The sequence below is a fragment of the Nyctereutes procyonoides genome, unplaced genomic scaffold, assembly GCF_905146905.1.
Source record: "Nyctereutes procyonoides isolate TBG_1078 unplaced genomic scaffold, NYPRO_anot_genome, whole genome shotgun sequence".
Classification (NCBI taxonomy): Eukaryota; Metazoa; Chordata; class Mammalia; order Carnivora; family Canidae; genus Nyctereutes; species Nyctereutes procyonoides.
In genome coordinates, this window is record NW_026575036.1 from 15,102,462 (window position 1) to 15,246,640 (window position 144,179).

General features: G+C 38.0%; 2 protein-coding genes and 1 pseudogene across 7 annotated transcripts; 2 read left to right on the forward strand and 1 right to left on the reverse strand.

The window, feature by feature from the left end:
- The first annotated feature begins 1,706 nt into the window (after window positions 1-1,706).
- On the forward strand, window positions 1,707-13,460 carry ETFBKMT (electron transfer flavoprotein subunit beta lysine methyltransferase). Of its 3 annotated transcripts, none has more exons than XM_055318701.1 (5): window positions 1,707-1,935; window positions 3,530-4,085; window positions 4,654-5,095; window positions 7,438-7,568; window positions 8,909-13,460. In XM_055318701.1, the coding sequence occupies exons 3-5, from the start codon at window positions 4,770-4,772 to the stop codon at window positions 9,250-9,252; spliced, it is 801 nt and encodes a 266-aa protein (XP_055174676.1). In that variant the 5' UTR covers window positions 1,707-1,935; window positions 3,530-4,085; window positions 4,654-4,769; the 3' UTR covers window positions 9,253-13,460. The 3 variants fall into 3 exon arrangements, with proteins under 3 accessions (XP_055174676.1, XP_055174677.1, XP_055174678.1); XM_055318702.1 differs by having other exon boundaries at window positions 3,979-4,085; XM_055318703.1 differs by lacking the exon at window positions 1,707-1,935 and having other exon boundaries at window positions 2,951-3,715; window positions 3,979-4,085.
- Window positions 13,461-13,570: 110 nt separating this feature from the next.
- On the reverse strand, window positions 13,571-69,971 carry AMN1 (antagonist of mitotic exit network 1 homolog). 4 transcript variants are annotated; one of them, XM_055318704.1, is made up of 8 exons: window positions 69,836-69,927; window positions 54,422-54,824; window positions 44,156-44,288; window positions 38,248-38,392; window positions 35,722-35,939; window positions 35,340-35,396; window positions 28,599-28,710; window positions 13,571-13,780 (listed from the first exon to the last, which is right to left on the reverse strand). In XM_055318704.1, exons 2-8 carry the CDS (start codon window positions 54,478-54,480, stop codon window positions 13,707-13,709), a joined length of 798 nt encoding a protein of 265 aa, XP_055174679.1. In that variant the 5' UTR covers window positions 54,481-54,824; window positions 69,836-69,927; the 3' UTR covers window positions 13,571-13,706. The 4 variants fall into 4 exon arrangements, with proteins under 4 accessions (XP_055174679.1, XP_055174683.1, XP_055174680.1 ...); XM_055318708.1 differs by lacking the exon at window positions 54,422-54,824 and having other exon boundaries at window positions 69,856-69,971; XM_055318705.1 differs by lacking the exon at window positions 54,422-54,824 and having other exon boundaries at window positions 69,836-69,971.
- A 32,211-nt stretch (window positions 69,972-102,182) lies between these two features.
- LOC129505717 (U4 spliceosomal RNA) lies at window positions 102,183-102,265 on the forward strand (annotated as a pseudogene).
- The last annotated feature ends 41,914 nt before the right edge of the window (window positions 102,266-144,179 follow it).

Consider the following 144,179-nt stretch of genomic DNA (forward strand, 5'->3'; position numbering starts at 1 on the left):
CTCTGTACCTCTGCTTAATAAACTTCTACCTCTTTGCTCACTTTGTTGTCCATGAGATTCAGTCTTCGACTCTGTGAGACAAGAACCAAGCTCTCCCTTATCAATATTAGTTTTTATAGAGGAAATGTAGGGCAGAGGGACTCAGAGAGGCTAGGTGCCTCTCCTTCCTTCTAAAACAAGCACAGCCATTCCTGCAAAAGCAAATGAGAAGGATGCCTCTGGGGTTGGTACCTGGAACAAGGTCTCATCTCCTTCTAAGTAGTTCCTAGAGGTTCCAGTTTGTAGGGAAAGTGGGAAACCCCTCGAACAGGGGGCCGAGATGGAGAACAGAAGCAACAGGCTCTAATTTTGAACACGTGGCTGCCAAATCACTCCCCTAACTGCAGATTCAGGTGCAGAAACCCGATTTGCCTGTTCCTTAGTGGAGGTCAATTTTCTTTCTCCTTTGACACCCCAGAGAGGGTTTTCATGGTCAGGCGCGGAGGCGAGTGGAGTTTGGAATATGTGGAGGGTTGCAAGATGGACACGTGGGTCCAGAACTTGGTGATAAAGGTTGCAAACAGATTTATATTGTAGATCTATGAAAATTAGAAAAGAGAGGACGTCCTTCGGGATTTGAGCTGTCACGGAGGGCTTACGGTGCGTCTGGGTTGCTCGGCGCTGCATGCCTGGTGCCCAGGTGTGCCTAGGGGCTGTGGAGGAATTGCCCCGAGAGGTGCCACTTTGGCTTGTGGATCTTTTTTTTTTTTTTTTTTTTTTTCGTGTGTGTGTGTGTGGATTATTTGGCTTGTGGATCTTTTCTTTCTTTCTTTCTTTCTTTCTTTCTTTCTTTCTTTCTTTCTCTCTCTCTCTCTCTCTCTTTCTTTCTTTCTTTCTTTTTCTGAGCTGAAAACCATCAAGGTATAAAAGACTCAGGGAGAAACTGGCCTCCCCCAACTGCTTAAAATAATTCAAACATGGGACGCCTGGATGGCTCAGCGGATGAGCACCTGCCCTCGGCCCAGGGCGTGATCCTGGGGTCCCGGGATCGAGTCCCACGTCGGGCTCCCTGCGTGGAGCCTGCTTCTCCCTCTGCCTGTGTCTCTAAATAAAAATAAAAAATTTCAACAGAGGGCCTGCTCCAGAAGAGATCTCTCACCATAGGTGACTGCAGTACCGTGGGACGTAGGTGTGACAGGTAGGAGTTTAGCAAAGCCTGACGATCGCTCTCGCCATCCCCTTGCTTCTGTGCGGCCCAGCTCACATTTACTCCCTGTCGTCTTCTGCGAATTACTCTCCTTCCCTTTGAAGAGCCCAACTCCCTTCTCCTTAGTCCAGGATGACATCTAGAGCTCCTCGTCCCCTTCCGTCTCCGCACTGGCGTCCCCCCAGGCACAACATGCAACTCGGGGTTGTTCTGCGGATGTGTTTAAGGTCAATGTAATTCTGCGAGCAGCTGGAAGAAGCTTTGTAGGGTGGAGGAAGGGAAGGGCAACACTGCCCCGTCTCCAAGGCGTGACGGGCACAGAGCAGACGCTCCACAGTTTGACTGGATTTCGCAGGAACCCGAGCTCAGGGTCCCTCCCTTGCTGAGCGACCTCACGCGCCCGGCTCCTCGTCGGGAGGCCCGGCCCCTTTAAGGAAGGTAGGCAAAGGCGGAGAGGCTGCTGGGAAGGGGGGCGGGACCCGCGCTCAGCGCTCCGCACCGGGAGCCCTGCGTCCGCCTCCCCGCGGGGCCGCCGCGCGCCAGGGGCGGCTCTAAAGCATGCCGGGAAAGACGCTCAAAGGCAAGGGCTTAGCTTCCCCGCGCGCTCATAGCCCAGCCTGGGAAGGACAAAAGGACTGCGCCTGCGCCTTTAAGGCGGACTCCCGTTCTCGGAGGGAAATAACGTGGTCACGGACGCGTTTGGAGCTTCCCGCTTTTAACCCGTCCTCTTTCCTCAACAAGGAGCACAGGTACCGAGTGTCCCGCGCCCAGTCCCGGGTTCCCAGAGGATGCTTCACGGGGGCGGGGAGGGGGCGGGAGGCGCCGCGCTAGCCCGCGGGGTGTCCCGAACCACAATCCTATTTGCCGTGTTTTAAAAAAACATTTCAGTTAATTATTTATTTTTACTTATTCATGAGAGAGAGAGAGAGGCAGAGGGAGAAGCAGGCTCCATGCGGGGAGCCCGACGTGGGCCTCGATCCCGCGACCCGGGATCACGCCCTGGGCCACCCGGGCGTCCCTGCTGTGGTTTTGGTTTTGGTTTTACAGGTTTTATTTATGCCTGTGTCTCTCATGAATAAATGCATAAGATCTTTTTTTTTTTTTTTTTAAAAATAAGGGTTTTATTTGAGAACGAGCACTGTGTGGGGAGGGGCAGAGATGGAGGGAGCAGCCGAGTCCCCACTGCATAGGGAACCCCTATGGGACTTGATCCCGGGACCCCGGGGTCATTCTGAGCCGCCCAGGCACCAGCTCCGCTGTGTTTTTGAGCTTAGGCTTCTGCCCTTGAAGCGCAGACCCAGCACTTCCTGACGGGATCAGTCCGGTGAGAGAGAAGCGAGGCTGAGACCCCGGGATCCCGGGGCGTGGCTGGGGGGTGACACCCCCTGAAAATGTAGCCTGAGCTCACACACAGGTGGCCTGACGGGCGTTTAGCCTGCCTTGTGTTCTGATGTATTTCTATATATAAATTAAGTATATTAATATACTAAATATGTAGTACATAATCTTTAGATATGTCACATTTAATTTAAATATATGTTAAGTATTAAATATATATTAACATGTAATTTGACCATATACTGTATTAATACATCAAGTGTACATTGATTTAAATTAAATATATATTGTATAATATACTATAATAATACATATAATGTATTATAATGTATTTATTATATAATTATATGATTTGTATAATTATATATTTGTATAATGTATTATAATGTATATATTATATAATTATATGATTTGTATGATTATATGTATAATTTATATAATTATATATATTTACATAATATATAATTATAATATATATTTAAAGATTTTATCTATTTATTCATGAGAGACACACAGAGACGCAGGCAGAGGGAGAAGCAGGCTCCACGCAGGGAGCCCGACGTGGGACTTGATCCGGAGTCCCCAGGATCACGCCCTGGAGTGAAGGCGGCGCTAAACTGCTGAGCCACCCGGGCTGCCCTGTGTGTTCTGATATTTTAATTGACCGCTTGCATCTACCAAGTGGTTTGTAGGTGCAAGTATCTGGATTATCTTGAGAACTTGCAAGATGTGGCAGCCGTGTGCTTAACCGGGAAGCAGTTCGCTGGCCCCTTTGGTCTGCTCAGAAGCAGGCTCAGGTCGCCAGAGCCGCTCTGTTACAAACAGCCGCATCACTCGTGGGTCAGCCCTCTGGGCCCTGCGAGGCATTTGAGTTTGGGGCCTCTAAATATTTGGGTGGATGGATGTAGGGATATTTAGAACATTTATGCGGAATTGGTCAGAGGTCCCAAATAGTTCAAACTGCTGTTTCTTATTCTTTTTTTTTTTTTTAATCTTTTTTTTAAGATTTTATTTATTTATTCATGAGAGACACACAGAGAGAGGCAGAGACACAGGCAGAGGGAGAAGCAGGCTCCATGCAGGGAGCCCAACGCGGGACTCGATCTTGGGTCTCCAGGATCACGCCCTGGGCTGAAGGCAGATGCTCAAGCACTGAGCCACCGCGGCTGCCCTATTCTTACTCTTATCAAGGTGTTTTTCCTAGTGGAACAAGCCTTTTTGGCCCAGGCTTGGTTAACATGAATCAGGAGATATTTACGGGAAGATGTTTGTGAATTGATATTCTGTAATGACAATTAAATCTGTAAAAATTTCTTTAAAGAAAAAAATTTGAATCTTGATTACCTTGATGTTTTATGCTACAACAACCGTTATTGAAATAGAGGGTACTGAGGATAATTTGTATTATCTTTGTCCACAATTATGGTTTGGTAACCTCCACAACTCTTGGCAAGACTTCATACAGGCAAGAAGCGTGTTTGCCCTGGTAATAGCTCTACCTCACCGCTAGTCAAGGTTCCTGAAGTCGGAGACTTCCTTTATTCACGGTGCCTGCTTAAAAGTAAGTGGTTTATTAAATGTATCTTGTGTGTATGTGAGAAAGGATTTTAAAGGCAAACCTTATTTTATGTAACAGGCATATTTCCGAGGATTTCTCTCAAAATCAAATGCTTGTATATTTGTTCTAAAGTATTAAAAGGCTTTTGTTGTGAAAAAGGCTTGTGTGTGTGTGTTTTTTTTTTTTTTTTTGTTTTGTTTTTTGTTTTTAAAAAGATGTTATTTATTTGAGAGAGGGGAGAGTGAGCGAGCACGCATGAGTAGGGGGAGAGGGAGAAGCACACTTTCCACTGAGCGGGGAGCCTGATGCCAGGGCTCCATCCCAGGACCCTGAGACCATGACCTGAGCTGAAGGCAGCCACTTAACTGACTGAGCCACCCAGGCACCCCAAAAGGCTTCCTTTAAAACGGTTGGATTTTCCTGAGTTGATGTACCAACACTTCCATCTGAAATGGACTTGCACTTGTGAATCCTCTGCTACAGATTTTACACTGCACTATTTTCTTACTACACAATGGGATGTGGAAGTGTCCATGAGCCTTGGGATTTTCAGTATTCTTTCTGTTTTTAGAGACCCACCAATTCCAGTTGAGATCACCGTGGCAGCCAGACCTTTCCTTCCTCACAAGGAGCAGCAGCTCTTATCAACAGCAACATTGACAGAACCTGTGGTTTGGAAAAGGACTCATGGCTTTGAGCCTAGGCTGGAGAACATTTGCACCATTTGCCACGAATCACTGTAGTATCTTTCTGAAAGCAGTGAGGAGTAGTGGTCTTTCCTTGTTTCCCTGGGGCCACTGCCCTTGGAGACAAACTGGCAGCTTTTTGGACCCTGAGATGAAAGCTTTCCTGGAGGAGAACACTGAAGTCACCAGCAGTGGCAGCCTCACCCCTGAAATCCAGTTGCGGCTTTTGACACCCAGATGCAAGTTCTGGTGGCAGAGAGCTGACCTGTGGCCCTATAGCGAACCATACTGGGCAATCTACTGGCCAGGAGGCCAAGCCCTGTCTAGGTACTCTCCTGACTGAAATGGGAAGCCTTAAGGCCCTTCCAGATCTTTTCTGTTTTCTGCAGATTCTTTTTTCAGCCCCTTCCAACTCTATATTCTCCTTTCTCCTCACAAAAAACAAACAGTAAAACCTCAAAGTCTTGTCACATTTGGAGCAGTTTAAGCATACTCCAGGTTTATCAAGCTATTTCCTCAAATACAGTTCTTTAAGAGAAACCCTCGGATTAACTGTCAAGACCCTAGATAGCTGTAAGTGATCTATATTTCACAGTATTGTCTGGTTTATGGTTCATAAGGTATGGCCAGTGCAGTTTCAAGATGGACCCCAAAGCCCCAACCCTTTAGCTCTCCTAGTTTATTTATTTATTTATTTATTTATTTATTTATTTATTTATTTATTTATTAATTTTTATTTATGATAGTCACACACACAGAGAGGCAGAGACACAGGCAGAGGGAGAAGCAGGCTCCATGCACCGGGAGCCCGACGTGGGACTCGATCCCGGGTCTCCAAGATCGCACCCTGGGCCAAAGGCAGGCGCCAAACCGCTGCACCATCCAGGGATCCCTAGCTCTCCTAGTTTAATCTCATAAATGTTGCTCCTTGAGTCTTACACTCCCACCCTTGAGCCTCTTCTCAATCCCAACGAAAAAGAGATGTCAGTGGGCCCCGGCAAGGATTCCCTCTTTAGTGGCTTACTGACATCTCAGGTGAACTCTGGACTTGAATCTGCATTTAAAAAAAAATTTTTTTTTTTTAAGATTTTATTTATTTATTCATAGAGACACAGAGAGAGAGAGAGAGGCAGAGACACAGGCAGAGGGAGAAGCAGGCTCCATGCAGAGAGTCTGACGTGGGACTCGATCCAGGGTCTCCAGGATCACACCCTGGGCTGCAGGCAGCGCTAAACCACTGCGCCACCGGGGCTGCCCTAAAAAAATTTTTTTTAAAGTAAGCTTTATGCCCATCATGGGGCTTTAGGACATTCTCTCACACATTGCACTATGCTTTTTATTGAAACACAGCTGCTGAGACAAAGGCAAGAGTTTTCAGCATTTCAATCTGGTTTTTTGCTCTTAGATTGGTAAATGATTAAATGTGCTTATACCTTGAGGTTATAGAGCTTTGAAAAGGATAAGGAGTTGCAGCAAGGGTATGGCCTAACAAAATTTATGTAGTTTTAAATGCAAAATAAATAAATGCATATATATAGTTTTTCTGGGAACCCTGGAGATGGGAGCTTTCTAGGTATTTTCAAACAATTCTGATTTTCTGGTTGTTGTTGCCAAAGTTTCAAGCTTTATTACTTACATCATATCTCAAAAATACTGACATTTTCAGTGACGTCTATTAAAGTGATTGTTTATCAACTTCAAATATAAATACAATCAAACTCCTTAACAGACTGAATCAGAGGTCACAAGTTGGTGCACCCATATGTTTTGTTTGGCTTTTACTTGTAAACTTAAAACAAAAAATCAGTTTCTAGCATTTAAAACTTGGGAAGGGGATCCCTGGGTGGCGCAGCGGTTTGGCGCCTGCCTTTGGCCCAGGGCGCGATCCTGGAGACCCGGGATCGAATCCCACGTCAGGCTCCCGGTGCATGGAGCCTGCTTCTCCCTCTGCCTGTGTCTCTGCCTCTCTCTCTCTCTGTGACTATCATAAATAAAATAAAAAAAAAAAAATTAAAACTTGGGAAGTTTTAAATGTAAAAATCTCTGATTTGAGGAACAGGAGTATCTGATAACATAGAATTTCTACATGATAGTAGTGAGGTGAAGATGGGTAGCAGCTTTCCCTTGAGACAGGCCACATACACCCCTACTTTGCCATAATCCCGGATATTCTTTACTTTCCCGTAGCTTGCTCAAGTGTCAGTTGACACATTATTTCAGGGTTTTTCATCCATCTGCATTGTTTGATAACTATTTTGCCCTCGTCCAAATTCTTTGGTTGAACTGGACTTTGTGCCTTACCAGAGAGGTTATTGTAACACAAAATAAGCAGTAGGAAAAACACTCTATGATGAATAATCAAAAGGACAGTGAATTTTGGATCTAGCTTACTGAGTCCGTATTATAGCAGCATTCTGTTAGTCTGTATTCTTGGGGCTTGACAGTTTGTGGATCATAGGAAGTGCTCAATATTTTAAAAAGAAATTTTTGAAAAAAAGACATTTTTGGGGGGAGGGTGCTGGCTTAGTCATTAGAGCTTACAGACTTTTGATCTCAGGGTCAGGAGTTCAACCTCCATGTTGGGTGTAGAGCTTAAAAAAGACTTTTTTTTTTAAACCTCTTACTGACCTTCTCCCATCTCAGTGTTTTTTGCTTTCTTTCCAAATTAGGTATCTTTTGGATAATCCTGATGTTGTTAGAGGAAAGTCTGTGTTAGATCTTGGGAGTGGATGTGGAGCTACAGCTATTGCTGCTAAGATGAGTGGGGCATCAAGGATCTTGGCCAACGACATAGACCCTAGTAAGGATTTCATATTTAAAAATATATTTTTTAAAGGTTTTATTTATTTACTTGAGATAGAGAGCAAGGGGGCATGAGCGATGGGACTAAGAGGAAGAGGGAGAAGCAGGCTCCCTGCTGAGCAAGGAGCCCGACCTGGGGCTCAACATGGGGCTCAATCCCAGGACCCCAGGATCATGGCAGACACTTAACCAACTGAATCACCTGACCTGGGTGCCCCACTACTTAAAAATATTTAAAGCTTATCTTTATTCTCTTTTGGGATAATTATCTATAGATGCCTCAATGTGATAGCTTATTTCCATGTGTATTTTGTAATCTGATACTGTGAACTTATTATGTTCAGTGGGACTTTATCTGTGAGGCTCCTATGAAGCCTGAATTGAAGTGCATGTTTCTTAAGAGGATTTGTATTTATGTGTGTACCAACCTGGGAGTGCTTACTGTTAATTTCTGGGCTAGAGATTTCTTGAAATATGTAGGTTGTGTGTATTTGACCCAAAACCCAAGTAAGGATAGGCCTTGTGTTTTTTGTTTTTTTTTTTAAATTTTTATTTATTTATGATAGTCACAGAGAGAGAGAGAGGCAGAGACACAGGCAGAGGGAGAAGCAGGCTCCATGCACCGGGAGCCCGACGTGGGATTCGATCCCGGGTCTCCAGGATCGCGCCCTGGGCCAAAGGCAGGCGCCAAACCGCTGCGCCACCCAGGGATCCCCTAGGCCTTGTGTTTTGAGGGAGATTTTATTCTATTAAACCCCAAGTTGAGACAGGTCAGTTTTAATCTTATCTGATTTTCTTTTACTTTACAGTTTTACTGAGGATCTAGCTCTTGATTATACTTATTTTATTTTTTTAAAGGGGTTGGAGAGGGGGAGAGACAGAATCTTGAGCAGGCTCCACGCCCAGTGCATGAGCTTGACACAGGGCTTGATCTCACAACTCTGAGATCATGATCTGCGCTGATATCAAGAGTCTCATGGTTGATGCTTAATAGACTGAGCCACCCAGGGGTCTCAGTTCTAACTTGCCATGTTGCTCAAGCTCAAGGCTTGATTCCCTGTCTCCTGGACAGCTGTAACAAACCAAACCTCTTGGTTATTAGATCAGCAAATGTTCCTGAAAGCCTCGACGTTTCTAGGTGTTTTGTATTTGTTTTGTTTTCAGGATGTCCACTCATGCATCTGAAAATTGTAGTAAATAGTTTGTATTGGTAGAAACTTCTTTACCGAAAAAACCAGTTTCAACAAAAGGGAAAAAAATATTATTAGGAAATTTTCTAAATTACTTAATGGATTAAAACTGCCTAGCATATACCAATTCATTATGTGCTTTTTAAAGTTGCAGGAATGGCTATCAGACTGAATTGTGAATTGAACCAACTGAATCCTTTTCCAATTTTAACCAAAAACATTTTGGATTTGGAACAAGATAAGTGGGACCTTGTTGTGCTTGGAGATATGTTTTATGATGAGGACCTTGCAGACAGTCTTCATCAATGGCTGAAGAATTGCTTTTGGACCCACAGAACTAGAGTCCTGATTGGTGACCCTGGACGACCCCAATTCAGTGGACATAGCATTCAACATCAGCTACACAAACTGATAGAATATTCACTTCCAGAGCCCACTAGGAGGGAAAACAATGGATTGACAACAAGCACAGTATGGGATTTTCAGCCTTGAGTTATCCAAGTGCTTCCAAGTATGAATATATTATGTTTGGGTTTAACCTTAAAAGACTCTCCAGTTTGAAGCATGTAGTTCTTGTTAAATGGCAAATCTTGTTTCTAAAATATGAAGTCTTAAAGTTTTGTCAGCCTTTGTCATGTAATTTTGTTCTGCATTACATCAAATATACAAATCTCTGCCTGCAGTTTTCTAGTTTTACTGCTGTAGGAATAGAATCCTTGAGGACAATACCAAAATGGTAGCAACATGTAATTCAAGTAGTGGAGAGGAATGAGAAAGTGTAGCGAAGTCTGTTTCAGTAGATGAGGACAACTGTAGGTTGTATCTTTGAATTAGATACAATAAAAAATATAGAAGAATACTGTATGTCAAAAAAGTTACCTGTAAAGATCAAAGAGGCATCAAAGTGCCTCATACAGTATTTAGTACATAATAGGATCTCAACTGGCAGTCCTGGATAAAAATAAAGATTTTAGAATATCCTATATACTGTTACCTTATGATTCATGCCTCTTTATAGCTCACCAAGGTTAGCTAGAAATTGCTTATGCTATCTCGACACGTACCAACTTGTCATGATCATCTATATCAATAAAAACTCTAGGACATAAATGAGAATGTGAAGAAGAATAGGTATAGGACCCTGCTATTTGTATAGGAAAGATATACATATATAGCTACATATGAATATACATATAAAATACATGAGTTGCTTGCAACATACATAGAATGTCCCTGAAAAGATAAATAAGTAACTGAACAGTGGTTGCCTTTTGGGAGGGTACCGGGTAGCTGGTAGACTGGGGTGAGAGAGAGACTTAGGTTTTACCTTTGGGTCTTACTTATGATTTTGTACTAATTATATGTACTGTAAATTTTCTAATCTCTAATTTAAAACTGAATATGAGCATTATATGTGTTGGGAGAAAAATATAAAATGCAGCCTTGCTAATGTCCTCTCATGTTCTTACACACTGCATAGGAATGGTTTACAACATGTGCATCATATATAAACTTTCTAATGCACGCACACCACTGGGATTTGGGTACCAGGGAGATGTGATTACAGTTACAGGTATAGCAGAAATGTGGAGAAAACAGTGAAGGGCAAGTTGTTGCTTAGATAGGAAAAGAGGATAATTAGATGGGAATTTTAGAGCTGAGGCTGCAGAGGATCTTGTGATTCTTGAACTTGGAAGCCAGAGTTTATTCCAGTCCAGGGAAACAACTCTTGTGCATCTAATTCCCATTGGTCTACTGGGTCTTAAACATTATCAGCTCTGAATTTTGATTCAGCCTTGGGTTAAAATTAATAGAAATTATAGACTACACTGGCATTAGGTGATATTTGAGAGGAAAGGGTTTTGTTGACCACGTCCTTTGAAAATTCAGAGTACTCTGTTGGTTATTGCCCTTCTCAGCAAGATAAAGAGAAAATTATATTCTGGAGCACTGTGGAAATCAACTTGATGAAACAAAGAGAAGATTTAAGTTTAAATATCTATTTCTGTTAATGATTTTTCAGGAGGGCACAAGAAGGTCTTTGAGATAATCCAAGTGTTATTTATTTTAAAATCTCCCATGGATATAATGGTGAGCCTTGAATGACTTCATAGTTTAACAACCAGGTTTGTATTAAGACCATTCATGTTTAAAGTGGTTATTGATATAGCTGGATTAATTTCTACCATATTTATAACTATTTCCTATTTGTTGCCCTAGTTCCTTGTTTGTTTTTTGGTGTTCCACTCTTTTCTTTCCTTCTCTGTTATTTATTTATTTGTTTGTTTATTTATTTACTCATGAGAAACACAGGGAGAGAGGCAGAGACCTAGGCAGAGGGAGAAGTAGGCTCCCAAAGGGAGCCTGATGCAGGACCAATCCCAGGACACTCCAGGCTTATGCTCTGAGCCAAAGGCAGATGCTCAACCAAGGAGCCACCCAGGCGTCAGTATTTTATTTATCTATTTATCTATTTATCTATTTATCTATTTATTTATTTATTTATTTATTTATTTATTTATTTATTTATGAGAGACACAGAGAGAGAGGCAGAGACATAGGCAGAGGGAGAAACAGGCTCTTCGCAGGAAGCCCAATGTGGGACTCGATTCTGGGACTCCCAGCTCGAGCCCTGGGCTGAAGGCAGATGCTCAACCCAGGCATCCTCCTTGTCTGGTTTTAATTGAGCATTTTGTGATTCTATTTTCCCTCCTCCCTTAGGATATCAGCTATACATATTTAAAAAATTATGTTTAGTGATTGCTTTAGTATACATTTACCACTAGTCCAAACCCATTTTCAAGTAATACTGTATCACTTCATGATTTTCAGTTCAGCTTTTATATTATGAGAACTGGAGTGATGACTTCTAATCACTTTATAATATCTGACCGAAAATTGGGAGTACGGATATTATTTTTATTTTTCTCCTCTATTTCTTTTGTGTGTTCATTCATTCAACAAATATTGGGTGCTTATTATGTACCAGATACTGTTCTAAGCACTGGGGATATAGCAGTGGGAAAAAAGACAAAAATTTCTGTCTTCATAAACCTTGTATTCTAGGGTAGAGAGATAATTAAAACAGACAAGAAGTCAGGTGGTGATAGATGGTAAGGAGAAAAATAAAGAGATCAAAGTGATAGGTGAGGATGATTAGTGATAGGTAGGACTGGGGTACTGAAATTTTCTTTTCTTTTTATTCATTTACTTCTTGGGGGAGGGTACTGAAATTTTAAACAGAAATAGCTAATACAACCAGCAATATAAAAGGGTAAGAATATTAAACTGCAAAGTGCTTTTAGGAAGATACTCCTTTACAGACCCTAAAAAGCTGACACTTTAGGTCTTGAAAAACTTGTTTCCCAAAAAGGGGGAAAAGCTGCTGACTTTGTTTGATGTTTACTATTATATTTTACTGAATTTGTCTTTAGAAAAATTTCATAGGTGGAACAGGTTTTACCATTTTACACATAGGTACATATGTACCACCTTGGGGCAATATATTATATATCCATACTATACATATACCACATTTATAAAGTAATTAATAGTAAGGTCAAGAAAGAGAGTTGAAGTATAAACCCTCCTTCTGAACAGGTAGAAGAAATTTACTATATCATACTTAACTTCCTTTGTATTGCATCACAGTTAGAATAGGAAATCTTTAAGAAGGTCCCACTGAGACAGGCTCATGGTACAGGGAATATACTGAATTTGGGGTGGTTTAAGCATAGTATACTTGAGAATTTTGTGATTATAAAAGAGTAATACAGTTCATTTGAAAACTAAGATCTATGTTGTTTATTTCACAATATGAAACCAACCAAGCTTTAGGAAGTAGCCTCTATAATGATATTTTGTATTTTTTTTCTTTTTTTTTTTAAAGATTTTATTCATTTATTCATGACAGAGAGAGAGAGAGAGAGGCAGAGACACGGGCAGAGGGAGAAGCAGGCTCCATGCAGGGAGCCCAATGTGGGACTCCATCCCCGGTCTCCAGGATCAGGCCCTGGGCCAAAGATGGCGCTAAACCACTGAGCCACTAGGGCTGCCCCATGTATTTTTCTTTTTAAATTTTATTTATTTATTCATGAGAGAGACAGAGAGGCAGAGACACAGGCAGAGGGAAAAGCAGGTTCCATGAAAGGAACCCGATGTGGGACTCGATGTGGGACTCAATCCTGGGTCTCCAGGATCATGCCCTGGGCTAAAGGTGGCGCCAAACCGCTGAGCCACCTGGACTGTCCAATGATATTTTGTTTTTACTCATTCTTACATGTTCCTGAATGCAGTATTTAAGGAAGAAATTTCATAGATGAATAGCAACTATTTGGGAAAAGTAGCCATAGGAATCAAATAAGTGTCTGGGCAAAGGCCTCTCAGAACAGTTAAGGTGGATGATGTGGGTTTATGACATTAAACTATTATATTTTACTTTATTATTATTTTTTAATTGAAATAATAAATTCTGTGAGGATTTACGGGCCTGATGTTCAGCTTTGCTTTTGGCCAATGAACATTTAAATGCTTATGGAAGGTAGGGGCCAGAAAATAGCAAGGAAGATAATTATGCTTTTAGAGATACTTAGAATTTGCCTAATGGTTATTCATAACGGTAAATTTATCTTACAACAGCTCAAATATGTAGGTAGGAGAAGGAAATCTTCAGGGAAAACCGGTAATTTAAAAGTTTGTTATTTAAGGAGCAAACACAATAGTCCCTGCCCACCTCACCCCCCCCCCCCATACATTAGAGGGCATGCTAGGCTTACCACGTCAAAAACAATGACTCCGCAAACAAACAGGATAATGCACTATTAAAATGTTTAAGAGTCTGTTAACTTCAAAGCAAAAACCACATTATTGGAAAGCCAATCTCTTAAAACCATTGTTTCCTGGGAATGCAGTATGAAGATCATTGCTTTGATAAGCTTCAATAAGCATCAATAAACAGTCCACGTCACTTGCTTTAGTTTGTTTGGGCCTACTAATTGCTCCAGGACTTCTCGTGAATGATCTACAGAAAAAAACAATGACAATCTGTTAATCCGCAATAATCAAAGATACTTAATACGTCTTCAGGTATAAAGTAGGAATGACGATTACTATATCTCATAGAGTTGTTGAAAAGATTAAAGGGTATGATATATAAAGAATCACATACAACTAAAAACAATTAGTGGTAACCCTCCTTATTAGCTGCAGTGCACATACCATAGTAATACTTGTAAAAAAAAAATAGGCATTCATTGTTTTCTCTGTAATTTTGTCTTAATTTCATCAACCAGAGAGTAAAGGTATAATTTCGCCATTAACCTGTAAATAAACTTTCTCAGTGTTCTGGGAAGTAACAGACACACTAACATGAAGAGCTTGAACAGAGTTTAACAAAGCAATTATTTACAAAGGAGTGAGCAGGATTAAAGAAAGCCTATAGGGGTGGTAAGATACAACTTGCCCAAAATGGTTAGGGGGAAGGAGCAGTTACTAGAAGAGGGGAATCTGACCTGTAGGCAAACATCTTCCACATCGTGCAATAGTATTATAAAGCATGATTTTTTAATAGATAACTTAAATGAATTCAATATACTTTAATCTTTAGGGCATTTAGATTCTCTGTTATTCACAATGTATAGTAGTGATTTTAATATGGTTTACATTTCTTTTTTTTTAATTCTTTTTTTTTTAAGATTTTATTTATTTATTCATGAGAGACCAGAGAGAGAGAGAGAGAGAGAGAGAGAGAGAGAGAGAGATAGAGAGAGGCAGAGACACAGGCAGAAGGAGAAGCAGGCTCCATGCAGGGAGCCCGACATGGGACTCGATCCCAGGTCTCCAGGATCATAACCTGGGCTGAAGGTGGCGCTAAACCACTGAGCCACCAGGGCTGCCCTGGTTTACATTTCTTTTGCAAAGTCAATTTTATAGTGTCTTTTAAGAACATGAATTAAAGCAAAAATACCAATAAAATGTTACTACTTTACAAATTATTCATAAGTTTACCAAGCTTGTTTAATAGATACAGCCTATGTTGCATAGACATCAGAGCTCCAAACCAGTCTTGGAAATTTTCTAGTTTAGTGGTTGTTAGTTATGGATTTCACAAACCAATAGAAAAAAAAGTGGGCCCTACATATGGTTCCTAAATTTTATTTTAAACTAAACAAAAATAAGCCAAAATACCAAGACGTAGTGCAAGCAAGAGAAACAGAATGTATGGAAATGAGAAGTAATTACAATTAAAAAAACAAAGGTTTATTTACATCAACAACTAATTTTCAAAAACAGCTCATAAGAGAACAAATGCAGTTTTGTGATAATATATCCTTTATTATAGAAGAAATCCATTATATAGGATTTCAATTTTTTTTTTTGATTTCTAAATCAAAGAGAGGTTTCAATTAGGTTGAAAGTAAAAGCACAAAGATATATCATGAAAACCGTAACTATAACAAAGCTAGAATGGCTATACTAATAGCAGATATGGGGAGTACTTCCTAACTCATTCTATGAGACCAGTATTACCCTGATGCTAAAGCCAAATAAAGACGTCATACACATACAAAGCAACAGACCAGTATCTCTTAGGAATATGTACTCAAAAATCCTCAACAATACACTAGCAAGTCAAATCTAGCAACATATAGAAAAGCTCCTATGCCATGATCAACTGAGATTTATCCCAGGAATGAAAGGTTGTTTTAACATCTGAAAATCAATTAATGTAATACACTGTATTTCTTTCCCATTGCTACTTTAATAAATTACTACAGCCTTATTGGCTTAAAGCAACACAAATTTATTATTATATAGTTTGGAGGTCAGAATTCCAAATTAGGTCTCATTGGGCTAAAATAAATCAGCATTCCTTTTTGGAGGCTCAAGGAAGAGAATTCACCTCCTTGACTTTTCCAGCTTCTAGAGGCTACCACATTCCTGGCATTCCTCCTCCATGTTCAAAATGAACAACAGTAGCTAGAGTCCTTCTCAGACTGCCTTCTCTAGGATTTTCCTTTTGCTTGCCTCCTTCCCTTATAAAGACCCTCATGGGGATGCCTGGGTGGCTCAGCGGTTAAGCGGTTAAGCGTCTGCCTTTGGCTCAGGGCCTGATCCCGAATTCCCAGGATGGAGTCCCACATCCGGCTCCTTGCATGGAGCCTACTTCTCCTCCCTCTGCCTGTGTCTCTGCCTCTCTTCCTGTGACTCTCATGAATAAATAAATAAAATCTTAAAAAAAAAAAAAGACCCTTATGATTACCCTGGGCCCACCTGGATAATTCAGGATAATCTCCCTGTTTTAAGGTCAACTGATTAGCAACTTTAGTTCCATATGCAACCCTATATAACATATTCAGGTTCTAAACATTTTTGGGTGGGGGCATTATTCTGCCTATGACATATACCATATCAATAAAGGACAAAAACCACATAATCATCTCAATAGACACAGAAAAAGCATTTGAGGGCACCTGGGTGGCTCAGTGGTTGAGCGTCTGCCTTTGGCTCAGGTCTTGATCCCATTGTCCGGGGATCAAGCCCCACATCGGGCTCCCTGCAGGGAGCCTGCTTCTCCCTCTGCCTGTGTCTCTGCCTCTCTCTCTGTCTCTCCTTAATAAATAAATAAAATCTTAAAAAAAAAGAAAAGAAAAGAAAAAGCATTTGACAACACTCATGATTAAAACATTCAGCAAATGAGGAGTAGAAGGGCAGTTCCTCAACTTAATAAAGAGTATCTATGAAAGAACTAAAGTTTTTTTTTTTTTTTTTAGAACTAAAGTTTTAAGATTATACTTAATATTGAAAGATTAATGTTTTCCCCCTAGGATGAGAAATAAGGCAAGAATGTCTGCTCTTTCCACTGCATCTTTTTTTTTTCTTTTTAAAGACTTATTTATTTATTTATTTGAGAAAGAGCACGTGTGAGAACACTAGTAGCCAGGAGTGTCAGAGAGGTAAGGAGAAAGAGATTCCACCCTGAGCAGAAAGTCTGACTCAGGGCTCAATCCCAGGACCCTGGGATCATAACCCAAGCCAATGGCAGCCGCTAAACTTGGTGGCAGCCAAGCCACCCAGGTGCCCCTGCTTTTTCCCCTTCTATTCAACATTGCATTGGAGGTTCCAGCCAAGGAAATTAGGGAAGGAAAAGAGATAAAAGGCATTCATGTTAGAAAGAAGTAAAACTATCTGTATTTGTACATACATATAAAATGTCTGTATATATAATGTTCCAACGGATCCACTAGAAGATTAGAATAAATGAGTTCAATAAGGCTTCACAGTACACGATCGATATACAAAAGTCAAACGTATTTATACACTAGCAATGAAAAATCCAAAAATGAAATTAAGAAAAGAATTATGTTTATGTTACCATCAAAAATAATAAAATACTTAGGGATATATTTAATAAAAGAACTGGAAAACAGTCTGAGAACTATTAAGCATTGTTGAAAGAAATTCAAGATCTAAAGAAATGGAAAGACATCTGTGTTCATAGGTCAGAAGATAATATTAATATGGCAATATTCCCTAAATTGATTGCAGATGCAATTCAATCTCTCTCAGAATCCCGGTTGTCTATCTCTTTTTTTTCAGAAATTGACAAGATGATCCTAATATGTATGTGGGATTCTAGGGATCCAGAACTAATACAATTTTAAAAAGAAGAATACAATTGGAAATTTATACTTCCCAATTTCATTTTATTTTAATTTTTTTATTTTTAAAATATTTTATTTATTTATTCTTGAGAGACACAGAGAGAAAGAGAGAGGAAGAGACACAGGCAGAGGGAGAAGCAGGCTCCATGCAGGGAGCCCGATGTGGGACTCGATCCCAGGTTTCCAGGATCACGCCCTGGGTCGAAGGTGGTGCTAAACCCCTGAGCCACCCGGGCTGCCCCCAATTTCATTTTAATTGGTGTTTTCAGGATTATTTTGACATTTTTACTAATTATGAACATGTTATCAAACATTACAAATACATATTTGTTTCCAACTTTACTTGTGTCATCCTTCTGTAGAAATCAATTATTGCACATGAATAGGATATTTTTCCCTCCAATAAACCATACAGTATATATATATATTTTTCCATACAGTATATTTTTATGTAATTTTAAAATTCTGTAATGTAATACTGCTAGTTGGCAGTATTACATTACTCAAAGTCTTGTCAGGCACCCTTTTCCTGAGAAATGCTGAGTAGTTAGGACTGAGTTTGAGTAGTAGGAATAATCAATGCTCCAAAGAGAAACTGTGGGTTCTCTAAGGATTTGGTGATCCCTTGCCAGAACAGTGTAGAAACTGTAGGAGAAGAAAAATAATTTTCCTTCTATCTTTCTGAGTTCTTGGCTGAGACCACCCTGTAATAAAAGATAGATTAATCAGAGAAAAACAAACACCTTATCAATATGTATACCTCATATATGCATGAGAGATACCCAGGGAAAATGAGAAACACTCAGAGATGGCCCTAGCTACAACCTTAAGTACCATCTTCGGCTAAAGACAAAAGAAAGATATTCTTTTGTGGGTGGGTAGGGGTGGGAAGGCCAATTACAGGAGGTTACTAGACATAGCACAGTAAAAAGTAAAAGATAAGGTTTACTATATAGATTTATGTTGGTGTCTTTGCCATTGATAAGATTCTCTTGTGATTTAGAGGCACCCATTTATTCCTAGTATATAGAGGGAGATACTTACAAATGGAGATTTTTCTTTATAAATGCAAAATTCTCTTAAAAAGGGTAACTTCTCCATATTCAGAACTCCTCTAGCGTCTGCTGTTTCTCAAAAATAATCAGGTCAAAAAAGTCCTTATCCTGAAGAAAGCATATTTTGGGGTGGCATATTGTGGCACCCTTCCAAACACAGATTCTCAAGATTGAAAAAGACTCAAAACATCATCAATACCAATCACACTGCTGTTGCTTGATGTCACGCTCCTTTTTCCCTCCCTTTTCTAGGAATAGTTAAGCCACTTGACATCAATGGCTCAGGAAATTGTTCCACTAGGGAAAGAATTAGAGATTGTAGATAAGGTCACTTAAGGTTTTTATTTCCAGTTCTACTATCAAGTATTTCCACTTAAGTTCATTCTCTGTTCCCTTATCCTTAAAACAAGGGTGTTGTGTAGATGAAGTCTCTACATCTACAGGGAGATTTTACTATCTCTCAAAATATATGATTAAAATAAATTTTACTCTCAAAATATATGATTAAAATAGATGGAGACCACCTTTTGAAAGAGATGTATGGCAGGAGATTTAGAGCACCAAGAAAAAGAAGAAACTGTGGGAAATATAAATTAGATTTTTCAAATGATCAAGGAAAATGTAATTTAGATATTTTTGTAGAATATACAATGAAAAAGGTAAGGCTGGCAGATTTTTACAAATAATGGTCAAGGCTATAATGCTTCATTACAGTGTCTGGAATAATGAAATTCTGTGGCACAGTATCGGCAATGAATAAATAATGATGAGGAAACAATAATACAGGATTTAGAAAAAATTAAAATATAAAATAATGAAAGAGTTGTCCTTTAAGCAAGGAATCAACTTTACTTAAAGGAAACTGAAGGAAGCCACTAGGGTCTTAAAATACTTTTTGTTTTGGGCTTTATGTGGTAAATCTTGACATATTTGCGATCTAGGAATCTAAGTAAAAAACTTCCTTGTATAGTAATCAGGCTGAAACAAATCCTCACGTATTACTAAAATTTGGGTCAGTTCAATCACAAGTGGCAGATTTCCTGTTGATTTTTCCTGCCTTTCAGTGTAAGACATAAATTAATTTAGTGCTGTCTTATTGCTTTATTGTCCTTCTAAAATATAAACCTCCATGCCTGCAAACACTGTGGAACATGTTTAGAGAATCATGAGAAACTGAAATGCATGTCTGTTGTAGTAGATTAGTAAAGGTGAGTGGGTTGAACTTACTGATTACCACTGCAGACATAATTGAATTAAAAAGAATTTAATAACTTGTAAGATTATTTTCCTGCTTCCATAACATCTATAAAAAGTACATTATGTTAAAGAACAAGTGAATTACTGGTTTTATTAAACAACTCATGAATCAGTCAGCATCCCATCTAGCAAGCAGACAGTAGCTCTAGCAAGTTGTACAAAATAGAGGGTTTTTATAGGAAGGAGAGTAGGGCAAGAAGTTGTTATCAAAAGAAAAATAGGGATTGGCTTAGGTGAGCTCACCTTCTCACAGGAGGAGAGACAAAGGGTCCTATGAGGTGGATTACCTCACCTTTCTTTGAGGGGGATGAAGCGGCTCACGTGACAGATTATCTCATTGGTGCTGACCAGAAAGTTTTACGTTGATTGGCTTAAAATTTTACTTCTGGAAAAGCTGAAACTGTAATTAAGTCTTAGTTTGCTGTACTCTGGCAAATGAATCTACCTTGGGCCTGTAGTTTTCTTTCTAAAAATTATAATTTATAGTATTTTATTTTATTTATTTATTTTAAAGATTGTATTTATTTATTCATGAGAGACACAGAGAGAGAGGCAGAGACACAGGCAGAGAGAGAGAAGCAGGCTCCATGCAGGGAGCCCAACGCATGACTTGATCCCAGGTCTCCAGTATCATGCCCTGGGCCCAAGGCAGGCGCCAAATCTCTGAGCCACCTGGGCTGCCCCAAGTCAGAGTGTTTCTAACAGTTTAAGACCTGATTTATAATGTCGAGTTTTGTTTATAGTCTGACTTTTAAGGTTAAGAAACTTAAAAAAGTACACAGAATTATAGTAGAGAAGATAAATCTATTAATTTAAGGAATTTGAGGAGAAATGATGGTGACACTGTCAATTTGGGGGTCAGATTGCTTTGAGGATAACATTATAATTGAACATACTTATATACATATATTTTCATGGATAATAAATCATATTGTTTTACATAGTCATACACAAACAACCACAAAACTATATAAGCATGAGGAAAAATGTCATATAAGTTATCAAGAAAGAAGAAAAAACTTTCATATACCAGCCTAGGTAAGGGGAGTCCCCCTCCCCTAAAAAACCATTTATTTTCTTTGGAAAAAAATAGATAAAAATTAAATAAAAGGTGAATATATTACCCCAATTTATTTTCATTCAATAATGGTAGCAATAATATACAAGGGAAGGGTAGAAATGATCTGGGTAGTTGAAAAACTTCAACTGCTTTTCTCTTTATGAGCCTTTATTAATAAAGCCATGGTGTATGAATTCTTTTGCATTATTATCAGATTTCCCAATTTTATAATTGATAATTATACATAAGGGCAAATTGAGGTCCATAAAAGTGTTCTATGCTAAAAAAATTTTGGGAATTGCTTGCATAAAGACAGTTAAACAAGTTTCTTATCTAGAATTTCTCAGAGCCTTTGATAAATTAACATTTGAGTTAGGGACAAACAGGGCTAGGCTAGGGCTAGGTAGGGGGCCACGGAATCAGGCTCACAGAAATACCCAAAATGTTGGCAAGCCAGACCACCCTGCCCTAGGTGTGGATGGGGAGGGTGTCTTTTTATGACGGTCATATATGGCCAACGAAGAATAATCAGACCCCAAAGAAGAAGTAAGCCATTAAGGATGTTATCACCTGTTCTAACTCAAACCAAAACAGCACAAGAATCTCAAGGCCACAAGTTTCCCAGTCAGTTCTCATAAAAGGCCAATCAAAAAGCCCTCAGTGTCATCCCTGTCAGGACCCCTCTCACTTCTGAGAGCTTTCTCTGTATCTCTGTTTAATAAACTTCTATCTCTTTACTCACTCTTTGTTGTCCACGAGATTCATTCTTTGACTCTGTGAGACAAGAACCAACCTTTCCTGTATCACATTCATTATAGTGGTATGTTGCATTTCTCAAACTTTTTTGGATGCATGAACACTTCTAGGTCTGGGGTGTCTGGATGGCTCAGTTAGATAAGCATCTGACTCATGGTTTCAGCCAAGGTCATAATCTCAGGGTCATGAGATCAAGCCCTACATTGGGCTCTGCATTCAGTGTGGAGTAGGCTTGAGATTCTCTCCATCTCTTCCCACTGCCCCTCCCTCTGGTCTTGCATGCTCTCTCTCTAAAATAAATAAATACATAAATAAAATCTAACCCCCCCCCCCCCCACCAAAAACCACTTTTAGTTCTATGCTATTGTTGTGGAAGAAAAATTTTCCTCTACCCTTCAAGATTCTTCTGGCTGGTCACTGAATTAAATTAACAGGGGACAGATTAAGAGGAGAAAATTAAATTAAATTTGCATGTATGCAGTTCTCAAAGATATGGGACATAAGATATGGCCAAGACAGACAGCTTTATACTTCTTTTTTTTTTTTTAAAAGATGTCATTAAAAAAAAAAAAGATTTCATTTATTTATTCATGAGAGACACACAGAGAGAGGCAGAAACATAGGTAGAGGGAGAAGCGGGCTCCTCACAGGGAGGTGATATGGGACTCGATCCCTGGACCAGGATCATGACCTGGGCTTAAGGCAGGTGCTCAACCACTGAGCCACGCAGGAGTCTCAAGCTTTTATACTTCTTAGACAGAGAAACAATAATTTTGTGAGGAACTGACAGGACAAGGAAAACTTATGTTTGAGAGCTTCGAACAGAAATCTAAACAGAATTGAGGCTGGGATAATAAATTATTAAAAGTAACAAGGTTTGTTTATATAGACTTCTTAGGCCCTGAATTCCCCATCTCTGACGATAAGGATGTCTTTCTAGCTCCTGGTGCAGGGATGGTACCTTTCACATGTGAGATTTGTTTCCTGGTTTTTGGAGACAAAAGAAGGTCAGAGTGTTCTTCTTGCACTGGCTGTTTCTTCAGTAACTTTAATTCAAAATAATATACTCCATGGCATATTTTGGGGCGGTCTGCCCTAAGCCCTAGCATTATGCCTATAGTATTTTCTAGAACATCATACCATGTCACTGTAGTTAAGGGATTTCAGGGCAGATCAAGGAAAAAGATATGACCACAAGGTGGCAGTAGGACACAACAAGTTGTATTTGGGCCACACTTTGACAGATTTCCTTTCAGAAGTCCCTCACAACATGAGATTTTCCTAAAACAACAATGTGTGTGTGTGTGTGTATGGGGGCACTACTGAGAAAGGAAGGAGGGTAGAGGAACTCCCAGAGGACTGGAGAGAAGGTTTATGTGTCATAATGTCGCTCAGCATCAAGATAAGGAGTCTTTGGGTCAGAGAGTTCCAAAAACTGGCCTGAGTGCAGTTTTTCAGGGTATGCAGAGCAGGAAGGCTATAGATGACTAAAAATCTGCTTCTTTAGGTTGTGTTTAGAATCATTGAATGGGGCACCTGGGTGGCTCAAGAGAAGTGTCTGCCTTCAGCTCAGGTCATGACCCAGGGTCCTGGGATTGAGCTCTGCTTCAGGCTCCCTGTTCAGCAAGGTGTCTGCTTTTCTCTATCTCTCTGCTCCTCTCTCCTTTCCCCCACCCTGTTCATGTTCTTTCTCTGTCTCTCTCAAATAAATCAAATCAAATCACTGGGTGAATAGATATTTGGTGCCAGTGGGCTTTTGAACTAATAGTCCCAATCTGCTGTGATGAAACAACTACATAAGACCATCTTTGTTGGTAAATGCTGGCCTAGATAACCTTCTAGGTTAAAACTACTGTTATCCTATTCCAAGTTTTTTGAACTCTTGTCATTTTAATGTCTACTTTCACTTCCAGTATAGCCACATGGAACATAAAAGAAGTGATTTGGAAGGGATATTGTATTCCTGCTCCAACTGCTAAAGTTAACTGATGATTGTTCTTTATTGTAAAGCAGTGGTTCTCAGAGTATGGTCTGTAGCTTTTACAGTCTGAGAGTCTTTTAGGGTTATGAATTAAGACGGTCACTTTATTCATGGAACATCTTTTTTACTTGAAAGAACAGCTGACAACCCAAAGTCATTCAGACTCGTCAGGCTATTTCTTTTCTTTTTTTAATTTATTTTTTATTTTTTAAAAGATTTTTTTTCTTTTTTTAAATTTAAAATCAATTAGGGGTACCTGGGTGGCTCAGTGGTTGAGCATCTGCCTTTGGCTTACATTGTGATCCCAGAGTCCTGGGATTGAGTCCTGCATCAGGCTCCCCACCACAGGGAGCCTGCTTCTCCCTCTACCTATGCCTCTGCCTCTCTCTGTGTCTCTCATGAGTAAATAAATAAAATCTTAAAATTTTTTTTAAATCAATTAATTAACATATAAGATATTATTAGTTTCAGAGGTAGAGTTTAGTGATTTCTCAGTTGCATAAAATATCCAATTCTCATTGCATCAGGTGCCCTCCTTAATGTCATCATTCAGTTACCCTATGGCTCCAGCACAGATTATTTCTTGGAAAAGAGAAAAATGAGCTTATCACTTCAAATAAAACAAATCTCAGAGTTTGTGGCCAATGATAAAATTTTAGCTTTCAAATGAATTTTGGAAAATTTGTAGCTGCCATTATGATCTTGACAACTACCTAATACTGATATTAACAAATGTGATTTTTTTTTTGCTATAATAAAATGTCAACATTGGAGGATCCATATTAGTAAGAGAATCAATATTTTCCAAACTGCCAATGCATGACATTACAAAATCATGTATGGGTAAAAGATCCAATCAAAATACAAGATAGACCAATGGATTATAATGTGAGTGTATAAAAATTTCATTGATATATTTTCACTTTCCACACTGAAACTAACCTTTAAGGAATGACCACTTATTGAGTTTGGGGGTAATATCAAAGAAGAGTGTCCACATGGTAACCAGAAAGATAATGAAAGTAAAATTAGCAAAGATTGATTTTATATGTTGCCTAGCCAAGTTATTCTGAGATGAATATAACAGAACATTAAAATAGAACTATTTCAGCTAAGGTTCCAGGACTAGAGGTACCAGCTACTCTCTCACTCCAGTGAGATTCCAGATCACTTATATGTGATTTGCAAATGCTTGGTTGAAATCTGATTTTGGAATCCATGGCACTTCATCCATTCAAAGATACAAAAGTATTAAAGTGACAAGGGATGGAGAATTGGAAATTGAAGAAAGAATTTCTTTGAAGACAGCTGTGATTGGAGTTCTCAAAACAGGGCTGGAGATGCTTGCTTTTCCATTTAAACCTAGTGAAAGGAAACTCTGAGAAGATCATTTGGAGAGTCTGACATATCCCTTGGAGCTTGGGGAAACACAGGGCACTAATATCTGACCCACCACTGAGAAAACTAAAGGGCAAAAGGCTATGGTGAGAGTCTCTGCAGCTAAAGAGAAGATGGAGGTTGGGATGTACCTGTACTCTCATTGCCATAAGTATGGGTTTCCTGTGGACAGATGGGGTTGCCTTATATTTTGCTCATGAAAGCAACCCAGTTAAGTTAGGAAACCGGAACAGAAAGAGACTGAAGGTATATTGCTGGATGCCTGGGGACAGAGGAAGAAAATAGTAGCTACTAGCCAGAAGAGACATGCTGGCTTGAATAAAAAAGAACAGCAGATAGGGGATGTGTCCTGAAGAACCCCCAAGTGCCCCACTTTTGAGAGAATATGGATCAGCTCACCCATAGGGCTTGGAGTGCTGACACTTAATCACAGTAGCACTGGTCAGGTAAGATTTTTCCTTCCCTTCCCTCTGTTCCTGCTTATCTCCATCCCACCCTGTACTAACACTGGTGGGATCAGAATGGTGGGAAAGCTGGGGAAAGAAGAGAAGGGAGGGATGGTAAAATGCAGAAACAACAATGTTCCTTTACCCACTGCAGCCAAATATGAACTGACTGGAGGAGCAAAATCTTTAATTTGAACTTGCTTGGAGTACTGCATGTACCTAAGACATTCTAATTACTGAAATGAGCAGTTTCAGTGATATGAAATGGCAAGACATTTTAACTATATGAGAATGATAAGTCAATCGCACCTGAGATTTCATCTGGCAGTAGGGAAAAATCAACCTCTTTATTTTTTTATTTTTATTTATTATTTATGATAGTCACAGAGAGAGAGAGAGAGAGAGAGAGAGAGAGAGGCAGAGACACAGGCAGAGGGAGAAGCAGGCTCCATGCACCGGGAGCCCGACGTGGGACTCGATCCCGGGTCTCCAGGATCGCGCCCTGGGCCAAAGGCAGGCGCCAAACCGCTGCGCCACCCAGGGATCCCCAAAATCAGCCTCTTTAGAGCAGATTTGTAATAAAGTAATGTGAAGAAAATAGAGTCACTTTACGAGTACCCCTTGCTTGATATTGATCAAATGCACATATAATTCAGTGGAAAGATTTACACACTTTGGTTGGTATTCAGGAAAGATTATCAAAGATTGCTGTTATCACATTCCATGTACTATGGTCTCCTCTATCTTAAAATGAGATCCTATTTGTTAGAATACATTTTTTTTTTGCCTTCTTTGATGAGCAGTGAACCTCTGCCTTCTCACAATCCTCAGGATAACATTCACAGGTACCAGTCCTCTGCACTCAGTCCTATAAGCTTTTCTTGTTCTAAGTAATTTTCTTTAAATTATTATTACTAATTTTAATAGATAAAACTATCCACATGTTATAACATTCATGGTATAAGAGGTACAAAGGTTATATAGTGCAAGCTTTTTCTTACACTTGTCCCTCCATAATTTTCCCTGGAGGTAAGCACTGTTAACAGTTTCTTTCTTTCTTTTTTAATTTTATCCATCCACTCATGAGAGACACAGAGAGAGAGAGGCAGAGACACAGGCAGAGGGAGAAGCAGGCTCCATGCAGGGAGCCTGACACGGGACTGGACCCTGAGTCAAAGGCAGATGCTCAAATGCTGAGTCACCCAGGCGTCCCTGCCCAAAAGATTTAGTCTTTTTTATTATTATTATTATTTTTTATTTAGTCTAAATTATAGATGTCACTGATACCAAATACAACTTGTGGTAGGCTTGTTTACATTGACAGTCCAAACATAAGAAAGAACAGAGGTTTAAAAAAAAAAAAAGAACAGAGGTTAAAAGGACTTCTAGGATCATAACTCAACCTGGAGAGTAACTGTTTAGACTGTAATTAGAGAAAGAAGCTGGAAGAACTGGGCATCAGTGCTGACTCACAAGTGAGGTACAGGGCAGCCCCAGTGGCGCAGTGGTTTGGCACCGCCTGCAGCCTGGGGTGTGATCCTGGGGACCTGGGATCGAGTCCCATGTTGGGCTCCCTGCATGGAGCCTGCTTCTCCCTCTGCCTCTGTCTCTGCCTCTCAGTCTCTCTCTCTCTCTGAATAAAATAAATAAATCTTAAAAAAAAAAACAAAAAACCACAAGTGAGGTACAGGTTATATACTGTGGTACGCGGCTCACTGCAGGTATAATGCAAAAGGGCTGACGTGGTGTAGTTTCAGGACATGGTCATATATAGTATCGTGGCTCTTTTTTTCACCATAATATTATTGTAGTTTATTAATTATTTTATGTAAATTATGACACCAAAATGATATTTTTGCAATTTTAAAATTTATGTTCTTATATATCACTATTAGCTCAACTAGATTTTATAAATAATGAAATCTATTATTACTTATAGATTACTTAAAATCTATTATTACTTATAGATTACTTATAGATATAATAGATTGACTCAGGGCAGAATCTTAAAGGTAGAATCTTTATATTTTACTATCTTTAGTAGTCCTTTCTTTTTCTTTTTTTAAGTAAGCTCTACACCCAGCGTGGGGGCCCAACATAGGGCTTAAACTCAATACCCTGAGATCAAGAGTCAGACACTTAACCAACCAAAGAGGGCCAACCAAAGAGGTACCCCTCTTTTCTTTTTTTTTTTAATTTTTATTTATTTATGATAGTCACAGAGAGAGAGAGAGAGAGGCAGAGACATAGGCAGAGGGAGAAGCAGGCTCCATGCACCGGGAGCCCGACGTGGGATTCGATCCCGGGTCTCCAGGATTGCGCCCTGGGCCAAAGGCAGGCGCCAAACTGCTGCGCCACTCAGGGATCCCCCTCTTTTCTCTTTTAAAAAAGTTTTTTTTTTTTTTTTAATTTGAGTATAGTTGACACACAATATCATATTAGTTTCAGGTATACAACACAGTGATTCAGCATCTCTATATGTTATGCTATGCTCACCACAAATGTAGCTACCATCTGTCACCATATAAAAATATCACTGGTTATGTTCCCTATGCTGTACCTTTTATTTCCAGTATCATGGCTCTTACACAGACCAAATGGGCTGTGACTAATTTATTCTCCTTCAGTGAAGGATCACATTAGCCTAAGTAAGCATCCAAACTGCTCTGAGTATGTTATGCTATGTTCACCACAAATGTAGCTACCATCTGTTACCATACAACATCATTGGCTATATTCCCTATGCTGTACCTTTTATTTCTGGTATCATGGCTCTTATACAGGCCAAAATGGGCTGTGACTATTTTGTTCTCCTTCAGTAAGTTATCTATCACATTAGTCTAAGAGTCCCAATTGGTTTGAATCGCAATGGCTATAGTTTGATGAGATTTAGAATCAACAGGTCATTTGGCACATTTTATAGATGTAATACAATAAGCTTGATTTTTTTTTGGTCTACATAAAACATCATGTTTAATATCAAGACCACTACCATCATCATCATCATCATCACTAACAGTTATTGAACCCTCACTATGTGCCAGCCACCATATAGAGGATAATGGATAATCATGACTAAGCCTATGAGGTAGGTACAATTATTATATCCATCTTACGGATGAGGAAACCAAATAATGAAATGGGTTGAGTAGTTTACTTAAGGTCATGCAGTTATTAAAAGATGAATCCAGAACTTGAGCCCAACCAGTCTATCATACTAACCTGTTATTAGGGGGCATCCATGGAAGAGTAATATACGTATCTGAGGACAGCAAGTAAGGACAGCTTCTACAGCCTCATCAGTCAGATTCACACAATGTCCCATATGAATCTCCTATTTAAAAATAAAGAAAGGATAGTCAAAAGAAAAAACAGATTTATGAAAACAGCATGAAAAACTTAGGAAATACTCTGATACAAAAAGAACCAGGGGCTCCTGGCTGGCTCAGTTGGAGGAGGATGAGACTCTTGATCTCAGGGTCATGATTAAGCATCATATTGGGTGTAGAGATTACTCAAATAAATAAAACTTAATAAACAACAAACAAGGGTGCCTGGATGGCTCAGTCCATTAAGAGTCTGCCTTTGGCTCAGGTCATGATCTCAGGGTTCTGGGATCAAGCCCCACATTGTCAGGCTCTCTGCTCAGCAGGGAGTTTGCTCCTCCCTCTCCCTCTGTCTGCATGTGCTTTCTCTCTCAAATAAATAATAAATAATCCTTAAAAAATAACAGCAACAAACAAGACAACAAAAAGAACCAAATCTCTACTTGCAAGAAAAATTCTAGAGAAAGGACTAATGTAAGTATGCAGTAATTTGGAAAGTACAGATAATTTAAAAGTTAAGTGTGCAACCATTTTATAAAGCAATATGGCAAAATCTATTAAAGCTGAAGGTGAGTATACCCCAGAACCTAGCAGTTCCAATTGCAAATGTCCACAATACAGAGTAGCTCCTGTATATGTGGACAAGGAAACAATTTATAAATGTGTTCATTTAAAAAAATGTTTAAAGATTTTATTTATTCATGGGAGACACAGAGAGTGAGAGGCAGAGACATAGGTAGAGCGAGAAGCAGGCTCCATGCAGGGATCGTGATGTGGGACTCGATCCTGGTACTCTGGGATCACACCCTGAGCCGAAGGCAAACACTCAACCACTGAGCCATGCAGGCATCCCTAAATGTGTTCATTTTAATATTATTTGTAATAGTAAAGAGGTGGATAATGAGTAAACACATGGTGGTTTGTTAATGGAACAGATGAAACAGTTAAAATGAAAAATTTCTACTTGTATTCATAGCCATAAATCTCAAACATAATGTTAGTTGAGACACTTTGGAAAATAGTATGGTCGTATCTTTTATTTTTTTAATTTTTATTTTTATTTTTTATTTTTATTTTTTTTTAAAAAGGGGGTGGTGAATTTATTTATTTATTTATTTTTTTAATTTTTATTTATTTATGATAGTCACACAGAGAGAGAGAGAGAGAGGCAGAGACACAGGCAGAGGGAGAAGCAGGCTCCATGCACCGGGAGCCCGACGTGGGACTCGATCCCGGGTCTCCAGGATCGCGCCCTGGGCCAAAGGCAGGCGCCAAACCGCTGCGCCACCCAGGGATCCCTTTTTTTAATTTTTAAAAAGATTTTATTTATTTATGAGAGAGAGAGAGAGAGAGAGGCAGAGACACAGGCAGAGGGAGAAGCAGGCTCCATGCAGGGAGCCCAATGTGCGACTCGATTCTGGGACCCCAGGATCACACCCTGGGCCAAAGGCAGGTGCTAAACTGCAGGATTCCCCCCTGGTCGTATCTTTTAAAGCCAAATGTGTACTTATTATATGGCCTAGTAATTCCATTCCTAGGTGTTTACACAACAAAAATGAACATGTATGTCTATTATAAAGACTTATGTGCAAATTTCCATAGTAGTATTCATAATACTCCAAAATTTGAACAACCCAAATGTCCATCAAATGGTGAATGTCTAAACAACTGTGTCATATCCCCACTATGGAATATTACTCAGCAAAATAAATAAATAAGTAAAAGGAATGAAATATTAGCAATGCAACAACATAGATGAATCTCAAAAACATTATGCTAGGTTAAAGAGGTAAAAGAAAAAAGTGAAAAAACAAACTGTGTATTACATGATTCCATTTATATAAAATTCTAGAAATTTTAAAAGCATAATTACAAAGTAAATCACTGGTTGCCTAGGGATGGAGGCATGGGAGAGAACTGATTGGAAAGGGATGGAAAAAATGTTTTAGGGTGGTGGAAATGTTTTATACCTAATTGGGTGGTCAAAGGCTGTACAATAATTACCAAAATTCATCAAATTGTACACTTAAAATCGGTAACTTTTTTAATGCAAATTATACCTTAATAAAGCATGAAAAATTAAACACAGTTTTGAATGAAAAGCAAACTGTAATAGAACACATACATTATAAAACTATCATGTGAAAGTTTAAAACATAAGTCAATACTATATCTTGTTTATCGATCTATATCTATATTTGTCTATCCATATATATGGAAGTATACAAACACGCAAGGTAACATACACAGGTATCTTTAGAATAGTGGTTATTTTGAAGGAAGAAAGGGAGAATCAACGTGGGGGGAGCTTTATACGTGATATATTATTTTTAACAAGGAACTGAAATAAATACAGAAAATGTTGAAATTTAAGTGGTTGGTCCACAGGTTTGTGTTATATTACTTTCTGTCCTTTTCATATCATATACCCCTTGTTTGATGTTCTAATTTGGAATCCTTCTGCACTGCTGGTGGGGATGTAAAATGGTACAGCCACTGTGATAACAGTATGACAGTGCCTTAAAAAATTAAACATGGCATTACCATATAATCCAACTATTTCATTTCTAGGTATAAATCCAAAGGATTGAAAGCCAGGAACTAGAACAGGGATTTGAAAGCCAGGGATTTGTACACCTATGCTCATAGCAGTAGTAGTCACAATGGTGAAAAGGTGGAAACAAATATTCTGGAAATAAGATTTATCTAATAGTTGACACATATATTTATGATATTAATATTTTTTCTTTCTGAAAAGTTATTAAGTTGGTTATATATTATAATCAGTCATATCTTATAAATAAAGGAAATGTGAGTATATTGAAAACTCATAAAAATTGAGGAAAAAAGGGGTGCCTAGATGGCTCAGTTGGTTAAGCATCTGTCTTCCTCTTAGGTCAGGATCCCAGGGTCCTGGATCAAGCCTCACATGGGGCTCTCTACTCAGTGGAAAGTCTGCTTTTCTCTCTCCCTCTGCTAATCTCTCCTTCTCCCCACCCTGTTTGTGATCTTTCTCTGTCTCTCTCAAATAAATAAACAAAATCTTTAAAAACATTTGAGGAAAAAAGCATCTTGCTATAACTTGGCAAAGTCTACAAAGAAATACAATTTGAGAACAGATGGAAGGAATAGTGTTCAACATTTAAAATATATCAAGGCACAAAAAAAAATGCTGCAAACTGGAGTCTTGGCAAAATTGTGAATTCACAATGTAACCTTCACAGGAACCAATTTTACAGTATGAATTAGGACCATAAAGTATCCATATCTACTGATCCACTTTTTCTGGATTTTGGAGTTCATTACAGAAATGGAAGAAAAAAAGTATAAACCCCAACATATAATTATCTCTAATAGCTAAAAAGTAGAAATAACCTGAATTGCCAACAACAACAAAAGGAAAGAATGATACATCCTATGAATAGATTTTGTTCTCTGATATATCAATGCCTAGAACATAGCAGGTACTTAATAAATACTTGTTGAATAAGTGCCTGGAATTGCAGTAAAACATGAGGATAAAGAGGATAAAATGATGAACAAAATGGTCTCTGCTCACTGGAGCTCAAATCAACAGAAATTTCAGAAATAATCATGACACTCAATATATGTTGTAACATGTTTGTGTGTTTGTCAATCTTTAGAAGAGGTCCTTAGGTTTTTTTTTTTTTTAATTATTACTAAGTAAACTCTACCCCCAACGTGGGGCTTGAACTCATAACCCTGAGATCAAGAGTCACATGCTCTGCTGACTGAGCCAGCTGGGGTGCCCTGAGGTCCTTAGACTTTAAATCAAATTGATTTTCAAGTTATAAGCAATTAAGCAAGATTGATAATATAATTTCCAGGAATAGAATATGTGAAAAGTGAGAGATTAAAACAGAGCATGTGATAAAAAGCAGGAATCCATATTATATTGTCCACTAGAGAAAAGTCAGTAAAAAAGATGAAAAAATTTGTATTTCAATTTGAATCAGAAATTGTGGTCACAAAAATACTGGATGCTATGAAACAAAGATTAAAGTATATTCACCTTGTTTAAGGAAGGAATTAAGTTCTAATAAAGTTTAGAAAGATTTCCACTGAAATGTCTTGGCACTTACAGAAATAAGATTTGGAAAATTGAAAAAAAAAAACCTTAATGATATGGCAGTATAACTGCCAACACTTATTGGTAACTGAATCTTTTTTTAAGTCTGCTTAGGTTGGTGCTCCTAATTTTATTTTACTTTTTTTTTTTAAGATTTTATTTATTTATTCATGAGAGACAGAGAGAGAGGCAGAGACATAGGCAGAGGGAGAAGCAGACTCCCCACAGGAGACTTGATCCCAGGACCCTGGGGATCATGCCTTGAGCTGAAGGCAGACACTCAATCACTAAGCCACCCAGGTATCCTGGTGCTCCTAATTTTATAATGCTGAAGTAAATATGTAGGTGTGTTTTCTATCACTGCATGACCACTAATCTGGTGGTTTTATTAGGGAATGATAAACTAGGTTAACTGTTTGGGAATTTTATTAAAAATGATTATAAGATAATGTTATTGTAAGAATTAAAAACCTAATGAATATAAGGCAACAGCATGGAGGCTGGAATATAGTTAGTATTCAATAAATGTTAGTATTTTATTTATTTATTTATTTATTTATTTATTTATTTTTTTAGATTTTTATTTATTTATTTATTCATGATAGACAGAGAGAAAAAGGCAGAGACACAGGCAGAGGGAGAAGCAGGCCCCATGCCGGAAGCCCGATGCGGGACTCAATCCCGGGACTCCAGGATCGCGCCCTAGGCCAAAGGCAGGTGCTAAACTGCTGAGCCACCCAGGGATCCCCCCAAATGTTAGTATTTTAAACAGTAAACATTATGGCAGAGTTTATTGCTCCTACAGTTAGGATCAATTTGGAATCTGGAACTTGGTATAAGAAAATATGGTAATTTCTTAATCAAATGATTTGTAAAAATATATGTGCTATAAATATATGCTGTATATATGCTCTATATACATACTCATGCACACACATACATAAAAGCAGTATGTAGATATAAAAACAAAAAAATTGTCTCTAGGCAATAACTCAAGGAGAAATATTTTGGCAAAAACATGGTATTGCTATTCTTTCATGATAGTTATTGGTAACATTTATAATTCATGTATAGCCTGTTTACTTCCATAAAGAATTTGATGTGGCTTATCATTGAAAAGCATATCTATATTAAATAAGACTAAAAACCTCACTATAAATCGGGAAACAGGTTGTAGGTGCCACATGAGTCACTGAATAGAAGGGCTGAACACTAATTTAGGATCTTTTTTTTTTTCTTTTTAGTTTATTTATTCATGACAGACACACAGAGAGAGAGGCAGAGACATAGGCAGAGGGAGTAGCAAGCTTTCTGCTAGGAGCCCAGTGTGGGACTGGATCAGGCCCTGAGCTTGAAGGCACAAGCTCAACCACTGAGCTACCCAAGCATCCCCTAATTTAGGATCTTTTTAAAAAATTTTTTGAAGGATTTTGTTTATTCATTCATAAGAGACACAGAAAGAGAGGCAGACACACAGGCTGAAGGTGGAGAAGCAGGTTCCATGCAAGGAGCCTGATGCGGGACTCAATCCCCAGAACCTGGGATCATTCCCTGAGCCAAAGGCAAATGCTCAACCGCTGAGCCAACCAGGCATTCCTAATGTAGAATCTTCTTAAAGAGCTGTAAAATATGGCTGTTGGAGAAGAAAACCTTTTTCCTTTTAGGTTCTCTTAGGTTTTATCTTTGGGAGCCTGTGGATTAAAATGACAAAGACTAGCAAGAGAAAAGGCAAATTTGGTCACACACAAGCTCACAAAGAAAGTGGCTCAAAGAAATGGCTAAAATATAGAGTTTATATATCATCTTCATAGGAGAAAGGGAGGGGGAGAAATGACACTTAGAGAAAAACAAATGATTTTTAGGGAAAACAAAGTGCGCCTTTAGAGAGTAGATGGGAGTATGACAGTCTTCTGACAATGTTTATGTAATTTCTTATTTGACTCCTGCAGCGAGACGAGTAATCTTTCTGGTATTGGGTAGTCTTCCTTGAAGGGGGTTTGATGGCAGTTGAAGTCTTTTGACTCTGTTTTTAGGTAGATGGAAGGAAAGTATTTCAGACAAAGCCTCTTTTAAAAGCATCTATTGATTCTGAAACATCTAGCTCAAAATAATTTTTATGTGACAGGTATATTCTGGATCCCTTCATGTGTATTAAGAAAATAGGATGGCAAGACACTAAGTAGTCCTGGTAATGAAAATTCTAAATAATATCTCTTTACATTGATAAACTTTCATAATCTTCACTGTAATAAGATTATCCTTGGATGTGTTAGAAGCTAAAACTTCTGGAAAATGAGAATTTTCATTGGAACTAAAATGGGTTTTTATTTAAAGTGTGACTTACCTCCTAACTTTAACAGTTTTTCCTCACTCTGGAAATAAAGAGATGGAGGCAAAAACCAAACCAAACCAAACCAAACCAAACAGGTGGCATGGGAACCACTAATTGATATTAAGGGGCTGGTTGTTTGCTATATTCAAAAAGCAATTTCTGAGGATAATATAAAAATTTAGTTAGCATCAACTTTATAGATATTTTTAAATTACCTCTAATTTCTTGGCACAAGGTCCATTAACAAGAGCAACCACACCGTCATCAGATACCTAAGCAAAGAGAACATGCAACATGGCACATAAATGGGAAAGCTGAAAGTAAAATTTTCTAAATATTATTAATCATTTATATATGGTTTTATTGCCTCCCCATTCAGCAAACATGTGTTTTAGCCACACTTACCTTTTTTGCCTTTACTTAAAGTAATTGAGGGGACTGTGCCAAATTATATTGTAATTGTATAACCACTGAAGCATGAGGTGGTCAACAATTTCAACAAAAACCAAAAAATTAATTATGGTCTTCTGATGAGTCACTGAAATTCACTGGGCAAACACATGCAGTCTTTATATTTCAAGTCTGTATTTCACTTACCTGAGTGGCTGAAAAATCAACACACTGCAAAAATGGGCAGTTTTTTCCCAATGCGTGTAAGGACACATCAGTAATTCCTAAACAGCCACCTAAATCAATGATCTTTAACAGCCGGCAGTTGAGTGCAAGAGCAAGGACTCCTTCGTCAGTAAGATTGCAGCATCTTTTCAAAGAAGCTTCATGGAGGTATGAACAAGAGGAAGCCACAGCTTTTATTCCTGGGGGAAAGCACATACATATGTTTATATAGGAGAAATGCGACTGGTTTTCCTTTTAGCAATCACCTGTATTGACATGCCCAACTATATGTTAGCCTTTTGCTAAGGAGTCCATCTCTGAGGTTATACTTACTTTCTAGTGATGCTGTGATTATTAAAACTTTTTTGGAATATTTCAGGAATTCTCTACATAGTCTGTAATATATCATTCAGAATATCCGCAAAGAATGGCCAGACTTTGTTGTTGACCAGTAAATCTGCCCTTAGGAGATAGCCAAAAGTCATTCAGAATCAAATTAGCTAATTAAATAATTGATGGATCTTCTTTTTGTTAAAACAAAAGTTTTAGGGGCACCTGGATGGCTCAGTCAGTTAAGCATCTGCCTTCAGCTCAGGTCATGATCCCAGGATCCTGGAATCGAGCCCCATGTCAGGCTCCCTGCTCAGCTTGGAGTCTGCTTCTCCTTTTCCTTCTGCCCTCTCTCCTACTTGTGCTCTCTCTGTCTCTCTCTCAAATACATAAAAAAAATTTTTTACACCTTAAAAAAAAGTTTTCAAGTAATAAGGTTAGTGAAAGGGAAAGGAGAGAAAATGAGTGGGAAATATCAGAGAGGGAGACAGAACATAAGAGACTCCTAACTCTGGGAAACGAACAAGAGGTGGTGGAAAGGGAGGTGGGTGGGGGGTGGGGGTGACTGGGTGATGGGCACTGAGGGGGGCACTTGATGGGATGAGCACTGGGTGTTATAGTATATGTTGGCAAATTAAACTCCAATAAAGAAAATAAACTGAAAAAATAAATAAAGTAATAAGGTTAGTTTTCTTGGGAAACTGAAGGGAAATTGCCCAATGTCTTAGGTAACAGTTTTCATGCTTATCCTTAAGAATCATATTTATGTCTCTCCATTCTCTCTTCCCCTTTTGACTTTTAAATCCAATTAAATTGATGTAAATGCACATTGGAGACTGGTACATAATGTATCACAAAAATAAAAGAGTACTTTGGGGATCCTGGGCCCTTCAATCATGCATACACATTAAAACAATGTTAAAAGATGCCTTTATGAGCAAAATACACAAAAAACAAGATGAATTCATGTGTAGGTAATTTTTACTGTTTTCCATATCTTAAGACAGGACTTTTAATTAATCAATTAATTAATTTTTATGCCCCTGAAAGAACTTTTGTTTTATTCATCAATGTCCAGCATGAAAGTTCTTTTTAGTGAGCTATCATTTGTGTAAATACTTAAAAATTTATGTTTCTTTGTAATATTATGAGTAGCCTAACTTGCTAACCAAGATGATTGCAAAATATAGCAAACTACTCACAAAACTTTCTAGAAAGGAAAGAGTTAAAATCCTTTCTTGATCAAAAAAAAGAATAAAAATCCTCTAATTTATGTAATAGTTTTACTAAAAAATGTGGTTTGACTGGTTATAAAAAAACTATGTGTTACAGAGGATAAAAGGTACAGCATAGGGAATTCAGTCAATGGTATCGTAATAGTGTTGTATGGTGACAGATTGTAGTGACACTTGGGGTGAGCACAGTATAATGAAATATAGTTTGTCTAATCATGAAGTTGTACATCTGAAACTAATGTAACATTGTACGTCAACTCTAATAAATTTTATTTTCAATAAAAAATAAACTATTATTGTACAGACTGATAGAAGAGTGCTAGTAAGTTTAATCTGATGATGATTTAACTTTCTCTTGTAATTTTGCATCAAGAAAGCCTTAACAAAGTATGAACTGGTCAATGGCAAATCAATTTCAAAGTATTCTGAGCTCTCCTACACAGATGTCCATCCATGTTTACTTTAAATTTCTCTCTCTCTCTTTTTTTTTTAAAGATTTACTTATTTATTTGAGAGAGAGAGCATGCACGAGAGAGCACAGGGACTGGGGAGGAGGGTCAGAGGGAGATTGGAACTCTAAGCAGATGCCTCACCGAGCATGGAGCTGGATGTGGGGCTCAATCTCATGACCCTGAGATCATGATCCTGAGCCAAAACTAAGAGTTGGATGCTTAACTGACTGCACCACCCAGGTGCCCCTATATCAGATACATTTAAATTATTAGTAGTGACTTATCCAGTGTATTTCTTAACTTTTGGCAATGGTTATAAGCAAGAATTCTAATTTGGAGTCTTTATCTTAGTTTGAATATTTTTATTGATATAGTTTTTATTTAACATCTTCATACTCACTTTTGACATATTTACTACTCCTTCTTTGTTCCAAAATTATACTAGATGGTGAATAGTAATCTATCGATTTATTCAGTGTGAATAAACATACCTTTTGAAGTTATAGAAATTCTGTTTTCTTTTGAGGAACTTATATTTAATTTCTTTAATTTTCTGCAGTTGCACAGGTGTAGGAGAGCAGTATCTGAAATGTCACAGCTTCGTAGATCTAGTGTTTGGACTTCAGGATGTAAAATCTGTAAAAAAAATACGTGATTTTGAAAAATTAATTTTTCTTATAAATATACATGTATATTACATATTCAGTGTTTTGGTGGTCATAACAGATGGTAGATGGAAAATAAAGAATACAAAAACCTATCTGAGTGGAGACACATACATTAAGCAGGAAAAAACAAGCCTACTTTCAACTGGAGGTGCAGTTTCTAGCGCCCCCAAAATCTTTATTGGAATACATGGCATTGTTGAGATGCCTGGTACAGAGTAAGGATCCACTAGACCTGTGAAGCAGAATCAAGGTGGTGGCATGTGCTTATCTTTTTCTAGTAGCTCCTGACTCTTATTAGAGATTTTCCCTCTGTGCCTCTGCTCAGCAGGTATGCGTCTTTAATTGCTACGTATTGATGGTTATAGTATGTCAGTATTGTTTATCTAGAACATCTACCTCCTTCATTCTTATTGTGAGTACAAACAAATTCAGTATTACTGAATGCTTACTTGAGGGCAACAAATAAAATAGCAAATTTATTTAAAAGTGTTCTGAGCTCTTTTCCTTGGCTCGCTCTTTCTCTCCCTCCCTCTCTTCCTCCCTCCCTCCCCTCCCTTCCTTCCTTCCTTCCTTCCTTCCTTCCTTCCTTCCTTCCTCCCTCCCTCCCTCCCTCCCTCCCTCCCTTCCCTCCTTTCTGAGAATGAGGGGATAGGGAGGGGCAGAGGAGGAGGTAAAGAATCTTAATCAGGCTGCACATCCAGCCTGGAGCCAGATGTGGGGCTCCGTCTCACAGTCCTGAGATCATGACTTGAGCTGAAATCAAGAGTTGGATGGTTTACTGGCTGCCACCAAGGTGCCTCTCTTTCTTTTTTCTTTTCTTTTTTTTTTATATTTTATTTATTTATTCATGAGAGAGAGAGAGAGGGAGAGACACAGGCAGAGGGAGAAGCAGGCTCCATGCAGGGAGCCCGATGTGGGACTCGATCCGGGACTTGATCCGGGACTCCAGGATCATGCCCTGGGCCTAAGGCAGGTGCCAAACTCCTCAGCCACCCAGGGATCCCTTTTAATTTTTTTCTAAAGTAGAAATAGCTTTGCTTTTCTGAATAAAAGTAATGTATTATTGGTGTAAAATATTCAGAGAAAAGTTATAAAATGATAATAACTATTTCTATTTATTGAGCACTTACCAAGAAGAGTACTAAGTGAGTTATATATATTATGTCATTTAATATTCTCTCTTTCTCAAACACACACAAATATACCACTGAAAGATTGGTCATTATATAAATGACCCATTTATATATCCCACTTTATAAATCAGGGAACTGAGGCACCTGGAGCTTAAGTAGTACCACAAGGTACACATAGTCAAAAAATAAGCAGAGCTAGGATTGAAAATCAGGTCTTTCTAATTCTAGAGGGCATGATTTTATTCACTATAACTAAAATTACTCATAATATTACCCAGAGAAAAACACAGTATTAGTTGATGTTTTTGGAGTTAAAAAAAAAAAACACTTTGATGAAAAATGGGATCAGATTAAGTATACTTGTAAGATGAGCACATTTTACAAAAACAATTTATTGTGGTTGCATTCTGTTCCATTTCATGCATGCACCATAACATGTTAAATGCATTCTACACTGACAAACACTTCATTTTTATTTTTATTTATTTTTTAAAAATATTTTATTTATTTATTCATGAGATACACTGAAAGAAAGGCAGAGACACAGGCAGAGGGAGAAGCAGGCTCCACACAGGGAGCCTGATGCGGAACTCGATCCTGGGATCATGCGTTGGGCTGAAGGCAGGCGCCAAACTGTTGAGCCACCAAGGGATCCCAATACTTCATTTAAAAGAAATAATTTTTAAAAGTTTATTTAAATCAATTAGCATAATGTATTATTGGTTTCAGAGGTAGAGGTCAGTGATTCATCAGTCTTATATATAACACCCAGTGCTCACTACATTAAGTGCCCTCCTTAAAGCCCATTACCCAGCTACCCCATCTCCCCACCCACCTCCCTTTCAGTGAACCTCAGTTTGCTTCCTATAATTAAGAGTCTCTTATGGTTTGTTTCCCTCTCTGATTTCACCTTATATTTTCCTCTCTTCTTCTATGGTCCTCTGTTTTGACAAACACTTCAATTGAACATGATTTAGAAGCCAATATATTGTAGTGTTAAGAACATGTCTTCTGGAGGCAGACTGCCTGATATTGAACCCTATAAGTATGACCAAGCTCTTTTGTGTGTGTGTGTGTGTGTGTGTGCCTTAATATTCTCATTCTTAAAATGGGCATAATATTTTGTGAGAAATAAAGGTGCCTTGCTTACAATATATGCTATATATAACTTATGATTATAAATGATATTTTGGTAGGCACACTTGTGTGCTTTCCCAATTATTTTCTGGGGATTAATCTCAAAAGTAAATGGTAATTATATAAAGTGATGGAGATGTTAAATAACCCTTTGTAATCATTTTGCAATGTATAAATGCATCAAGGGGTGCCTGGGTGGCTTAGTTAAGCATCTGCCTTCAGTTTAGGTCATGATCTTAAGGTCCTGGGACTGAGGCCCCATCAGGCCCCCTGCTCAGTGAAGATTCTGCTTCTTCTCCCTCTACTCTCCTCCCTGCTTGTGCTTTCTTTCTTTCTCTGTCTCAAATAAAACAACAACAACAACAACAACTTAAAAAAATAAGCATGTCAAATCATCACATTATATTGCATGCTTTAAACTTATACAATGTTACATGTCAATTATATTTCAATAAAACTGGAAAAATACTGGAACTAAAATTGTTGAGTCACAATAGTAAGCACATTTTTAGGACTTCTGTTAATGGCAAGCTGTCCTTTTAGCTAAAAGTTTTTTTTTTTAATTTTTTTCTAAAAGTTTTTTTTAAATCAATTTACACTCTCACCAACAGGAGATAAAAGTGACCATTGCCCACACTATTATCAACACTGGATATTTCTCTCTCTCTCTCTCTCTGTGACTATCATAAATAAATAAAAATTAAAAAAAAAAAAAAGGGATCCCTGGGTGGCGCAGCGGTTTGGCGCCTGCCTTTGGCCCAGGGCGCGATACTGGAGACCCGGGATCGAATCCCACGTCGGGCTCCCGGTGCATGGAGCCTGCTTCTCCCTCTGCCTGTGTCTCTGCCTCTCTCTCTCTCTGTGACTATCATAAATAAATAAAAATTAAAAAAAAACACTGGATATTATGATTTTTTAAGTCTGCCAAACTGAAAGGCAAACTGTGACTGTTATGACTAATAAGGTTTTTTTCCTTTGAGTACTTCCTGATTCTTTTTAGTATTTTTTTTTAAAAGATTTGTTTATTTATTTATGATAGACATTGGGAGAGAGAGAGGGAGGCAGAGACACAGGAGGAGGGAGAAGCAGGCTCCATGCTGGGAGCCCGACGTGGGACTCGATCCCGGGACTCGATCCCGGGACTCCAGGATCGCGCCCTGGGCCAAAGGCAGGCGCTAAACCGGAGCCACCCAGGGATCCCCTAGTATTTTTCCTTTTAGTACTTCCTGATTCTTTTTAGTATTTGTTTTGATTTTTCTTATCAATTTGTAGGGATTCTTTAAATTGTCAAGATAAACTTATGGAGTTGCATGTGTGTGGCAAATATTTTTCCTAGTTTGTTACTTGACTCTGCTTCTTGTTTTTTCTTCTTGCTATAAGAAGTTCATATTGTTATGTAATCAAGTCCATCAACTTTTTTCTTCTTGGTTTCTAACTTTGGTGTCATGTTTAGAAAGGCCTCCTCCATCCAACTATAAAAAGAGTTAGGAAATATTTCAAAGAGAGCCATCCAATGATGCATGCAACTTTGCAACAGATGTTAAATCCGGCTTTTTGAATAATTTCATAAGCAGGACTCATATGGATAGAGATTTGAGGGAGAACACCAAAGAAATCATACTTCTGGGCTTTTAAAAAAATATTTTATTTATTTGAGATAGAGTGTGAAAGAGAGCATAGCTTGCTGGGGGTGGAGCAGAGGAAGGGGGAGAAGCAGACTCCCTGCTGAGCAGATAACCTGACAAGGGGCTTGGTCCCAGGACCCTGGGATCATGACTGAGCTGAAGGCAACAGCCAACTGAGCTACCCAGGCACCCCAAGTTTTTTTTTTTTTTCTATCTCATTCACTCCTTAGCTCCTTTCTATTTAGATTAAAATTAGGTTTAAATGAATATTAAGGATTGCCATAAAACAAAAATTTAAGCCACTGGAATATAGACTAAAGGGTGAGAACAAAATGGAGATGATGGGAAAATGAAGAAAACCACCAGTTTTCGGTAGTGTCATAATATTTCTTCTTTGGGCCACACACAAACTATATACGTCCACAGAACCATCAACAGTAAGAACCTAGGGATATTATTCTATCTTTACAGAGCTAAGCAGACTACAACACTAAAATGTCTATGTTCCAATGCAAGCTGTCATGAAGAAAACAAAGCATTAGAGGTACATCAGGATAATGTTAAAAGAAACAGTAATGGCACGTCTAAGTGCATTTACAATATGAGGTTACAGGGACAGTCATGTACTGGAGTGCTATAATCAGAGTTTGTTCTCTTTTGATCATAGGCTTTGGTCATTAGAACCAGAGTTTCTGTAGTAGACTAGTCTAGTGCAGAGTCTCAGCAGACAGTGATGATGGCTGCAAATGCATTTTACAGTTAAGAGAACTGAGACTCAATGTCAGAAAGTGGCAGAACCAGGATTTTAATTCAGGCTGGAGGGCCTTACTATACTTACTGCCTTATAGAATAGCCAATTTTAGCTATTTTAACTTTAGGGAAGTTTAGAAGAGTGGCTTTTAACTGCTGATTGTTTTTTTTTTTTAAAGAAAAAAATTTTTTAAAGGATTGTATTTATTTATCCATGAGAGACACACAGAGAGAGAGAGAGAGGCAGAGACATAGACAGAGGGAGAAGCAGGCTCCACCAGGGAGCCCAATGTGGGACCTGATCCCTGGACTCCATGATCATGTCCTGGGCCAAAGGCAGATGCTAAACCACTGAGCCACCCAGGTGTCCCTAACTGCTGATTGATAAAATCAATTTAGTAGACTCTGATCAACAGTTCTTCTGTAAATTGAAATAAGATAGGATAAAGTAGAAAATATCCAAGTGTGCTATACATAGTATGGTTACATGTAAATGTGGTTTGTGGACCAGAGACATAATATAGCATGTATTTCTTACTGCAGGTTTTTTTTTCTTTTGCCATTTGTGTATTCATTTTGCATTTTTATTTTTACTTTTCCAGATTTATTGAGGTAAAGTTGATCAAAAAGCTGAAAACTTTTTGAAAATGTAGAGATCCAGGGTGCTGGTAGGATGAAGACAAGGGGAGCCGCTAAAAGAATGGTGAGAGAAGATATTTTTAGTAACTATTACACATGAACATTTTGGTTATCTGGAGAAAAATAGAACCCCAATGTTTTATTATATTTTAAAATTATTACTAATCCCACCATATGTCATTGCTCCAAAAGTCTGAAACCATATCTTTTTTTTTTTTTTCAAGATTTTATTTATTTATTCATGAGAGACACAGAGAGAGAGGCAAACACGGGCAGAGGGAGAAGCAGGCTCCACGCAGGGAGCCTGACCTGGGACTCAATCCCGGGTCTCCAGGATCACACCCTGGGCCAAAGGTGGCACCAAACTGCTGAGCCACCTGGGCTGCCCTGAAACCATATCTAAACAGTAAAATATAATATGCTTGCTTTGCAATTGTACACTCTTACCTCACTTATATTTGAATCTGTTATCTGCCCCTGGGTACTCATTATTTTAATCAGTCTATCTTTTATGTTGGGAGGCAAAGGCTTAATGTCTGTGATATATCTGGAAATATTCTTCATGAAGCACCACAGGCATCTGAAATACAAATACAATATAATAAATTACATGGTACTGGTACCGATTCCTAATAACTTATGCTGTTTGCTTGCACTTAGTCTTTTCATAAACAGGGTGTACATGGTTTATTAATATTTGCAACTAAAGCTTGCTAAGATTCAAAAGCCTTGCACATGCCTGGTTAGGCTCTTGCTAAGATTCAAAAGTCTTGCACATGCCTGGTTAGGCTCTGAGGCTTTTCCCTTTACATTTTTTTCTCAGCAAACCTCATTTACTAAAATGCATTCTAAGTTACAAAAAAAGAAAAACTTTTACTAAGGCAGCCTCTCTAATTCCTAAGATACAGTTACTATCAAGATTTCAGTTACATATTCCTAAATAAATATTGAGCTAGGGCCTACGAACTGACAAGTTTTATCTATTAATGCAGTAAAATTTTCTCTATTTTTCTTAAAAGTTATGTGTATAATGAAATCATGAGAGAACTACAACCACAAAGATTGCATAAATTGTACAAGTCATAGAGATAACAAACTTGGTGCCAGGAATGTATATGCATAAAGCAGAGTTATCACAGGAGGCAATAACCAAGGCCCATATGACCAACATATCTCATATGTAGTCTGAAATTCCAACTCTCTGAGAAACTCCTACTACAAACAAAAAACAAACATGTATCTTGCTTAAACCTCTGATGACAAATACTTCCACATATATATAATTTTACATTCACGAATTTCCCTGTCCTATCCCTTCCCCTTCTGTTAGATAATGTTTACTCAGCATTAGTTCCTCCCACTAATATCTAGTGTATATTCTTTTTTTTTATATGTGTACGTGTGCACACACGTGCATTTTGAGGGTGGATCACTGTTTCCTAAAATAGCTTCACTTGTGGACTCAGTTTTCTGTACCCTTTTTCATTCAATAATATCTTACAAAATTCTTCAAATCATCAAGTATAGTTCTAATGCTTCTTTACTGGCTTTATAATATTTTACAGCATGGAGGATTTATTTAGTCATTCTCCTACTTACGAACATTCCACTGTTTCTAGGACATGTTAATATACATTGTCAGATTGTTCTCTAGAAAGTCTGTAATACTTCATATTTCTATCAGTAGTACTAGAGTACTGTATTCCTCTACATCTCTCAAGCAACAAGTTCATTTTATTTTTCCATTTATTTCAGTCTTCTCTGTTTCCCAATCCCATCTCCCACCACTCGAGGAATCCATTCTAATGTCTAATGTGTATCCTTTCATTGTATGTATCCTTTTAACATGCTTGTTGTATTTCTGATTTACATATCTGGTATTTGTCATTGATTTGTTTAGTTTTTCACTTACCAATGTTTTTAAGATCTACCTATCCTTAAATGTTGGACAGTTTCATGTGTGAAAAGTGGTATCTCATTATTACTTTAATTTTTATTTCTCTCATTACTAGTAAATTTGATATCTTTCCATGAACTTGCTGGCCATCTGGATATGCTTGTCTATTAATTTCCTTTGCCTATTTTGCTATTTTTTTCTTTTTTTTAAAGATTTTTTATTTATTTATTCATGAGAGACCCAGAGAGAGAGAGAGAGAGAGAGAGAGAGAGAGGCAGAGACACAGGCAGAGAGAGCAGCAGGCTCCATGCAGGGAGCCTGATATGGGACTCGATCCTGAGTCTCCAGGATCAGACCCTGGGCTGAAGGCAGCGCTAAACCGCTGAGCCACTCAGCCTGCCCCTATTTTGCTATTTTTTGACTTAAATTCCTAAGAGTTGGGTTTTTTTTTTGCCAAATAAATGACTAAATTTGTATTTGTTTTATGAGTATTCAGAGAATGTATATTCTCGAAGAGATGTAATGTTGTATTATACATGTATGCCTAAATATATCTCTCCATGTATGTATATGTATATGCACACAGATATATTATGTGAATAGGATAGTATTATTTAATTCTTCTGTTATTTTTTCTACAGTATTAATAGAACTCTTTTTTAAAAAAGATCTTATTTATTTATTTTAGGGAGACAGAACTAGTGTGAGTGGAGGGGAAGAGCAGACTGCACTCAATATGGATCTGGACACAGGGCTTGATCTCACAACCCTGAGATCATGACCTGACCTGAAATTAAGAACTGGATGCTTAATCAACTGTGCCACCCAGGCGCCCCTAAATTTGTAGAATTTCTAATTTACAATACTTGTACTTTTAAAAAAGATTTTATTTATTTGAGATAGACCATGCATGGGGGTGGGGAAGGGCATGCAGAGGGAGAAGGGGAAACAGGTTCTCTACTGGGAAGTGAGTCTGATGTGGGTTCAATCCCAGTACCCCAGAATCATGACCTGAGCCAAAGGCAGATGCTTAACTGACTGAGCCACCCAAGTGCCCTGACAATACTTATATTTTGAAATCAAATTTTACTTTCCTTTTTACTGGTTTTTGTTTTTTGTACATTACTGTTTTATAATGAAAAATTTAAAAATACATAAAAATAAACTAGGATGACAAAATCTATGCAGCATAAATCTAGAATTTTTAATAATTCTAAATAATTTTTTTTTTTATAAGTGAAGTTGTATTTTTTTTTTTATTTATTTATAATAGTCATACAGAGAGAGTGAGAGAGAGGCAGAGACATAGGCAGAGGGAGAAGCAGGCTCCATGCACCGGGAGCCCGACGTGGGACTCGATCCCGGGTCTCCAGGATCGCGCCCTGGGCCAAAGGCAGGCGCCAAACCGCTGCGCCACCCAGGGATTCCAATAATTCTAAATAATTTTTAATAAATTCAAATTTTATTCTTTATCATAGTGTGTCAGATATCTTTCTTAAGACATAAAATATTTCAGGTATAAATAAAGCCTCCTGTGTACACCCACATAGGTTTATTCTTAATCTCCCTTTGCAGAGGTAACCACTACCATGAAATTTTTAAAAAGTTTGTATCCATGATTTTATTATCGCTTTACTACTATAGTATATATGCATAAATAATATTGTTTTCTATACTTGTTTTTTTATTTTTTAAGATTTTATTTATTTATTCATAAGAGACAGAGAGAAAGGCAGAGACACAGGCAGAGGGAGAAGCAGGCTCCATGCAGGTAGCCCCATGTGGGACTCCATCCCAGGTCTCCAGGATCATGCCCTGGGCTGAAGGTGGTGCTAAACCGCTGAGCCACTGGGGATGCCACTGTTTTCTATACTTGTAAAATGTAGAGAAGTGTATTAAGTTTCCTACCATGGCTGAACTTGTCAATTGTCCTTGTATGTGACAATTTTCCTGTTTTATAAGACTTGGGTGTTAATGGCAAATTCATGATCATTACATCTTGTGGAATAGTCCCTTTATCGTTAAGTAATATCTCTCTATCCATATTATTTTTCACATCAGATTGTATTCAGTCTGTTTTTAATATTGTTCTACCATCTTTCTTTGCTGACATGATTACAAGACCCATCTTGTAATTGTTGCAGGTAGCTGTAGTTTGTCCATTTTAATTTTCAGTTTATGTCCATTTTCAATGCTGCATAATATTCCATTGTTTGAACTGCTGATGTACAATTGGGTTGTTTATAATTTACTATTATGAATAATATTCATATGAATACTCTTGGACAGATCTTTTGGTGCATGTGTTCCTGTCTTTTGATCGAGTATATGCCTAGGAGTGGAATTGCTGGCTCATAAGGTACGCAAATGTTTAGCTTAATGCCAAACCGTTTTCTGAAATGATTGTACCGATCCTACTTTCATTCAATGGGAGTTTCTGGAATCCATATCCTGGCCAACACTCAGCATTATCAGTCTTTTTAATTTTAGCCAATTTATGAATATAATGGCAACACAATGTGACTTTGAATTGCAGTCCCTTATTTATTAATTAATCTGAGCATGTTTTCATTTTTTTATTGTTATTTGGATAGTCTCTTGAGGAGTATCTGTTCAAGTATCCTGCCCAGTTTTTTGGGGGGTCTATGTTTTACTTAGTGGTATGAAGAGTTCCTTTTATATTTTGGACGTGAGCTTTCTGTTGGATATATATGTTGCAAATATATTTCCCATTCTGTGGATTGTCTTTTCATTTTCTTAATTATGTCTTATGTTGAAGAGAAGTATAATCTAATGCAGCCTAATATATTGTTTTCTTTATGATAAATTTCTTTTGTGTTCTGTTTATGAACTCTTTCAATGTCCTAAGTTCATGAAGATATTCTGCTATGCTTTCTTCTAAAAAAATTCACTACCTGAATTGTTTTACCTTTCATTTAAAAAACAAATTTTTTAATTAAGTGATCTCTATGCCCAACGTGGGGCTCAAACTCACAATCCTGAGATCAAGAGTTGCATACTCTACTGATTGAGCCAGCCAGGCACCCCTGCTTTTCGACTTAAAAACTACCTGGAGGGGACGGCTGGGTGGCTCAGTGGTTGAGCGTCTACCTTTCACCCAGGGCATGATCTTGGAGTCCCGGGATCGACTCCCACATTAGGCTCCCTGCATGGAGCCTGCTTCTCCCTCTGCCTGTGTTTCTGCCTCTCTCTCTCTCTCTGCGTTCTCATGAATAAATAAATAAAATCTTAAAAAAATAAAAGAAATAAAAAAATAAAAACTACCTGGAATTGATTGTTGCAAGTGTAAAAAACTATGCAGTGTCTGAGTTTTACCCCACTTACAAAATTACAAAAGTGAGCCTATTACCAATTTATGAATGCTGGCAGAAAACAAGAAATTCTTGGGTCAAAGAAAAAGGGCTTTATTACTCATGACAAGAGCAGTAGCCAGAGCTTCACATTTATGTTAATTTCCCATGCCCTCCTTTTTTTTTTTAAATAGAATTTATTTCTTCCCCCTATGCAGTCTTAAGTCCTACAGTATAATGTAGATAGAGCTCAGACGAATGCTTGCTCACACAGCAGGTTATATTGTAGAAGACGACACTAAGCTTGGGTGATTCACAACTTTTATAGTAAACTGAAGCAAGTCTGCTTTTTTGAGAGGAAGGAGACAATATTTGCTGCACAAACAACCTTCAGCAATGCCCCACCTAAAGAGTAGTCAAGATCCTACATTCTTGGGACACCTGGGTGGCTTAGCAGTTGAGTGTTTGCTTTTGGCTCAGGGAGTGATCCGGAGTCCCAGGATTAAGTCCCACATCAGGCTCCCTGCATGGAGCCTGCTTCTCCCTCTGCCTGTGTCTCTGCCTCTGTCTTTCTGTTTCTCATGAATAAATAAATAAAATGTTAAAAAAAAAAAGATCCTACATTCTTGGCATATCCATAAGGTTCATGGCAGATTGCTTCTCCCAACATCTACCCAAGATGTTCTTGGCTGAACTCAGATATTTGTATGAGTTTACCACTCTGTCAGCTACTCTAATTAATTTGACCAACAAAGGCAGAAGCCAAATCTGTTCAATTTGTCTCTTAAAGCATTTAATTAAGGCTACTATCAATAGTATTCCAAGTAGGAGGATAAAGCCCATCTTTAGTAATGACCTTGACAGCAACCCCAGGGTCCCAGACTCAGGTAACTGAATAAGTATGAAAGACGGGGGAGGAACAATAAGTCTATTTTAGACAGACAAGATGTTGTCCAATCTATCATCCACTATGAAACATGCAAAGGAATTTCAATTGTTGTTTCAATGACTACATTTTTCTTTTGTAGGGATTCTAATTAAAAGGAAAAAAATTGGGGTGCTTGGGTGGCTCAGTCAGTTAAGTGTCTACCTTTGGCTTGGGTTGTGATCCCATGGTCCTGGGAGTCAAGCCCTACATCAGGCTCCCTGCTCAGTAAGGAGTCAGCTTATCCTTCTCCTTCTGCCTTTCCTCCCTGCTTGTGCTCTCTTGCTCTCTCTCAAATAAATAAAATCTTTTTTAAAAAATCTATTATTTGTATTCTTAAGGATAACTGTTCCTTTGTTTTTAAATACTTTCAATACATTTGTTTTAAAATACCTTTCAAATTATTCTATTATTTGTAGTTCTTCAAGTGTCAGTTCTATATTTTCTGCTGAGTCTCTTTCGTGCTATTTTTTTGTAGATTTTTTTTTTTTAGGAAGACTCCCTGCTGAGTCTGGAGCCTGATGTGAGTGAGGCTGGACACAGGGATCTAGGCAGGGCTCAGCCTCACAACCCTGAGATCATGATTGAGCCAAAATCAAGAGTTGGTCCCTTAACCAACTGAGCTACTCTACTCAGGTACCCCCCAACCCTCCTTTTTTTAAAAAAAGTTTTTGTTAAAGTCTTTTACTCAAGTAGTTTTGCACGAGAGACCTGTGTGTTCTTTGTGTTGTGAAGCCATTCCCATAGTGAAGGTTTGAGTTTTCTCTGATTAAGGATCTTGTGTTTGTCTGGTTGGGCTTTAATCACAAAATACCACAGACTGGCAGGCTCATAAACAATACAAATTTAATCCTCACAGCTCTGGATGCTGTAATTCTGAGATCAGAGTGCTAGCTAGCATGGTTGAATAAGGGCCCTCTTCCTGGTTCATATTCAGTGCCATCTCTCTGTATCCTCACATGGTAGAAGGGTATGGAGATTTCTCTGGAAATTTTTAAAGGACACTAATTCCAATCATGAGGGCTCTACTCTCATAATTTAAACACCTCCAAAAAGCCCACACCTACTAATACCATCACCTTTGGGGGTTAGGATTTTATTTTATTTTTATTTTTTATTATTTTTTAAAGATTTTATTTATTTATTCATGAGAGACAGAGAGAGGCAGAGACACAGGCAGAGGGAGAAGCAGGCTCCATGCAGGGAGCCTGACACGGGACTCCAGGATCACTTTCAGCCCTGGGCTGAAAGCAGGTGCTAAAACGCTGAGCCACCCAGGGATCTCCAGGGGGAATTAGGATTTTAACATATGAATTTGGGGCTTACAAAAACATTTAACCCATAGCAGATCCCAGGAGTATTCACAAGTTCCAAAGCAAAGTTAATGTTATTTATTCACCTTGAGCATTCTGCAACATATTCATGGTGAAAATTCAAACCATACACCTGTGCATAATAAACATGAAAGATCAATTTTTTTAACAGGAATTTCACTTTTGGCTGGGACTTTACATCCTTGTTAGGGGATACAGGTTTCTCCTGGCGGGTGGGGCATTAACCTCAAGCTAGGTGGTTCTGCAGCAGGGGTATATTCTGAAGGAGCTGAGTAATGCAAACCATCTGTTGACTATTCTCTCCACGGGTGAGCAGCAAGTCCTTCCCAGAAGAGTGATCTGAGTGGCACATCTCCATGTGTATCACTCTCATTTTCCAAAACTACCTTTAAGTGTTTGTACGTTTTAAGTAATTCATACTGAATGGGTAGTAATAAGTTCATATTTCCCAATTCTCATTCTCCTTGACTTTGTTATATTGAAATCAGATACCCCATCATCAACAGAAATTTATATCATTTATTCTAAAAGTTAAAAGCTTAATGAAAACATTCCCAGATTTTGTAATGGCTTCATTAAGATCTAACTGACATAACATTGGTGTTTTTTAGCATATCCAGAGTTGTGCATTTGTCATCACTAATTCCAGAACATTTTCATTACTCTAAAAATAAATCTTTGGCCAGCCCAGGTGGCCCAGCGGTTTAGCACCACCTGCAGCCAGGGGTGTGATCTTGGAGACCCAGGACCGAGTCCCACATCGGGCTTCCTGCATGGAGCCTGCTTCTCCCTCTGCCTGTGTCTCTGCCTCTCTCTCGCTCTGTGTCTCTCATAATAAATACATAGATCTTTAAAAAAATAAATCTTGTACCCATTGGCAGTCAGCTGCCAATCTCTCCCATCTCCCACCAATCTATTTTGTTTCTCTAGATTAGCCTATACTGCACATCCACATAAATTGAATCATATATGGTTTTTTATTACTGGCTTCTTTTACTTAGCATAACATTTTTAAAGTTCTTCCACTTTAATTACTGTACTTTTTCAATTCCAGAATTTCCATTAGGTTCTTTCGAATATACAATTGTTATTTCCTTACTGATGTTGTCTATTTGATGAGACACTGTCATCATCTTTCCTGAAATCAAGGTGAAATTCATAAAATATAATTAAAGTGTACAATTCGGTGGCATTTTGTACATTCACCTTTATCTAGTTATAAAACATCTGCACTAGCTCAAAAGAAAATGTGTACCTATTAAGGATTCAGTCTGCATTCCTCTCTCCACTCGATATTTGACAACTACCAACTAGCTCTCCGTTGCTATGGATTTATCTATTTCAGATATTTCATATAAATGAATTCATATAATATGTGGCCTTTTGTTTCTGGCTTCATCCACTCAGCATAGTTTCCAAGGTGCATCCATGTTGTTGCATGTATCAGTACTTCACTTCTTTTTATTTTTTATTTTTTTTAATTTATTTTTTACTTCATTTCTTTTTAATGGCTGAATGGTATTTCATTAATGGGTATACCACATTAAAAATTTATTTATTTATTTTTATTTATTTATTTATTTATTTAATTTTATTTTTTAAATTTATTTTTAAGTAATCCCTACCCCCAACATGGGACTTGAACTCAAAATCCTCCTGAGATCAAGAGTAGCATGCTTTACTGGTTGAGCCAGCCAGACACCCCCCACATTTTATTTATTCATTGGTGATGGACATTTTGGTTGTTTCCACTTTTTGGCTATTGTGAATACTACTGCTATGAACATATATATACAAGTATTTGAGTATCTAGTTTCAGTTCTTTTGGATATATACCTGGGAGTAGAATTGCTGGGTAATATGATAATTCTATGTTTAACTTAAGGAATGGCCAAGCAGTTTTCTCCTTTATGTCTTAATATATGGCTTCCTTTAGTTCTTTGAATACATTTATAATAGTTTCTCTGAAGTCTTGCTAACTCCAACATCTGAGTCCTCTCTAAGGCAGTTTCTACTGCCCATTTTTTCCCTATGTATGGGTCAAAGTTTCTGTTTGTCTCAAAAAAGTTTTTTTTGAAAACAGGACAGTTTAGATAGTATAACATAGTAACTCTGGATACTGATCCCACACATTTCTGATTATTTACTTTAGTGACATGGTTGGAATATTTTAGTGAAGGCCATTTCCCTCACTGTCTGCAACCTCTGATTTGCTTCTTAGTGGGCCCAGCTTGGACATAAGCCTTATTCCCCTAGGATGTCAGTGGTTTCAGTAGGGCTCTCTGCAACTATCTCTTTTTCTGATTATTCTGTTAAGTCTGTATAAGTATCACACAGCTGTCAACCTTGGCTCATTACAGATTAATTGCTCTAATGTTTTCAATAATGTGTGGAGTATAAATTGCTCCACAATGTCATCCACTTCATTTTGGACTCCTTTGTAGTATTCATTTCTGAGATCAGTGTTTAAGGTTTGCTCTGACTGTAGGGCAGGCTCTTGTTGGATGTCCCTTTCCCTGGTTCCCTCTGGTGAATTTCCTGGTCTATGGTTCAGCTTGCATTTCACATGAAGCTATCAGACTGTTAATACATATTTAGATTTGAATTTCCTCCACTCTCTGTTTCAAATAAAATCTTCTTGACAGCTTTAGAATTGTTTTGCAGCCTATCTTTGTTCCTGAGACAAATCTCTAAGCTACAATTTCAGAGCTGGAAACAAGGACGACTGATTTCTTTCTTTCTTTCTTTCTTTCTTTCTTTCTTTCTTTCTTTCTTTCTCTTTCTTTTTCTTTCTTTTTCTCTCCTTCCTTCCTTCCTTCCTTCCTTCCTTCCTTCCTTCCTTCCTTCCTTCCTTCCTTCCTTCATTTATTCATGAGACACACACACAGAGGCAGAGACATATGCAGAGTGAGAAGAAGGCTCCCTGTGGGGAGAGCCTGATGTGGGAATGGATCCTAGGACCCCAGGATCACGACCTGAGCCAAAGGCAGACACTCAACCAGTGAGACACCCAGGTGCCCCAAGGATGATCTTTCTGAGTGAAATCCTACTTTAGGATCAGAGTGTTGGGAAGTGCCTCTGGTCTCCCTAGCTTGCCTCTCCTAGGATGGAACCTCTACCCATGAATGAGCTGGGATAAGGATCAGCATCCCAGTATTCTCAACATGCCATGCTTAAATAGAGCCTCTACCCTAGAAGCAGGGGTTAGGTGAAGGTAGCAATCCCCCAACTGTCGATCATACTTACCCATAATTTAGCCTGTGAACAAGTGTCGGGGGGAGGAATGTGACAAGAAATGCTGGCATTCTGTTCTTCTCAGGAAAATACTGAAGTCCTTGACTAGGAGCTGGGGGGGAGAGGTAGCCCCATCACCTTAGCCATATCCATCTGGAGTGGCATAGACTCTTGTTGTTCTTATTGAGTTTTATTTTATTTTTCTTGAGTTTTAAAAGATTATATTGAATGAATGTTTTTTCATTTGCTGTATGCCCTTAGGAAGATTTCCAGAGACTTTAAGCAGTTTGTTGTCTTTTATAATTTTCAACTTTTATTCTTACTTAACGAGGGAGCAAATGTGGAGCTCCTCATGTTGTCTTTTTGTAAGTCTTCCAAATATCATCAATCTTCTCATCCATGTAACACCTGTATCCTATTAATAAGAAACATGGTAACTCCTTTTCTTTCAAAGATGTATTTGGACTCTTTAAATAAATTGGTCATTTTAGGTTTGATTACTTTTCAGTATGAGGTCTTTCTATCCCAATTGATTCTAGAATTCTTGGAAAGAAATGGTGAGAAACATTTCACCAAAAGACAGACCTACTCATGTATTTTAAAAAATCCATAAAACTGGTAAATTGTTTAAAAAATTGAGGTGAGACAGTTTTCCAAATTCTGGCTGGGGGGTCACAGTTAGATCTTTTACATCTATTGGTATGCACAGAAGGTAAGGTCCTGACTGCTCTTTATTTGGGCCATTTCTCAGGTAGACTGTGTTTGCAGCAAACAGTTCTGAGAGATAAGGCATTGTCTCCCTCCAAGAAAGGCCAGGTTTGCTTATTTCTAGTTATGAAACTGTTATCACTCAAGCTCAATGTTTTTTTCCTGTAAGATACCCACTGTGCAGGCATCCATCTGAGCCCTCTGTTGTTACCCTTATAGGATTTGGGGAAGAAGGGCAACTGAGGCAAATTGCTCTTGTGGCTTGCTATGCCTTAACAAAGTCCTTTGTCTCTAGCCCAGAAATCTTGTGTCTTCTGCTAGTATCCACAAAACAGTAACAGTCTCAAGTAAAATCAAATCGTAGATCTAATGATTTTGTGATGAGAACTGGATGCTAATGGAAACAGAGCTTTATGGAAGAGGGAAAAGAAAGGTTCTGTGGGCCAGGTCTGGGGATATGAGGAGATTCTTTGAGACCTGGTAGCAAATGTTCTCCTCATTTATAGCAATTTGTGCTCCAACCCAAAATGGTATTTTAAAAAAAATACCACCTCTAGTCAATGTACTCTGGCAAGACAATTTTTTGATCCACCTGAGGCAAGCAGCAGCTGCAGCTGTTAATCTGACTTGCTGTGGGGTTTCTCATCCCTGTCCAGAAAAATTTGCATGGATATGGATGGCTCTGAACTTCTTTGTATTACAATTAAGACTGCAATTAAGCAGTGACATTGCCCATGTGGCATAAGCAAAACGATGTCACAGTGATCCAAATCAAGCTTAACGATAAATTCAAACGAGTGACTTGTGTCTCTTTAGTCTATATGGATATATGTAGAGAAGAATAGGCTATGGAATATTTCTCAGTTGGGTTGAGGATTTCTCTTTGGCCCATCTATTGTCCCTTGTAATTACTGATGATATCGTCAAAGATTAATGGGTGAGCTTAAATTTCCTTGTGCAGGTCATAATGGGTACTATTCTGGGCTTATTCTACATCTTGGCTGTCTGAAATAAGATCTATTGGTCTCCCTTGGGATTTATTCAGTTAGCCGAGTCTGGGATCTTGGGGGCAGAACTGAGGTCAATACTGCAGATTGGCCTCATCCTGCTTCTTGAAACAATAAATGCTGTATGATACAAATTGAATACATTTGGTCCTAGCCTTTGCTGATCAAATTAATCAGTGAGGTTGAAAAAGTGTCATGCTCATGTGATAATTTGTCAGGAGCCAAGATGGTAGCACCAAAAGGTGGGATGTTGGGAAAGACAGTTCTTTCTGGATTTTTCATCATCATGCCTGTCTTGCTGTGAATGACAAGAATACATGGTCCTAATATGTTTTATCTGGTCCATTCTCAGGGTTGTGTTTATAATGATCAACCCTGTCCAATAAAGTAATGTCTCCCTCCAGGACAAAGAGGTTGCTTACTGCTTTCTATACAATGGCAAGTCCCCAAATTTCGTTCCTGTAACGCACCTCATGGCTTGATTAGACATTCATTTGTGCTGGTTTTCTCTCCTAGAATGCTACCCACTGCTTGTGTTGGCATCCATCTGAGCCATCTGTGTTGCTTCTGTGTGTCTTGGAGGTCAGGAGGAAGTGACATAAACATGCTAATGCTCATGCTGCTTGTTGTGCAATAAATAATAAAGTCCATTGTGCCTTTGACCCAAGAGACTTTGTTCTACCAGCGTCCATGAAACAAGACCAGGCTAAAAAATGTATTAGCTTATAAGAAGGGTAAAATCAAATTCTATACTAATATTCACTCCCCTTATATTTTCCTTTATGCAGATTTCAGCTATATTTTAAATGTTTCCTTTTTCCCCACAATGCCATCCTTTTTTTTCTGCCCCATCTCTCTTCCTAAGTCTTTTTCATCTGAATCCTTTAGTCCTCTTTGAGCTCAGCTGTCTAGCCTGTGTCATGTATTCCCACAGTCAATGGTTTCCTCTTTCTGCTCCAGTTCCCTCCAGCAGCAACATCAGTGAGCTGGGACACAAACAAATTCAGCATTTTGAAAAATGCTGCCCTGAGAAGTGTTACATAGCTCATGAAGACTATCTAAAAGTCTGTTGGTCAAACAAAGAAAGTTTATTAAATTTACCGCAGCACAGATTTGACAGGATTTTGGTAGTGTCTCAATAGGGAAAAGCTACATAAAGAGTACATCAGGATTCTCCCTCCAAGATGGAGAATAGGTTAATATTAGGCATAATCCGTGACTTAGTAGTGTAAGACTGATGGACACAGGGTCTCAAAGCAGGTGAACAATCGATCCTGATAAACATAATGTTTGCTTTAACAACCAAATGTTTGTTTAGATAAAATGATTGCAAAAATTTTCTGGAGCAAGTTATATTGACATAAGTGATCTCAGTTTTCAGGCCTAACAGTTGACACAGGTGGTCTATGTTCTCAAGACAAAATGAAAACTAGCCAGCTAAAACTTAGCAAAATCTTCAAAAGCTGTAAAAAAAAAAAAAAAAAAAAAAAAAGGTGGGGTGGGGAGAGATAGATATCCAATATGAACTGCTCCAAATTTTGTAGTTAAAAGAAACAACTTATTTATATTTAACCCATTAGTTATATGGTGAATTAATATAACAAGAAATGATTTTTGGCAAAATGGCCTACTTTTATTATGAAGATTGCATAAAATTTAGTCTTGGTCTTCTTTTCTCCTCCCCATATTCTCTCCCTTAAACTTAAAAATGGCTTCATCTATTACCTATTAGATTGTACTTCTAATTTTAGACTCAATCCTTGATCTTGCTTTCAGATTATAAATTATAGTATCTTTATCTGCTTGTATGATATTTCTACTGGATGTTCTGATTCATTTTCCTCATAAGACACTTAACTTCTCCACGATTATCTAATGACATCACAATTCTCCTGGTCAACAAAGCTAAAAACTTTAGAATATGTTTGGCCTTTTCCCTTTCTTTCATCCTTCTATTCAAAACTATTAACCACATCCCGGATCCAAAGGAATCTCTAAGGCAGTGCTATTCAAAGTGCTAGTAAGTGAGGAGACTGGGATCTCATGCAAGGACGTAAACCAAGCAGTTTCCTTCACAGAGAAGTTCCATTCTCTGGACTAAACAGTACACTCAGTAAGAGTTGACTGTTATCCTGGATCAAGCTCCTTACCTTGTTACAATCTAGAAATAGCTTGCTGACCAACCACCAGCCTGAACATCCATTTCCCCAAAAGGATTAGGAAATATGATTCTCAAGGCAAATATGGGTTTTTATATGGGGAACAACACTTTAGTATGACAATAAAGGTCATATGGTCATTTTTTGCTTTATTTCCAAGGTCTAGATAATTTTCTTAATGTGTTATTGTTTCCTCTTTTTCACTAAGTGCTGTTTTATTTATTTATTAATTATATGTTAGTTATTCATCAAGAGAAACTATTCCATAATCCAATATTCATGTTTCATAGTTCAGGAATACAGGTGAGTGACAAACTCCCATGGAATTCAGCCCAAAGAAATTCTTTATGTTTCAAAATCACTTTGCACTCTGAAAGATACCAGCCTTCTTCACCTCCTCAAAATCTTTCAAGGAATCATAATTTCTGTATAAATCTGCATACTCCTTCTTTATTGATTAGACCACAGCAAAATTACAGAAAGATGCAACCCCAGGGATACAGTGAATGTTCCAACAATATGAAATCACAGATGCTTGGCCAGAAAGCCTCACATCAGAGGTTTTGTCAAAGCATTGGAAGTCACGGTCGTTATTCTGAACACCAACCTCAAACCTAACATTCTTCCTAACTCACCAAGCACTATGTTTGATTTTTTAAAAACTTACTTACTTATTTATGAGAGAGAGAGCACATGCGCACATGTATCTGGATACGGGGCTTGATCCCACCACCCATGAGATCATGAGCTGAAACCAAGAGTCTGACACTTAACCAATTGAGCCACCCAGGTGCCCCAGCACCATGTTTTGAAGTTCCATCCATATACATCTACTCTTCATTTTCCTAACAGCTGCATAATATTTGATGGCACCTCTCCCAGTGATGGGCAAATTCTTTGTCACCACAGTGGAATTCTACAATGAACATCTTCATACATGTGTGTCTCCAGTTTAGGCTCTCCTTACCTCTTTCCAAGATTTTGCAACAGTTTCCTAAGTATCTCTTTATTCCAAATTTCTCCCTAATTCAAATCTCTCTCTACTCCAGTATAGTTCCAAAACCTTTTATAGCTCCCATGGCTACATACAGAATTAAACACTGTTATAGCATTCTGGTCCCCAAAGTTCTACTAATTATATGGCTTTATGTCTCAATACTCTGCTATTCATATGGTATTCCCCAGACAAATTGAAATGCTACTTTCTGGCCTTCTCCCATATTTCTACCTTTCCTGCTTGTCAAGGCTTTGCCCTTATTATTCCACTCCTTCTTGGATGTATTTCTTTCCATTTGCAACTGTCAGATGCTACCAATCTTCAAATACAACCCCCTTTACAAAGCCTTCTCCTAGTCTTTATATTCTTTTCCTCATCAGAAATTTCAAAACTTTGTTAATCCCTCTCTTGTGCTATTATTCTAACTATATTATAGTTATTTATATATTTGATTTATGCTGGTTCCACAAAACTGTACCTTTTTAATGCTAGTTACTTCCCACAATCATCAGCATAGTGCTTCATATGCCAAATATGCACTTTAAATACGTGCTTAATTGAATATTGAGCATCTCCTAAAAATAAGGAACTGTGGCTATGAAGAGATAAAAGACTTCTGGCCATAGAAGTTCAGAGGATCATCGGTATGAATGTGTCAGGGAAGTGTCAGAATAAAGACAGGAATTAAAAGCCAGGTATTCAGCTAGGCTTTAGTCTGTCTTTCTGACTTGCACTCTTAACTATTTCTCCAACAGTTTGTATTGACAGAAAGGAATTCCAATTTGGATTAGGTATAAAATTTAAGCCAAGAATGAAAGCAAGATACTTTTCTCAGGACTCTACACAAGCCTGAGTTATATAAAAAATCAACAAATTTCTCTTATAAAAAATGACTGTGGGGGTGCCTGGGTGGCTCAGTCGGTTAAGTGTCTGCCTTTGGCTGAGATCACAATCCCTGGGTCCTGGGATCAAACCCCATGTGGGGCTGCCTACTCAGAAGGGAGTCTGCTTCTCTCTCTCCATTTGCTCTTCCCCCTGCTTATGCTCTCTCTCACTCCAACAAATCTTAAAAAAACCCAAACAAACAAACAAACAAACACATGACTATGGACTGAGGGCCAGAAGTTTATGAGATATAATGTAAATGTTACATCTCAGTGATTTCAAAAGCACTCAGCAGATTACGATAATTGTTCTCCTCAGCCTTAATTTTTACATGGCAATAATTTTAATGTAATATTAACAAACTGAAAGCTCCTGGAGAGAAGCAATTGCCATTGTAACTGCAAGTTCCAGCACAAAAATCTCATGTGAAATAATTAATAACAGTAACTAACACTTAGTGGTGTTTAATTACTTGCTAGCATTAAAATAAAATAACACGGAGATCAGCCTGAAAATTCCTCAAGCAGACAAAACCAGTTAGGTCACCTAAGTGAAACTTAATCTAGCTTATATCATGAATGCAAGAGAAACTTAACCTAGGTTATTTCTTATAAATATCTCTGTTAATGATAACACTTAAATCATCTTCCTAAAATGGTATGAGAATCACTTTTAAATAATCCCCTGCCATCTATAAACTCCCATTTAAAAAAAAATTAATTCCAGTATACTTAACATATGTTGTTACATTAGTTTCAGGTGTACAATATAGTGATTCAACAATTCTTTTTTTTAAAGATTTTTATTTATTTATTTTAACTTTTTCATTTTCATTTTATTTTATTTTATTTTTATTTACTTATGATAGTCACAGAGAGAGAGAGAGGCAGAGACACAGGCAGAGGGAGAAGCAGGCTCCATGCACCGGGAGCCCGATGTGGGATTCGATCCCGGGTCTCCAGGATCGCGCCCCGGGCCAAAGACAGGCGCCAAACCGCTGCGCCACCCAGGGATCCCAACTTTTTCATTTTTAAAGGTTTTATTTATTTGACAGAGAGAGGGAGAGTGTACAACCAGGGGGAGTAGCAGGCAGAGGGAGAGGGAGAAGCAGGGAGAGCCCAATGTGGGGCTTGATTCCAGGACCCTGGGATCATGATCTGAGCCAATGGCAGATGCTTAACTGATTGAGTCACCCAGGTGCCCCTATTTATTGATTTTAGAGACAGAGAGAGAGAGTGTGCAAGCAGGGAGAGTAGAACAAAGAGAGGGAGAGAGAGAATCTCAGGCAGACTCCACAGTAAGCATGGAGCCCAACGTGGGACTCAATTTCACAACTCTGATATCATGACTTGGGCTGAAATTAAGAGACAGATGCTTAACTGACTGAGATGCTCAGGTGCTCTGTGATTCAACAATTCTATACATTACTCAATGCTTATCATGATAGGTGTACTCTTTAATCCCCCTCACTTATTTCACCCCTCCCCCTGCCCACCACCCCTCTGGTAACCATCAATCTATTCTCTGTATTTAAGAATCTGAGACTTGGTTTGTCTCTCTTTTTTCCTTTGCTCACTTGTTTTGTTTCTTAAATTCCACATGAGCGAAATATTATGGTATTTGTCTCTGACTGACTTATTTCACTTAGCATTATATTCTCTAGCTCTATCTATGTTGTTGCAAATGGCAAGATTTCATTTTTTATGGCTGGATAATATTCCAGCATCTGTGTGTGTGTTTGTGTGTGTATCATATTTTCTTTATGCATTAATCTATCAGTGGATACTTGGGTTGCTTCCATAATTTGGCTATTGAAAACAATGCTGCAATAAACATAGGGGTATCTGTTTGAATTAGTGTTTTTGTATTCTTTAGGTAAGTACTCAATAGTGATATTACTGGATCATACAATGATCCTATTTTTAACTTTCTGAGGACCCTCTATACTGTGTAAATTCCTCTTGTAATAACCAATCATTGTAAAGGTTAAACAATTTTCTTGTTCTCACTTTATAAGCCATCCTCTAATGAGATACCTCTGAGATTCTAACCACTTTTCATCTGAAGTCTCTCTGTTTGCTAACAATTTGTTTCTCACTCAGTAAAATATTCATATCAAGTAAAACTCTGAATTTTCTTTTGATAGTTTCTGGTGTCAGAAGTGGGATCCAAAGATGACCCCTGTTCAGTCCCAAGGCCAGCTGGTGCCAACACCCATGAAACCCATTGCACACTACTTTCTTATTAACCATGGAATTCCAGGGTAAATCTTTCTCAGATCCAAACTCTGCTCCCTTTGTGCTGACCTCTCTGGTTTTTACTGAGAAAACTTTGTTGAAGTTTTTCAGTAAGTCATGCTATTCTGTTCAAAAGAGGGGGAAATGTGTGATTCCCTCTGTTTTGGGACAGCTGTTGAAAAACAGAACCCCTGATAATTAAGATATTTTAGGGAATATAAGACAAAGATGGTTTCTACTTGGCCTAAAACTCAGACCAGGATCTCATGCCTTTCTGGAAAATCAGCAAACTTTACAAATAACTAGAACTGCAGTGATCACTTTGGGAAAATCCTTAACTTAGATAAAATAACCCACCTTAGGCACCTTTTTTTCCCCCCCTTAGGCACCTTTTTTTTTAAAAAAGGAGACCACATATTTCCTAAAGACAATAAATGTATTCTTTAGTTTGTATGCCAAGTGTCTAAAAGACAAAATGACTCCAAAAATAGGTTCTCTAAAGAATTCTTACAGCACACAAATTATTCTTAAAACTCTCAGAAATATAGAAACTAACCCAAATGCTTTTCAAGTTCATAAGATCTGGGATAATCTTTAATGCATAAAAGCTTTGCAAAAAATTTAAATGTGTTGACTTAATAAAAACAGGATGTCTTCACAGGAGTCAACATTAAATATAGTGCAAACATATAATCTTTCCTTCTTGGGTTTACTAGTCAAATAAGCTGATGCTATCTCTGCTACAAAATTTGTAAGCAAGAAAAACTTAAGATGTTAGTATTTCATGTTTAATCCAAGTGTAAATATTAAAAACAAATAAATAAACTCGATTAGATTAGATAATGGATATTCATCTAATATAGAGAAATGAAATGTACATGATTTCCAAATTAGGTAATATATTAAAACACGTTTAAATTTATTTTTTTTGGCTGCTTAAACTTTATAAAGAGATAAAAGATACTTCAATTTATTTGTTTTTTTATTTGTATACATGTCTTTTGCTGCATTAAAAATATACTATGAAGATGCAGATGTCTCTAAAAAATATAATTTTAAAAAATGTGTTCATAAATTTGCTAATCTACTACAAGACGCTGATATATTCCAGACAGGTCACAACTTTCTGCTTCCTAGTTTTCACTGGAAAATAAAAGTTTCTAAAGGTTAAAATTTATAATCCATATATAAAAATAAGCCTATTAGAAACAAGAATGAAAGAAAACAACTTTGTATACAAAGTATGAGAGGAGAATGGGATGCATTTTTTTATATGAAGAGAATGCAAAGAATGTAGGATGTGTTTTTATTAAGGAAAAAAAAAGGAGTAAAATGACTGGTTATCCCAGAATGAGAAAGAAAAAAGGAATAAAAAAAAAAAACTAAATAGATACAGAAAGTTGTAGAAGACTTGTGAAGAAATTTCATGTTGGATGGCCAAAGTTAGCTAAAATTAAATGGATTTATAAATTATAAATATATAATATGTAATAATATTATTGTAATTTATATTTTATATAAATATATTATATATAATTTATATTCATATATAGTCACAAAGTTTTCCAAAACTGAGTTGAATAATATACTAATACAAAACCACACTTTTTTTCTCTGTTAAAAGAACAAAGTTTCTGAGAGTGTTAGTCTGCTTTTAATAAGAGATTATGAAAGGTTTTTCTTTACCTTATGTATATTTTGTCTAGGAAACAAAGATTCCATATCTTATGAAAATAACTTCTTGTGTTTCACTTAGTTTTTATCAGATTTTTGATTGCTTAGGAAAGCAATCTTTTTAATATTTAAAGAGCTAAGGTATGTTTTTAAACAACTATGTGCTTTCTATATTTTCTTTTGAAATCTTTTTGTCACTTTGGTTGAATAGATGACTAAATATTATTTCACAATGATTTGTGATCCTATTTAATGAAATGAGGTTTTTTTTTTTTTTTTTTTTTTGAGAGAGGAAAAGAGAGAGGGGAGATAGAGAGAGAGAAACAGACAAAGAGTGGGGGAGGGGGCCAGGGAGAGATAATTTTTTTTTTTTGGAGGCCTTCAAATTATTTATTGGTGTTCAATTTGCCAACATATAGAATAACACCCAGTGCTCATCCCATTAAGTGCCCCCCTCAGTGCCCGTCACCCAGGGTAGAGAGAATCTTAAGCAGGCTCCATGCCCAGCACAGAGCTCGATATCGGGCTGGATCTCACAATCCTGAGTTCATGACCTGAGCTGAAATCAAGAGTCAGACACTTAACTCACTGTGCAACTCAGGAACCCCTAATTAAGTGATTTAAACCTTTTGACAGTTTTTACAGACTTTGTGAAATCAAATTCTAAATGAAGTCTTTTTGACCTTGAACTAACTTTGGGATATTTCCAAGGCTCCCTGGAAGATCTCAAAGTTCTTTTTCTCTTTTTATAAAAAGGGAGACATTAAGCTATAGATTTTTCAAATGTTAAATTGCATGGGAAACATTATCAAGTAAAGAGGATGCTTAATCTTCTTAGATTGTATTTGAATGGATATATTATTAATATAAATGTTCCAGAAATTGCATAGAACTCCTAGGAATCTGATATGCCCTGATATAATGTTACCAATTATTTTTAAATGTTGTATGCCACAAGAATAGCCAAACTTACCTGTCAATCACATCATTTTTTTAAAATAGTGAACTCTTTAACCATGGCTATTTTTAAGTCTTTTGTCATTCCCAGTTACTGTTTTACAGTGAATTCTTCTATGAAAACATTTACAATCAACTACAAGCCAAAATGCTTTGTTTTCAAGGAGGTTCATGGAAAAGACACTGACAAGTAGTCTAGAATACAAGTTTCTGCTAACTTTAAGATCATACCACTTAACTAGGTAAGAATTCCTGGCATGCTATGTAGAAACTGATGGATTCATAAAACTGCTAAACCAAGAGCAAGAAAACAAGAATTGATTACATGGGACTAAATCAACTAATAGAGATGATTACAATTTTTATGACATTATTTGCAACATTTTTGGTTCTAGAATGTTTTGCTTTCCAAATTTAAAGTACCCCTTTACTCCTTTCTTTTAAGACACTATATATAGATAGGTAGGTAGGTAGATAGACAGATAGACAGATAGATAGATAAGTTCCTGAGGTGCACAGTGAATTAAGTGTCCAGCTCTTGATTTCAGCTCAGGTCACGATCTCAGGGTTGTGAGATCCAGCCTGATACCGAGCTCTGTGTTGGGCATGGAGCCTGCTTAAGATTCTCTCTCTCCCTCCCACCTTTCCCCTCTTTGTCTCTCTCACTCTCTCTCTCTCAAAAAAACATATCTATATATCTATATCTATACATATGTATGTGTGTATATATATGTATGTATATATATAGAGAGAGGCATATATATATATATATATATATATATATATATATATATATATATGCTTTTCACAATTTGGTAACCTTTTGTAAACTAAAATTAAACATTTATCATTTTCTTTCTGCTGATCCTTTCAGAATTAAAGACAAAACAAAACAACAACAACAAAATCCCTTATTGAGTATACTCATTTTTATGGCAGTGTAGGTATTTGCATAAATTCAATAAAAATTTATTCTCTTCGTAACAGGATGTAATTGGATAAATCCTTGGCTTGGCTTCTTGCCCTGAAGGGGTGTTTAAAGATCTAATCTGAGATTTATTACCAGACAGTTTTTAGGAAACTAAGGTTTGATTTGTAGAGCCAATAAAACCGTTTGAAGTACCAAAGCTTGGACTGGAATATCATATTTGAAAATGTGCATAAAATCACTATTCTGCTGCACTTCTATAAATAACAAGCTAAATGTAATGAGACTAGACTTATTTTACAAACAGTCTTATTGTGATCATCTTTGGTAAAAACGAAGTGACTGGGCAGCCCCGGTGGCTCAGTAGTTTGGTGCCGCCTTCAGCCCAGGGTGTGATCCTGGAGACCCGGAGGGTCGAGTCCCACGTCAGGCTCCCTGCATTGAGCCTTCTTCTCCCACTGCCTGTGTCTCTGCCTCTCTCTCTCTGTCTCTCATGAATAAATAAAATCTTAAAAAAAAAAAACAAAAACAAAAACGAAGTGACTATGGAGAGAAAAATTATGTTTCAATAGAAAACTATAGCATACCTGTAGCAGATTCTAGTCCTGTTCATTATCTTTGAGATTTTGTTATCTATCTGTAAACTGTAATAGATCCTGAATTCTTCTAGTTTCCTCCAACATCTGGCTACAACTTTCCAAACTAACATTTCCGATTGTCTCTTACCCTTCTGTATAAAAACTAACATTGCCCTTTAACCCAAGCCCTACAACCTAAAGCCAGACAACTTGATATAAACTTCAGAGAGATCACCATGACAGATCATGTACAATCTTCCTGCCTGTTTCTATACAGGCCACTCATAGCGTTCACCGGAACACCTAATGACATCATCAAAGTCATTCAAACTGCAAACCAGGAAAATCTAACAGATTGAAACTGCCATCCTCCCTCTACTATCTATAGGTATTTTGAGCTCAAATCTAGGAATTTTCTTTACTGGCTGCTCTCTAGACTCAGAAACTGAGTTTGTAATTTGCTCCAATGATTAATTTTTATATTTCTTTTGTTTCCATAGAAATGCCTGATTGCTCATACCTTATAGAGGCCCAACTTAGGTGGAAGCTCATATGTAACACTCACGAAATAAGACATTCTCACGTTCATCCTAAGTAATCATAACATGATCCAATAGTGTAAGGCACTAACGCAATATTAAAAATTATTTTCCACCAGGTCTAATAAACTTTCTGTGATCATTCCAAAGAAGACATTAAAACTTAAAGACTTAACTTAATGGAAAAGACACCAAAAAAGATCGCTTTTAAATCTTTTTAGGAAAGATCTCTTCTGCAAAATCCCTACAATTACAGCAAAAATCTAGAAACTCTCTAGCCAGAGTTATATTAGACAATCGCACAGCCTTAGATACCCTAACTGCTTAACAAGGAGATGCATATGCTGTTTTTTTTTTTTAATTACCATGTTAATAAATTAGGAGTTACTACCCCAGTTTAAAAGATCTTAAGGATCAGGGGCGCCTGGGTGGCTCAGGGTGTGATCCCAGAGTTTTGGGATTGAGTCCCACATCGGGCTCCCCATGGGGAGCCGGTTTCATCCCCTGCTTCTCCTTCTGCCTCTGTCTCTGCCTTCTCTCTGTGTCTCTCATGAATAAATAAAGTCTTAAAAAAAAAAGATCTTAAAGATCAGATGTCAATCTTTCATCAAATGGGTGATGCTTCTTCCACTGGTTTATTTATTTAAAAGATTTTATTTATTCATTTTTTTAAAAAATTACTTATTTATTTATTCATGAGAGACACAGACAGAGAGGCAGAGACACAGAGGGAGAGGCAGGCTCCTTGCACAGAGCCCGATTGGGACTCGATCCCGATGTGAGATCATGCCCTGAGCCAAAGGCAGAAGCCTAACCGCTGAGCCACCCAGGCGTCCCAGATTTTATTTACTCATGAGAGAGAGAGAGAGAGAGAGGCAGAGACACAGGTAGAGGCATGGAGCTTGATGCAGGACTCGATCCGGGGACTCCAGGATCACCCCCCAGGCCAAAGGCAGGCGCTAAACTGCTGAGCCACCCAGGGATCCCCACCACTGGTTTACTTAGATGGTTAAATCTTAGCTCCTGGGAATCTCTGCTCCCAATAATTTTTCAATCCTTGTCTGTTATTTTCCTCTTAGACATCATATTAACCTCACTAGTTGTAGGAGTGCTGACAACACTGACTCCATCTTTGGCCCTCCGTTTTGTTTATGCTGATGCAATGACCTCCTCAGGGCTACATGTTCCAGGCCTCTTGAACGTTAATGTGTGCCCTGACCAGAACGCAGGAAGGCTTGTGCTGATCTTCCCTCAAGTGGCACACAGAAGGCGCACTTTAGATAACTAGTAGGCCAGACTGGTGCACAAAAGGCGCCACTTTAGATAAGTAGGATAGATGACTGGTGCATAGATGGGGCCTCTTTAGATAACCACCGTTTGACCTCACCACAATGCCCCTTGCACTATAAAAGCTATAGCCTAAGGTTTGGATTGGGTGGAGAACAGGTGCATAGCACCTGGATCATCTATCCACTGGCTCCCCCTTGTCAATAGTTACCCTGAATAAAAGGTCTGTGTAAACAGTATGGAGTGGCTTTATTTTTCAGCTTCAGAGCGCCTCCTCGGTCTGGAGGGTACTTTACCTCTCCGACCTTCTAACACTGGTGCGTGGTATCCTCTTGAGAATTTTAAATGCCTTTCAGCAGCCACTCACGCACTAAATGACACCCGTCAGGACTGCACAACTCAAGGAACTCCGTAATCCCACTGCCCATGTCTACGATGACTATGCAACTACACGACCGTGCAACCCAGTGACTACATCACTAGTGGGAGTGAAAGTAACAGTATATTGGCTCCCACTTTCAGCTTGCTGAGGGAATGACCAAAAGGGGGGGGGGGGAGTTTTTTTTTTTTTTTTTTTTTTTTGGTGAAATAAAATGGGAGATCATGCTTGAAAATTCCCCAACCCGTTAGGTGACATTTTATTTCATGAACATGAGCGAATTTAACAGGTTGTATTTCTCGCTAAGTTCCTCTGATAATCATCACGATCATAATCATAATCTGATAACCGGCATAAGACTTAAATCGTCTCCCTGTTAAAACAGTGTAAGACAATCACTTTTAACCAACCCCCTGCAGGTCTTTAAACTGTTAGTAACCAGGCCTTGTGATAACCAATCACTGTGAAGGTTGAACCACCTGGTCGTTCCGTTTGTAAGTCATCCTTCAACGACATAAACCCTGAGATTCTCGTTTCTCCCTCACTATCATAGATTTATCAGGCAAAGCTTCCTTGAAATTTCCTTTGACACCAGGCATCCCTCTAAGGGCTCTGCACCTATTAAACGCATTCCTCACTGCAACTCTACGGGAGAGGCTCTGGCGCTTCGCGGATTCGGTGCGTCCAGTACTGTCTCCATGGTTACCCAGCGGGCGAAGGGCCAGCCCTCGCAACCCCGCGAGCAAGGTGGGGCGCCGCCTCGAAAAATCGCTATCTATCCCAGTTACGCGAACCCACGTGTAGGGTTCTGTCTTGTTCCGCCAAGGCTTTCAAGCTCCCGTCGGAAACAGGCCGCTGCCAGAACTGCTGGGCGCGGAGCTGCCGAGACCCACCTGCCCAGCAGCCCACCTGGCACGACGGGCCTCTACGAAAAGACAACCAACAAATCAGGCCCCCAGGAACAGAAACACCAGCCCGGCCTTTCTCCGAGGTGCAGGGGTGCGGGAGCGGGCGGGAGGGAGGGAGGGAGGGCGAGCCCAGCGCTCGGCTGCGGCGGGGCGGGGGGGAAGGCGGGGACCGGGTGGACTCACAGATCCAGGAGCTGACTGACCCGCCGCGAGCTGGGCATCGCGGCCGCCCCGGGGAGCCTCTTCCGCGGTCCCCGGGCCGCCCCAAAGCAGCCAGAGACCGTCCGTCAACTCCGGCCCCCGGCGCGACGCGTAGGCCCTCGTGACGTCACACGGCTTCTTCCGGCGACCGGGACGCAGCCTCGCTCGTGACTACGGAGGGCAAGGAGAGAAGGGAAGGTGATAAAATGCAGAGCAGCCCTAACCTCGGTGAGGCACGACGGGAGTTGTAGTTCTCCCGCCTCGCGGCTCCGTTTAGGGGCGGAGCCCAGCGCGCAGCCTAGGCGGGGCCACCTGCGGCGGCGTTCTGCTCGGAGGTCGCTGCTCGCTCTGCAGGGATGGGATTGCTGCCGCTCCGTGCATTTGGGGGCGCGCACCGGAGACACCCCCCCCTTGCATCGTGGACTCCATTAACGTGAAACGGAGACTTTTAGAGCAAACAGGACTGACCGCGGCTTCCCGAGTACTTTCTCTGAGGCATGATCTGAGCTACGTGCTCTCCAGTTCTTAACTACATTCATTTAATCCTGCGAAGTCGGAATTATTTAGCCTTATGTTACAGATGAGGACACTGCATGCCAACAAAAAAGGCTCAGTAAGGATGTCATCGTGGGGGGCGGGGAGGGGGAATCTGTTCAAATCAGAAAGGATTCTGAAGAAGGGGCACTCTTCCCCAGGTGGAATTATTTCTCTTTGGTTAGTGATGCTGCGGAGTACCGGCGACTTTGTAGTGTTTTGCATTCTTCCTGGTGGATTAATTTGTTGTTTATGTGTCTGTCTGCCTTTTGTAAGCTCCTGGAAGTTGAAACCCGGTTTTGTTCCTCTTTTCAGGATGCTACTCCTTCTTCGGTCTATACACATTTATCAAGCACGGAAGGAGGGTAGAGATCGTGCTGGTGCTGAGGGGTCAGTGGTGAACACATGCAGCAGACCAATAGAAGAGCATTGAGAATAACTGTTAAATGCTAAGATACAGTTAGTTCTGTGCAAACACCCATGCATGAGTAAGGGGGGCAGTTCAGAGAAAACTGTGGTCTCAGGGACTACAGACAGTTTAAGGTGGTGGCTCCAATGGGGAGTGCTGGGAGATGAATCTGGAGCAGAGGCTGCCAAACTTTTTCTATAAAGGGCCAGAGAGTAAATATTTTTTTTTTTTTCAGAGAGTAAATATTATAGGGTTTTGTGGATCATACTGTCTTGGTCACAGCTACTCAATTTGAAGCTCAAAAGAAGCCATAGATAGTATGAATGGGTGGAGCTGTGTTCCAATAAAGTTTTTTTTTTTTTTTTATGGACATTGAGGTTTGGATTTCATGTAGTGTTCACTGTCATGAAATATTATTCATGTTTTGGTTTTGCAACCATTTAAAAACGTAAAAGCTTTACATTGCAAACTACATTAAAACAGGCTGTAGGCAGGATTTGGCTGGCTGGTGGTGTGTCCTCTTCTGATCAGAAAGCCAAAATGGGGCCTGATGACCTGTGTTATGTTAAACAATTTAGGCTTTGTCTGGAGGACTTTGGGTGGAGTCATAGGTAGGTTTTAAGCAAGGATAGGGCATGCATGGGAAAAATGAGTTTTAGAAAAGAACTCTAGCTGTTACATGTTAAAAGAACTGTAGATGTCACAGGTGAAGACCAGAGAGGAGTCTTTTGATGATAGCTTAAGCTAAAGTAATCGCAGTGCAATAGACAAATTCAAGAGGTAATGGAAGTAGAACTGATAGGATTCAGAGGTTGGTGGGGGTGAGGGAAAGTGAATGGTCAAGACTAACTTCTAGGGTTCAGAGAATTAGGTTGCATATGGTGGTGCCATTTATTGCACTAAGAGGATTGCAGGAGTTTTTTTTGAAGAGGAGAGTATTTAAATGTCAGCCTTGTGGCTTTTGAAGTATCTATGGAAAATGTAGGCCTGGAACTATAGATCTGCTAATTGTGCTGGTTTGCTTTGAAAGAAGAGATTGAGTAGCCGTGATGATACATACATTTACTTATTAATACAGTAACATTTTTGAGAAGAGTCATCTGCTGTTCTGGGAGCCTATTAGACCTTGGAAAACCATAGAGAGCTCGACAGAACAGATAAGGGTAGGACTTCATGGTCTTTCCTACTGTTGAGTGCTGTACAACTGTACCTTGGGGGTTTTCCCACTGATTACTTGATTCTTCAAGACTAGGAAAATACAGATCATTGCCCTGTTATTATGAGATGTTCAGCTTTAGGTGCCAGAATTCTTCTCAGTAGTCAAAGGAAGTCATCAGAGCTTTTGTTTTTAAGAAAATAATTATATAATGAAGTAAGATGACAAAGCCCTATTTATTTCTAGCCAATTATTTTAAAGGTCAAAGATGGGTGCATCATATCACAATTCCTAGAACTATTTTTTCCTTCAAAGATTGATTTACGTATTTTAGAGAGAGGGAGCAAGGGTGTGACAGCAAGAGTGGGTGGGGCATAGGGAGAGGGAGAGTCCCAAGCAGACTCCGTACTGACCATGGAGCTGGACTAAGGGCTCAATCTCACAATCCTGAGATTAGGACCCTGAGGTCATGAGTGGAAACCACAAGTGAAATGCTCAGCTGATTGTGCCATGCAGGCACCCGTCTTATAACTGTTTTGATTATGATTTCCTGGAGATTTTAGGACCTGTAGTATCTACAAACTAGCCTCTCAGGTATTTAGCATAACTGTATCAAAAATTTATTTTGAGTCCCTTTCTACTGAATAAAATCTGATGTATGCTGTGGTTGCCTTGACATTCTTATTTCATCCCTCTCTTTATTTTTTAAAGATTTTATTTATTTATTTATTTATTTATTTATTTATTTATTTATTTATTTATTTATTTATTTATTCACAAGAGACATAGAAAAAGAAGCAGAGCTAGAAGCAGGCTCCCTCTAGGGACCCTAATTTGGGACTTGATCCCAGGATCCTGGGATCATGACCTGAGCTAAAAGCAGATGCTCAACCACTGAGCCACCCAGGTGCCCTATCATCTGTACCTTTTTTAATAGCAGCCATCTAGTTTGGAGAACTGACCCTCTCTTCAGAGGTCTAGTTTAAGACTAATTGGTGATTACTGCAGTGATTGATTTAAAGGTTAGCAGGCTTTAACCAATCAAGAAGTCACCATATGCCCTCAGCCACTGGGATGATGAGTTCAAGAATGGGCATATGGGCATGTGACCCATTCAAGACCAGTAAAAAGCAGGAAAAATTTTGCTGCAGGCTTTTGGGAAAGAAGTTTTCTCAAATATATGACAATGCTTTGTGAATCAGTATTCTACGAATTGTCAAGTTAAAGGACGTTATATAGAGGAAGAGAATCACAGAAGAACAACTAGGTTCCTGATGAACCATGCCTGAACACCACCCCTCTTCACTATTGTTAAAAGATAAAAACAAAACAATTTAGCAACGAGTTTGATGTTCTTTATTTGGAAAACATCCATGGATTGGGGAAATGCCATGCCCCACAAGCAGTGGAGTACTCTTCCTGAGGGATGTTTGGGCAAGAGCAAGTTTTATAGTGTTTGAAGCAACAATGAGGAAAAAAGGAATGATTGGCTAGGGGGTCAGGGATTTCCTTATAAGGCTAGCAGGTTAATCGGGGGAATAAAGGAAGAATATTAGGCTTAAATTGATTGGCTAGAGTTGCATATCTGAATCATTACAGATTCTTGGAAGTTGGGGATTGGCTGGCTGGATATACTGCACTCTGGTGAGCAGAGCATTTATAGAAAAGTGAAAGTTTTTTTTTTTTTAGATTTTATTTATTTATTCATGAGAGTCATGGAGAGAGAGAGAGAGAGAGAGGCAGAGGGAGAAGCAGGCTCCATGCAGGGAGCCTGACAAGGGACTCGATCCCAAGTCTCCAGGATCAGGCCCTGGGCTGAAGGCAGCGCTAAACCCCTGAGCCACCTGGGCTGCCCTGAAAGTTATCTTAGTTATGGTTTGCTGATGTGGCAACCTGGGCAGGAGTGGCTTCATCTTTCACTGTCACACAATTCAGTTAATTCCCTTTGTTATTGATAAAATCAGTGGTGAATTTTCTGTTTCTTGCTGCTAAAACATCCTAACAATTATATATTCATAGCAGGAGTCACCAGCATACAAATGGAAATTGGGGGGGGGGGGCTGGCTGGCTCAGCATATGGCTCTTGATCTCAGGGTTGTGGGTTCAAGCCCCATGTTGGGTGTAGAGATTACTTAAATAAATAAATCTTAAAAAAATATATAAATGGAAATTGAAGGTATGAGAAATGATGAGCTCACCCGTCAGATGTATGTAGAATGAGAACAACAAGTCCTTGGAAAGGTAGCTGAGAACAGCATTTGACTGGCAATTGACACTGAGAAGGAACAGCCAAAGAGGTAGGGGAAGAAAATGGTGGGGTGCTACAGAAGATACACATGACCAGAATCGTCATATGCTGAAGAGATGTCAACTAATATAATACTTGAAGATGGTTTAGCCGCAAGAAGATCATCAAGGGTCCTTGAGGGGGTGGTGGAGGATACAGTGTGATTATAATGGGAGAAATGGTAAGTAAGGAAATGAACACACAAGTAGCCCAACTCTCACTTACAATAGATACTTGTTCAAATGAATTGCTGCTTCTATTAAGACTCATGCTGAGAAGAAAAGGAGACTGTATAAAGATATAGCTCTAAACAAGGTAAAATGGGATAATTCAGAACTATTATTTATGGACCTTCTAGGTATGAATCATGGTAAACACCTGATCTCATGTAGTTGTCAATCAAGTCTGAGATAGCATGCTATCTTATAGATGAAGTTGAGGCTCACTTAAACGAGTCTGTCAGACTCCAAAGATCATGCTGTTTCTACTTTATTTGGGTGCTAGGAGAGAGGCTTATGGTATGTTCAAGATCATCAGAACTTGCAAAGCACCTTTTCAAAAAATTATTAGGTTTTTCAAGGTGGTGATAGTAGAGCATTAAACCAAGGCAGGACCCTGTACGACTGCACCATTGGTCCACCCATGAAGTTGGCCTTGGTATATCCAGGACTTCCCAAGAAAATCAGTTTCAACTACTGACTCTGTAACTCTTTGTCAAAATAAGATTGAGACAAATGTGAACACAGGGAAACCTAAAAAAAAAAAAAAAAATTGAAGTAGAATTGACGTATATTAGTTTCAGGTGTACAACCTGGTGATTCGACAGTTATATACATTACGAATGCTCATCATGGTAAGTATAGTTACCATCTATCACCATACCAAGCTATTACGATATTATCGACTATATTCTCTGTGCAATATTTTTCATCTCATGGCTTCTTTTGTAACTGCAGGTTTGTACCTCTTCATCCCCTTTTACCTATTTGCCATTTAGGAAAACATTTTCACTAGCAGTTCAGAAATAGTGGCTCATCCCATAGAAGAGGAGGAATTTATAGCACTGACGATATAGCAGATATTTATAGCTCAGATATGGCAGTTGACAATTCAGATTGGATAAGAACAAGATGTTTCTGTCTTTTTGTAAGGAAAACAGGATGTTCTTATTTTTGTGGCTTATCTCAAGAGGCAAAGCTTTCAGGATTTCCTGTTAGTGCTTTTAGGAGGTTCCTGTTATTCATGGTTTATCTTGGAATGCAAGGTTATTAAGAATAAAAGTTTTCTGGTGCATAGTAAGTGATTTGTGGACAGCACTAGGCTAAGGGCAAGATGTTATGGTCCCATTCTCCCCTCTTTGCTTGCTGTGCCCACTTCATTATTGTGGTTTCCGCTAGCTGGCGACCTCTTCCATTTCCTACCCTAGCTATCATCTAAAGAAGACTTACAGTGTGATTTTCTAGGCAGCTTATATAAGAATAATAAGCAACATTACTTACCTTAAATCATGCTATTTATTCCTAGTTATATGTGTAGAAAAATATCTAATAAATGCATACAGATAAAATGATTAAGCATATTACCGTATATGTATGCGTATATACATACACACACAGTTGACGTTGGACAACGTGGGTTTAAACTGCATAGGTCTACTTATATGTGGATTTTTTTTTTAGTACAGTACTGCAAATGTATTTTCTCTTACAATTGTCTTAATATTTTCTTCTCTCTAGCTTACTTTGTTGTAAGAATATAGTATATAATATCTACAACATACAAAATATGTATTGACTTTATATTTTGGTAAGGTTCCTTAATAGTAGAATATTAGTAATTAAGTTTTGGAGGAGTCAAAAATTATATACATGGATTTTTGACTGTTGGTGTGAGGCGTCTTGGGGCCCCTAACCCTTACACTGTTTAAGGGTCAACTGTGTGTGTGTATATGTATGTATGTATGTGTGTATACATATGTATATGTATGTATGTATGTAATAAGTTAGGTTCTTCACTTTTAAACCTTACTGCTCATATTTAGATTCAAAATAGCAATTGCTCTTCCTCTTCCTTTTTTTTTTTTTTTAGATTTAATTATTTGCGAGAGAGAGCGAGAACACATGTCAGGGGGGCATTGGGGGAGCAGAGGAAGAGGAGAGAGAGAATTCCAAGCAGACTCCCTGCTGAGTGTAGAGCCCAACACAGAGTTCAATCTGAGAGCTTGGAGCATGATCCAAGATCATGACCTGAGCTGAAATCAAGAGTCGGATGGTTAACCAACTGAGCTATCCAGGCACCCCAGCAATTGCTCTTCTAATATTAATTTTCAGTTCAGTGTAACTTATACATTATCATTTACTACTAACCCTGGATCATTTCAGTTGGGTATTGTTAGTGTTCAGACTAGGTGCAAGATGGAACCACTTATGCTAAGCCCACGTCAGCAAACTGGAATTGAACTAAATTTCTATGCTTGGCTCTCCCAGAGAAAGTGGCCTCAGCCAACCAATCAGTGCTTGCCTGCCCAGCACAAATTATCTGACCTCGCTCCCAGACTCTCCTTTGCTCCATATAAGGAAAGTAATCCTGCGTTAACCAATCAGCAAATGCCAAGTATAACTTCTTTTTTCCCTCTCACTTTGGTCTGTAAACATTTCTTGCCTTACATGGTTCATTAGAGCTCCTTTCTATCTGCTAGACTGGATGTTGCCCCATTTATGAATTGCTGAATAAAACCTCCTAGATCAGTAAATTGTGGGAAATTTTCTGTTAACAGTATCAAGGATAATTGTGAACACTTATTGAGTGGTTAGAATAATCCTTGCATACAGTGAGTATTTTACAAGTTCTAGCTCATTTCACCCTTTAAAAAAACCCCTCTTTGATAGGTATTTTTACTGTTATCATACCCGTTTTCCAGACAAGGAAACTGAGGCCCAAAGAGATTAAGAAACATGACCAAGTTCATGTGTTTAGTTAGTGGTAGAGCTGGGATTTGAAGCCAAACAATTAGGCTGCAGAGCTGGGTTCTTAATACTATATGGTTGTCCCTACACCTTTAAAATAAAAACTCTTGATAGTTCTTGGTAATCCTAAAATATAGTTATCAGGGATGTAAAACTAAAGGATATCTTAGCTACATCTTAATTTTGCAGTTTAGGCAACTGTTTCAGAAGAGTTGATTTCTCAAGATTTCTGAGCAAAGATGGGACTAGAGTATATTTGCCAATCCCTTGTCCAGTACATTTCCTAAACTTGATCTTTAGGTTATAATTCTGAAGGGGGCTGAAAACAAACAGAATAAAGAGAAGCCAAATGAGTGACTTCTTTATTATTCTACTAGTGCAGGTTATTTCCAACTGGGAGTGTCCTTAATCCATGACAAAGTGAAAATAATGTATATTCTTTTTATTTAATTTCTTTTTATATCTCATATCATGTCTTACTCCAAATTGGAAACAACAATGCCATGCTCATGAATTTTTGTGCATTGTTAAAATTTTCCATTAAGTAAACCCTTGATTTAATTTGAGGCATAAAATGTATGACTCAGGATCCTTGCAGGAAACAGCTGGGCAAGTTCAATAGGTTAGGCAAGGAGACATTAATAAAGAGGCTGTTTATAAGGGTGTGGACAGGATTAAGGGAAAGCAGGGATAAGGGTGGTTTAATACCCTTAGACTAGCAATAGCAGGAAGCCCGTACCTCTCTTAGTCCTGAAAGCAGGGAACGAACATTTACCAAAACCTGAAGAGAGTGACTATACATAAGGCCACCTACAAGGAGCTATGGCTTTTGGGAACCAAAAAGGGAAGGGGTGCCCAGCTGGGAAGGATCCTGGAAGAATAGATACTCTAACCCCATTCTCCATCCCCCTTTTGATCTCCCGGTGCTTCTGCTTATAGTTTAAACCCACCTATAAGTTAGAGGTCAAGAAATCCCAGTTTGGCTGTCTATAAAAATCAGTCTCTTAAAGCCCTGAGTAGAGAAGGATAGACTGGAAAATAACCAATTTATAAGCTACTGGTTTTTAGATAAAAAATATCACAACAGTTTGAAAATTAGAATAAGAGCTCAGTCTGAGCCAAAGTAATAATTGTTAGTGTTTAATAACAATGAGGGGGATGGCAATTGTGGTCTCTCATCAAGATGCTGAGAGCCGGGACAATGACAGATTAAGCCCTTTTTCTCGTTAGCTTCATTGGTTATTTTTATTTTTATAAAGTTATGCAATTCCTAACTCAAATTTATTGGTCATTTGCAAATGGAATCAAATGCCTATCATTTCTATTGGATAGGCTTTAAGAAAATCCATTAATCACATTTATTTAAATATTTGATCCCTATTATGTGCCAGGCAGAATATATCAGTAAACAAACATGTCCTCTTGGAGTTTACATTTTAGTGTGAGAGCAAGAAAGCAAGCACATGAAGAAAACAATGTGTAGAGATAAGAACTATAAAGAACAAGTTAGGATGGGGGCAAAAGGTTACTGGGGAGAAAGGGAGAAGGAAGGGGAGAGACAGGGGAATTAGTTTTGCTTTGGTTGTCAAAGGAAGGCATCTTTAAGGCTGTAGCATTTTTGCTGAGACCTGTTAAAAGATAAACTAAGGGATATTAAAAGGTTTATCAGAGCAAAAATTGATTGGAATTAGGCAGTGCCAAACCAAACATAGTTATGAGTGCCGAGCCAACAGAATTCAGGGGAAAGACTTATTTATTTAGATAAAGTACAGAAGCGAAGAAAGGAAATTATTTGGCTATATATTAAAGTCTAGTTGGCTTTTAGTGATTGATTATCCTTAGTGTTTTGATATTGGAACATTGAGGCATTTATAGGCTTAGATTTGGGTTTGCACATGTAGGCCAGTGTGGCATTAGAGCCACCTCAGTCTAATGGACTACTTGTTAATTAATATAACAGATTTGAAGGATAAAAGGAGCTAACCACTCTGAGATCCAGAGATGGAAGAGAAAGGCTCTGATGCAAGAATTGTGCTTGGTAAAGTTGGAAAGATGAAAGGAGCAGGTGGAGGGTGTCCCCAGGGAAAGAGAAGAACTATGGTGTAATAAGCAGCGTGTGCATCCATAGGCCCTTCACGCCTGGGACTCTGAAGGTTTCAATTCCGGGTTGCCATGGTGGTGATGAGAGGAGAGCACTCAGAATCTGAGATTCTTAAATCTCGGAACCATGGAACCTGCGGGTGACTAAGTGCTTGGGCTCTAACCTCGGAATCTGAACCCTTATTTTTGCCTAAGGTGAATGTAAGTTGTGATTTATAATATATATGTGTATATATATGTGATTTATAATAATAATAAAAAATTTATACATATTTGGCCTTCATGTTGTTCCTGGTACAGAACTCTTAAAATTCTTGGGGTTTCCTAAGAGCAATGGAAGTATCTTTTGCTTATAGTATTTGGTCTTTTGTCCTTGGTTCCTAAAATAGCTCCAAAGCCTTAAAGGTGAAAAGAATAGGGGATCCCTGGGTGGCTCAGTGGTTTAGTGCCTGCCTTTGGCCCAGGATGTGATCCTGGAGTCCCGGGATCGAGTCCCACATCGGGCTCCCAGCATGGAGCCTGCTTCTCCCTCCTCCTGTGTCTCTGCCTCTCTCTCTCTGTCTATGTCTATCATAAATAAATAAATCTTAAAAAAAAATTTTCGCTTTCTGAAAAAAAAAAGTGAAAGGAATATGTCCTGTTATTCATAACAACCCCCTTTCAACCACACTTGAATTTATGTTAATGCAGTGACTTTTGGAAAGCCCCCTAAGGATGCAGGCTTGGTGTCAGGGGAACTAACCTGATTAGAAGGTTGGAACTTTCAGTACCATCCTTCATCTCTGGAGAGGGGAGAAGGGCTGGAGGTTAAACCAGTCACCAATGACCAATGATTTAGTCGATCATACCTGTTTATGCAGCCTCCATAAAAACTCGAAAGAACAGGTTTGGAGAGCTTCTGCGTTGGTGAACACATGGAGATTTGGGGAAGGTGGTACACCCAGAGAGAACATGGAAGCTCCCTGCTCCTTCTCCTAAAACTTGCCCCATGTATTCCTTGTATCTGGCTGTTCTGAGTTATATTCTTTTGCAATAAATTGGTAATCTAGTAAGTAAAATGTTTTCCTAAGTTCTGTGAGCTGCTCTACCAAAGTATTTGAACCCAAGAAGGGGTTCATAGCCCGTAGGTCTGAAACATAGGTGACAGCTTGTACTTGTGATTGGCATCAGGTGTGAGTCTGGGGAGGGATTTGTGAGTCTTTAACCTGTGGGATCTGGTACTATCTCCAGGTAGATAGTGTCAGAATTGAATTAAATTGTAGGACACTCAGCTGGTACTGCAGAATTGCTTGATGTGTAGAAAACCCACACATCTGGGGGCAGAAATGAAGTAGTGTACAGATGGTCCCCAATTTATAATGGTTCAATTTATGATTTTTCAACTTTATGGTGGTGTGAAAGCAATATGCGTTCAGTAGGAACTGTACTTCATGTTTTGAATTTTGTTCTTTTCCCAGGCTCATGGTATGTGGCATCATTTTCTTTTTCCGGGCAAGGGTGAAAGGCCATAGTTCCCAGTCAACCACAATTACGAAGGTAGACAACTAACCCTTTCAGTACAGTATTCAATAAATTACATGGATATTCAACACTTTATTATAGAATAGGCTTTGTGTTAGATGATTTTCCTCTACTGTAGGCTAATGTAAGTGATCTGAGCATTTTTAAAGCAGGGTAGGCTAAGCTATGATGTTTGGTAAGTTAGGTGTATTAAATGTATTTTCAACTTAGGACATTTTCAATTCATGTTTGTCAGGATGTAACCCCATCATAAGTTGAGGAAGATATATAGTAGTGGAATAAATATTGAGAGTGGAAGAGAACCACATGGAAGTGCGTTTTCCTTAGACTGAATCTCTTAACTCCTTGGTAATTCAATTTCTTCACTTGTAAAATAAAGATAGTAATATCATATCTTATCCAAAATCCATGAGGACAATATGTCTGAGAATTTCTAAATTGTAGTATTTTAGAGTGCTATCATGGTGCATATATCAGGCATTATGAGATACCCCCATGGGGCTCTAGGGCAAATCAAACATGAATTTTTCTGCATTGAAAGGTATTCTGTTGTTTTTCAAGCAATAGAATAGCTTTTAATAGATGACATAAATGTTCAGCCATGTCATGGATGAATAGACATTTACATGTTCAATTGAATAAACTGGCTGCTTTGCTCTAATTAGTCCTACCTGAGTTAATTAAAATATTTCCATTTCCTCTAGTATTCATAGCTCTCTATACATTTTACAGAAGCTGGAGATGGATTTTTAATACTGTTTACCAACTGTACGATTTTGATGGACACTTTAATCATGCAATACAACTGCAAAATCTACCACTGGGAGCTATACAAGTCTTGAACCAAATTGAGAAAAGAAATTTCATGAACACAGCCATTTTATGTTGATGTTAACTTGAGAAAAAAAGAACGAAAAAAGTTCGTAACACAATCATTTTTTCAAATAATTTTTCAAGTGTCATAATCCTCCTTAAATTAATACCCCGTGTGGTAATTAATGTTTTTTGATGCTCTGTTGTTTTTGTTTTGCTACAAAATAACATTGCTAATTAGTAAACTAACAACTACATCTAAACCTTCTAAAATGATAAAGGACCAACATTCCTCCAAGCTTGCAAGCCCTAAATTCCACTGGCAGCTGCCTTGTAGAATTTCATAGGCTTTTCAACATCTAAGGTACCAGAACGGATTATGAGCTATTTTTATGTGAGAAAGCTCCTGGGACATGGGATGGATTCAGTTCTCCTTTAGGCTGGACGACCACCCATCCAGAATGCTAGAAAACAAACTCAAGCACTGAACACAACATTTCTAAATAAACTTAGTCTGGGCAGACTCTTAGAGTGACCCCACAGTCCCCATTTCCTGGTGTTCACTCCCTTGTGGATCCCATCCCTTCAAGTGTGGGCAAGACCTGTGTTTGCTTCTAACTGAAACATTTGGTAAAGGTAAGTGGATGTCTGTGATTGTATGCACATGATTATGTGCTTATGTTACATAAGATTGTAGTTTCCATCTTGCTGGAGTCTCAGTCTTTTTTCCCCCTACTTCTTATCCTTGCTGGCTTTGAGGAAGCAAATGACCATGGTAGGAGATGCCATGCAGCAATGAATATGGGCAGCCTGTAGGAGCTGAGGGCAGCCTCTGGTTGACAGGCAGCAAAGCACACATACACATGTACACACACACACACACACACACACACACACACACTAAGCTAAGCTAAAGCCCCCAATCCTACCACCTCAAGGAACTGAATTCTACCAATAACACGAGTGAGCTTGGAAGTGGATCTTTCCCCATTTGAACCCAGGGGAGACTGCAGCCCCAGCTAACCCCTTGATTGAAGCCTTGTGAGACCCTAAGCAGAAGACTGAGCTTGGACTTCTGACCAATAGAAACTTAGAGATAGTAAATGTGTGTTGGTTTAAGTCACTAAGTTTGTAGTCCTATTGTTACACAGCAATAAAATTAATAAATGTATGGATATTCATACCTTTTTACCTCCTGATTTTTAAAAGTTATAAATAAAAAGCATTATAAGTAATCTAAATAGCCTCACATCTATTCAGAGAAATTTTGCCACCAGAAGAATTTGGGCAGCAAATAGAGGAAAAGTCTGTTGTTGGTTTTCGGTCTTTTGGGCTTCCAAATTAAGATAAGGGATTGTAGACTTGTACCGTATAACCTTATGAGGTTCCTGGGGGATGGAAGAAAATACTATGTGTTAAGGAGTTTGGAAAAGGATTTAGCGCATCGTTAGTACTCCATAAATATTGGCTATTATTATTATTATTAGAATCAGAGCTCCTGGGGCAGCAACCACTAGTAGGTAGGATCTTATCTGAAGGGCTTCTCCTGTGACTTACAGGGAGACGTTCCATTCTCCTTACGTGTAACGTCTGGTCTACTTATTAAGCTGGTAATTTTCCATTGGATACAGCTTTAACAATAGATACTACCCTCCTTAGTTTCTGTCTTTCTCTTTTGTGGCTGAGATTCACTATTTTGGGATTGGTTTGTTTGTTTGTTTTGGTCTTACCATAATTACAAGAAAGCATTTTAAAAAATCACTTTAAAGTTATTGAATTATAATTAATATACAATGTTATATTAGTTTCAGGTGTAAAACATACTGATTGAACAATTCTATGTATGGCAAGAAAGCATTTTTATCAGAGCTAGTGCTATGCACCTTGCAGCTGGGCCTTTCTAACACTCTCCAGAGGTGCAAATGAGCATTTGTCAAGAACTGGCACTTGTCCAAAGCTGTGCAAGGGAGGGAGCCCAAGTCTATTTCATACACATAATTGAGGAACAAAAAGAAGGCCAGTGTTGCTGAAGTTTAAGGAAGGAGATCGGACAAAGAGGTAGGCAGAGACTAGATCACTTAGGGCCTTGATGATTATGAGGCATTAGATTTTACAGCTAACTGCATTTGGGAGCCCCTGGAAGTCTTTAAACAAGGACATGACAGTATGATAGGCATTTTTAACAGATCAATTTGGAGCCATATATTTGGGGGAAATATCTGCAACACAAAGTAAAGAAGACTAGTATCTACAGTATAAAAAGTACTCCTACAGATCTATATGATAAAAGACAAAAAATGCAATTGGAAAATCAGCAAAATACTTGAATTAGCAGTTCCCCCAAAGAGGAAATCCAAATGGTCAATAAATGTGTGAAAAATGTTCAATTTCATTAATCAACCAGGGAAATATGTGCTAAAACCACAATAAAATACCCATATAAGCCACTAGATTGGTAAAAGTAGAAAAAACCCAAAGAACTTTGACAATAGTAATGCAAATTCATCCTCTTGTGGTCAATGTTAAATTGATGTAACCATTTTGGAAAATAGAAGTTGTACATCTTCATGTTTAATTAATTAGAGAGAGTGGGGGGAATGGGAAAGGCATTAGAGGGAAGGGTAGGACAGAGGGAGAGGAGAGAGAGAGACTCTCAAGTAGATTCCATGCTCAGCGTGGACTGTAAGATCATGACCTGACCCAAAACCAAGAGTTGGACACTTAACCGACTGAGCCACCTAGGTAACACCATGTTTATTAAGACAGTCCAATATATACATACATATGTATATGTATATATTGTATATATATATATATAACGATATAGATAAGAGAAAGAGAAAGATATAGATCTTAGAGAAAGTCTTGCACATTAGCATTAGGAGACACATATCAGAATGTTCATTGTAGCACTAGTAATAACCGAAAATAATCCAAAGTCCAAAAATAGTGTAATCTAATGATACTAGTTACAATGTATTATATTATGAATTTTATACAGAGTTCCAGCTATATCCATCAGGATTCAGCTCATGAACACAATATTGAACAAAACAAAGCAAGTCATAAGAGAATACACACAGTGGGATTCCATTGATATAATTTCAAATTGATAAAACGAAACTATATTATTTAGGCATGTATATATCACGTGCTAAAACAGAAGTTAGGCAAGAGAGTGATTTTTTTAAAAAAAGGATTGTGTTTATCTCAACAGAAAGGGAGATGTGAGCAGGAAGCAGCCTTATACGGTACTAAAAGTGTCCCATTTCTATGAAGCACAAAAGTTTCTAATTTTGATGAAGCTCGATTTATCTATTTCTTTTTCTTTGGTTGCTTGTGCTTTTGGTGTTATACTTTAAAAAATCCTTCCTGGGGCACCTGGATGGCTCAGTCGGTTAAGTGTTCCATTCTTGATTTTGGCTCAGGCTATGATCTCACAGTCCTGAGATGAAGCCTCACATTGGGCTACACTCAGTGGGGAAACTGGTTCTGATTCTCTCTCTTCTGTCCCTCCACACTCTTCCTCACTCACTCACTCACTCACGCTCTCTCTCAATAAATAAATAAACAAATAAACAAAATTTTAAAATCTTAAAAAAGAGAAATCCTTCCTAGGTCCACAGACACAAGTATTTATAGCTTATGTTTTCTTCAAATAGTTTTATAATTTAAGTTCTTACATTCAGATCTTTAGTCCATTCTGAGCTAATTTTTTGTATATAGTATGAGATAGAGAGCCCAACATCATTCTTTTGCAGATAATGTCCTATTTCTAAACCAGTGTTTAGATACATGGAAATTTACTTTACAATATACTGTATATACTCTTCTATCTGTAAAATATGTTTTATAGATTTAGAAATATAAATAGGAAAGAATTACTGGGATACTGTGTGGAGTACCTGTTTGTGGAGAATACATTATAGTGAAATGAAAGACAAATCAGGAACATTAGTTGGAATGTCTTATGGATTTTTGGCCGAAGTAACAGGGTAGATGTGCCATTTACTGAGGCAACAATGAATGCAGAAGGAGCAAGGTTTTGGGGGGAGAAACAAAATTATCTTAAGGATATGTTCAATTTGAGGAACTTTTCAACATCTAAGTGGAGAAGTCAAAAAGGCAATCTGATATATGAATCTGGAGTTTAGAGAGAAAAGAGGGTCTACAGGTATATATCTGTGAGTCTCTGGCATACAGCTGTCATAAAGCTATGGAACTGGTTGATATTACATAGAGAGACAGTATAGATACAGGAGGGAAGAGCATCAAGGACTCAGCAGCATAGAGTGTCAATAATTAGAAGCTGGGCAGAGGAAGTGGTGGGTCCTTCCAAGGAGACTGAGAAGGAGCGGCCAGTAAGGAAGCAGAGGAATGTGGTTTCAGGAAATCTTAGAAAAGTGTTTCAAAGAGAAAAGAGTTGTCAAATACTGCTCAGAGATCAACTGTGATTTAGAGAACTAATTATTAGATTTGGCAAAGTGAAGATAGATGGTCAGCAAGTTTGACAAGAGATACTTGTGGAGGAAGCAGGCAAAAGCCTGACTGGCTTTACATAGTGCACTTGGGGAATCGAATACTCAGTGGCCACCATTTAGTTTGTTCACTTTCTTCCTTTCTACATTTTCTTTCAAAAAATAACAGGTGGCACAAATCTTTCCTTATAAAACAGTGTATGGGGGCATCTGGGTGACTCACTCGGTTAAGCATCTGCCTTTGACTCAGGTCATGATCTCAGAATCCTGGGATTGAGCCTCGCATCAGACTCCCTGCTCAGTGGGGAGCCTGCTTCTCCTTTTCCCTCGGCCTCTCCCCCTGCTTGTCCACTCTCTCTCTAGTAAATAAATAAAATCTTAAAAAAATAATAAAGCAATGCATGTATTCCTTGTTATGTGTAGCTAGCCAGTATCAGAATTGAATCCATTGTACCCTTTCCAGTTCATGTTATGGCTTACAAGTGATTGTCTAAATAAAAAAGTTATTCTGAAACACTGGATTTTAGTAATAAAAAGTCCTCTAGTACTTCTCCTTATACTACACATATGCAAGAACTGATTGATTTTCTAGATATTAGCGATCAGTGGCTTCATGCAACTCTAAATAAAATATTTGCTAGCATGAGCACAGAACAGTAATTCCTCTTTCACATTAAATGCCATTGATGTTATACAATGTTAAATAAGTTGACAATGCAATTTTGTCAGTAGCTTGTTTTGCTTTCTCTGAGCATATTTTCTTTCTTTCTTTTTTTTTTTCTGAGAATATTTTCAGTGACTTTCCAGCTAGTTTTTATAAACTGTTTGACAGCAGTGAGAGCTACCTCATTTGGTATATAAGGAATACAACTCTGAATAAAATACTGGTAGTTTTGGGGGCACCTGGGTGGCTTAGTGGTTGAGCACCTGCCTTTGGCTTGGGTCGTAATCCCAGGGTCCTTGGATCGAGTCCCGCATCAGGCTCCCCAAAGGGAGTCTGCTTCTTCCTCTGCCTCTGTCTCTGCCTCTCTCTCTGTGTTTCTCAGGAATAAATAAATGAAATCTTAAAAAAAATATATTGGTAGTTTTGGTCTCATTCTGACTGTAGCAAAAATAATTATTTAATTATGTACTATATTGTTTTGTTTTAGTGATGAAAAAAAATTTTTTTTTTTTTATTTATGACAGTCACACAGAGAGAGAGAGGCAGAGACACAGGCAGAGGGAGAAGCAGGCTCCATGCACCGGGAGCCTGATGTGGGATTCGATCCCGGGTCTCCAGGATCGCGCCCTGGGCCAAAGGCAGGCGCCAAACAGCTGCGCCACCCAGGGATCCCAGTAATGAAAATTTTAATTGGTTTACTGGAGTCCACAATGTTATGTTAGAAATTGAAATCAAAGCATCAATTTTTTGCCAAAACTCGACAGTTTCTTAGAAGATAGCACAGTGTGAAAAAAGATAACTACATTGCTAATTTTCAGATATTCACCATACACTTATATATATATATATATAAATATATATATATATTTTACTTGTTTCTCTGAAATTATCACATTTGCCTCTTATATAAAAGTGGGGGTCCTGTTCATTTTTTATATTTATGACATTTTGAATTTTAATATTTACATTACAATTTTCATCATTATATTTTTGCCTGAGTCTTTGCAAAATTCTTGATAGCATTTCTTTAAACATTGGAGATATAAGACCACACAATAGGAATGACACAAAGTATTGTGAAACTATTTGAAGTCAAGATGAACTATACCTGGTAATTGAATATTAGTGGAGACAGATTTCCAAATACAGTTTTTATAGTTCATGTGATATTTTCAAAAATGATATTATCACAGGGAATGTAGCAGGACTTACTGTTTGAAGACAGTAAAGTTAGCATTTTTCCTACTATTTATTTATTTACATTTTGTTTATTTATTTTGAGAGAGAGAGAGTGCACAAGCATGAGCAGGGGGGAGGAGCAGAGGTAGAAGCAGACTCCCCACTGAGCGGGGAGCCTGATGAGGACTCAATCCCAGGACCCCTGAGATCATGACCTGAGTTGAAGGCAGATGCTTACCTGACTGAGCCACCCAGATGCTTGTGTTTTTCATTTTAAAGGCTAAATCACCCAAAAGTAAAGAGCAAAGTAAGAAAAGCCAGGAGACAAATCCTTAAGTTACAAAATAAGGGGATGGCAGTGAGAGAATGAGAGGATGTTGAGAGTGAAGCTTTTAGAAAGATCTCAGTGGATTTAGAGTTTCAGATTGGACTGGGGTCAGGGTTAGGGTTAAACAGCAAAATATATTGCTTAAAAGTTAGGGACATAGCTTAAATCTCTTGCATGGAGCCTAAATATCTCATTTCAAAGGCAGGAATGCAATTCACAGGTAGGCTGCAAGAATTTCCCTACATCCACATGGTTCCAAGAAGCAGAGAAAGTGTAGCAACATATGTATCACAGGAAGGAGTTGTAGTTGCAAAAAACAGTCTGCATCTGTAACAGTGGGGGAGAACAGAGACTGCATTGTCAACATCCCTGTGATGGCCTATCTCCATTGGCTGGGGGAAAAATCAAACTGACATACAGAATACTGGGTCATAAGCAAGATTCCTGTTGGCTTGGAAAACAGTAGATAGCCAGAGTAACAGGAAGCCGTCTTGCTGCAAGAAGCCAGGAAGAGCAGTGTTGGTCTGAGGAAGTATTCCTATAGCAACACAATTATTGTGAACACCAACACTTGGAAGGCAGCTATCTGGACAAGCTGAACCTGGGACACTCAAAGCGAAAGCCACAAAGAAAACAAAGGGGTCTTAGTTACTGACAGAAATAGAAACAAACATTGTCCAGAGGGGAGCTCTCCAAGTTTGGTTCAGAAGACTACCGACCTATTATGATTAAGCAAGAAGGCTATGATTAAGCAATGAACTCAGAAACAAGATTGCCAAACACACAAGAAGGCGATAACCATGAGTGAGAGTCAGCAGAAACAAACAACAGATTTAGATTCCCTAAAAATTTCAATTATTGGAATCATAATTATATACATACAACGTAAAACAGCTGTGTATGAACTGTTTAAATAAAGCCTGCAATGTAACAAGTGACCATTCTAATAGAAACATCTAGGAATTTTCAGAGACATTTTGAGAACAATCTAAAAGAAACCAGAAATAAAAAATAACAATTGCTGTAGCAAAACCAAACAAACAGACAAACAACTGTGAAGGGATTAACTAGATTAGATAACTCAATTGATAATTTGCAAACCAGAAGATATAGCTGGAGAACTGATCTAGAATGTAGTAAAGAAAAGCAAGAAAATGAAAAATAAGAAAAAAAGGTTAAAAAATATGGAAGATAGAATAACAAGATCTAACAGAGTTCCACATAAAAAGAATAATGAGAAAGGAGAAGCAATATATACAGAGATAATGGCTGTGAATTTTCTAGAACTGATGAAAAAGCATAAATCCATAGATCTTAAAAGTAAAGAAGAAAAAAATAATGGGACAGGTAAAAAAATTAAAAATTATAATTCAAGAAAAAAATCATAGAAATAAAAAGAGGCTCAAATCTGAAAATATAAAAAGGCAAATATGATTTATTTTTTTAAAGGTTTATTTATTTATTTATTTATTTATTTATCATAGACATAGAGAGAGAGAGAGAGAGAGAGGCAGAGACACAGGTGGAGGGAGAAGCAGGCTCTGTGCCTAGAGCCAGACGTGGGACTCGATCGCGGGACTCCAGGATCACACCCTGGGCCAAAGGCAGGCGCCAGACTGCTGAGCCACCCAGGGATCCCCAAGGCAAATATTATTTTACAAAATAGTTCCACATGGTCAACACCAAAGTATGTCCTCATAAAATTACTAAATTGCAAAAATTGGCATTCTTTGGAAGTTAAAGAAAATAAATCACTTATAATGAGAAAAAGAGGCTGATTTCAGATTTCTTCACAATATTCATTCCTGTAAGACATTGTAGTTAGAGGAGTACAAAGTCAAGGAAAGAGGTGTGACCTGTAATTGCATAGCCAAAGTGTTGGGTAAGTAAAAAGGCAAAGAGTTCTGAAAACACAAGATCCTAGGGATAATATTTCCATTAACTTATTTGATGATTCTGCCAGTGGACAAATTTTATCAAACAATAGAGGACTAGAAAGCATAAGGTAGATAGCTTTATTTATTTATTTTTATTTATTTTTAAAAATATTTTATTTATTCATGAGAGACAGAGAGAGAGAGAGAGAGGCAGAGACAGAGGCAGAGGTAGAGGGAGAAGCAGGCTCCATGCAGAAACCCGACGTGGAACTGGATCCCAGGTCTCCAGGATCACACCCTGGCCTGAAGGCGGCGCTAAACCGCTGAGCCACCCAGGCTGCCCGGTAGATAGCTTTAAGGACTGCTGACAAATAGGATTAAAATGAAAACAAATATGGGCATTATTTTTACTAAACAGAAAGCTAAATATTAAGAGATAATATAATTAACTAAAATGAGGAAGTTGTGAAGAGAAAGGGGAGGTAGAAGGATGAAGCAAGCTACTGATTTAATTATTGTGTAGAATAGGGCACTTATAATCCTATCTTTGTAGCTTCTGAAAAATCCATTTTATCTAGAATTTCCTATTGCATCAAGTATATTTGTGTTTTTCTTAATTAACTTACTTAAAACTTAAAAAATTTTATATTTTGCTTATTTAATAAGCAAAAATCACTAGCAACAAAATTATAATCCAAATATCAATAAAGTTTTAGAAATCAAAGTGTCTTTCAAATTCTGCTGGTGTCAAAACAAAATGTGAGTCTGGACATTCGCAAGGTAAGAGTTTATTAAGGGGAACTACTGCAATAGGGAAATACTCAAAACCTAAGCCAGAAACAACTCTGAGAAGAAGTGGGCTAGCAAAACTTTTATATGCAGACACCATGGGACAGATGGCTGTGCAAAGAGGAAGGGGTATACTAGAATTGCAAGGCCAGGGGGAGGGGGTCTTGAACTTAATGAACTGTGTCGAATATTGTAAAAGTAGGAAGATCAAGGCATGAAATTTTAGTTGGTGGTTAGGCATATGGGCGGAGTTGGGGTTTGAGATGGAACAAACAAGTTACAGCATAGCAAGTTTGCACAAAGTTCAGGGTCAAGCCGTCCCTTAGCAAACTAAAGTTATGTCAAACATTAAGTTTGACCAGTTTTGTCATTGGCTATCAGTGCCTACTTGAATGATTTGGTTTTTAAGCAGATATAAATTGCATGTATTTCAGGGCATGCTGACACAAACATATCCTGGGATAATGCTCTATAAATATTGCAAATTAGGACTTACCTACAGGTGAATAAATTACAAAGCAGCTAGAAAATTTCACATTAACTAGCAAAAAAGAATGAAAACAAATGAAGTAAAAATCCAAATGAAATTAAACAAAGATCAAAATACATCTAAGGAAACAGAAGAGATTAAAAAGATAAAAGTAGGGCAGCCCAGGTGGCTCAGTGGTTTAGCACCTGCCTTCCGCCCAGGGAGTGATCCTAGAGACCTGGGATGGAGTCCCACATCATGCTCCCTATATGGAGCCTGCTTCTCTTCTCTCTATGCCTGTGTCTCTGCCTCTCTCTTTCTCTCTGTGTGTGTGTCTCTCATGAATAAATAAATAAAATTTTTAGAAAAAAGATAAAAGTAGAAAGTACTTAATTATAAAATTAAAAATGGCAGAATTAAATAACCCAAGAGCTGGTTGCTTAGGAAAGAAAACGTTTTAAGTAAGTTAATTAGGAAAAAAAGCACAAATATACTAGATGCAATAATTTGGAAATTCTAGATAAAATGGATTTTTCAGAAGCTACAATATACCAAAACTGATCTGAAAAGAAACTGAAAGTCTAAACAAATCAATTACTGTAAAAGAAAATATAAAGAGCTATCCCACACGTAAAAAAGCAATTTTTATAGGTTGTTATGTTGCGAATTTAAGGAACAGATAATTCCAAAATTATTCAAGCTATTTCAGCACATAAAGAAAGAAACCTTCTAAATTCTTTATACAAAGCAAGAATAATTTTGATACTAAATCTGACAAAGACTGTAGGGGAAAGAAATGCCCATTAATTTCACTTATAAATATTGATGAAATAATACTAAATAAAATATTAGGAAAAGGAAGCCAGCAATATCTTTTTTTTTAATTTTTTAAATTTATTTATTCATGATAGTCATACAGAAAACGAGAGAGCGAGAGAGGCAGAGACACAGGCAGAGGGAGAAGCAGGCTCCATGCACCGGGAGCCTGACGTGGGATTCAATCCCGGATCTCCAGGATCGTGCCCTGGGCCAAAGGCAGGCGCCAAACCCCTGCGCCACCCAGAGATCCCGAAGCCGGCAATATCTTAAAAGAATAACATGACAAAATGGGATTTATTTCAGAAATATAAAGGTGATTAAATATTAGGACATATATTTTATGGATAGATATGAGGAAGATCAACTCTACAGACTTTGAAACAGAATTTGATGAAAATTTAAAATCTATTTTTGAGTCAAAGATGTTTATAAAAGAATAAGAATAGAATATACTACCTAAACATAAATCTGTTTTAACTCCCAAGCCAGCTTATGTTCAAAAAGAATGTATTAGAAGCATTCTCATTAACAAAAGTTAAAAAAAAAACCGATCACTACTGTTTTCACTAACATTTTCTTAGCTAATGCAGTTATCTTAAAATTTGGGGATAAATTAGAAGTTAAAAAATACTGGATATAAATATGTTTGGTTCCATTACTTCCATTCAACATTGTACTAGAGGTTCCAGCCAAGGCAATTAGGCAAGAAAATGAAATAAAAGGCATCTAGATTAAAAAAGAAGTAAAACTATTTCTCTTTGCAGATGACATAATTCCAAAATCTCCATGATTTTCTATATATATAAGCTCACAAATCAATTAGGGCTAATAAGCCAGTTTAGCAATATTGCAAAGATACAGGATCAATATACAAAAATAGTTGTATTTCCACACATTAGTAATTATAATCCAAAACTGAAGAAAGCAATTCCATTTACAATAGTAGTAGAAAGAATAAAATACTTAAATTTAACAAAAGAAGTGGATGACTCCTAGTGAAAAAATAAAACACCATTAAAAGGAATTAAAGAAGACTGGAATTGAAAGATACCCATGCTTATAGATTGGAATACCTAATATTGTTAAGATGACGATACTCCCCCAAATTAATCTGCCGGTTCCATAAAATCTTGTCAAAATTCTAATTGCCTTTTTGTAGAAATGGAAAAGCTGGCCCTCAAGTTCATAGAGAATTGCAAGGGTCCCTGAAGAGCTAAAACAATCTTTAAAAAAAAAAAAAGCACAATATTGCAGTTATAAAATATATAGATTCAAGGATATAATATACAGCACAGAGAATATAGTTGATAATACTGTTACAATTTTGTATGGTGACAGACTTATTGAGGCTATTTCATAATGTATATAAATATCAAGTCATTATGTTATATACTTGAAACTAATACAATATTTTATGTCAATTATTTTTTAATAAAGACTATGTAAGGTGTACATCAACAGGAAAAACCCCCAAAAGTTTAAAGTTAGAACACACAATTCCTCATTTCCAAGTTACTTCAAAGCTAGAGTATTCAAGACTATGTGGTACTGGCATAGGATAGACAGGTAGATGAATGGAATGAACTGAGAGTCCAGAAAAAAATCATATACTTATGATAAAATGATTTTCAGTAAGGCTGTTGAGACAATTCAACGTGGGGAGGGTGGGAGTAATAGTCTCTAATGAATAGTTCTGGGGAAATTGGAATTTACAAACAAATTTATTTTTTTTATTTTTTAAAGATTTTATTTATTTATTCATGAGAAACAGAGAGGAAGAAGCAGAGACACAGGCAGAGGGAGAAGCCGGCTCTCCACAGGAGCCAGATGGGGGACTTGATGCCAGACCCCAGGATCACGCCCTGAGTCAAGGGCAGACGCTCAACTGCTGACTCACCCAGGTGTTCCTAACAAACAAATTTAACACCCAAGTGTTAAATACAGGTGCTATATACAAAAATTAACTAAAAATGGATCAATACCTATATACTAGATTTAGCTCTAGTAAAAAAGCTTTTATTTAGCTCTAGTAAAAAAGATTTACTGGAACTAAATCTTAAAAAAAAAAAAAAACATAAATCTTTGTGGCCTTGCAGTACGCAGAAGTTTCTTACATATGGCACCAAAAGTACAAGCAACAAAAGAAAAAACAATGAATTGGACTTCATTAAAATTAAAAATTTTGTGCTTCAAAAACTACCCAGTAAGTGAAAAGATAAGCAAAGAATGGGATAAAATATTTGCAAGTTGTATTTTTAAAAATTCTGCATGGGAAGAGTTACCATAAATTATAATATTGGCTACTTGAGGAAAACCATTCCATATTTGTATCACAAGGGGCTAATTTTCCTAATATAAAAGAGCACCTGCTATAACTAAAGAAAAAAAACAACCTGATAGAAAATAGACAAATCATATAACCAGACAATTCACAGAAGAGGTAATACAAATGACTCAAACATACAAAAAAAAAAAAAAAAAAAAGTCAACTTCACTCACAATAGGATGAAAGTTAATGTCCTGCTAGGGGATCATTTTTCAGCTGTTTGATCAGCAGAGAAAATATGTTTGATAATAATGTTTTGTGTGGCTGATACTATGGGGAACCAGGCACTCTAATTTCCATGAGAGGATGAATTGCCTCCATGAAGAGAGATTTTGGCAGTTAACTTTAAAAGTTATAAATTCATGTACCTTTGATGCAATAAGTCTATTTCTAGGAATTTGTCTTACAGACAGATTTAAATATGTAACATTTGTACAAAGTTATTTATTAAGACATTCTTTGTAATTAAAAAAAAAACTGTCTTTGTGTCCATTCAAGAATTCTCTGCAGCTGTAAAAGAAAATGAGGCTGGTTCTTTGTGTACTGATAGGGAAGGTTGTCCTAGAGATACTGTTGCATGTGACAAGGTGCAGAAGAGTATATGGCTTATGTTATTTATATACAAATATACAAATATTTATTTTTATACAAATAAAAAGATTAGAGGTGTGTGTATGTGTTTGTATGTGTATGTGTATGTTTTCTTACATATTGTAAAATATCTCTGGAAGAATCCAAACCTGATCAGTATTGGCTAGGGGATGTGGTTGGAGGGAGACCCTTTACTGTTTATCTTTTGACCTTTTTCAATTATTTTTCATTTTTAAAAATTTTTAAGTAATCTCTCCACCCAACGTGGGGCTTGAACTCACAACCCTGAGATCTAGAGTTGCATGCTCTACTGACAGATAGTTAGGCACTCCAACCTTTTTCAGTTTTGAGTCATAAGAATCATATCTATTTTTTTTAAATCTATTTTTAAAATAAACTGGGACACCTGGGTGGCCTAGTGCTTTGACGGCTGCCTTTGGCTCAGGGAGTGATCCTGGAGACCCGAGATTGAGTCCCACATCAGGCTCCCTGCATGGAGCCTGCTTCTGTCTCTCTGCCTCTCTCTCTGCCTGTGTCTCTGTCTCTGTCTCTCTCTGTGTCTCTCATGAATAAATAAATAAAATCTTAAAAAGAAATAAAATAATAAACTAAAAATGTAAGAGGATTTCTGTAAAAGAAGTACTTAATCTTAACTTCACACTTATGAACTGTGCATGAACAAAATTACTTCCTTGCTTTTTCCCTGAAATGGCCAAACTTTTTTGAATACTTGGTAGACCACCACTAGCTGACCACTCTCTGAGCAATATTGTCCTAGAACTTTAAACATTAAGATCCCAAAGAGTCTGCCACAGTTGGACTTTGTATCTGAGTCATATCACCTTAGGACTAAGTATTGTATTCTTATACCAAAAAGCAAATGGGAACTTATTTAGAGAAATATAGTTCTTAATTAAATTCAATACATTTTTATTGAAAACCTATTATGTAACATAATTTGTTTTGGAGTGATGAATGTATCATGACTACCATTCTCATGATGCCTACAACCATGCTAACATACCAAACTAAACCATGTAAAATATGTTTCAAAGATCCCAGCAACCCCATGGTAACAGGTTAAAATAGGCTTATTATAACACCTCTGAGCCTAAGTTTACATCTGAAAAGATATACATAAAATTGTTATTAGCAATTACCCCTGTTGGGTGAGATTGGTAGGAAGGAGATCAAGGACTTGTATTTTAAAAAAATATTTTAAAAATGAAGATGCTGGAATCATGAGTGATTTTTATTTAGTTTAGAGTTTTTGTTTTTCAAATATAAATATAGGAACAAATCAAGAATTTTAAGGAACCATATAAATTTATTTCTTTACATAATCCAAAAACTCTCATATACTGCTTTCCCTTCTCCTTTACTTAACAGTTGGTAGGAAAACCTGGCACTTTGTGTCTCCCTTGACCCTCGTAAAATTAAGAACGAGTTTCTTCTAAGAAGAACGTACAGTGTATCAAAGGATAAGGTCATCATCCAAAATGTGAAACCTAGAAACTTATTGCTTACTTAGGTAAGGGAAAGCTATACTGATCAGACACAGTGTCACTGAGCAGAACAAATAGAAGTTTTATGGAAAGTATTATTTTGGGACATATTGGCTACTGAGGCAGGAGTAGTTGAAAAATCAGCCTTAGAAACACAGGTTATAGAAGTGTGTTTTCTGTTCCTGAGGCATGTTTACTGGAATAAGTTGTCACTGATCAATTAAATAGGTTTAATAAAACCAGCTTGAAAATATCATGGCTATAAAAACATCAATCTTTTCATAGTTTCCTGTTTTTTTTTCTTTTTAAAAAAATAAGTTATGCCTCTTTTTTTGCTTGCCCTTGATTTGAAAACTAGAGGTGTCTTGCACTGAAAGGAAACAATTTCCTTAGACTAATCATAATTTGTTATTAAAAGGTCTTAGTGTATTCATTTTCTATTGCTGCTGTAAAAGATTACTACAAATTTAGTGGTTTAAACAACACAAATGTATTGTTTTATATTTGGGTAGGTTAGAGTCTGACGGGGGTGCCTGGGTGGCTCATTGGTTAAGCATTGGCCTTTCACTCAGGTCATGATCCCAGGGTTCTGCTGGGCAGGGAGTCTGCTTCTCCCTCTCCCTACCCCCTCCCCCTGCTTGTGCTTCTCTCTCAAATAAATAAACAAACAAACAAACAAATAAATAAACTTTAAAAAAAAGAAAAAGGAGAAGAAGCCTGACACAGGCCTCACTAGGCTAAAATTAAGGTGTTGGAAGGGCTGCATTCCTCCTGGAGGCTCTGGAGAAGAATCTGTTCCTTTTCCAGCTTCTAGGGGTTGCCTACATTCCTTGCCTTGTAGCCTCCTTCTTCCTCCTTCAAAGCCAGCCACACAGCATTCTTCTGACTCTGGTTCTGTTGTCACATCTTTCTCTGATCCTTCTCTCTGCCTCCCTCTTTCCCTTATAAGGACTTTTATGATCATGTTGGATGCAGCTGGATAATCCAGGACACTCCACAGATCTGGTGATAGGAGGTCCAAGACTTGTATGCTAGCTCAACAGTGCCATCAACTGACCCCTTCTGTCTTGCTGTATGCATCCTTAGCAATGACTAAGCCTCGAGCATTGTGCACGTGTTCCAGGCAAGAAAAATGAAGTAGAAGAGGCAGTACCGGAAAAATTCAGTTGGCATTTCATTTGCCAGAACTGAGTCTTGGGGGCCGGCCCGCCTCTAACTGCAGGGTAGTCTGAGAAGTTTAAGTTAGCTTCCCTGCATCTCTGAAAAGGGAAGGAAAATGGAAATAAGTGTGGAAATGAGTGATAGATATGCTAACCTACAGAATGACAACAGCTAAGTGATCTTAACAAAGAACTTTGTCTAGTTGCTGAAGAGCAGGAACCAGGTGCTGGAATTCTAGTGGACCACTTGCTACACATGTTATATGACACCTGGTGACAGGTGAGGTGCAGCTTCTCTCCTCCACTCAACAGGGCTCAGTCACAAGAGATGAGGTTGAACCCGGGACAGACAACTTCATGCTGGGGCAGCCCCCCCTCCTATTCCCTACCTGTGTATAATCCCATGCTTGATCTTCAGGAGTAAATGCCAAGTCGCATGCTTCCCGGTGCAGCTGTAACTCATTAGTCAGAGATTTCACAATGAATGCTTCTGTAAGCCAGGTGCAATCTGACCTGCCAACATTCCACATTTATCTTACTTTGCTACATTCTGGAGAGCAGAGTGGCACGAAGGCAAATCTAAGATCATATCCCCAGGGTCCCCCCATCTGATGTATGAGGTCATGCCCTCTGAAAACCCTTTTCTTGTAGGAAACGGGTACCTAAGAAGTATTGTCCCTTTCTTCCTCTTGAGGTCAGAACCAGTTGAAAGAGATACAGTATCAGACAAATGAAGGTCAAACTGTCCTTAATAACACTGACTAGAAGACATGGCCAAGTGGGCGCTGTCGTACTTTCCTGAGATTTGTCCAGGAGTTACTGGTACTGTTGAACAACACAGCTTCCCTGTAGAATACAGGCCTGTGAGGGGAAAGCTGACGCACTTTCTAGAAATGGTGGGGGAAGGGTGAGCTGTTTATTCTCCTCAACTCACCTGTCCAGCTAGGCTCCCCTATTCCCCTGGGGAGGAGTAAATGAAGGGCAGAGAGAGACTTAGTGATTCTCAGCTTTCCAGGAAGTTTGAGGTCACCCAGGGAACAAATGAACAATCAGGTTAGAGAATCATTTTGGTCCAGCTTAAATTACTGCATATGGAAAAACAAGGGGTAGGGGTGACATTTTCCCCCAAAGCTGTACCTTGACTGTGTCAGTGTCAGTACCTTGGTTGTGATATTGTACTATAGTTTTGCAAAATGTTATCACAGGAGAAAGCCAGATAAAGGCTATGTGGGATTTCTCTGTATTATTTCTTACAAGTGTGTGTATCTATCATTACCTCAAAATAAAGTTTAATTAAAAAGAAAAGCAGCACAAACAAAATGCACTTTCCTAGCTTTGGGGACAGGTGAGTTCAATACAAAGCAAACAAAGACACCTGCTTTCAATTTCTTTTTATCAGTAGGACTATCTTTAGGTACCTAAAAGCTATTGCCTCTAGGCTTGTGTTTAACACTGTGTTTGAGAGAATTACCTGGAGTCATAAAACAGTTCTTTGAGGAAAGGTGTGGGTAGAAAAATAAATTCATTCATAAAATATTCTTCAGACATTCTTTACTTAGTTTGTAAATACCATTGGCCAATATAGTTTTCATTGTTCAACACAAAGCCATAAAGTCTCTGGAGCAGATTTTATTTTTAAGATGGCTATGGCAATCAACGGTCTTCCTCCTTAAGTTTTCAATAACCACATAATTAGCGTGCTTCTGACTCTCTCAGAAACTAAAACACAACTGAACTTTATTTGTTCTTTCATGACCCTCATGACATACCTCAGCTTCTCAGGACATGTCTCTCACTTGGTTTACATCACAAAATTTCTGGCATCATCTCAGAAGACTCCCAGAAATGCCTGTTTTACCACTCTGTCCCTCCAGTTCTCCTAGTTTTGAAGGTCTCTTCTGGTTTCACTTTCATCCCTAGCTTGGAGGCCCCACTGTCCATTGTTATTTGCAGCCTGCAAAACTCTCTCATATTCTTACTCTTCTGTTCCACTTTTACTGTAACCCTCTGACCAACAGCATACCTTCTCCATTCTTATTAGGAGGCAACTTGACAAAGAACATACCATATTAGGTTTTACTTGGGACAAATATAGATTCGGATCTCAATTCTGCTCCTTTATCTTCAGTGGACATTTATTAATTTTTGCTCACCATCATTCAACCCCTTTTCTTTTGACAACAGCACTACAGTTCTTTAGTGAATTACCTGTCCAACCCTCCAGGCTTGTTGGCAGCTCTCCTACACTAAACATATGACCCTTGCTAAGGCAAACAGTTTCTCTCTAGATCTGGACTCTGGAATGGAGTGACTCGAAGACATTAAGTGATTTACATAGGCATCTATCTCTTTCTATAACTGAGATCTGTGAAAATATTTTGTCCTTTAGATACTGGTTGATTAGCCCTCCCTTTGTTCTAATAGCTTTCACCTATCCTTCCAACGAAATTCCCTTTATCTTTTATTAGCCAGAGTAATTTTCTGTTGTTTGCAACCACAAAACCCTAACGAACTAGCTGTGAAGGTTATATTAGTGACTTAAATTCTGTATAATCAAGAAAAATTACATTTACATATATAGATGTCATGCATTAAATATGAAAATAAACTTAGTGATTCTGGCCTGTAAAAGCGACAATAAATCCATGACCTCGAAACTAGGTGACCCTACCACAAAGCTTGACAATCTTTTTATTTGTTCTGGGCCATCTGCTTCTACAAAATTCCCTCAGCAGATTTTACAAACATTTACAATTTTCTTCAAGCTGCCCATTTAACCTCTCCCTCAATCTCAACAGCTTGTCTTAAGCAAAATGTCAAGGAAACAGAGGTACCAGGTTTGCAGAACCTTGGAAAGTTTTATTGATCTTGTGATTCATGCCGGTGTCATGATGCCTCAAACCCAGCTCAAGAGAATAAACTTTTGAAAAAAACATATATAATCAAAGCCATCCTAAATTTGCAACATTGATTACAACAATGGTAAGAATCTCTTTATACCATTACCTACATCCTATAATAAGTGTTTATAATAGTCGGAATAATTCAATGATTCTTCTTGCATATACGTACCAGTGTAATGACAGGGCAGACGGATGGAGTGAGGTTGTATTCTTTTCTGCTGCTGAAATTCTTCCTCCTAATTTGATGATGTTTGACTTGAAGGTCATATATGGTAACTTTTCTTCTTACTGCAGGCTTCTGGTATGATGTGAAGTCAGTACTATTTGCTCTTTGAACAACTGTCAGGATCAGAATGCTTCTGGTTTGTCCCAGTACTAGAGATGCTATTTGAAATTTTGTGTGCCTTCTTCCTAGTCAATCATCAGAACATCAAGATTACATGAGGCTACAAATAATTAATGTGGTAAAGGATGCAAATTATGTCTTTTTATAATTACCATACAGTGCTATATTAGCTTCAGGTATACAATATAATGGCTCAACAATTCCATATATTTGTTAGTGCTCATCAAGCTAAGTGGTACTTGCAAACCCCTTTGTCTATTCACCTTGAATTATGTCTTAATTATGAGTCTATAAAGCATTTTCAAAATGACAAAAATACAAGCATATCAGTATAAACACCAGCCATAAATGTATGCAATCCCAATGAATAGAAAGCACTATGAGATGAAGAAAACTTGACTAACTTGCAAAGGTGGTTTCAGGGTATCTAGAACCAAACCTTGTGCCTTTCTCATTGATTTCTTTTTTTTTTAATTATTTATGATAGTCACACACACACACACAGAGAGAGAGAGAGAGAGAGAGGCAGAGACACAGGGAGAGGGAGAAGCAGGCTCCATGCACCGGGAGCCCGACGTGGGATTCGATCCCGGGTTTCCAGGATCGCGCCCTGGGCCAAAGGCAGGCGCCAAACCGCTGCGCCACCCAGGGATCCCTCTCATTGATTTCTAAAAAGACTCTTTTTATATATTTTTTTCTTTCCCTACCTCCCCCCTCACTTTGCCCTTCCCTTCTCTTCCTTTTCCTTCCTTCCTTTCTTCTTCTCTGCCTTTTCTCCATTAATAATCTAGGACTAGCATTAAATTTGTTAGACATAACATTTTCTGGGAACATATGTTTCAGATTTTCTCTCCTTTTAACATTTCATTTTATTTTACAATTTCCTCCCCACACTACTGATGTTTAGATATTTTTCCCTAGATGAAACATGAGTTTTTCTTGTGAGCCCTAATCAGTTTTATATGTTAGAAGAGCAGTAGCTATTTCTGGCAGTCTCTGACTAAATGGGCTTGAAGTACAGAGATGGTTTCATTAGCCTTAGAATGAGGCTCTGGAGACTCCAAGATGTGGAGAAATTTTGGGTGCTCAGGCTCAATGCCCGTGATTTCAGCTTTGCATAGTGGCAGTATCGTAGCCAATGAGGTTTATCTGAGGCATGATTATTGCTAATTGAAAACTTTTCTCAAAAAAAAAAAAAAAAAGAAAAAGAAAAAGAAAACTTTTCTCAATGCCAGTGAACTCATTGGCAAAATAAGGTTTGTGGCTTGAATACAAGGAAACACCTGCCTACCTGACTTCTAGCTTTGCTCCTGAGAAGGGGCACATACCAACAAGGAAATGTTAAAAGTTTCTGATCGAGTAGGTATATGAACAGCAGGCTGCTGCCCAGTGCCCTTTACTGGGCATCACGATGTTACTGATCATGATAAGCTCTTGTTCATAGTACATAGTATGGTGGAAGTGCGAAGACAGCAGGACTAGCTGTAGTAGCAATAGCCGTGTCTGTGCTAAGAACATACTGTGGGGTATGACTCAGAACGTGGTCTCATGACAATAATTTAGGAGATGTGTAGGTCTGAAACCCTGAGCATTCCAGGGAGAGGTTGGTTGAACAATTTGTCTAGGAGAACAGAATGTGGCACGTTTCTGGGAGTCTTGGCACAGCCACCATGAAGTATCTGAAAGAGGTGCTGACAGATAGGAGGTGACTATGAGGCTGGGTGTAGCTCTTGCTTTTAGCAATCTCTGCATAAACTGATGATGAGAGTAGGCGGTCTGCTCTTCTTAATGTTGAACTAAAATGGTGAATATTGACTTGGTGGATATATTGGTGGATTCTTCTAGGAAGAGAGGGAAGCCTTCTTCTGAGATCACACTTCATTATGCCTTTGCACTAGAGTTTGTTACCGAATGGGTAAAACTCTTTTTGGAGATAAGGTTTCCTTTAGAGTATCTTTTTTTTTTTTAATTCCCCCTCCCAATTAGAAATTCTGGAATAGAAAAAAATACAAGGACAGTGTTCAGAATAATAAGAAAAAAGAAATGAGGGTTGAATTGTGAAGAACACCAATACTTACTTAAAGGAAGAAGATCAACAATGGAAGCTGAGAAATAGTCATAATAAGGTTAGGACAAAAGCCAAGGAAGAATGGTGTCACAGTGGCCCAGGGATAAGAGATTCATGAAAACAAACGCTGCAGAGATTAAGTAAGTGCTGAAAATGTATTGGAATTTTACACCAAGAGCTCCTTGCAGTATTCCAGTGACCTGGGGATCACAGTTCCACTGGAAAAGTTTGGGTGCAGATCAAATTGCTGTGGGACAAAGAAATAGAAGGTGAAGAAGCGGAAGTGTGCATGGACTTCTCTTTTAGGAGTTCAACCGTGGAGACAGAGTGGGTAACTAGAGCCAAAGTAGGAAGAGCAGTTCAGGAAGGGTTTTGTGTTTTCTTTTTTCCCCAAGATGATATAGAAGTGAAGCTTCAGAGTATAATATCAGAGTGTCTGGAACCAAGATAGGGGAAGACCTAGCAAGGAGGAAGTAGTTTAAGTTGACAGAGCAAAAGGGTGATGGGAGCGGAAGAAGATAGTAAAGGATACAAGGGAAGGATGACAGCCAGGCTCCAAGATGTCCCCCAGTGAGCCCTGCTTCCGGGTATTCACACCCTTGGGACATCTCCCATGTCGTACCAGGGTGGTCTTCGTGACTGACTGAATACAATAAAAGTGATACTATGTCGCTTCTGAGAAGAGTTTATAAAAGACACTGTAGCTTTCATCTTGGTGTCTTCTCTCTCTCTCTCTCTCTCTCTCTCTCTCTAATCATTCATTCTGGGGGAAACCAGCTGTCACTTCATAAGCAATCTTATGGAGAGGCACATCTGGTGAGAGGCTGAGACTTCTTGCCAACAACCAGGTGACGAACTGGCAAGGGGATTCTCTAGCTCAGGTAAGCCTTCATATGACTGCAGCCTGGCTGACCTCAGGAGACAGTCTAAAGCAGAAACACTCAGCTAAGCTGCTCCCAGATTCCTCACCATTTGGAATGGTGTGAGATAATAAATGTTTATCGTTTGAAACTGCCAAGTCTCAAGTAATTTGCTATGTAGTGTAAGGGAGGGAAAAGTGTTCCTCAAACCTGTGAAGGTCCCTGGCTTAGTCTGAAAATTAAACCGACAAAGACAGATTAGTAAAAGAGAAACATACAAATTTAATACAAGTTTTATGGGACACAGGAACCTTCATAGGGTAATGAAGACCCAAAGAAACAGTTAGACCTGAGTACTTTTATGCTGGGTTTGAAGAGAGGATTGTTATGGAGGAGTATGAGAGATTATGAGGTAATTATAGTAACATACTCAACAAGGCCGTTTGTTTGGATTCTTCTTGATGTCCTTTTGTCCTGGAGATAATGATGCTCTTTCCACCATGTATAGGGAGGGCACCTTGTCCATGAGGGTTTTATGACCCGATTCAAGGCAGAAGTGTAGGAGGAAGGTCAGAGTGATCTTCCTGCTTCTGCTTGTTTTCTCAAACTCCTTCAGTTAAAATATTCATATTTTGGGATAGCGTGTTCTGAACCCCATCAGCATAAATAGATAAATAATACAGGAGGGAGTACCTTTGGGCAGGAGGATATTCTGTTTCCTTTGAGAAGTTATCAAGTCATCATTTTTACAAGTTCTTGTTCTTTAAGTTTATTCTTTATTCTTAAAAATTTTCAAATATTAATTTACAACCAGGCTTTAATCATCTTTATTGCTCAGTAAAACCCCCATGAATCTACTTTTTGTAACATCCCACTCAAAGTTATCTATAATACCTCTTAGCTGATATCCATTTAATGATTCATTTGATAACTACTTATTATGTGACAATAAACTTTAGAAAAAGCAGTGTTGCTTTTAAAGTGATTAGTACAGTGACAGATGAGCTATTTGCTAGTATATCCAAATTATCCACCCATATTGAACAAAGCAGTGTGGGTGTTAAGCATAAAAGCATGAACAAATGTCCAAATAGTATATGTGAGAAGTTAATAATCCAGGTAGAAAAAAAATGACACAAAGAACCCATGCATGCATGAAGAACAATTTGAGAATGTATCAAATCAAAGTGGTGTTCAAAGCAAAAATCATGTTTGCATGACGAACAGTAGAGTATCAGCTAAGACAAGTGATACTCTTGATCACAGAACAATGAGAAATTCTTCCAGCAAGTAGGTGTAACTGCCAAATGGGATCATATAAAAGACGTATGAAGGGAAAGCTAATTTGGGGGATATAACCAGGTGGAACTGAAGCTGATTCTTGCAGTTATGCCTCAGGTCATCCAAGAGAGTTGTACCCCCTTTCTAACCGTTTATGATAAGTACAAGATTCATGCATACAAAATTATTCTTTTGGTGGGTGTGACTTACTGCGTAATAAACTTGTGAATTTTCAATCATCTCCATTATTTATCTCAGAACTTTACTCTTGTATTCATTTAGGAAGGACTTATATGCAAACCATTGTGCAAAGTTTAAAATGCCAAATATGTCTCAAAGAAATGAAAGACAGTGTTTTTTTTCCTTAACAAGTTTTGTTTTTAGGGTGGTGGTGGTGGTGGTGGTGTGTGTGTGTCTGTGTGTTTAATCACTATCTCGTCTCCTTTGCTGTATTTTGGGTTTCATTAGGTTAGAGTAGGCTGGACCATAGTGAGAGGTCATGGGCCTGGGCAAAGGTGGCAAGATTAATAGGCCCCGCTGTCAGTACAGAGAAGGGTCTAAGGAGATGGACATAATTTTCATGGTTTCCCATTAATACTTTGTAGGAAAAATTACAGTACTTAGAAATGGAAGACTTTGAATTCTGATTTTACTAATTTAGTAGCTGTGTGTGATACTGAGCAAAAGACTCACCTCTCTGAGTCTCAATGTCTCCTCCACAAAGTAGAGCTAAAAAAACCCCTGCCATTATTACATTCTATTTTTTTCTTAAAAGTCAAATGAGCCTTGTATCAAATATATGTGAAACTATTTTTAAAGCTATAAACATTATTTTTATTGCCGTTTCTATTATCATTTCGTCTTACCTTGAACTTTTATGTTCTTGGCAAAAGCTCAGATGGTCTTTAAGTCTTGAGGGCAATGTGAGAAAGACTCATAGCTAATGCTGAAAAAAGAAAACAAACCCATTGTTTTTTAAACAAAATTATTAACACATTTGAAATTAATTTTTGAGTCAAAAATAATGCCTAAAACAAGTCTATATTACTGGAAAAAATCAAATATATCTTTGGGATTGCAAAGACTTTATATTTCACACCCTAGAACAAGATCTTTTTTCCCAACACCAAGAAGCTAAAGTAGGGGTTTCTGGCTGGCTCAGTCAGTTATGCATCAGACTTCTGATCTCAGGATCCTGAGTTCAAGCCCTGCATTTGGCTCCACCACGGATGAAGCCTACTTAAAAAAAAAAAAAAAAAGCTAACCTATTAGCATTTGCTTTTGCAAATAGTTGAAACAAACAAACAAGAAACCCAATGGAGACTTAATATATTGATTATGTAGGGATGCCTGGGTGGGTCAATGGTTGAGTGTCTGCCTTTGGCTCAGGGCATGATCCTGAGGTCCTGGGATTGAGTCCCACATTGAGTTCCTCCTGGGGAGACTGCTTTTTCCTCTGCCTAGGTCTCTGTCTCTCTCTCTATGTCTCTCATGAATAAATAAAATCTTTAAAAAATATATATATAGATATATAGATTATATGAAAGGTAAGTACCTTGGGATATTAAAACACTTGATTTTTCTTTTTTTTTTTACACTTGATTTTTCTAATTATAAACATAACACATTTATTGTGGAAAATTTGGAAACTGCATGTAAATATAAAGAAGAGAATTATTAGAACTCATAATCACATTACTCAAAAACAGTCACTGTTAAAATTTTTGCATAGTTTTTCCAATTCCCTTCTCCCTCTTTTTTGGCTTTTTTCCCCACGTATTTTGAATCATAGCACTATAGCATTAAATAATCTTTCAAAATATGATTTTTACTATCATAGTCTAAAATTGTTTTTTTTTTTTTGCATGTAAAATTTAAGTTGTTTTTTAGATCTAAAATCTAAAAATCTTTTTTAACAAAAAAACATCTGGGGATGCCAGAGTAGCTCAGTGGTTGAGCGTCTGCCTTCTGCTCAGTGTGTGAACCCCACATCGGGCTTCCCGCAGGGAGCCTGCTTCTCCCTCTGCCTATGTCTCAGTCTCTTTGTGTCTCTCATGAATAAATAAAAAAAATCTTAAAAAAAAATCTGAATTTATTTCAAAGGTAAATCTTTTCTTCTGCAAGTATTTTCGTAAGGACCTATGTTCCAAATCTTGTATTACTCTGAACTCCTTTGCTTCTTTTTCTTCTGGGAAGGCCTCTGAATTGACTTGATTCTGAATCAGATCTGAATTTTGTCACTGAATCTGAAGAATTCTTCCTTTTTTATCCAATTACCATAAGCCTAGGACAGGCCTTTGTTTCTCCCACTTTAGGCTACTGAAGTAGTTTTCTTACTGGTTTCCTTCTTTCTAGTCTTTTTTCTCTCTCATTCATTTTACAGACCTCTTTAATATATCATTACACTGCTCAAAAATATTGACTATTTCTAGGTTCTATAGGCAGAGGCTGCAAAGTGGAGCTCCAAGGCTGGATATAGACTGCAAATTTGTTTTATTGCTCCCTGTGTTTTGAACTTTTTTTTTTTTTTAATTAGTTGGAATCCTTTAGGTGGATTTTATGTTTCACTGATTTATGTTACTTGGCTGGCTTCTAGGTTTCCAAGTAAAGCTGAGCAGGTTTGGCATTGTAGGTCTCCAGAGGGCACTGTGTACATAGCACCCCCTACAGTTGTGCCATGCACAACCAGTATGATCACAGCTCTACCCCATGGTCTGGCTGAAACCTCTGGACGTTTGAAGCTCTATACTCTAGTTTATACAATATGTCAAAGAAAGCTGATGTCTTGTCTAGCCCTGTCCACAATAACTACTAATCAAGCCCATTCTGTACCAAAGCCTAGAAAAGGCTGACATTTCTAAAACTTTGCACTCTAAGATAAGTTTTAAAAAACAGGAACCATTCTAAAAGCCTTGAACTCTAAGATAAGCCAGAAAGTTGTTTTTTATTCAAAAGACAGAAATATGTTTTCTTTTGTATCAAAATGGACCCAAAAGTTATCCAGTTGAAATTACTCACTACCATAGAACAGAGTTATCTCCTGACCTTGTGATTTTTAATTCAAAGGCTTCTATTTTCTTGATTAAGTGAGTCAATTCTGCACTAACTTGTCTCTTTTGCAAATGCAAGTTAAAACTCTACTCAGTTCTTGAATTTGTGTCTGAGTTTTGCAGAATAAAGTTCCTTTAATCCTAATTCTAAACTCTTTACAATGTGGGTCCTATATCCCCCAAATTTTCTCTTTTGCATAAAAATTAAAATAAACTAATAAAGGAACTGACCAATTTCCCCTTAAAGCATAAACTTCACAATGCTTTGTTGTTTTCTTCCTTCCCCTGATCCTTTGTTCCCCTCTTCCTCTCCTCTTAATCTATGTCACTTCTCTTCAAGGCCATTTTTTTTTTAAGATTTTATTTATTTATTCATGAGACACACACACACACACACACAGAGAGAGAGAGAGAGAGAGAGAGAGAGAGAGAGAGAGAGAGGCAGAGGGAGAATCGATCCCAGGTCTCCAGGATAAGGCCCTGGGCTGAAGGCGGCACTAAACCACCCGGGCTGCCCATCTTCAAGGCTATTTTAATCCCACTGCCCTCCCAGCTGTGCCACCTTAGTGTCCATCTGTTTTTCTCAGAACTCTTTCTGCCCTTATTGCCTATCTGGTCATTTATTTGACACAATGTGAATACTGTATGTGTGCATTTTTAAAATTTATTTTTCTCTTTTTTCTTATGATAAAAGTAAGACTTGTTCAATTTAAAATATAGAAAACATAAAGGAGCAAAATGAAATGAAACACTTGTCATAAAACAATAAATACAGAAGAGAAAAAAAACCCCTAGTCAAACATTTGTGTAATCTTGTGATGGGGATGGACCATCTAGTCTGGTGCCAGAAATATAAAACTTGAATTTAGAAACAATAATTTGCCTTTTTAAAAGTGTTACCCCTCTCTACATGATACTTGTTTCATGGAGTAAAACATCAAGTTTCTTTTTTGTTAGGTGAGTTTTGATTTCAGAGGACACTGATCTCCTTGAACAGAAGAAAAAATGGACAGCCTCTCCAGACCTTGATTCATAGAATCATGTATCTCTATAAAGCACTTGTGCCATTGCACAGAGTAAAAGTGTGTAAATGTGTTGACACTTACACTTTCTATTCAGAAACTGTTAGTATCATCAGGGCCTTTGGTTCTAAATAGAGTTTAGACAGTTCCAGCAAGAAAATAATGGAAAATTAGTGATTTATGGAACGAAACTACTAAGTAGCAGAGTTAATCACTATTCTTTTAGTCTTAGAGTTAAAGAGAAGCTATTGAACTAGTCATTGATACTTTTGACATCTGATGAAATCCACCTTATTTTCAAAAAGCCAAAAGAAGGAGTTTTTTTCTTCCAAGAAAAATATAGTAAAATCTTTAAGTAATGAATAACATATAAAACACCTTCAAACTACCATGGATCGCCAGTCTGTGTTTCAATCTGTTGAGTGGATGAAGTCTGAGTACCACTTGGAAAGTTCCCTGCCTTCATAATCTCTATGCATGCTTTCTATTCCTCACTTCAGATGCCTTTTGGAGTTTTCGTCTTTTATTATAAAGAACTGATTTTTTTTCTCAAACTTATGGAAAGTGTAAATCAAGCTTCTTTAGTAAATTGTGTTTTATTATTTAGTAAATTGTGCTTATTTATGTAAATGATTATATATTTATCTAAAATATGTAATCTAAATAGAGAATGGTGAACTTATTATGCAAATACAAGAAAGCCTTGAGAAAGTCCCTTAGCTGTTCCATACAGATCCAAAATATTGGGGTTTACGGATGGGAGCTTGGTTGGGTTGAGAAGGATGGCGAATGGTATATGGTATCACAGGGATTAGTGTTGGGCTAGTTCTTTGAGAAAAAGTCATTTTCCACATCAAAGGGCACTTGTGAGAGAATTTATTAAAATTATGGAGGCACTAATGCCAATCCAAGCCTCCTTTTGTTACTGTCTCCCTTCCAAAAGAATTGTGAGCGCTAAGCCCAAACTCATAAAAATTCTGGAGATGGTACTGCCTTAAACCTTTCTGGAAAATATATATTCACCCTTATTCCCATTCTACCCTCTTTCAGAAGGCAGAGGGAAGTAAAGAAAGAAAATAATAATAATATTTATTAAGTCCTTAATATTTTGCCTGCCTTATATTTAATAACATATGTACTCCTCTCAACAACTTAAAAGGTATGTACTGTACATCCTCTTATTTTGCAGATGAGGAAATTGAGCTTTGAAGAGGTTAATTTATGTGAGAGTCCCTGACATCCTGAAAGTTTTCCACATGGCCCCTTCCACTTGGCCTAAATTATTCCTCCCATTCCTTCTTGCACAGGATTTTCTTTTTTAAGATTTTATTTATTTATTCATGAGAGACACAGAGAGAGAGAGAGAGGCAGAGACACAGACAGAGAGAGAAGCAGGCTCCATGCAGGGAGCCCCATGTGGGACTCGATCCTGGGACTCCAGGATCAGGCCCTGGGCTGAAGGCAGGCACTAAACCGCTAAACCACCTGGGCTGCCCCTTGCACAGGATTTTAATCCTGATCTGTCGCTCCCATCCATTCTGATTAATTCAAATTGCCCAAACAATGGCTACTAATTTGCAATAACAATTTCCTCCTATTCTTAGATGCTTTTCTGACCAGCTATTCCCAGAACTGACTGAATTTTGGCCCACAGTCCCCTTCTTGATCCCAGCTAAAATCCTATAAGTTCCTGACCCTTCCTTCCTAAAGACAAACTGTTTTCTAATTCCTTCAGGAGCCTTCTCAGGACAAACATTTTATTTTTTAAATATTTATTTATTTAAATTTTAACTAGTTAACATACAGTGCATATTGGTTTCTGGAGTAGAACTCAGTGACTCATCACAAAAAGCGCCCTCCTTAATTCCCTTCATCCATCTATTCCATCTCCCCTCCCACCTCCCTTCATCAACCCTCAGTTTGTTCTCTGTTAAGAGTCTCTGTGGTTTGTTTCCCTCTCTCCCTTCCCATATGTTCATCTTTTTTCTTTCTTAAATTTCACATATGACTGAGATCATATATCTGTCTTTCTCTGACTTATTTCATTTAGCACAATACACTCTAGCTCCATCCACGTCATTGCAAATGGCAAGATTTCATTCTTTTTGATGGCTGAGTGATACTCCATTATATATGTTTATATCTTCTTTATCCATTCATATATATATGTATATATAGATATAGATATACCACATCTTCTTTATCCATTCAGTAGTCGATGGATATTTGGGCTCTCTCCACAGTTTGGCTATTGTTGCTAAAATGCTGCTATAAAAATCAGGGTGCATGTACCTCTTTGAATCAGTATTTTTGTATGCTTTGGATAAATACTTAGTACTGTAATTTCTGGGTCATAGGATAGTTCTATTTTTAAGTTTCAGAGGAACCTCTATACTGTTTGTTCTCCAGAGTGGCTGCACCAGTTTGCATTCCCACCAACAGTGCAAGAGGCTCCTCTTTCTCCACATCCTCACTAACACCTGTTTCTTGTGTTGTTAATTTTAGCCATTCTGACAGGTGTGAGGTGATATCTCATTGTGGTTTTGATTTGTATTTCCTTGATGATGAGTGATGTTGAGCATCTTCTCAGGTGTCTGTTGGCCATCTGGATGTTTTCTTTTTTCTTTCTTTTTTTTTTTTAATTTTTTTCATCTGGATGTTTTCTTTGGAAAATTGTCTGACATGAAATGTCAGGACCAACATTTTATTTTATTTTAAATATTTTATTTATTTATTGGAGAGAGAGAGCACAAGCAAGTGAGAGAGAGAGAGAGAGAGCAGGAGCATTGGGGAGGGGCAGAGGGAGAGGGAGAAGCAGGCTCCCCCTTAGCGGGGAGCCAGATGCAGGGCTCTGATCTAAGGACCCTGGGATCATGATGGGAGCTGAAGGCAGATGCTTAACCAACTGAACCGCTCAGGCACCCAGGACCAACATTTTAAAATAAAGTTTTTTTTTTAATATTTTATTTTTTATTTTTTCATGAGAGACACAGAGAAAGAGGCAGAGACATAGGCAGATCCAATGTGGCATCTATCTCAGCACCCCGGGATCATGCCCTGAGCTGAAGGCAGATGCTCAACCACTGAGCCACCCTGGTGCCCCTAAAATAAAGTCTTATGCTAATGGTGCTCTGGCTGATTTTTTTCCACATTAATTTCCCCAAAGCCACATGGCTAGGAAGTAGTAGAGCTAAGATGAGGCCCGTGATCATTTAACTGCTATACTATATTGATAATTTTCCATTTTAAAAGTTACTGGCTGAGTTTGTTTGCAAACTAAAATGCCCTTTCTTAGAGAAGTGATTTCATGGTCTGAAGGCAGCTCTTTAGGCTGTTATAACCACCATGAGCTGCTATAAATGGAAGAAACAAAGTGATAATGAAATTGTGTGAATGAAAGAAATAGGCTTTTGGTAGAGTGACCATAAAATTTATTTCCGACTAGGAGACTTTGGAAAAAGAGTGCTCTTAATAATTATTCTAGGACAATAGGCATAAATAGGACTATCTTCATTCTAGGTGTAGGTCACAGCTGAATGACGAAGTTCTCTTAACTGCTTGAACTGTATATGGGAGTGTTAACACCTAACTGAAGGGGGCAGTAGTGAGAATGAAATGAGAGTATAATGCACACTTGAATGTAAAGTACCATATAAATATAACATTTTAATAATGATTATCACTAATTATTACTAATATTGCTGACCTGCACCATGAAAACTGTGTGTGAATACATATGTGTATGAATATATAATTTTTGTAGAGGTAGAACTGACATATAACATTATATTAGTTTCAAGTGTACAACAGAATGATTTGATATTTATGTATGTTGGGAAACAATCACCACAAGGAGCCTAGTTCACTCCACTGTATATTAAATATTGATTTATGTTGCTCTTCTCTTTGATACTCTCTTTGCCTAGTTTATTTGCTCTTACTATAGTAAGAGGCAGAGAAAGCAAACAAAGCAGTAAGAGTCCATAGGCATTCCTTCCTTGCCAGGGTACACAAACTACCTAGAGAGGGAGTTCTGTTTAACCAGAGAAAAAACCCAAAAACAAAAAACAACTTTGTTTTTATTGAAGTATACAATGAATCAATGTTGTTGAATCAGACATCAAATTTATAAACACAAACCCCAATCACTAATCCAATCACAGAAAGGTTCACAGATATTCAGTACCCATGGAGTTCTTAAACCCAAGTCTTGGCTTATATTTTATTTACTAAAATCTGTGCTCAGGTTATCTTATCTTTAATCGACTGTTACATCTCCCCCAGATCTTCCTCCAAGGTAGCACTATTTAGACCAACCTCTTATTGAAGATTTGCTTAATTTCTCATTATAATATTATCCTCAGGAGGTGGCGCATCTGCTTGGTAACCAGTGCATGCCTGGGGAGTCCTGTGTTGTGGAGCCCTTTACCCATTTCCTTGGCCAGTTTCCAATGTGCTTTTGACTTACTTGGTAAGTAAGGTCTGGTAGTCTCAAGTCTGAAGCACAATTTGGTCTTCATTCTCTTATCTCTTATCTGAGAGCCAGCTATGCAACTTCATTCCTCTTTATTGACGACCAGGATAATTTTCCCATAGAACTGAAAATCCTCAAAATACCCGTATCTATAGGACCCTGTTCACCATTTTCCAAGGCTTTTAACCAAATGTAATTATTTTTTATAATTCTATGGAGATTCTGTGCTCGCTTCGGCAGCACATATAATAATTCTATGGAGATTCTATGTGTATTTCTTACATTCTATTATGATTCATTCATTCATGTTTTTAACAAAGGTTTATTAAGCACCTAGTATATGACAGGCATTGGTTTAGGTATAGAGATAATACAGGGTGAAAACTAAGTTTTTGCTCTCAGGGAGTTTACATTTAATTGGGGAACACAAAAAACCCAACAAATAAATAAATAATATATCAAATAGTAATAGGTGTTATGGAGAAAAATAAGAGCAAGGCGGGTGAGGCAGTCCTGGGGAAGGGTGGCAGAAATACAACATAGTATATAGGGTGGTCAGGGAAAGCTTCACTATGAAAGTGACAACTAGAGACCTGAAGGAAGTAAGGGAGGAAGCCATATGGTTATGTGATGAAAGAGTATTCCAAACAGAAGGAAAAGCAAGTGCATTGTTATGCTGAGCACTTGGTGTTGTTTGTAAGTGAAAAATCACAGAATTCCACTCCTGAAACCAATATTGCCCTGTATATTCACTACCTAGAATTTATTTTTTTATTTTTATTTATTTATTTTTATTTTTTATTTATTTATTTTTTTTACTACCTAGAATTTAAATAAAAATTTGAGAAAAGAAAAAGAAGTACAAAGGTCTTGAGGTAGAAGCATGCTTCCATTCAGGAAAAAAAGGAAGCCAGTGTAGCTGGAGTTGAGGGACCAATGGGAAGAATAAAAGGAGACGAGGCCAGGGAGGCTAGAGTTAGGTGTTGGTTGTAAAATCATAAGTGAGTTAGGACTTCATTGCAGGCTTTGAGTCAAAATCTGACATGATCCGGGTTGCATTTTTAATAGTATGAAGAACAGATACAGAGAAGTGTAGAGACTAACTAGAAAGTTATTGCAATAATCTGGGCAAGAAATGATGATGGTTTGAAACACAGTGGTAGCAGTGATGTACTATGAGATGGTCAGTTATGGATATATTACATTTAGAATTTAAAGCCAATATAATTTGTTAAAGGATTCATGTAGAGTTTGAGAGAAAGACATTAAATATGACTCCAAGATGTTTGCTCTAGGCATAGAATAGAATTCTTTCTTTACTAAGCTGGGTAATGCTATAGGGAGGGTAGGATTTTTTTTTTTCCCAGTTGAGTGCTATTTGGGTTGTTTCCAGGTTTTGATGATTATGAATAAAGCTGCTTTAAACATTCACATACAGTTTTTTTGTGTGAACATAGATTTTCATTACCTTTAGATAAATATGCTAAGTATATGTTTAACTTTAAAAGAAACTGCCAAAGAGTTCCCCAAATTGGTTGTCCTAGTCTGCATTCTCACCAGCAATGTATAAGAATTCCAGTTACTGGGATGCCTGGGTGGCTCTTCCGTTGAGCGCCTGCCTTTGGCTCAGGGTGTGATCCTGGAGTCCCGGGATTGAGTCCCACACTGGGCTCCCTGCAAGGAGCATGCTTCTCCCTCTGCCTGTGTCTTTGCCTCTCTCTGTGTGTCTCTCATGAATAAATAAATAAATAATCTTAAAAAAAAAAAAAAAGAATTCCAGTTACTGTGAGTCCTCACCAGCACTTGGTATTGTCAATTGTGTGTGTGTTGCTAAGAGGTATGTAGCATTTCATTTTCATTGTAGTTTTGCATTTCCTTATGACTAGTAATGTTGAACATCACTTCATATGCTTATTTGCCATCTGTGCATCTTTTTTGGTGAAGTGATTATTTAAATCTTTTAACATTTAAAAAATAAGACTGTTTATGTTCTTTTTTTTTTAATTTTTTATTTATTTATGGTAGTCACACACAGAGAGAGAGAGAGAGAGAGAGAGAGGCAGAGACACAGGCAGAGGGAGAAGCAGGCTCCATGCACCGGGAGCCTGATGTGGGATTCGATCCCGGGTCTCCAGGATCGCGCCCCGGGCCAAAGGCAGGCGCCAAACCGCTGCGCCACCCAGGGATCCCTGTTTATGTTCTTCTGCATTTTGGGAGTTCTTTCCATATGCTGGAGTCAAGTCTTTTTTTTTTTTTAAAGATTTTACAATATTTAGGGAGAAGGAGAAGCAGGCTCTATGCGGAAAGTCCAACATGGGACTTGATCCCAGCTCCCCAGGATCACACCCTGGGCTGAATGTGGCGCTTAACTACTGAGCCACCCAGGCTGACCCTGGAGTCAAGGCCTTTGTCAGATATATAATTTGAAAATATTTTCCCAGAAGGGTAAGGTTGAAAGGAAATTAGGGGTTTGTTTTTAGAGAAGTTGAGTTTTTGATCACTATTTGACATCCAGGTGGGAATGTGGAATAGGCAGGAGTTTGGAGGAGAGGCTGAGGCTGGAGATATATATATTAAATATTGATTAATAATTATATTAATTATTATTAATTATTATAATTAATAATTAATTATTAATATAATCAATATAATATATAATTAATTATAATTAGTATATATGATTATATACCATATATTTCATGTATGTAATATATAATTAATTATGATTAATATAATAATATTATTAATTATTATAATTAATGATCATTAATTAATAATATTTATATGTGTATATTGGGGAGAGGGGCCCCTGGGTGGCTCAGCAGTTGGGCGTCTGCCTTTGGCTCAGGTCATGATCCCAGGGTCCTAGGACTGTCCTGCATTGGGCTCCCAAAGGGAGCCTGCTTCTGCCTCTGCCTCTGCCTATGTCTCTGCCTCTCTCTTTGTGTCTCTCATGAATAAATAAATAAAATCTTAAAAAAAAAATTTGGTCCTGCCACCTTGCTGAATTGCTGTATGAATTCTAGCAATCTTGGGGTGGAGTCTTTCAGGTTTTCTATGTACAGTATCCCTCTGCGAAGAGGGAGAGTTTGACTTCTTCTTTGCCAATCTGAATGCCTTTTATTTCTTTTTGTTGTCTGATTGCTGAGGCTAGGACTTCTAGTACTATGTTGAATAGCAATGGTGAGAGTGGACATCCCTGTAATGTTCCTGATCTTAGGGGAAAGGCTCCTAGTGTTTCCCCAATTGAGAATATTTGCTCTGGGCTTTTCGTTGATGGCTTTTAAGATGCTGAGGAATGTTCCCTCTATCTCTACACTCTGAAGAGTTTTAATCAGGAATGGATGCTGTATTTTGTCAAATGCTTTCTCTGTATCTATTGAGAGGATCATATGGTCCTTGTTTTTTTCTCTTATTGAAGTGATCTATCACATTGATTGTTTTATGAGTGTTGAACCACCTTTGCATCCTGGGGATAAATCCCAGTTGGTCATGGTGAATAATATTCTTAAGTACTGTTGGATTCTATCGGCTAATATCTTGGTGAGAATTTTTGCATCTGTGTTCATCAGGGAGTTTGGTCTATAAATCTTTTTGGTGGGGTCTTTGTCTGGTTTTGAGATCAAGGTAATGCAGGCCTCAAAAAATGAGTTTGGAAGTATTTTATCCCTTTCTATCCTTCAAAACAGCTTTAGTAGAATAGGTATTGTTTCTTCTTTAAACATTTGGTGGAATTCCCCTGGGAAGCCATCTGGCCCTGCACTTTTGTGTCCTGGGAGGTTTTTGATTGATTCAATTTCCTCACTGGTTATTGTCCTCTTCAGGTTTTTTATTTCTTCCTTTCCAGTTTTGGTAATTTGTGAGTTTCCAGAAATGCATCCATTTCTTCTTGATTGCCTAATTTGTTGGCATATAGTTGCTCATAATACATTTTTAAAATCGTTTGTATTTCCTTGATATTGGTGTGGTCTCTTCTCTTTTGTCCGTGATTTTATTAATTTGAGTCTTTTTCTTTTCTTTTTAATAAAGCTGTCTAAGGGTTTATCTATCTTATTAATTGTTTCAAAGAACCAGTTCCTGGTTTTGTTGATCTGTTCTACAGTTCTTCTGGTCTCTATTTCATTGAGTTCTGCTCTGAAACACCAGGACACCTGCACCCCAATGTTCATAGCAGCAATGTCCATAATAACCAAGCTGCGGAAGGAGCCATGATGTCCTTTGACAGATGAATGGATAAAGAAGATGTGGTATTTATATACAATGGATTATTGGCCATCAGAAGACACAAATACCCACCATTTGCTTTGACATGGATGGAACTGGAAGATATTATGCTGAGTGAAATAAGTCAATCAGAAAAGGACAATCATCATATGGTTTCTCTCATACGTGGAATATAAGAAATAGTGAAAGGGATTATAAGGGAAAGGAGGGGAACTGAGTGGGAAAAATTAGAGAGGGAGACAAACCATGAGAGACTCCTAACTCTGGGAAACAAAGAGTTGTGGAAGGGGAGGTGGGGGAAGGGATAGGGTAACTGGGGGATGGGCAATGAGAGCACCTGATGGGATGAGGTGCCATATAGTATAACTGGGTGTTATACTATATGTTGGCAAATTGAATTTAAATTAAAAAATGTAGGGCAGCCCCGGTGGCGCAGCGGTTTAGCGCCGCCTGCAGCCCAGGGCGTGATCCTGGGGACCCTGGGATCCAGTCCCACGTCGGGCTCTCTGCATGGGGCCTGCTTCTCCTTCTGCCTGTGTCTCTGCCTTTCTCTCTCTCTCTCTCTGTCTCTATGAATAAATAAATAAATACATACATACATACATACATTAAAAAAATAAAAAATGTAAAAAAAAATTGGGGAGTTATCAGCTTCTATCTTTAAAGCCATATAATTAATTAAGTCCACCTGAGGGGCAAGGGTAGCCAGAGAAGGGAAGAAGTCCAAAGAGTGAGTTCTGTGAGATGTAAAGGAATTAGCAGAGGATACTGAGAAGCAGTAGCCAGGGTAACAAGAGGGGGATTCAAGAAAGATGGGTGTTACATAGGTCATGTGAAGAAATAGTCATAAGCATACATAAACATAAACAATATGCTTTTTAATTATATCACATGAGATCAATTTCCTTGTTTATCTCCTTTACTAGAAGCTGCCAGATTTTTTTAAAATTTATTTTATTTTATTTTTATTTTTATTTTTTTTTAATCTTTTTAAAAAATTTTTATTTATTTATGATAGTCACACACACAGAGAGAGAGAGAGGCAGAGACACAGGCAGAGGGAGAAGCAGGCTCCATGCACTGGGAGCCTGACATGGGATTCGATCCCGGGTCTCCAGGATCGCGCCCTGGGCCAAAGGCAGGCGCTAAACTGCTGCGCCACCCAGGGATCCCAAGCTGCCAGATTTTTGAGGCCTGGGAATATATCACATCCATTACTCTATTTCTGGGTCTATATGGGTTGGCTTAGAGCCTGCCACATATTAGACTCTCTTGTCAGGACTACATTTCCTCTTACCTATTTCAAAAACAAAATTTTAAATTAAAGAAAAGTTATAAGAATAGTACCATGAACTCTGGAACTCCCTTCACCTAGATAAAAAATGTTCAGTAAACATTTTTCCAGATTTGAATTTTTTTTCCCCTTTCTCTCTTTGAAACTAAGTTATAGATATCATGACCTATCACACCTAAATAATTCAGGATCTATCCTTAAGAAAAAGGGGCACCTGAGTAGCTTAGTGGTTGAGAGTCTGCCTTCCGCTCAGGTCATGGTCCCAGGGTCTTGGGATGGAGTCCCGTATCAGGCTCCTCTCAGGGAACCTGCTTCTCCCTCTGCCTGTGTCTTTGCCTCTCTCTCTGTGTCTCTCATGAATAAATAAATAAAATCTTAAAAAAAAAAAAGAAAAGAAAAAGGTAATGAATTATGAAACCACAGTATAGTTACCAAATTCAGGAACATTAATATTGATACACTGTTATTATTAATATACAGTCCATGTGCAAATGTTGCCAATTGTTCCAATAATGCCCTCTGTAACACTCCTCTTCCTTCATACTTTTCATTCTGTTCCTATGTCCCTTTAGCCTCCTTTAATCTGGACCAGTTCCTCAGACTTTGTCTTCTTTGACACTGACCTTTTTTTTTTTTTGACATTGACCATTTTTGAAGCACACAGGCCAATATGTTTTTAGAATGCTCACCATTTAAGATTTTTTTCCCAATGTTTAGATTTCCCCCATTTTAGGCAGGAAAATGCATAAGTGATATTGTATACATATTAGAAACTCAGTGTTGATTGAATCATTGTTAAAGAGAGTAATTCACTAATCACTTAAAGGAAGATTATGTCAAGATAGAAATTGAGATGGGTCTTAGATGCTACCTTGCTTGCATAGAGATAGGTAGGTAGGGGGAGGAAGGTTGGTATTAGCAAAAACACCTGGTCTGGATGAGAGATCAGAGCTTTATTTACTCACAGCAATAACACCCGGTGGTCTAACACAGTTGTGTTGTCTCTCAGGCTTCAAGCCCCACACAGGGAGACTCAATGGGAATAAGGTGGGGAGGCCTTCATGTAGGGAGGGATCACCCTACGGGAGAGGACCTTTGGGAGTTGACATAGGGAGGAATAACCATTCTTCTTTCCCTTTCTTGAAGGAGGGAGAAAAGTGTGTCTCTAATATAAACTAATTCTCCTTAGGAACAGAAAGGGAAGAATCTTGGATTGTTACCCTTTGGAAGCTCAACTATCTAAATTATCTCTGAGAGAAGATAAAACCAGCCTCTTTGAAATCAGAACCTGGATTTTCTGTTCTTTTGATGTGTAAACACACAGTCAGATAGTTCCCCAAATCCTTCCTTAGGCATCTCTAGGGAAGGAGGGAAAGTTCCTTGTCCTGGAATGTAACGCTTTGACTCCAGGTAAGATAAGTTTTATAAGCAAGGCAGTAAACAAACATTCTCATCTTCATAGTAGATCAGTGTCCTGCAGGAACACAGGAATACGGGGAAAATTAATTTTCCCACAGACTACAGTGCAAAATTTCAGAATGGGCAAAATTTGTGTTGTGTAATGTATGGGCATGCTTTCTGCACTCTTTCTCTCCCATTTAGCACATCTTTTCTTTGATCTTTGGTGCTCTTGTGGGACTCCACTCTATCACTTTTGGGGTATGGGATGCTTTTCAAAATACTCTATGCCACAAGATTACTTTTGTCCTATGTCTCCAAATTAAAAAGTTCCATACTTCTAGGTGCTAGAAGGAGAGCAAACTAACTCAAAATTAGCCATTGGTAAGTTATGTGCTCTTAATATTGTAGGAGATACCTGGAGTACCCCCAGGGTACTGATACCTATCACACAGAGGCGGAAGCATTGAAAGAAAGAATGAGGCTGAGGTGAATTTTGTGAAAGTACACTTGTGACTTGGAAAATACCATATAAATGAATGTCAGTTTGTATAATGATTATTACTAATGCTACTACACTAGGGCCTGGGTACAGGAAGACATTATTATTATTCATGGCTCATATTGACTTCCCCCACTTTCATGCATAGGCCTCCATTTTCCTACTTTCTGTCTCATGGTCACAAGAGGGTTGCTGCAGCATCTATAGACACATTTCTGTACATTCCTAGCAGAAAGAAGGATGTGAAGTAAAGGGCGAAGAGGACAAAATAAGCTTTGTCATTTTATTCAGAAAAGAGTGAGTTCTGTGAGATGACTCACAGTGAGTTCTGTAAGGGACACTTTCTCAGAAACTACTACATTCATCTTATTTCAAAAACTGTCACGACCAGCCCCAATGCTAAGGAGGATGGGGAAGTATTTTTTGAATTGGGCACAGAGCTACTTCGAATGAAATCAGTGCTCTATTAGGGAGAAGAGTTGGGCAGGGGTGGGGTGGATCTTGTTTGAGTAGGCAACTAGCAATGTTAGCCCCATACAGTCATTTTACCTCTAGGAATTTACCCTACAGTTATACTGTAGAATCTGTCATGCCCCCAGGCTTCCTTGCTACCATTTTGGTGTGCCTGTTTCCTCCACCACTCCTCCCTGGCAGCAGTGGGAGCTGCTGGGAATGGCTCCCACCTACAACCCCAGATGATTCCCTTTGGATGATTAGAACCACGTGAACTTTAAAGAGTTTCTCTCATATCTCCCCACCCTCACACCCATCCTGGAGTAGCCAGTGACTATTTGGGTGTTAGAAGGTAGAGGGAGGGACACTAACGTATTCTCCAGACAGAGAAGGTACTTTGAGACTGAAAAACAAAGCAAGCCACTCCATGCTACGTGTAGAGTATATTATTCACAGTGACTTACTGATGGAGGAGATCAGGCCTGCAAGGATCCAGGCACTACACAGCTATTCTCTGCCCAGTTTGGACCTTAACCTGTGGTTTTTTTTTAGAGTGAAGGGATCATTGTGGTGAGGTCAAAGGGTAGTTATCTAAAGTGGTGCCTTCTATTGGGCCAGTCATCTCTAGTAGCTATCTAAAGTGGCATCTTCTGCGCACCTATTTAGGGAAGATCAGAGCACACTTTCCTGTGTTCTCATCAGGACATACACGTTAACCTCCAGGGGGCCTGGAACGCATAGCCCTGAGGGAGGTCATCATGAAGACATGAACAAGATCAACGGACAAAGATGGAGTCTGTGTTGTCAGCACTCCTACAGTGAGGATGCAAATGTTTTGGTCCCTAGCCTAAGGGCAGGTAAAAGTTGCTTGCAATTTATGCTTTCCAGCTTCCTATAGGAATAGACTTAGTCCAGTCTTCCTCTGAAACTACATTCTTGCTTAACTTCTGCTTCCTTGTCCTGCTTCTCTCACTTTTCTAGGTTTACTTCTGAGAGTGTTCTCCTAATAAAACACTTGCACGAGAGCCTCCACCAGAATCTCTGCTTCTAGAGAGATAGACCTAAGATACTCACACATATGTGAAATTACACATACAAGATTATCCATTGTTTTATTGTTTGTAATAGGAAAAGACTTTAAACAAGCTAAGTATCCGTTGCTAGCATACTGGTTGAATAAAGTACGGTAACATATATAATTAGGTACTTACCATCCAGTTGTTAAAAAGAATGAGACAGCTAAACTCATAACATTGGTTCCTCTGGGAAAGAAATGGGGGGTGAGGAACAGGATGAGAAGTGAACATTTCACTGTACAGTTTGTTCCTTTTGAATTTGGAACCATTTGGATGTATTGCGTATTTTAAAAGGCAAAATTAAAAATTAATGTGGGCTAAGCAAGCAAATTGGATACTCAAGTGAAAACTCTCAATTATCTATAGCATTTATTAAATGACAATAAAATAGTAGTAACAAAAACTATTATTTACTGAGAGATTAGTCTGTGGCCTAGGTCTATTCCTTTTATGTCTACATTTCTCAAAGTCGTCTACACTGCCTGTCACCACTGTGATTTGGCTCTGTCCTCTCTGATAAAATAACTCTTACCAAGGTTATTGGTGACCTCCTTGTCTTTAAATCCAGTGGCTGTTTTTCACTTCTCATTTTTGTTCTCCCAGCAGCATTCTGTGACAGTATGCTTCCTGGTTTTTCACCTACACTACATTCATTTCTTCCTAGCCTCCTTGATCAGTTTGTCCCCCTCTACCATCTTTAAATGTCCAAGTTCTCAAGACTCAGTCTTAGGCTGGCTTCCCTTCTTACTTCATGCTTTCTTCCCAAGTGTTACTATCTACATCTGTGGCTTCAGTGACTATCAGTGGACAAGTGCATCCCCAGTTTCATAAAATCTCTTCTGAGCTCCTGTTTTCAACTACATATTTACCAAAATTTCCACTGGGATGTCCCAGTGAATGGCACCACCGTTCACCCAACATCTCCTTTCAGAAGCTTAGGGATCATCTTACTCATTTAATGCTCAGATCCAATCAACCACCAAATCCAGTCAATTTTGACTTTTAAATATTTCTCTAATCTGTTCATTTCCTTCCATCTATACTATTGCCACCCTCTCATAGCTGCTTTGTAGGCTCTCACCTTGATTAGTGCAAATAGCTTCTAACTTGCCTTTCTCCTTATTGATCTTGGTTTTCTCTATTGCATTCACCACACTACCACCCAGAAAAATCGTTTCAAGGTATAAATGTAATGTAACTCCCTTCAATAACACTTTGCAATGGATTTTCAATGCATTTCAAATAAAATCTAAAATTTTCACCAAAGACTTCAAGGCTACATGGTCTGAGCTATGCCTACCTCTTCAATCTTATTTTAAAGCATTTTCACTTTGGCTCCCTTAGGGTTCTATCCTCAATACTGGCTCTTTATTGTCTCATCTACTTTTGTTGTTTTCACACTTTTAACATTATTCTTCCTGCTTTTCTGTGTTTGGCCTTTTTTCAGTGTTCAAATCTCAGATCAGGTGTCACTTCCTCAAAAAGTCTCCTCCAACCATGAATCTAAAGTGTCCTTATCCTGTTTTATATCACAGAAGAAAATATTTACTTTCTTCTTAACACTTAACAAAATATATTACTACACTCATTTATACATGCATATACATACATACAGTTACATATTAAATATGTAACTATTTATTTGTGAGTTTATATCCACCTCTATCCCAAATGTCAGTCTTAATTACCAATATATTCCTTTTAGCTAGAACAATGCATGGTATGTAGTAAGAAATTAATAAACATTTGTTAAAGGCGTTCACATTACTTATGTTTTTGCCCTCTGGTCACATTGGCTTTATTTGAGCTCTTAAAAAATACATTGCAACTTTATTCCTTAGTACCTTAGCATATCCTATTTGCTTTGCCTGGAAATCTCCCTACCACAGTATGTTTAGTTACCGGCTATCTATTTTCCAGGTCTTAGCATACATGTTATTTTCTCAGCATTATTCTCCCTGACATTCTAGACAAGATGAGGTCAGTGTTATATAATCTTGTAATATCTGGATTTTTCCTTCATAACACTTACCGAAACTTGTAATTCTATTTGTTGATCTGTTTCCTATAGAATAGAGATCAGCAATCAATGGCCCATGGGCCAAGTCTAGCCTACAGCATATCTTGTAAGTAAAGTTTATTAGAACACAGCAACACCCATTCATTTATGTATTTCTTGTATGGCTCCTAAAATATTTACATTCTGGTCCTTTACAGAAAAAGTTTGCTAACATCTGTTGTAGATTAGACTATAATCTCTTTTAAGGCAAGGATATTGTTTTACTTATGTATTTCTAGAACACTAATAAAAATTATAGAACTCCAGTAAAAATTAGTTAAAATAAATAAATGATAATCACTCTAAGTACATATGTTATTTTAATCTTCACAACTTTATGAAATAATTGGTGTTATCTACAATAATAATTTCTATAAAGGACATCATTGGGATTACTCATGAATTTATGTTAGAAATAGTAGAGGATGACATATAGTACAGATTTACTTGTAGCTTCCCCTGAAAAGAGGTGGAGACTGTTCCCCCATTGTATAAGTCAGAGATCTCCAGAAAAACAGAACCAGTAGGACAGATATAGAAATAGATCTAGATATTTAGATAAGAGAAATTGACTTATGTGATCACAGAGGCCAAAGAGTCCCATGCTCTGCCATCTGTAACCTGAAGAACTAAGAAAGCCAGTGGTATAAGTTAGTCCAAGTCTGAATTTCTGAGACCCAGGGGACCAATGGTATGAGTCTTGAACTGAGTCTGAACCTCTGAGAACCAGGACTGCCAGTGTCTGAGAGCAGGAAAAAATGGAAGTCTCACCTCAAGCAGACAGAGTGAATTTGTCCCTCCTTTTTGTTCTATTCAGGCCCTTGAAGAACTGGAAGATGCCCACTCACACTGGTGAGAGTGATTTTCTTTATTCAGTTTACTGATTCAAATGTTAATAATGTTTTACCAGCTATGCCTGTTGAGTGGATGCATGAAATTAACCGTCATGCCTACCTCTTGAATCTAGGACTGGACTAATGACTTACTTTGCTCTATAAAATGTAGAAGCAGTGTTACAGATTTTTGAATTTTAACCTCCAAAGGTCTTGTGCTTTTTGCTCTTGCTCTCTTAGAACGCTGCCCTGAGACTACCATGTAAATAAATTCAATCTAAGCTCTGGAACATAAGGCCATAAACTAGGAATGCCAGTTGACAGCCAGCACTTGTGCCAGGTGTATGAATGAGACTCTCTTGGAGAGATTACTGTAGTCACATGAGTGATTCCAGGAAAAGTCAGCAGAAGAACCACCCAGATGACAAACCGCAATCCACAGAAATTATGAAAAATAAATTAGGTTTTAGGTTACTAATTTCGGGGGTGATTTGTAATGCAAGAAAAGCTACCTGAGGGCAGCCCTGTTGGCCCAGCGGTTTAGCGCCACCTTCAGTCCAGGGAGTGAAGGCCTGACTTATGCCATGAATAGTTTTTTTTTAGTAATAAAGTTTGTCATTTAAAAAGATCTCTTCTGGATTTTGTTTCATACTTAGAAGGCCAAGGTCCTCAGAGATCTACCTCTGACTGCTGGACAAGAGAAACAAAAACGACTTTCATCCCAGGATCATTAGGAGTGGGCTAGTTGACCTGACCTGGTGATATAAATAGTAAGGACCCAGGTCAATTATATCTCAGTAAACCTGGAATATAGATAGATGGATAGATAGACAGATGGATGAACAGATAGATAGGAAGGACTCTTGAAGACAATAGAAAATAAGAACTTGAAGAAAAACAATCTTCCTCATTCCTGGTCTGTGAAACAATTTTCTGATTCATAATAGAGGATTGTCTCACTAGTTTTTGTTTTGTTTACTTTCATAAAGTCAGGGAATTGTTACTCTGATCTGTGTGATAAGGTTTCAGATATATACCTGGTATACTTACAAGAGAGAGATTATTGTCAGAAAGGTTTATTTTTACACATAAAGCAAAAGAAAACAACACAGGAATCTTCTTATTTTACTTATCTGCCACTTATTTTAATTCATTATTATTCATTTGTGTTTAAACAGGAAATAATTTCTTGGAAAATAAATTTGTATTTAAAAAAATTTATTTACTTATTTATTTATGATAGTCACACAGAATGAGAGAGAGAGAGAGAGGCAGAGACACAGGCAGAGGGAGAAGCTGGCTCCATGCACCGGGAGCCCGACGTGGGATTCGATCCCAGGTCTCCAGGATCGCGCCCTGGGCCAAAGACAGGCGCCAAACCGCTACGCCACCCAAGGATCCCCATAAATTTGTATTTTTGAAGAGCAAATAATTTTTATCTCAGAAATAATTTACATAACTGCATTCTGGGTAACAACCTCAAGTTTTTGTCTTGTTAGAAGTATACACACATCGGGGATCCCTGGGTGGCTCAGTGGTTTAGTGCTTGCCTTCCACCCAGGGCGTGATCCTGGAGACCTCGGATCAAGTTCCATGTTGGGCTCCCTGCATGGAGCCTGCTTCTCCCTCTGCCTGTGTCTGTGCCTCTCTCTCTGCGTCTCTCATGAAAAAATAAATAAAATCTTAAAAAAAAAAAGAAGTATACACAAATCAACTTAAGTTTATATTCCTTGGCCGTGACCCAAATCTATTGTCTTAACCTAATGATCCATTATTTCTTGTGGAATTCCAAGTAAAATTTGTCTGACCTGACAGAAAAGCCTATGTAAATAAACAATTGCACAAAAAAAGCATAAAGCAGCATTTAGGATATATTTGCTCCTATTGCCATAAATTTGTAGAGAGTAACATTCTAGTGATATTTCCTTTATTGTCACATTTATAAATATGTGACCAAACAGTGTGGAAAAGTAGTGCTATGTACTCCTTATTTAATTGTTACTGTAAGATCTTTTTCATTTTTAACTGTATTTATTCCAGTAAAATTGGTCTCCATAGGTATGCTTTTAGCTTATAATGCTAACTAACGAAAATTCAGAGCTTGGCTTTATCAATGCAAGCCTTTCCAATTAACAAAAGATATTTCAGAAAGAGATAAAGGATATGCTTCTCTTCCCTATAGCACAGAGGAAGAGATATCTCTCTGTGACGTAAAATTTGTTTGAAATATTTGATTTTATAAAATGTTAAAAGGTGGATAGTCACAAAAATATAGATTTTTTTCTGTGCAAAATGGAGATAGTGTAACTTTATTTTAAGCATGTTCTGTTTCCTGTTGTTATAAATCTTCCCTCGAAAGTATAATTTTTTCTGTTTCCTGAAACTCCATTTTTTATTGAAGTATAGTTGACATACGTTACATTAGTTTCAAGTATACAACATAGTGACTCAAGTTTATACATTCTGCTATGCTTCCCTCAAGTACAGCAACTATCTGTCACGATACAACACTATTACAGTATCACTGACTATATTCCCTAGGCTGTACCTGTACCTTTTATCCCTGTGGCTTATTCATTCTGTAACTGGAAACCTCCCACTCTCTTTCACCCACTTTGCCTATCCCAGCACCCCACTTCCCTTTGGAAACCATCAGTTTGTTTTCTGTATTTATGGATCTATTTCTGCTTTTTTGTTTATTTATGTTTGATTTGTTTTTTAGATTCCGTGGAAGTAGAATTATATGAGTGAAATCATATGGTGTTTGTCTTTCTCTGTCTGCCTTATTTCACTTAGCATAATATTCTCTGGGTCCACCCATATTGTGACAAATGGTAAGATCTCAGCCTTCTTTATGGCTGAGCAATATTCCATTACACACCCCCCTCAACATCTTCCCTATCCATTCATCTATGGATGGACATTTGGGTTGCTTCCCTATCTTGGCTATTATAAATAATGCTGCAATAAACATGAGGGTACACATATCTTTTCAAATTAGTGTTTTCATTTCTAGTGGGTAAATGCCCATAAGTGGTATTACTTAGTCATATAGTATTTCTATTTCTGATGTTCTTTTAATTTATTTATTTTTAAGATTTTATTTATTTATTCATGAGAGACACACAGAGAGAGGCAGGGACACAAGCAGAGAGAGAAACAGGCTCCATGCAGGGAGCCCAATGGGGGACTCGATCCCGGGTCCCCAGGACCACACCCCAGGCTGAAGGTGGCGCTAAACCACTGAGCCACTGAGGCTGCCCTACTTTTGATGTTCTGAGGAATCTTCATACTGTTTTCCACAGTTACTATACCAATTTACATTTCCACCAGCAGTGTATAGGTTTCCTTTTTCTTCACATCCTCACCAACACTTGTGGTTTTTGTGTTTTTAATTTTAGCCATTCTGACAGGTGAAAGGTGATATCTCCTGGGGGTTTTGATTTGCATTTCCTGATGATGAACATATTTTTAAGTGTTTGTTGACCATCTGGATGTCTTCTCTGAAGAAATGTCTATTCAGGGCCTCTGCCCATTTTTAACCAGATTAATTAATTTTTTTTTTTTTTTGGTGTTGAATTTGTATAAATTTAGTCCCAGAGTTTGGTCAACGGTTGGTACCATGATTCCAGATACTTCCAGAAATAAGTAAATGTTCTGTGTGAACTCCTTCCTTGTTCCTTTTTTTTTTTCATGCATGGGGGGCGCGGGGAGGGCTGTGATTTTGCTAGATTTCTTATTTCACCAAAGTGTCTGTGAGTCTTATCTAGTTAAAATTTACAATTAGCAATACTTTGGATATGAACGCCTTATTAAATATATAATTTGCAAATATCTTCCTGGGAAGTGTAATTTTTTTTTTAGGGTTTATTTAAGAGAGAGAGAGGGCACAAGTGAGAGGGGCAGAAGGAGAGAGACTCCCAAGTAGACAATGTGCTGAGCGTGGAGCCAGATGCAGGGGTTAAGCTCATAACCCTAAGATTACCACCTGAACCAAAACCAAGAGTTAGACTCTTATCTGACTGCACAACCCAGACTCCCCAGACCTATAATTTTTTAAAAAGAGTCTTGTAAAACTATTAAAACTTAGATGTTTAGTTGCTATGTCCTTAAAAATAAACTTTAGAGAAATTCTTGTGCTTTGGGAGTCCTAAAAAAATAATAGATTGAAGATTTAGTAGGACTCATTTAACTAAATAATAGGTTACAATCGTGGCTTAAATTTATACAACAGAAGATACAATATAGGATCAGCAGAAAAAAGATATGTATAGGGGAAGAGATTAGATGCAGACTTCCAGGTCTTCCCTGCATGTCGGTCACACTGCAGTGCTTTCAGTCTAGGAGGAAATTATAGGAATGTGTATAAGATATCTCTGCTGAGGTAAACCCACTTAGGCCTCAGGGCCCAGAAATTCTTATGGGAATCTGGTCATATAGGCACATTCCTTCTATGTGACCACTCATGGTGCAGACCTCACACTAGGAAGCAGATGCACATGATAAATTTTGTTATGTATGTCAAACAAGACTGAAAGTCTGATATCATCTTGTCTTAATGCTTTCTGAAGACAAGTAACTATGTTAACTCCAAGGATTTAGCTCCCAGAGTTTGGTCAAGGGATTGGTATCTTTATTCTAGACTCTCCCAGAAATAAGCAGACATGCTGTGTGAACTTCTTCCTTGAAGTTTATAATTCTGACTGATTGCTTTACTTGATAATTCGTTGCCCTGCTAGTAATGTTGCAACTGACATCTCTGAATGTGTAAATAGTATAAATTCTAATAAGATTGCTCTGCAAATCAGAAAATCATTTGTTCCTCTTTTCTTTCCCCCATGTATGTTGGGGGGAAAAGCCCTGTGACTTAGCTAGATTTTTTTCCTTAAAAAACTGTCTGTGAGTCTATCTATTAAAATTAACAAGTAAAAAAAAAATTAACAGGTAGCAAGTTATTCTAGCAGGTATAATTTTAAAATATTTTATTATGAAAGTAATATATGTGTGTAAACTATTCATAATACATAGTGCAGTATAAAAATAGCATGTTTTTGTTAGTCTAGAAATAATGAATTGAAGATTCCAATAATTGCCATAGAACTTGCCCATTTAAAGTATACAATTCAGGGCAACCCGGGTGGCTCAGTGGTTTAGCGCCACCTTTAGCCCAGGGCCTGATCCTGGAGACCCGAGATCGAGTCCCACATCAGGCTCCCTGCATGGAGCCTGCTCCTCCGTCTGCCTGTGTCTCTGCCTCTCTCTCTGTGTCTCTCATGAATAAATAAATAAAATCTTTAAAAAAAAAGTATACAATTCAGTGATTTTGGTGTATTCATAAAATTGTGCAAACATCACTAAAATTAATCTTAGAACATTTTCATCACCTCGTCATTCCCATTTCTACTCAAATCATAAACCCTAGGCAACCACCAACTCCTTTTTGTCTATATGGTTGTCTATATGGGTTTACCTATTTCAGACATTTCATATAATTCATATATAATATAATTATATAATATGCAGTCTTTTGTTACTAGCTTCTTTCACTTACCATGCTTTCAAGGTTCATCCAGGTCATAACATTCATCAGTACTTTATTTTTTTTTATTGCTGGATAATACTCCATTTAGTTTATCCATTTATCAGTTGATGGATATTTGTTTCTTCATTTTCGCTATGATGAATAGTGCTGCTCTGAACATTCATGTACAAGTTTTTGTTTGTTTTGAAGATTTTATTTATTTGTTTGAGAAAGAGATAGTGAGAAAAAGCACAAGCAGGAGGGAGGAACAGGCCCCCCACTGAGCTGGGAGCTCAATGTGGGGCTCGATCCCAGGACCCTGGGATTATGACCTTAGCCGAAGGCAGACACTTAACCGTCTGAGTCACCCAGGCATCCCTACAGGTTTTTGTTTGAACATGTTTTAATTTCTCTTGGGTATAGCTACAAGTGATTTGCTGGGTCATATGATAGTTCCATGTTTAACATTTGAGGAACTTCTAAACTCTTCCTCCCAGCATTGTATAAGGGTTCCTATTTTTTCACATCCTCCCCAACACTTGATATTATTTGTCTTTTCATGATTGCTGTAAAGGTGGATTTTTTTCTTCCATACTTCCAGATATAATCTCTGATGAAAAATCAATAATTACCATCTTGAGGCTCTCCTAGATTCTGAAAAAGGATAGTGCTCTGACAAAATAGTTTCTTACTATCACTCAATTTTTCTGTTCAGTTTTTAGTTGGGGATATTGCATTTTATTATTATTAAATTCAAATGATTTCTAAATTTATGTGCTACCAAGAAGTGATGAATTCACCATTACCGAACATATTTAAACAGAAATGGGATGACTGGTTAGCACAGACATTTCAAGGGATATATATATATATTTGATGATTTTTACAAGACTCAATAGCAAGTTGAACTTGCAGCTATAGTACAACATAGGCTTCAGAGCAAAAGCAATAGGAAAAACGACCTACATGAGGTGGTGTTTAGAGAAATCTAAGACATATTACAAGTCCTTCCTAATCTGAAGACACACAGGATACACTTTCTCTTTAGAAGCAAACTATAGGAACATAGGTGGAACGTATTTGGTCAGAGAAGCTCATTCAGGATTCAGAGTATGAGGCTCTAATGGAGGACTAGTCACATAGGCATAGCCTACTGTACTACCAATGGTAGCAACCAAAACTCAGGACCTCAACAATGAAACCAGGTGTACACCATCAATCTGGATTTTGTGCAAAGCAAATTGACAAGCTGCTATGGCCCTGTACATTGCTCTGGATGTACACAATAAAATCATCAGTTGACGTTGTAAAGAACACTCAGAGACCACATTGCTTTGGGCTGGCCAAGGGTCAACTATAGTTCAAGGCTGCCTTGGAGATGTGAGGACCCAGTGACTAGACCTGGTATGTTGGTTTACCTCATGTATGGTCTCTTAAAGGGAGTTTTTATCATTCTTTTTTTTTTTTTTTTAGTTTTTATCATTCTTGAATCTTTATTAGCAAGATTCTCACACTAAAATTCAATAGCCAAAAGAATGGAGAACAGATTTATTGAGGAGAAAACAGATTGCAAAGAAAATAATAAGGAAGTGACTGGAATCAATCACATAAATATTAAAGGTTACAAATCGGTTTTAACCTGTTTGCTTAGGAAAAACAGTGGTAAGTAGAACTTGGATATTAATATTGTGGTATATATTTATTTTTTAAAGTTTATATTTTAATTCCAGTTAGTTAACATACAGTGTCATATTTGTTTCAGGTATACGTATGGTATTTAAAAATTTTTTTTAAAATATTTTATTTATTTATTCATGAGAAATACAGAGAGCAAGGAAGAGACATAGGCAGAGGGAGAAGCAGGCTCCCTGCCAGAAGCCTGTGAAACTTGATCCCAGGACCCAAGGATCACGACATGAGCCAAAGGCAGTTGCTAAACCACTGAGCTACCCAGATGCCCTGTGATATTTATTTTTAATTGAGAGGACATATCAAGTCTATTTTATCTTCTACAGCAGGAAGCCTAACTTCTATCTTGGGATGAGCTGAATGTTGCCCCAGTAGGAGCCCAGCACATAGGCATGCAGGAATAAGAGAAAAGAATTTATAATCAATGTCAGAAGGGGGAAAGCAAAATTATAGGTATTAGAAGGTTAAGTTTGGACCAGATAGCTAGGTCACACTGGCCCTTTTAGGAAGGGGAAGTTTATACAGCTAAGAGGGGAACTGTGGTGTAGATGAGGAAGTGAAAATGCTTAGTAGAGGAAGAGAAGAAACAGAAAGGGAAATGGGCCCACAAAGTGTTGCTTTTTATTTCTCTTCTTTTTTCTTCCTTCTTCTTCTGTCTCATCAGACTTACAGAGATCCTATAAAACAGATGCTGAGAGCACTTAAAATGTGTCCTGAACGAGTGATTTCCAAATCAGCCTGAGTCTTCTGTGTCTAGATGTTTTCCTAATGTGCTTTTAACCCCTCAGTTTGTTGAATTTGCACAAAGAGCTCTTAAAGGAAGGTCCATTTACTGGGGAAGCATGGATAGACAATAGGTTGATTTATAGCTTTGGGGAAGCCTGGATGTTTGGATTTTGACTCTTTGTTAACATAAGGGCATTGGAATTTATGATGTGCTGTTTAAAATTTGAATCTCCTCTGGCAAACCCCAAGGTCATTTTCTTTACTGATGGTTTTCAACCACCCTAACCAGTTAGATAACCTGGCTTTATTATGTCACCAGAGGGAAAGAAACCCTGCTGGAAACTTCTACTTTAGCCTCTCCTGAGGCCAGGATCCCTTGTATATATCTTGAGGGTTCAAATTAGTGATAAAGGCAATCCCCCCCATGAGTTTAAGGACTCAGGGGAGCTTGTGTTTATTGTTTTAAACTATTAAATTTTTGAGGTATTTCTGAGATAAATAGCTACTTGGTCAAGGCATGAGTTGGTCATTTGGGTATCCAGATGAAATAAAGCTGAATATGGTGAATAGTCCCTTTATTTTGTGCTTCAGAGAGCATTTTTACATCTTTCCACCTCAACATTCTATACACTATATACATTTTGGGATAGATGAGAGGTATGCCTTGTTTTATATGTTGGGAGAAGGGTGATTGGAATACCAGCAGACCCCAGACATATTCCCAGGTAGGTCGGTTCCATAAGAGAACAAATAGAAGCTGAGAGACAGAAATTTTTTTTTAAAGCTTTTCATCATGCACATCATGGAATTCTTTAAGTTTCCTCAAGGGAAAATACCCCAATATGAAGACCACTGGAGAGGAGGCACTGGGCTGTGTTGGGAAATACTCTGTACCAGGAAACAGTGAATGTGATATAATAAACACTTTTGAGAAGAATTTCAGTGGGTCCTGGTTGCTGACTCTCAAGCTATAGTCAACCTAGAATGACATCATAAGCCAGGGTCTGGGGTCAGTTGGGTCTTCTGGGATGATAGAACACATCTCTCTATGGGCTCTATCTCCTTGCCTTTGATGCTCCTTTCTCTGAGAGATGGAAGATGTATATTAGCTAGCTTGATTGTTCCTGACTTTTTTTTCCTGGAATTCCTTTGTTTTATTATGCTTGTTAGTGTAGATCTTCTAATTGTTTCTTTCTTCCTCATACACATTTACCCAACATAGGACCTCTTACCCTTCATGATACGAGTTTTGCATGGCAACTCTGGATATAATGCAGCCAACACAAGACATTTCAAGATGTGACTCTACAGTGGCTACTTAATGTTTTACTATCACTACCAATGCATAATAACATTTTAACATCTTTTTTTAAGTTTTATTGAGATATAACTGGTGTATAGCAGTATAATAAGTTAACACTCATCATCTCATAGATACCAAAAAAAGAAAGAAAAAGGAAAAAATTATTTTTTCCCATGATGAGAACTCCTAGGATTTTTTTTCTTAACAACTTTGAAATATACTATACCATTTAAAAAAATCTTATCAATCCAATTGAGAGCTGACTCTTAATAACGGACACAGTAGAACTTCTCTGTTATTTTTAGAGTTCCTGAGGTTTTGGTCAACTTTCATGGCATTTTACAGAGAGTCACCATTTAGGGGTTAGATTTCACCCCTTGGCTTACCAACAGACAGCAGGATAGGCTTTATTTAAACCAACTTTCACCCTATCCCAACTCTCATCTATAGAAGAGGGCTGGGGAGTGGTAAGGAAAGGGATATGGAGTCAGAGTTGCCCACAGCCACATGGTTCTTGCTTCCTTCATAGAATTGAGAAAGAAGACTCTCATAGAAACACTGAGAGAGCTTGGTATGCTTACAACAAGGAGATTAGCATGTCTTCTTCAGATGAACCTTAGAGTTGTGACAGTGAGTCAGTATGACAATGAGAGGTAGACTTGGAGTGGTCAAAATTCTCACTATTTGGCATGGCAGGGATACACGTGTTTTCTTGGGCCTTTAGTTGCCCCAAAACACTTTTGGTCAAGTGAGGGGATTCTAGCAGTAAAAAGCTGGAGGAAAATGGGTGGGGGTAGCTTGAAGAAGAAAAGATCAAGTGAAAGCCAGATCTTATGTCAGTATGGTGGAGGAAATGAACTGACTCTTACTGACCCAACCCCCACCAGCCACTACTTTCAGTTTCTAGCCAAAACTCTAGTAAGACATGAAAGGTTGGGAAGTTTTGAATTAGACATGTGATTGTATTTTTTAACTGGACTGGACTGAGTCTTCATAACTGAAAGTGAGGAACCCAAATGGAGATCATGGACTCTATCCATAGATGTTGTTATAGGACAGGAAAATGGAATTCAGCAAAGTATGATCGAAAGCACTGATTTGAGGGGAAATTGTTTTCATATATGCACCTCCTTGAATTAAGATTCATGTAAATTAGTTACTAGCTGATGACTCTAAAATTTACATCTCTGGCTCCTTTTCCATATTCTCTCTTTTTTTAATATTTTATTTATTTATTCATAGAGACAGAGTGAGAGTGAGAGAGAGAGAGAGAGAGAGGCAGAGACATAGGCAGAGGGAGAAGCAGGCATCATACAGAGAGCCTGACGTGGGACTCGATCCAGGGTCTCCAGGATCACACCTTGGGCTGCAGGTGGCGCTAAACCGCTGCACCACCGGGGCTGCCCCTTTTCCATATTCTCAATGGTGTCCTGGGTATCTCCACTGGGATACCTCACCAGATTCTATACAAAGACCATATATGGTAGTTCATTAGTAGGGGCTTAGGAGCCAGACTGACTGGATTCATTCCTAGCTCTATACTTAGCAAATTACTTAACTTCTCTGTGCCTCAGTTTCTTTATTTGTGAAATATGGTTAATAACATATTCCTCATATGTTTGTTATAAGGACTAAATTCTTTATTTTGGCTGACACTTGATAGAACAAAACAAATAGTAGAGCAAGGATTTCAACCCAGCTTTATTAGATTCCAGAGTCCATGCTGTAATCACTGAGATAAACTTATAATTACATGTTGAAATGGCAATATTTTGATACATGACAGTAAAATGTTACTAAAATTAATTTCAGCTTCACACTTTGAGCTCGGCGCGGGATGCTCGGATCCTCCCGGGGAGCCCCCTGCCATCGTGTAGGGATGCTGAGGAAGATAACCTTCAAACCATCCTGAAAATCTACGAATTCGGCCTGAGATGTAAAGAGAGACCAGCTGGAACGCTACAGTGAGAAGAGTCCGCGCTTCTATCAAGCACAACAGGCCCCTCCCCCAGAAGACCAGCTGGACGGACCAGTGATACTCCCCCGTGTTCCAATACAACTTGTTTTTGGCCACTCTGCACTGAGCAAAATGACTAGAAGGAAAACTTCACCTCAAAAGAAAGAATCAGAAACAGCCCACTCTCCCACAGAGTTACAAAATCTGGATTACACTTCAATGTCAGAAAGCCAATTCAGAAGCACTATTCTACAGCTACTGGTGGCTCTAGAAAAAAGCATTAAGGACTCACGAGACTTCATGACTGCAGAATTTAGATCCAATCAGGCAGAAATTAAAAATCAATTGAATGAGATGCAATCCAAACTAGAAGTCCTAACGACGAGGGTTAACGAGGTGGAAGAACGAGTGAGTGACATAGAAGACAAGTTAATGGCAAAGAGGGAAACTGAGGAAAAAAGAGACAATCAAGGGACCATGAAGACAGACTAAGGCAAATAAATGACACTCTAAGGAAGAAAAACCTACGTTTAATTGGGGTTCCCGAGGGCGCCGAAAGGGACAGAGGGCCAGAATATGTATTTGAACAAATCCTAGCTGAAAACTTTCCCAATCTGGGAAGGGAAACAGGCATTCAGATCCAGGAAATAGAGAGATCCCCCCCTAAAATCAATAAAAACCGTTCAACACCTCGACATCTAATAGTGAAGCTTGCAAATTCCAAAGATAAAGAGAAGATCCTTAAAGCAGCAAGAGACAAGAAGTCCCTGACTTTCATGGGGAGGAATATTAGGGTAACAGCAGACCTCTCCACAGAGACCTGGCAGGCCAGAAAGGGCTGGCAGGATATATTCAGGGTCCTAAATGAGAAGAACATGCAACCAAGAATACTTTATCCAGCAAGGCTCTCATTCAAAATGGAAGGAGAGATAAAGAGCTTCCAAGACAGGCAGGAACTGAAAGAATATGTGACCTCCAAACCAGCTCTGCAAGAAATTTTAAGGGGGACTCTTAAAATTCCCCTTTAAGAAGAAGTTCAGTGGAACAATCCACAAAAACAAGGACTAAATAGATATCATGATGACACTAAACTCATATCTGTCAATAGTAACTCTGAACGTGAATGGGCTTAATGACCCCATCAAAGGGCGCAGGGTTTCAGACTGGATAAAAAAGCAGGACCCATCTATTTGCTGTCTACAAGAGACTCATTTTAGACAGAAGGACACCTACAACCTGAAAATAAAAGGTTGGAGAACCATTTACCATTCAAATGGTTCTCAAAATATACCCTAAAAACTATAGAACACTTCTGAAAGAAATTGAGGAAGACACAAAGAGATGGAAAAATATTCCATGCTCATGGATTGGCAGAATTAATATTGTGAAAATGTCAATGTTACCCAGGGCAATTTACACGTATAATGCAATCCCTATCAAAATACCATGGACTTTCTTCAGAGACTTAGAACAAGTTATTTTAAGATTTGTGTGGAATCAGGAAAGACCCCGAACAGCCAGGGGAATTTTAAAAAAGAAAACCATATCTGGGGGCATCACAATGCCAGATTTCAGGTTGTACTACAAAGCTGTGGTCATCAAGACAGTGTGGTACTGGCACAAAAACAGACATATAGATCAATGGAACAGAACAGAGAACCCAGAAGTGGACCCTGAACTTTATGGTCAACTAATATACGATAAAGGAGGAAAGACGATCCACTGGAAGAAAGACAGTCTCTTCAATAAATGGTGCTGGGAAAATTGGACATCCACATGCAGGAGAATGAAACTGGACCACTCTCTTGCACCATACACAAAGATAAACTCAAAATAGATGAAAGATCTAAATGTGAGACAAGATTCCATCAAAATCCCAGAGGAGAACTCAGGCAACACCCTTTTTGAACTTGGCCACAGTAACCAGAGAAGGACAAACAGTGTATGTTCTCATTCATTTGGGGAATATGAATAATAGTGAAAGGGAATATAAGGGAAGGGAGAAGAAATGTGTGAGAAATATCAGAAAGGGAGACAAAACATAAAGACTTCTAACTCTGGGAAATGAACTAGGGGTGGTGGAGGGGGAGGAGGGCGGGGGGTGGGGGTGAATGGGTGGCGGGCACTGAGGGGTACACTTGACGGGATGAGCACTGGGTGTTATTCTGTATGTTGGTAAATTGAACACCAATAAAAATTAATTTATATAAAAAAAATTAATTTCAATAATTTGTCTCTTCTTGTTTTTTTAACATGTTTACTAGAAAATGGAAAATTGCATGTGTGGCTCACATTCTATTTCTGCTGGACAGTGCTGTTCATTCAGTACCTTATCATTATCTGAAATTTTCTTGCCTTCAAATCTCAAACATTTCACTCACCAAATATAATCTCTTTATTTGCATTTTGCCTAAAATAGTCTTACTTAGCTCTTCAACTTATGCACAGAGACACCCAGTCCATCAGTTCACTTAATAAACTCTCTCTTATTCATTGTTTAGGGGCAAATCAGTTATCACTTCCTCAGAGAAGCCTTCCTTAACTTCTTTGATAGGTCACAGGCCCTATTGTAGCATTCCTTAAACATCATCACTCAGTCCTTTCTGTCTTATTTCTTATTATAGTTGCAATTTTCTGTTTATTTGTGCAATTATTTTATTACTCTCTGGGTCGTCCACTAAAATGTAACATGCCTAAGGGAGCAAACTATATCTGTTTTGACTCAACAGCAATTTCCCAGGGTCTACAATAGCACTTAGACCATAGTAAAAATTCAAAAAGATAGATATTCAGCTCATAAATATTCTCACTCAATCATTTTCGACTCACAGGGCCTCAGACTCTACTGACACTAATATTCTATATTCTGTCCCTATTCATCCATCCTCTCCTAACTCTTTGACCCCTGTCCAGATTAAACACTACGATTAATTACTGCAATGGTTTCTTGGAAGAATCAAATTCCTCATCCCTCTGTCCTCTTACCGCATCTCACTGGCTCTAACTCTAGGGAACCCCAATGCTCTCTTTCTCTTTTTTGACACTTGTGTAGCCTTTTTCCAAGCCCCGGTGGAGAAAAGGAACGAGGTATATTGGTACCACACTAAATTCATAAACTCTGAACTTGACTGGCAAACCCAAATGACCTTCATACTTCTTGCCTTTGTTCCCTTTGCCTTTGGAGACATGTCTAGTAGGAAATTGCTGTGGACGAGGTCATAAAGGTTTTTTATGTGTTGTTTAAGAAACACTTGCCTACTTTAAAGTCTTAAAACATTTTCTTATTTTGTCTTCCAAAAGTTTTATAATTTTGTCTTTCATATTTAAGACTATAATTTGCCTAGAACTGTTTTTTGTCTCAGCACCCTCTACTCAGGAGCCATACTTTCTTTGATGATCTGCAGTGCTGTTCTGTCATAAGTCATGATTCTGTATATGCAAGGGACTTTTTTCTAGACTCTCATTTTTAATCCACTGATTCATTTTTTTAAAAAATATCATAATTAATATATATTTTAAAGCAGCATTTGACTGTGATTGGTACTTTGTTCTTCAGTAGTAACTTTAGAATCAGTTTGTTATAAATTAATCTTAGAGATTTTAAAGATATTGATCCTTCTTGTACAAAAGCATGGTATATCACTTTTTAGGCTTTCTTTACTGTATCTCACTAAGTTTTATAATTTTTTCTGAAAAGACTTTGCACATTGTTAGATTTATTCCCAAGCACTTGAAATTTTTATAAAATGAATCTTTTTTGGGTGTTTTTCCCCCCAACTTTTTATTGTGAAAAACTTTTAAACACACAAGAAAATTGAAATAATGCATATCTATATATCTTTCACGTAGATTCAGTCACTGTTAATTTTGTCATATTTAATATCTGTAATGTATAATTTTTTGTTGTGCCATTTCCATAAAATTTGCAAGGGTGTAGTCATCATTTAAAACTAGGAAATCTCTTCAAAAAACAAAACAAAACAAAACACTGGGAAATCTAATTTTACGGTTATATCAAGACATTGTAAGCTAATTTTGTGTTTTCTAAGTATTCACAATTGCCTATTTCTTTCTCTCTGTTTTGTTTTGACCAAACTGTAGTCAGGTTTCTATTTTCCCTGTAGGACCCTGAGCTCTGCTTTCCCCAAGACTCAGCAAGCACATATATGAAAAAAGTGGAACATGCACCCCCTTATTAGCTTCTCCTAAAGTTGACTGACTGTAGTGAGACCCTTTTCTTGTCAGATCCCACTAGTCCTTCCTCTTGCTTATCCAGTTTATTCATAAAAGATTCTACACAACTCTGCTTTTTTTCTTTTGCCCTATAAAAGAAAAATCATTTTCTGTCTGATTTTTAGATGCTTGCGGATTTCTGATATGAGTGTTCTCGCTACTACAATAGTCTTTCTTTCTAATTAAAGTCTCTCCTTACCTAAGTCTGAGTTTGTTTTTATTTGACATTTTCCTGCCTCAGACCTGGAGTCAGCCATTTTTCCATTTAAAAGGAAATTATTCCTTTTAGTGTATACTTTTTTATTGTCTGTGTGTGTGTTTAGGCTTTTTTATCTAACCATTTGAAAGTAAGTTACAGATATTATGATGCTTCACCCATTAATATCTCAGCAAACATCTTTCAGGAATAAGGAGAGTCTCCCTCATAATCACAATCTGTTACCCACACAAGAAAATTAAGTAAAATTCTACAATGCCATCTGATATCTAATCCATATTCAGATTTCCCCAGTGTCAACATGGCCTTTTATTGCTGTTTTATTTATTTATATATATACATTTTTAAGATTTTATTTATTTATTCATAGACACAGAGAGAAAGAGAGGCAGAGACACAGGCAAAGGGAGAAGCAGGCTCCACGCAGGGAGCCCGAGGTGGGACTCGATCCGGGGTCTCCAGGACCACACCCCAGGCTGCAGGCGGCGCCAAACCGCGCCACCTGGGCTGCCCTTATTGCTGGTTTTTGTTTGTTTGTTTTTCTCTTCTACCTAGAATCCAGTCAAGGTTCATGCATTATATTTGGTTGTCTGGTCTTTTGGATCACTTTTAATTTAGAACATTTGCCTTTCTTTCTTTCTTTCTTTCTTTCTTTCTTTCTTTCTTTCTTTCTTTCTTTCTTTCTTTCTTCTTTCTTTCTTTCTTTCTTTTTTTCTTCTTTCTTTCTTTCTTTCTTTCTTTCTTTCTTTCTTTCTTTCTTCATGACATTGGCTTTGGAAAATGATATATAACTATTTTACATATATCATAGAATAAAGCAAATAAGAAAAGGTCAACAGTCAAGTGTAAGACAAATAAAATACAAAAGGATAAGAAATAAGGTACAAAAATAAAATGAGAGAAAGCAGTAATGTTAAATTCGATCTGGCAATGTCAATATCAACTCATGATTTTAAAACTGTATCACTTGGGCTCTCTGCAAGCCTGCTTCTCTCTCTGCCTACATCTCTGCCTCTCTCTCTCTCTGTGTCTCTCATGAATAAATAAATAAAGCTGTATCACTTCCTATTTTTATTCATAAAGTGGCCCAGAAGCAATGACACTCCAGTAGCAGTGAGCACACTGGCTGTCCAGATTATAGTTTCTAAATACTCTTCCCCCCACCAAAAGGAATCGTTGACTTTTAATTGAAAAAAATGGGTGATTTCAGGACTAAGGCAGCAAAATACATTGTAAGCATAGAACATCTTGTTATGACCCTGAGCCTAGACTTCCTAATTTTATTATTTTTTATTTATTTATTTTTAAATTTTTATTTATTTATGAGAGAGAGAGAGAGAGAGAGAGAGAGAGAGAGAGGCAGAGACATAGGCAGAGGGAGAAGCAGGCTCCATGCACCGGGAGCCCGACGTGGGATTCGATCCCCGGTCTCCAGGATCGCACCCTGGGCCAAAGGCAGGCGCCAAACCGCTGTGCCACCCAGGGATCCCGACTTCCTAAGTTTAAATTATGGCTCTACCACTTGCAAAGTTTTGTAGCAAGTAGGCAAAAAAACCCACATTAACTTCTCTGTGTTTCAGTATCTCAACCTATTAGTTAAGAGATAATCATAATACTTAGTTCATAGAGTTTTTACAGAGGATTGAATGACAATACTTGTGAAGTTGTCAGAATGGTAAATGGAACATAGTAAGTCCTCAAGAAATATTAAGTATTATCGTAATTATTTTCATTAACACCATTCAGACTTCCTATTATTCTCATCATAAAAATCAAAATTGTTAATAAGGCCTGTAAGATCCTGCTTTATCTCTCCATTTCTACTTTATTATGTTCACTGCATACCATTCTTCCCTTTGCTTTCAAAATATAAACCACATTTATGAATATGCCACATTTTTATCCACTTCAGAGCCTTGGCACATATGTTCTCTCTTTTTGAAATGTTTTTCCTTGTCTTTTTCATGGATTCTTCAGCTCAGCTCAAATACAACGTCCCCGAGGAATCCTTTCACACCAGCCTCATTGTTATATAAACCCCACAGCATGCTATAGTTCTTACTAGCACTTTATTAGTTGTCATAGACTAGATTGTTGCAGAAAAAAACCCCAAAATCTCAATAGCATAAAACAACAAAGGTTTTTGCTAATTACATGTCCCCAAGTGTCTTCAAGATATGTTGTTCATCTTAGACAGTCATTCACTCAGGCTGACAAAGTAGTTTCCATCTTTAACCGTGGCAACTCCCACATTGGGCACTTTAATGCTCATCCTGGCTATGACATGTGTCACTTTTCTCAAAAATTGAGGTGAAATTCGCATAAATAAAATTAACCATTTCAGAGTGAATAATTCAGTGACATTGAACACATTTGCAATGTTGTATAACCACAAACTCTATCTAGTTCCAAAACGTTTTCATCACCCTAAAATAAAAACTTGTACCAATTAAGCAGTTACTCTGCGTTCCTCTTATCTTCTAGTCTTTGGCAACCACCAATCTGCTTCCTGTCTTTATGGATTTACCTATGCTGGATATTTCATAGAAATGGAGTCATGCAGTAGGTAACATTTTGTGTCTGGCTACTTACACTTAATTTGATGTTTTCAGATTCATTAGAGTATAGCATGCCACTTTAAAAAAAATCTATTTATCTGTTGATGTATATTTGGATTGGATATTTTGGCTATTGTAAGTAGTACTTACAATAGTAATGAACATTAGTATCCAAGTATTTGTTTGAATCTCTGTCTTCAATTCTGTTGAGTATATATCTGGAATTTCTGGATCAAATGATAATCCTATGTTCAACTGTTCAGGAACTACTAAACTGTTTTCCACATGGTTGAACTATTTTACATTCT

What these genes read in the sequence shown, in the direction of transcription:
- ETFBKMT (XM_055318701.1), top strand. Translation starts at nt 4,770, where the DNA reads ATGGCTTTGAGCCTAGGCTGGAGAACATTTGCACCATTTGCCACGAAT. An exon ending in GGAGGCCAAGCCCTGTCTAG is followed by an intron (nt 5,096 to 7,437) that starts GTACTCTCCTGA and finishes TTTCCAAATTAG; the next exon opens with GTATCTTTTGGATAATCCTG. An exon ending in GGCCAACGACATAGACCCTA is followed by an intron (nt 7,569 to 8,908) that starts GTAAGGATTTCA and finishes TGCTTTTTAAAG; the next exon opens with TTGCAGGAATGGCTATCAGA.
- AMN1 (XM_055318704.1), bottom strand. Translation starts at nt 54,480, where the DNA reads ATGCCAGCATTTCTTGTCACATTCCTCCCCCCGACACTTGTTCACAGG. An exon ending in CAGATTCAAATATAAGTGAG is followed by an intron (nt 38,393 to 44,155) that starts GTAAGAGTGTAC and finishes TTTTTTTTACAG; the next exon opens with ATTTTACATCCTGAAGTCCA. An exon ending in TTGATTTTTCAGCCACTCAG is followed by an intron (nt 35,397 to 35,721) that starts GTAAGTGAAATA and finishes CTCTTTGCTTAG; the next exon opens with GTATCTGATGACGGTGTGGT.